Consider the following 144,179-nt stretch of genomic DNA (forward strand, 5'->3'; position numbering starts at 1 on the left):
AACACATTAACAACTATTTCTGGATCACTCACATTACTCAGAAAACACAACTCAGTACTTTGTGTTATGAGTCAACCTTACAATCCCAACACAAGTTCCATGTCAGTTTCTCACAGGATGGAATCATTGCCCAGGCAATCCTACTTCTGGAGCTTTGTAGGATAATATTGGCCCTAACATCCTGGGGATTCATGTTGCTGAGACAATTTGACTTTAAAATGTCAGTGTCAATTTGCGAGATGGACAAGATAAAAAAAAACTTCTTCCCTTTCTCCTCTGTCTCCTTCACCCTTTCCATCACCATTCCCTGTCCTGTGGCCACACACCTTGATACGCTGCTTGTCTGTCTGCAATGCTCATCTCTCAAGTCCAAAAGTGCTGCTATTGATCTCCAGCCCTTGCCCAACCTATCCCCCCCACCTGATCTACCTCCTTCTGATACCCATGTTTCTGCTGCAATGTTCTATTGTTAATTTTCATCTAGTTCTCAATCCATAGTCAAAGGACCAATTATCTCCAAAAAACATGTAAAAACCCATGAAGATGCACTATACTTCTCTAAGATTGGAATTTGGAAAGTAGAGTCAACAGCAAAATGGATGCATTGGAATTTCTGGATACGTTGTTCATTAATGGTTGAAATATTTCTTACAATGGTAACAACATGCATTGCTCTACTGCTTTTAAAAGGAATAAAGTACAGCTGAACACATTTTTCAGAACTGTATGTCAGAAGAATCTGAGGTCAGGAGAGGTGGTTGAATCCAAAATATTCTAACAGCTCGATAAACAGAACTGTTTATGAAGCATGCAGTTTAAACTTCTTCAGTGTGACAGCATAGGTTTAAATGGCTTAAGATAACAGGCAGAGTAGAATAGCTAAAGATATTTTTGTGCGGACTGAACAAATTGATTGGGAGATGTGCGCAAGTGTCATAGCACAAAGGTTGTCTATTACCTGGAGAAAAGCAGTGTCATCGACTCATATGTGCAGAACGCAGATTTGCCGGGTTTCTCTGGCTGCTTGGAACACACACGTATAATTTGACAACAAATATAAACCGCTAAAAGGGAAAGAAGAGACTTCTTATTCTTGGACCTCGCCAATGCCTTTGGGTCGGTCTCACATAACCTCCTGCAGGCGCCATTTGAATTCTTCCATGTACCAGTATGTGTTACTACCCTGGTCAAAACCTACTTTTGAGATCTTCAGTTCTCATTGATAACCACAGAGTACAACAGAGCCTGGAAGCCTGTGGAGGTAGGCCTAATGGCAGGTTGCACCATCTCTCCACTGGCTTTTTCCATAGCAATGGAAACAATCATTAAAGCTTCTAAATGAGTGGTTGGAGGAGAACAACTGAAGTCAGGACTGTGCCTACCACCAATCCGGGCATTTATGGATGATTGAACCATCCTGACAACTACCATCCCATGTACCAAATGAGAACCACCATTCAAACATCAAATGGGCCCAAATGACAATTAAAACAACGAAGTCCAGGAGCATTTCTATAGTCAAGGGAAGGCTGGTTGACTATAAGTTCCATGTGGATGGGAAAGTAATTCCTACTGTGCCAGAAATGCCAGTTAAAAGCTTGGTGCATTGGTATGATGTAAAGCTCAGTTATACAAATCAAGTGAAACATCTGAGAGAAGAAATCATCAAAGGGCTTAAAGCCATCTTTAAGACCTTGCTGCCAGGTATCCTCAAGCTCTGGTGCCTTCAATTTGGATTGCACCCTTGGGCGTCGTGGCCACTGACTCTGTATGAACTCCCCATCACTCATGTTGAAACGTTGGACAGGACAGTTAGTTCCTTCATTAAGAAGTGGCTGGGCCTATCAAGATCATGAAGTAACATCCACCTGTATGGCAAAGGAGCTCTGGAGTTGCCTGTCAAGGGGCTGACTGAAGAGTTCAAGTGTGCCAAGGTGAGGCTTGAGATGCTTCTCTCAGATTGTCTAGGATACTGCATCCAGGAGCTTAACAGGGAGAAAGTGGTGTCCAGCAGAGTCAGTAAATCAGGCAAAAGCAGCACTCAGGTTTGCAGACATGGTGGGCTAGGTACAATCTGGAAGAAGGGGCCTTGGCACAGGCTCAAATAGGCCCATTTGGCAAAGGTGACAACATAAGAGCAAAGGTGAACTATGGTGCTGGAGGAAGTACAGCCACGGGAGCAGCAGATGAGGTTTGCAAGAGCAGTGTCTCAGGCAAAATAGGGACAATGGGCAGGAGGGAAAACTTCGAGAAAAGAAAATTCAGCTGGAAAGACTTATTGGAAAAGTAAGGAAGAAAGATTAGCTACCTTATAAAAGCAGTTTATGATGTTCTCCCAACTCCCAAAAATCTGAACTAGTAGCTCAGTGAAGACCCAGCTTGTCCACTCTGCACAGTATTCCACGTGGGGTCTGACCAGGGTTCTACATAGCTGCAACATTACCTCTCTGCTGTTAAACTCAACCCCACAAGTGATGAAGGCCAATGTACCGTATTCCTTCTTAACCACACAATCAACCTGTGCAGCAGCTTTGAGTGTCCTCTGGACTCAGACCCCAAGATCCCTCTGATCCTTCACACTGCCAAGAGTTTTACCATTAATGCTATATTCTGCCATCATATTTGACCTACCAAAATGAACGCCTCACACTTATCTGGGTTGAACTCCATCTGCCACTTCTCAGCCCTGTTTTGCATCATATTAATGTCCCGCTGTAACCTCTGACAGATGTCCACACTATCCACAACACCTCCAACCTATGTGAAAAGCAAATATACTAAGCCATCCCACCACTTCCTCATTCAGGTCATTTATAAAAATCACGAAGAATAGTGGTCCCAGAACAGATCCCTGAGGCACACCACTGGTCACCAACATCCATGCAGAATATGACCCGTCTACAACCACTCTTTCCCTTCTGTGGGAAAGCCAATTCTGGATCCACAAAGCAAGGTCCCCTTGATCCCATGCCTCCTTACTTTCTCATTAAGCCTTGAATGGGGTACCTTATCAAATGCCTTGCTGAAATCCATACACATTACATCTACTGCTCTACCTTCATCAATGTGTTTAGTCATATCCTCAAAAAATTCAGTCAGGCTCGTAAGGAACATAAGTATGTGAAGAGCAAGAGAATGAGCTATGTGAGAATATTGGAAGTGTGTACATGGAGCCAGAGGAGGTAGTGGAGGTACTTAATGAATGCTTTGCTTCAGTATTCCCCTTTGATTAGGACCTAGGCAATTGTGGGGATGACACAGCAGACTTACAGCAGAATTTCAAAAACATTCACCCATCAGCATCGAGGAGAACAGCTGAATAAACATAGAGCTTTCATGAAGAGCGACCGTCATGCTGGGTCCAAACTCTGCTAACCTGGCTATGCCATCATCCCCGTGGCCGCTGTAGCGAGTGAACACTGACCTCCTATGCATTCATCTTGATGCTTCAGTCTTTCTTGACATTTCAAAATGGAGTCGATCACGGTCCTGCGCCTGATCTCTAGTCTTCTCCACGAAGCAGCTCGCACTCTCAGTGCTCTCCAGGGAGTATAGAGCGCTAAATCATTTGAACAAATTCCAAACTGCACAAGCTTCAACAATTTCCGAAACACAATCAAGACAAAAAGAACAAGCAGAAGATGTAGAGAAAGTTAAATACTCAAAAATATTGGCTCTCTGCAAAATGTCACTCAAGGAATTGTTGTTAACTTGCTCCATCTTGTCCGGATATCTGAAGTTTCTAAGGAAACTAAGGAGACTATGGAGACGCCAAAAAATAACCTCCATTACAAACTCTTAAAAGGTGGTATCATAAAATAAAGTAATGCAACCATTCCAGAAAATATTGATTTTATTTGTACAGAGCTACATCGAGATTATGCAATTTTACAGATTCTACCCCAGGGAAAACACCACAACATCCTCCAAAAACAGTTGCACCAATCTAAAGCATGCAATCTTCTGGTCAACCCCAATAGGCTAAGCAACTAACTTGGACTGAATTTCCAAGGAAGGTCTTCCAATTATCTGGCAATGACTACAGATGTCTCAGAAAATCTTCACTCTGCAACAATAATAACTCAGAATAAAGTAAATGTTCAGATTAATGAACTCAGCAGTTGCATTGTCTATATTCTGATGCTGCCTCTGGCAACCTCTTCTTGCATTTCTTCTTCACAACGTAATCAGTAATTCCAATAATCAAACATACAATTACTGCCACTAATACTGCAATCCAAATACTGTGCAGAACCTGTACTTTATTGTCCTCTGGTTCGTTAGGCAAAGACACAAAGAAAGGAACACTAGAAACATTGGACATCAGTTCATCAGGCAAAGGTACAAAGAAAGAAACGCTGGCAACATTGGACATCTCAGAAGACTGATCTTTTTCATCATAAGCGTGTAAAGCGAAATAGAGCGTGGTTGTGTTTTTAAGTCCTGTACTTCCAAAGGTAATTGTAAATGTTTCTTTCAAGCCAAACGGTTGCGGTTTCAAACTTGTCAAATTAACCTGTTCAGCTCCTGAGAAACTGTCCCGTAGCTGCAGCAGTTTCTCACTCATTCTCATCTCATAGTAGGAGGCTGATAAAGAAAGGAAATACTGTAAGTGATTGCATTGACATATTGAACGACATTGGATCAATTGTGAGAATGTGGTGAGTGCACATGCAACAGGTCAATCATGTGATGAATTGCTTGGACCTCCTGTGTTCAGAAGGCTCTGTCTATTCATGCGGGCTTTTGAGTGCATATGTTTCCATCTCAGTGGGCCCAGTTCATCACTCCTTAAGACCATAAGACATAGGAGCAGAATTAGGCCATTCAGCCCATCGAGTTCACTCTGCCATTCTATCATGGCTGATCCCAGGTCCCATTCAACCCCATACATCTGCCCTCTCACCATACTCCTTGATACCGTGACCAATTAGGACCTGATGATCTGATGAAAGTTCTCGGACTGTAGTGTTGACTGTTTACTCTTTTCTATAGATGCTGCCTGACTGCTGAGTTCTTCCAGCATTTTGTATAGGATATTTGGATATTTTACATTCAACTGAAGTTGTCATTACAAACCTTAACAAAGTAATGCATTTTAACATTGAATTCTTATCTGTTCAATTATTTTTATTCCAGTTCAGTAGATTCAGATTAGATTAGCTTTATTTGTCATATGTATAATGAAATACCAAAACAGACAGTGAAATGTATCATTTGTGTCAAATCAAATCGGCAAGGATTGTGCTGGGTAGTCTGTAAATGTCGTCACATTTCCGGCACCAACATCGCATGCCCACAACTCCCTAACCCTAACCATATGTCTTCAGACTGTGAGAGGAAACAGCAGCAGCCAAAAGAATCCCAGATGGTCACAGGGAATACATACACAATCCTTACAGGCAGGACTGGGAACTGAACCTTGATCAGTGATCACTTGCACTGTAAAGTGATGGGCTACCTGCTGCACCACAACACAAGGAGGATTCCCTGCCTGTAACAATTCCAGCAGAAAGAGAGGCCAACGGTACCTACCTTAACTCCCTGGGCCACTGTGTGTGTGTTAGTGTGCACTGGTGGTCAGAGACAAAGAGTCAGTTTGTGATATTCAGTACCAGACATTGACTGGAACTGTAGTGTCCCACTGGGACCAAAGGCTTCATGAAATGTGAGAGCTGTGAAGGTGTAGGAAAGGGAAGGACTTGTATCGTATTCCCTGTGGTCATTGACTGACTGTGGTTTTCAATACTCACAATGTGGTCATAAAATATGCTTGGGTATATTTTGAGATCATGATTTATAGCAAAATATTAACTTCAGAAACCAATCTTCTGAATATGCATTGTAGATTTAATATAAAAATATACACCAGACAGACCAGGAAACAGGCAGTTAACTAGTTGTCAACATATGTACGAATCTAATCAACATCACTTTGCAAGGATATGACAGTAATTAACAATTATTTTGACATGATGGTGGGAAGATCTAGGCATGAAGTTGTTGCATGTAGTTCAAAGAAAGCATTGTAAATTTGGATTTGTTTGTATTGCCCTGAATTTTTCTGTGATCTTTAGCACATAAAATGTTGTGTAGAGTTGGACCAGGAAGACGTTTCCCCTCCAAAATAGTCTCCATTTGATGCCTGCTGTATCTCACTTTGTGGAATAAAGAGACAGCTTCATTTCTACCAGTACTTCTCTACGGTGACTTCATTCCCACAGCAACAAAATTCACTTCAGTAGTAAAGGTACTGAATCAGGTACTACGCACGCAAAACACTGGAGGAAAAAGGTAAATGGTCAACATTTTGGTCTGAGACCCTTTGTCAGGACTGAGAAGGAAGGGGTAGATGTCAGAATAAAAAGGTGCGGGGACGGGGAAAGAGGATAGTTGGAAGGTGATAGGTAAAGTGAGGTGGGTGGGAAAGGGCAGGAGCTGGAGAAGAAAGAATATGACTGGAAAGAACAGTGGACTGGAGTGAAAAAGAAGAAGGTGAGGATTCAGTGGATGTAATATGGAACTGAGAAGTGCAAGGTCAGATTAAGGAATAGAGGAAAGGGTGAGTGGGGGGTTGAACTTTGTTTGCCAGAAGGAGAAATCAATTTCAAGCCATCAGGTTGGAAGCTACCCAGGCAGAATATAAGGTGTTGCTCCACCACTCTGTGGGTGTCCTCACAGGGGGACACCATTGATCGATATGTTGGAATGGAGATGGGAATGGATATTAAAAAGTTTGGTCACCGGGAAGTCCCACTTGTGACAGATAGTGCAGAGGTGCTCAATGAAGTGATTCCCCCATTACGATGATTCTCACCAACGTAGAGGAGGTCATTTCAGAAACAACAGACACAATGGATGACCCTGACAGATTCACAGATGAAGTGTTGCCTGACCTGGAAGGACTCTTTGAATGGAGGTGATTAGGCAGGTTTACACTAAGGCAACTTGCAAGGATAAGTGCCTGGAGGAAGATTAGTGGGGAGGGATGAATTGACTAGGAAATTGAGAGGGAACAATATCTCCAGAAAGTGAAGCAAGGGAGCATGGCAGAAACTAAAGTTATGTTTAGTGATTAAATCCCTTCGGAAATGGCAGAAGTTACAAAGGATAATGTGCTGGATGTGGTGACTGATGGGGTGATAAGGTAAGGACAAGAGGGACTCTATCACTATTATGGCAGTGGGAAGATGAGTTGAGCGTGGACGTATGGGAAATGGAGGAGATGTGGGTTAGGGCAGCATCAATATTAGAGGGAGGGAAACCTTGTTCTTAAAAGAAGGAGGACATCTCTGATGTACTGGAATAAAAAGACGTGTCCTGGGAACAGATGCGGCTGAGGCGAAGAAGTTGAGAAAAGGGAATAGAATTTTAAGAGGAAATATGGTGGGAAGGAGTATATCGAGATAACCTTGGAAATCAGTAGGTTTATAAAATATGTCAGTTGACAGCTTGACTCCAGAGATGGGAACACGGCTTTGAATATAGAGTGTCGTACAGAGTCGATAAAGGGGCAGACATCACTGAGGCACATATGAATTCCCATGGCTACATGTCGAGTTTGGAGAATGTAGGAGGACCCTACTTCTCAGTCTTGAAGAAGGATCTTGGCCTTAAATGTCAACTGTTTATTCTTTTCCATAGATGCTGCCTAACATGCTAAGTGCCTCCAGCGTTTTGTGTGTGCTGCTTTGGATTTCTAGCACCTGCAGACTGTCTCGTGCTTGAGCCAAGAGCAATTGGTAAAACCCGCCAGAAAGACCACTACAGAGACACAACTAAAATTGCCACATTGAAGCTGTGTGTATGAACAGCAGGTGTTGAGAAGCATTTAGAACCTGTATTTCCCCATCTGGAATGTATCTCATTGTGAATATGTGAAACCCTTTAAACTAATATGTTATTGAAGATTACTTAAATATAACCATTGATCTAATGTTTGATCACAGGGAATGTAATTCATAATTATGATTTGGTAATATTAAACTTCTTTTCAAACAGTTTACGTATATAGCATTGAATATGTGGAGAGAAATGAGATATATTGCAGTGTCAGATGTTATATGAAGATAACCATAAATCTTTCAAACTCAAATAAAGATATTCGATTATAGAATAAGGAATTCTGTTTCCTTTAGAGCTCGTACTGTAGCGTATTGATTAGTGTAATGTTATTACGACTCCATTGACTGGGTTCAATTCTGCTGCAATCTGTAAGGGATTTGTACCTTTTCCCTGTTACTGCATGGGTTTCCTGTGGGTGCTTTGATTTCATCCTATACACCAAAGACATATGATAGATTAGTAGTTAATTGGTCACATATGAGTAATTGAGCAGCACAAGATTATTGGGGCAGAAAGGCCTGTTACCATGCTGTATCTCTACATAATTTTTAAAAATAGGAATTAATTAAAGTTACAAACTTCAATTGTTCTTGTTCTTTCTTCCTGGGGGATGTGTTTTAATTGTGTCAACTGGTCAGCAGATTTCCCAACTATCGAATCACTTCATTGCTGGGAAGAAAAATTCCATGTAAGTTATTAAAACTCAGGAACATTTACCTGTTCCTTGATCCAGGTCTGCTCCTGGTGCTGTCCACTGAAGCTCAATTTTGTCCTGATCTATGGTTGCATGAAGGTCTGTGACTTTGCATGGTGGAAAGTTGACAGTTGGTGTACCTGGTGGAATTGAAAGCACTCCTCCTGATTTCACCCTGCTGAAGATTCCTATTTGAGCTGCAGAATCTTCATTACTAACTGGAGGCCTTGGTGGATTTGTGTGGATAACACCTATGTGGAAAGAAAGGAACTCAAATTGAAATTGGAATTGGTTTGTTCTCATCACATGTGCCGAGGTACAGTGAAAACCTTGTTCATACAGATCAATTCATTACACAGCGCATTGAGGTAGAACAAGGTAAAATAAAGTCAATGCAGAATATAATGTAACAGCTACAGAGAAAATGCAGTGCAGGTAAACAATAAAGTGCAAAATTCTTCCAGAATCTTCTAAACGTCAGCCAACCCAAGTCTTAGGTCATCTTTGGCCTGCATAAGCTGCGACTTGAGCTTCCTTACTGGTTTATGGATGGTATAAATCTGGTATTTTTTTCAGAATCTTAGTAATCCTTCCAGAAACTGTGAAAGCATATGAATGACAAGTGGTAGCGACAGGTCCCTCTTTGTTGTTAGTTTTCCTGGTTTTTCTGTTCATTGAGGGTCCAATTCATTTCCTTCACCTTGCAGCTATTCTTAAGGAACATTAACTTTGAGGAGATGCGAAAGGATTTAGAAGGAGTGGATTGGGACAATTTGTTTTATGGGAAGAATGTAATAGAGAAATAGAGGTCATTTAAAGGTGAAATTTTGAGAGTACAGAATCTTTATGTTCCTGTTGGGTTGAAAGGAACGGTTAAAAGTTTGAGAAAGCCATGGTTTTCAAGGGATATTGGAAACTTGGTTCGGAAAAAGAGAGATATCTACAATAAATATAGGCAGCATGGAGTAAATAAGGTGCTCGGGGAAAATAAAGAATGCAAAAAGAATCTTAAGAAAGAAATTAGAAAAGCTAAAAGAAGATACGAGGTTGCTTTGGCAAGTAAGGTGAAAATAAATCCCAAGGGTTTCTAACATTATTGTAATAGCAAAAGGATAGTGAGGGATAAAATTGGTCCCTTAGAGAGTCAGAGTGGACAGCTATGTGTGGAGCCAAAAGAGATGAGGGCAATTCTGAACAATTTATTTTCTTCGGTATTCACTAAGGAGAAGGATATTGAATTGTGTAAGACAAGGGAAACAAGTAGGGAAGTTATGGAAACTATGATGATTAAAGAAGAGGAAGTACTGGGGCTTTTAAGGAATATAAAAGTGGATAAGTCTCTGGGTCCTGACAGGATGTTCCCTAGGACCTTGAGGGAAGTTAGTGTGGAAATAGCAGGGGCTCTGACAGAAATATTTCAAATGTCATTAGAAACGGGGATGGTGTTGGAGGATTGGCGTATTGCTCATGTTGTTTCATTGTTTAAAAGGGTTCTAAGAGTAAACGTAGCAATTATCGGCCTGTGAGTTTGACGTCAGTGGTGGGTAAATTGATGGAAAGTATTCTTAGAGATGGTATATATAGTTATCTGGATAGACAGCATCTGATTAGGAACAGTCAACATGGAGTTGTGCAGGGAAGGTCATGTTTGACAAATCTTATTGAATTTTTTTAAGAGGCTACTAGGAATGTTGACAAGGGTAAAGCGGTGGATGTCGTCTATATGGACTTCAGTAAGGCCTTTGACAAGGTCCCACATGGAAGGTTGGTTTGGAAGGTTCAATTGTTAGGTATTAATATTGAAGTAGTAAAATGGATTCAGCAGTGGCTGGATGGGAGACGCCAGAGAGTAGTGGTGGATAACTGTGTGTCAGATTGGAGGCCGGTGACTAGTAATGTGCCTCAGGGATCTGTACTGGGTCCAATGTTATTTGTCATATACATTAATGATCTGGATGATAGGGTGGTAAATTGAATTAGTAAGTATGCAGATGATACTAAGATAGGTGTTGTGGATAATGAAGTTGGTTTTCAAAGCTTGCAGAGAGATTTAGACCACTTAGAAGAGTGGGCTGAAAGAGGACAGATGGAGTTTAATGCTGATAAATGTGAGGTGCTACATTTGGTCGGACTAATCAAAATAGGACATACATGGTAAATGGTAGGGCACTGAAGAATGCAGTAGAAGAGAGGGATCTAGGAATAATGGTGCATAGTTCCCTGAAGGTGGAATCTCATGTGGATAGGGTGGGGAAGAAAGCTTTTGGTATGCTGGCCTTTATAAATCAGAACATTGAGTATAGGAGTTGGGATGTAATGTTGAAATTGAGTAAGGCATTGGTGAGGCCAAATTTGGAGTATTGTGTCCAGTTTTGGTCACCGAATTATAGGAAAGATGTCAACAAAATAAAGAGAGTACAGAGAAGATTTACTAGAATGTTACCTGGGGTTCATCACCTAAGTTACAGAGAAAGGTTGAACAAGTTGGGTCTTTATTCTTTGGAACATAGAAGGCTGATGGGGGTCTTGACAGAGGTATTTAAAATTATGAGGGGGATAGATAGAGTTGACGTGGATAGGCTTTTTCCATTGAGAGTGGAGGAGATTCGAACAAGAGGACATGAGTTGAGAGTTAAAGGGCAAAAGTTCAGGGGTAACTTGAGGGGGAACTTCTTTACTCAGAGAGTGGTAGCTGTGTGGAACGAGCTTCCAGCAGAAGTGGTTGAGGCAGGTTTGATGTTGTCATTTCAAGTTAAATTGGGCAGCTATATGGACAGGAAAGGAATGAAGGGTTATGGGCTGAGTGCAGGTCGGTGGGACTGGGTGAGAGTAAGAGTTCGGCACGGACTAGAAGCGACAAGATGACCTGTTTCTGTGCTGTTATTGTTATATGGTTATTATGCATAATTGTCTTATTTTCTCAGGAAAACTCTCCAAGTCCTAAATAGTTTTTTCATGGTTAATCAAAGTTCTTCCGAACAACAATAAGGAACCCACCACCTGTCTTCTCTGTATTTCCACAGTTTCTGGAAGGATCACCAGGTTCCTGAAGAAATACCAGATTAATACCATCCACAAACCCGTAAGGAAGCTCAAGTCACAGCTTATGCGGGTCAAAGATGACCCGTGATTCAGGTCGGCTGGAGTTTACATGATTTCTTATGAATACTGAGCACCATACATGGGCCAGGTGGGACACACAGTGGAAGCCCACATCAAGGAGTACAGAGGATGTATCCTTTTGGGTTACCCGGAAAAACTGGTGGTAGCAGAATACTGCATTCACAATAGCTTTGGATTGAATTCAATGGCACAAAACTACTGTGCTGCTTTGGGACCACCTGGTAAAGGAACCATTGAAATAAAACTAGAGGAAAAGAATTTTTGACAAAGATGAAGGTCTCGCTCTAAGTAAGAACTGGAATTTGATTGTAAACAAGGTGGGAGAGCAGAAACCTGATTGGATGATGTCAAACTAATCAGGAGGGATGAACTATGGGGGTATAATTACCACCGGACTAGACATACCTAAGCACCATACCTGAAGAAGATGGCAGAGTTTGTTATTCAAGCGCTGGTTATAATCGATGCGTATACCCAGCTAGAAGCCTGAGAAGTGTTTATTTATCAGGACCAGATGAGTTTGAAGGGATCATGCCAGTCAGTGCCCGAGTAAGCGGATGGAGAACATGATACATGTCATCGAGTGAGTCCAATACGGGACCACTGGCATTTCCAATTAGACCAATAGCATATTTTCAGAGTTTTACTGTTGGATCCAATGTCTGGGTAACATAGCCTTCACAATGTATAACTTTGGAGTGAATGAGGATGAAGAGATGACTTTGACAAAGGTTTACAAGTTGATAAGAATTATAGATTGAGTGGATAGCCAGAGACTTTTTCACAGGACGCAAGCAGCTAATACAAAGGGGCATAATTTTAAGGTGATTGGCCTAAAGTTCAGGGGGGATGTCAGAGTTAAGTTTTTGACACAGAGAGTGTTAGATGCTTGGAACCCCCTGCCAGGGGTGGTATTAGAAGCAGAATCATTAGGAATATTACAAAACTCTTAGATAGGCACATGCATGATACAAAACTGGAGGGTTGTATAAGAGGGAGGGGTACATTCATCTTAGGGTAGGTTAAAAGGTCGGCACAGCATCGTAGCCCAAAGGACCTGTACTGTGCTGTAATGTTCTATATTTGATGTTTAGACACACCAGACAGTAATTCACATCAGCCCACATATTGTAGACAGGCAGCAAGTAATCTGAAAACTATCCCATTAAACAGGGCAGGTGAAAGTGTGGGGTTTTGCTCTTCCTGATGATAAGTGACTGGACAAGCACAGGTAAAAATGCTGGAGGAATGGGCACCAGTTCACACAAGCAAGCATACAATTCAATGGCTCACCCTGACATTACATCACAAAGAAGGAAAGGTTTAGATGAATGTAAATCAATGAAGACAAAAGGCATTAGCCCAGTCAGACAATTGGGATAGCATGGACAAGTTGGGCCTAAGGGCCTGTTTCCATCCTGTATTGCTCATGATTCTCTCACTATAACCACTGCAATGACAAAAGAAACCTGTGTTGTCTTATTATGAAATGCCAAATATTTTTTTACCATTTTCTGTGTATCCTGGTATGTACATGGCACTCCCATCTGTTCTGTTTGCCGTCGTGGTAGACCCTTCCTTTCCCTCTACCCGCACCTTGACGTTGTATCTTCCATGTTCATTAATGTTCAGGAAATACTTAGAGTAAACCCCATCATTGCTGACAATATCAGCACCTAAAAGTAAGTAAAGGTGAGTGATTTTCAGCTGAGGAGAGACTGCAGCACTAATAATACAATTTGGTTAGAAACTGCCTATAGAAGCTTCCTACTCTCATCTCATTGGTAGTCCATTACGACATCCTCAGTAAATGATCAGGTCAAGAACAAATTTCAAATTTTGTATGTTTTTATTGCTGTGTGGACTTCCAAATGTATGATATACTGAGCAGGATTTATGGCAACGTACAAAAATGGAAATCTTTTTCATTAAATTGCTCTGTTCCATCACATCTACAGAAACTGTGACATCTGAGTGAGTTGCAAAATGATCCCAGACAGACATTATGGGCATACAGAACAAAGACACCCGGCTACCCTGAATATTCATCATCGGTCAAGTTCAATACCTGATTTATTATACAAGGTGATAAATGAATCTGAATCTGAATCTGAATCACTTCTTAATCTCCTTGGCTGGATAGATGAGAAAGTTTCCAAACAGCAGTAGGCCGGTAAGTTTGATCCAGTCGATGACAATCCATAGATGTCTGAAACTAGCAAGTAATTTCTTTATTCTGCTTTTCCCATATATATCCATCCTTAAACATCCAAATTTATTTGCTTTTTTATTTATATGCTGTATAATTCTTTATTTTTATTTTTTTTATTCTTCATAATTGTTGAATGTTGTGTTTTGTTGCATATCACACCCTGACCAACACACCACAGCAAATTCCTAATGCATGTAAATGTATATGGCAAATAAAGTTAGTCGTTAAGCCTATATTGATTCTTCTCAACGTTGTCTCAGTTCAATCTGAACAGTAATGTAACACACACACACACACACACACATATATCTAGGGGATGCAGATAAAGCCCCATTTACTTTGTTGATTTTTTATTGAAGTTATATGAAGCAATATTTTGCTTCCTGTTGGGAATTACTCTCTCCTGTTCCTTTTTTTTCTGGAATTTGCAGCAAGAATCCCCTGAGGGTGGTAAGTCACTTTATGTGTTAAATAAATATAATACATCTATCTTCCATAATCTCTATGAGCAGCCTAGTTGAAGACTTATGCAACTGATTAAATATTTTTCCTGTTTTAGTTGTCACATTTTTGGAAGTCACACCTGGGCAGAATTGGTCTTGACTTGGCTGCCTGCTCAGACTTCCAGCCCTCCCAGACTTCCTTCATCTGTAGTTGGAAGACCAAACACGATGACTGTTTGCACCCACTAGCTGTCCCACAAGATAGCGCAAGCTCTGTATAACAGGTTGGCTTCAGGGATCGTACCTGAGGTCCTTACCTCACAATGTTCTGATAGCCTTTGACTGGCATGTAACTACAATATTCTGATAAAGTAAAATGATTGGACCTTACCTGCTTTTACATTTTTTCCACAGAATTGGGGACCCCATTCAGACAGATGAATCTCTCATTCACACACTGGTCCTCCCTGGAATTGGGTTGTGTTCCAGTCAAGATGGTGCCAAGCTTTGGCCTTCATCGAGATTGTGTCTCAGACTTAGTTGTTTTTGAGGTCTGAGGGAACGATTTTGGGGATTTGAAGTCAGATTAACATTTAGGGACAGGGATGTGGGGGAGGTAGAGGTCAGGTCAGAGTTCAGGTCAGAGCACTCTGTGAGTCAAAGGCCAGCAACCTTTGTGGAAGTTTGTTGAAGCTGACACTGAGTGCTTGGTGCAGTAAGCCATTGCTTCATTGAGGTCCTAGCACAAAGCCTGGCTCAGGGCTCATTACTATGTGAAGCGATGAGATGGATTGTCCATCTGACCTTCAGGCTGTCTGAGATCTTCTCATTTGATCACAGGGACATCTTGAGGTCAAATAAACAGTCAGCCAGTACAACACAGCCCATTGAAGTCTCGTTTACAATTTGATCAAGGCACCTGTAGGTTAAATAGATCTCCTGGTAGCAGCCAATGGTAAATATCCTTTACCGACCCAATTTAGTCTATGTCAATAGGTCTCCCTCAAACTTTCACTTATGTTCACTACATCATTATTCAATTCACAAAATCTCCAATTCTATTTCTCAAAGAGAATTTTATATGACTTACCTAAACCATTATCTAAAAGTTCCACTTCTTTAAGACGCGTGGGTGTTTCAATAGTGATAATCACTCTCGCAGATAAAACTGGTAAAAATCCTTGGGAGACTTTCACATAAATAACCACTGGAGCAGAGGGATCCTTTCTGGTGATTTTTGTGTTGACTGTGACAGGGGAAACGTTCTCATCCGCTGCGCGGGATGTTACTGTAACTGTTAATTGTTGCTTATTTCCAGGATTCCTGATACTGTAAGTCCATTTTCCTTCCTGGAAGATGATTATGGTTAGTTCCATGATAATCAAAGGCAGGAATAACTTCTCAGTGATATTTAAATTCATTAATACTGTACATATAGAATAATGATTATCTCTGTTTTGGGAACCATTGAGAAGGTTGTGTTGAGTCATTATCTTCAGCACTGTAAAGATACTATAGGATCATAAGCCATAGGAGCAGAATTAGGCTATTTGGCCCATCAAGTCTGTTTCCCTATTCTATCATGACTGATTTATTATCCCTCCCAACCCTTTTTTCTTGTCCTCTCCCTGTAACTTTTGATGCCTTTGGTAATCAAGAACCTATCAACGTCTGTTTTAAATATACGCAATAACTGGGCCTTCACATCCATCTGTGGCAATGAAATTCCTACACATCTTTGTACTAAAGGGACGTTCTAATTTCACGGTTTTGAAGGAATTTGGTGCAAATAAATGTAGCTTGGTAACCTAAATATATTAACCAACATTCTGTTGAATCCAGGCCCATTTCATACCACTGGAAAATTACTCGTCAGTTTGCTATTGAAGAATGGTGCCAGAGAGAGGGGGAAATTCATTGTATAAAAGAGAAAATGCTGGAAATCTCAGCCAGTCAGGCAGCATCTGTGGGGGGAGAAACACAGGTTATGTTCCAAGTCAACAACTATTCATTTAAATAATTTCATGGAGTACATGGAATTAAACTTTATTTTTCGATTTTGAGAAAAATAAGGCAGCATCAATGTATCTCTAAATAAATTAAATAAATAAAGATAAAATTAACCACAGGTATTCACGTCTGAGATGAAGAAGCAAGGAGTTGGTGAGATTTAAGGATGTCACTATAAAGGATAGTATGACTGAGGATCAGTTAGGTATTGTCTGAGCATGGATATTAAACACTACGGAATCAAAGGCTGGTATTGATCCAAATAACACATCATGCTAGAAGAGCAAAAAAGGATGAAAGGGTCACAAATGTGTACAGTACAGAAACAGGCTCTTCGACTCATTAAATCTATGTCAACCATCAACTAACTATTTTCACAAATCCTAAACACTATTTTATCTTCCTTACATTCCCATCAACCTCTCAAAGTCCGCCCTACGTCCCCAACATGACAGGTGGAAATGGGTAAAGCTGTACAACAGGGCTGTACAGTCGATACAATGGATTACAGAAACATTGGTGAACTCCATCCAGCCATACCATCGGCAGTGAGAAGGGGCTCATCTTCAAGTGAGCACAAGATGCAGTGCAGGGAAAGTCATCAAGATCCTGCATACCCGACAATCCTTCTGTCACCAACGTACCTGTAATGTGAGAACCATGTACTAGGCAGGAAAATCCACCATCACAGCAAATGGGATGAAAGGGTACAAACTGTCAATTCTTGGACTGAGTGAGACAAGATGGATGTCATCTGCAGTGACTCGACTGACAGACGAGATAAGTATCTTCTACTCAGGCCATCAGAATAATGGCGCACCACATACAAGGGATGTAGCCTTCATGATGACACCAGAAGCATGCAGATCACATGATCACATGGGAAGCCATCAGTTCCAGAATCATCACTACTATCTTTACAATCAAGCACAAGAGGATAACAACTCAATTTATCCAATGTTATGCACCAACAAGCGACACTAATGAAGAAGACAAAGACGAGTTCTACAACACACTCAATGGAGTCATCAACAAAGGGAAGTAAAAAGACCTGACCATTATCCTGGGAGAGTTTAATGCCAAGATCAGTAGGGATAATGCAGGATATAAACAAGTGATGGGGAAACACAGTCTTGGAGATATAAATGAAAGCAGGGAACGATTTGCTGAAACTTGTGCTAACTTCAAGCTAGGTATTGGAGGAAGCTTATTCCCACACAAGCAAATGCACAAGGCAACAGAGAACCAAATCGACTATCTCAAAGAAGTTTCGAAGAGTGAAACGTGGTGCAGATGCAGGATCAGACCACCATCTTCTGGTCACCAAAGTACAGATGAAGCTAAACAGAAGCTATGCACTGCCCAACCAGTGACTGAAGTACAATCTGAGCTACTTGAAAGACAAAGAAACAGCTTAGAGATTTGTCCTCACACCTTCCAACAGGTTCCAGTCACTTAAAGAACTTGAGATCAAAGATGAATGAAGAGCTGTTGAAGAGGCAATAAATGAAACTTGCAAGGAAGTGCTGGGAAAAAGGACATTTGAGCATAAGGAGCAATTACACCAGGAACAATGGAAACAATCAACAAGAGGAGAACATAAAAAGAAAAATGCAATGGAAGCAGAAGTAGGAATGAGAGAGCAGGGGCACAAAGGAAGTATGACACAGAGCACAGGGAAGTAAGTAGAAACATCAAAACAAATGCGAGGGAGTACATCAATACCCTAGCGTTCGAAGCAGAAGATCCCTCAGCAAATGGGAATATGGAAGAACTATACATACTACAGAGAAATTAGCTGGCAAATTCAACCAAATCAACATCCAAGTGAAGGATAAAGATGGACATGTCCTAAGTAAAGAAGACAAACAGCTCCAACGTAAGGCACAGCACTTCGATAAGCTTCTGAACAGACCACCTCCTCCAGAACCCTCTTTAGTTCCAGAAGCACCATCAGACTTGGATGTCAACTGTGCCAAGCCATCAGAGAAGGAAATCATACAGGCAATCAAGAGGCTAAATTCAGGAAAAGCAGCTGGCCCAGGCAGCGTACCACCCGAGACTTTGAAGGTAGACCCTATTTTTCGGCAGATATCCTATACACTTTGTTCTGCAACATTTGGAACAAAGAAGGGATGCTTTCAGAGTGGAATGAAAGTCACATAATGAAGCTTCCAAAGAAAGGTGAGTAATGAGACTGTAAATCTACAGAGGTATATCCTTAATCTCTGTGATTGGAAAGGAGCTAAACAGAAGTATTCTCTAACGCCTTCAACAAGCATTGACACAACATTAAGGGACCAGCAAGCAGGCTTTAGGAAAGATCACTCCTGCACAGACCAGATAGTTACCTTAAGAATAATCATTGTACAGTCTATTGAATGGAATACTTCTCTCTACGTAAACTTTATCAACTACAAGAAAGCCTTTGATAGCTTAGACAGAAACACCCTGTTGAAACTTACGAAATATGGAATACTGCAAAAATTTATCAATGTCATCAGGAACTCCTAGAACAATGCCAGCTGCACTGAGATGCAGCTCCTTAGAGAGCGTGTTAGGGATCTTGAGCTGCGGCTTGCTGACCTACAGCTTATTAGGGAAAGTGAACAGGAGGTCGATAGGAGCAACAGGGAGTTAGTCACTCCAAGGCTACAGAAGTTTTTATAAGTGGGTGATGATCAGGAAGTGAAGGGAAGAGCTCAGATAGTAGAACGCACCTGTTGCCATCCCTCTCAGTAATCGTTATCTCACTTTGGATGCTGTTGAGGGGGTATGCCCTGACACAGGACGATCACGGCGATTGGGTGTCTGGCACTGAGCCTGGTTCCATGGTGCACAAGGGAGAGAAGAAGATGAGGAATGCAGTAGTCATAGGGGATTCCATAGTGAGAGGAACAAACAGGAGGTTTTTTTCAGCCTGATAGAGATACCCACATGGTGTGTTGCCTCCCAGGTGTCAGGGTATGGGACATCTCGAATCAGAAACAGAGTATTCTGAAGGGAGAGGTTGAACAGCCAGAAGTCTTGGTACACGTTGGTACCAATGACATAGGTAGAAAAAGGGAGGAGGTTCTGAAGACAGAATTCAGGGAGATGGGTAGGAAGCAGAAAAGCAGGACCTCCAGGGTAGTAATCTCGGGATTGCTGCCCATGCCAAGTGCTAACGAGCACAAGAATGGCATGATCAGACATATTAATGCGTGGCTGTGAGATTGCTTCAGGTTAGCTTCAGGTTGCTGGATCATTGGGGCCAACATGTACAAAAATGATGGGTTACACCTGAACCCAAAGGGGTCCAATATCCTAACAGGCAGGTTTAATAGAGATGTTGGGGAGGGTTTAAAATAATTTGGCAGGGAAATCGGAGTGATAGGGCAGAGGAAGGGGAAACAGAAATAAATCAAAGATAGCGTGCAATAGAGATGATAGAAAGGACAGGCAGCCGATGAGGCATAATCACAGCCAGTGAGATGAGCTACAGGGCAATAGAAGCGTGGTGCAGTTAAAGCAGAAAGCAACAAATACTGGACTGAAAGTGTTATACTTGAATGCATGCAGCATAAGAAAGAAAATGGATGATCTTGACATTCAGCTACAGATTGGCAAGTATAATGTTGTGGCCAACTCTGAAACTTAGCTAAAGGATGGCTGCCATTGGGTTCTGAACATCCAAGGATATACAGTGCATCAGAAAGATAGGTTAGTAGGCAGAGGGGGTGGTGTGGCCCTGTGTATAAGAAATAATATTAATTCATTAGAAAGGGATGACATAGGATCGGAAGGTGTAGAGTCTCTAGGGGTTGAGTTGAGAAATGGCAAGGGTAAAAGTACCCTAATAGCAATTATATACAGGCCTCCAAACAACAGCCAGGATGTGGATTACAAATTACAACAGGAAATAGAAAAGGCGTGTCAGATGAGCAGTGTCATGATAATTGTTGGGGATTTTAACATGAAAGTGGATTGGGAAAACAAAGTCAGTACTGGACCTCAAGAGAGAGGATTTGTCGAATGTCTAAGGGATGGCTTTTTAGAACAGTTTGTTGTTGAGACCGCTGGGGGATCAGCTGTGCTGGATTGGGTGTTGTGCAATGATCCAGAGGTGATAAAGGAGCTTAAAGTTAAGGAACACCTAGGGAACAGTGATCACAATATGAACGAGTTCACATTGAAATTTGAGAGGGAAAGAGCTAAATTCCAATGTGTTGGTATTTCAATGGAATAAAGGAAATTACAATGGCACGATAGGGGAATTGGCCAAAGTTGACTGGAAAGTGACACTAGCAGGAAGCAATATCTGGAGTTTCTGTGAAAAATGAAGGAAGTGCAAGACAGATATATTACAAACAAGAAGAAATTTTCGAATGGAGGAAGGACACTACAGTGGCTGACAAGTGAGGTGAAAGCAAAAGGGAGGGCATACAAGGAAGCCAAAGCTCATGGGAAGATAAAGGTTTGGGAAGCTTTTAAAAACTTGCAGAAGGAAACTAAGAAGGTCATTAGGAAGGAAAAGATGAATTATGAAAGGAAGCTGGTGACTATTATCTAAAAAGCTTTTTTTAAGTATATAAAGGGTAAAAGAGAGTTGAGGGTAGATATAGGACCAATAGAAAATGGTGCTGGAGATATAGAAACGAGAAATGTAGAGATGGCAGAGGAACTGAATGCGTAGGTTGTAAATCTAGTCAGCTCCATCTTGGGCACTAGCCTACAAAGTACCCAGGACATCTTTAGGAAGCGGTGTCTCATAAAGGCAGTGTCCATTATTAAGGACCTCCAGCACCCAGGGCATGCACTTTTCTCACTGTTAGCATCAGGTAGGAGATACAGAAGCCTGAAGGCACACACTCAGCAATTCAGGAACAGCTTCCTCCCCTCTGCCATCCAATTCCTAAATAGACTTTGAAGCTTTGGACACTACCTCACTTTTTAATATATAGTATTTCTGTTTTTGCACATTTTAAATAATCTATTCAATATACGTAATTGATTCACCTGTTTATTTATTATGTTTTATTTTATTTATTTTTTTCTCTCTCTGCTAGATTATGTATTGCATTGAACTGTTGCTGCTGCTAAGTCAACAAATTTCACGTCCCACTGATAATAAACCTGATTCTGATTCCGATTTTGCATCAGTCTTCACAGAAGACATTTGCAGTATACCGGACATTCAAGAGTGTCAGGGAAGTGAAGTACGTGCGGAGAAGGTGCTCAGGATGCTTAACGGTCTGAGGGTGGATAAATCTCCTGGACCTGATGGAATGCACCCTTGGGTTCTAAAGGAAGTAGCTGGAGAGATTGCAGGGGTATTAACAATGATCTTTCAAGAATCTGGCATTGTATTGGATGATTGGAAAATTGCAAATGTTACACCACAATTTAAGAAGGGCGGGAGGTAGCAGAAAGGAAACTATAGACCTGTGAGCCTGACATCAATGGTTGGGAAGTTGTTGAAATCAATTGTTAGGGATGTCATGACTATTGTTCTTTGAAAGACTTGACGATTACACCTTTAGTCAGTCATCCTTCCCTTATTCATGAATAAAGGTATTTTCTAGTCATTTCGAAGACCTGTCCAATTCATTAGTGACAAACTTTAATTGACATTCCTTGGTAAATTAATTTCCCTAACATTTTGGCGACGAGGGTGGGATTCCTATAGATACGGGATCCAAGCACACCACGACCGAAAAATTTGTTTAAGTCTATTAAGTCTAATAGGCGATAGTAAATTCTCTGACAATGTGAGTTAAGCTTGGGAAGCATTCATGAGGACCATTTGCCCGGGAGCCACTACTAAGTCTCCAAGGGAGTCATGACCAGTAGGACAAGACCGGTACAGACGAGGATCCCGCCCGCCTGGTGACCAACCCTGAGCTCCCGGAGAGGGGCTTTCTTTTAAAATATTTTTATTGATTTCTTACATAAAAGAATACAGAGTACAGTAAGATATATTTTATATATATCGATTACAACATATTGGAATCACAAATATAGTTTCACAACCCCATTTCCGTTTGCATTAAACTTAAACATAATATTGAAAAAATCTAAATCCACTACCAAAAAAACCCAGCTGTTTGGTTAAAGAAAAAGAAAAAATCCTGATCATATAATAAAACACATTGTTAGCCAACATCTGTGCTTAATAGCAAATCAAAAATTTTGAAAATAATTCAAAAAAGGTCCCCAGAATGTCAAAAAAATCTTGTCTAGGTTCAGAAATTGAGCAATGAATCTTCTTTGAATTTAAGCAAGACATAACATCACGTAACCAATGAGTATGAGTAGGCGGAGTGGCTTCCTTCCACTTAAGCAACAATGCCCTCCTGGCTATAAGAGACATAAAGGCCAAAATATGCAAATCATGTGACTCCAAAATAATATAATTTCCTCCAACAATACCAAATGAAGCAGTCAAAGGATTAGGTTTAAATTTTACTTTAAAAAGCACCGAAAAAGTTTGGAACACTTCCTTCCAATATTTTTCAAGACAGGGACAAGTCCAAAACATATGAATTAGTGAAGCTTCTCCATTGTTACATCTATCACAATAGGGAGATATATCTGAATACAAACGAGAGAGCTTATCATGTGGGCCCTATGAACCACTTTAAATTGTAGAAGGGAATGATGAGCACATAACAATGAGGTATTAACCAATTTAAAAATTTTATTCCAAGTATCCTCCGAAAATGGAATCTGTAAATTTTGTTTCCAGAGATTTTTAATTTTGTCTAAAGGAAAATTTCTCATTCCCAACAACATACCATAAATATTAGATATAAATCCATTATGGAATGGTTTCAAATTAAAAATTGCATCAAATAAATTCTTATCTGGACTCTTAGGAAATGTATGTACTTGAGAATGCAAAAAGTCTCTAATTTGTAAATAACAAAAGAAGTGGGTTTTGGGTAGGTTATACTTAGCTGACAATTGTTCAGATGAAGAGAGACTCTCGCCAACAAACAAATCCTGAAAACATTTAATACCCAATCTATTCCACTCTTTAAAAACTACATCAGTCATAGAATGTTTTAAAAAATAGTTGGAAAAAATGGGATTTGAAAGTGAAAAACTCAATCAACCAACATATTTTCTAAATTGTACCCAAATCCTCAAGGAGTGTTTAACTACAAAATTATCAGTTAAATTACTTAAAGATAAAGGAATTGAGGATCCAAGAAGAGAAATCATAGAAAATTTATTAACAGAATTAGCTTCTAAAGAAACCCAGCCCAGACAGTCTGCTCAATTAATATAATATAACCAAAACGTAAGATTCCGTATATTGACTGCCCAGTAACAAAACCTAAAATTTGGTAAAGCTAAACCTCCATTATTTTTAGCTTTTTGAAGGTGAACTTTAGTTAATAGAGAAATTTTATTTTTCCATGTATATGAAGATATAATAGAATCCAGAGAATCATAAAAGGATTTAGGAATAAAAACAGGTATGGCCTGAAATAAATATAAAACTGTAGGCAAAATATTCATTTTTATAGAAATAATTCAGCCAATCAATGATAAAGAGAGGGGTGACCAATTTGATATTGCCTTCTTAACATAATTCAGAAGAGTAAAAAAAATTCTTAATAAAGGAATTTATAATTCCTAGTAATTGTTATGCCCAAATAAGTAAATTGATTTCTTACAATTTTAAAAGGACGGTTAATGTTAACTAATACCAAATTATTCAAAGGAAAAAGTTCACTCTTATGAAAGTTAAGTTTATATCCTGAAAACTGGCTAAAGCGGGAAAGTAAAGAAAGTACGGTAGGTAAAGAAGATTCCACATTAGAAATGTAGAGCAAAATGTCATCAGCATAAAGTGACACTTTGTGGGTAATACCCCTCCTTGAAATACCAGTAATATCATTAGATTCCCGGAAAGCAATAGCTAAAGGTTCTAAGACCAAATCAAAAGGCAAAGGACTGAAAGGACAACTTTGTCTGATTCCATGTTGAAGTTTAAATAGTTTAGAATTCTGAGAGTTTGCAAGAACCTTAGCGGAGGGAGACAGATAAAGTAATTTAATCCATTGAATAAAATCGGGCCCAAAGTTAAATTTTTCTGAAGTTTTAAATAAATAATTCCATTCAACCTGACCAAAGGCTTCCTCAGCATCTAAGGATATCACACATTCAGATATCTCTTTAGAAGGAGAATAAATAACATTCAATAAATGATGAACATTAAAGTGGGAGTATCGACTTTTGATAAATCCAGTCTGATCATCAGAAATTAAAGATGGCAAAATATTTCCAATCCTACAAGCCAAAAGTTTAGATAAAATTTTAGTATCAACATTAAGTAAGGAAACTGGTCTATAAGAAGAACATTCAGGTGGATCCTTATTCTGTTTAAGAATAAGCAAAATGGAGGCTTCATAAAAAGATTGTGACAATGTACCCAATGTAAAAGAGTCTGACAGGCCTGCGTATAAGTGAGGTACAAGCAAAGAGGGGAAAGCCTTATAAAACTCTCCAGGAAATCCATCAGGACCCGGAGTCTTCCCCGAGTGCAAAGAGTGAACACCTCGGCAATTTCCTCATAAAAAATGGGTTAATGCAGCAATTTTCGATTATCATCAGAAAGTGTAGGATTGTTTAATCGATCTAAGAAATTATTCATTGTAGTATTATCTTTAGGAGGATCTGAACTATAAAGTTTAGAATAGAATGCTCTAAAAATACCATTTATTTCTAAATGATCAGATGTTTTATCACCATTAGCTTTACAATTTTCTTTAATTTGGCGTTTAGCTATAAAGTTCTTTAATTGGTTAGCCAATAGTTTAGCGTTTTATCTCCATAAACATAAAACTGACTTTTATCTTTTAAAAGTTGAGTTTCAATTGGATAAGTTAAAAGCAGATCGTATTTAGTTTTAATTTCAACGCGTCTTTTATATAAAGCAGGATCTGGAGCCAAAGCATATATTTGGTCTAATTGTTTCAACTGATTGGGTAATTCAGTCCTTTCCTTATTAGCTGCTTTTCTTAACACTTGCGGTAAAAGAAATAATTTGTCCTCTAATATAAGCCTTAGAAGCATCCCATAAGATAAGACTAGAAGTCTCTCCTAGCCTATATTTAAAAAAAAGAGTAATTTGTCTCTCAAAAAATTTTTTTAAATCTTTATCAGATAACAGAGTTGGATTCAGACACCAGGAGCATGATCTGAAACAGCAAATTCTTTATATTCACAGGATCGAACTAATGGAATCAATTGGCTTTCAACAAAAAATAAATAATCCTGGAATACATATGATGAACATGAGGAAAAAAATGAGTACTCTCTATCTGTTGGATACAAAAAATGCCAAGCATCAACAGTATCACATTTCATTAGAAAAGATTGGATAAAGGAGGCAGATCTACTACATGTCAATCATTTAGAAGAAGAACGATCTAAAACAGTTAAAGTCTCTTCATAAAAACAAAGAATATAAACTTAAATCTGGTAAAAGTGAAAAAAAAGTTCAAAAAAGCCTGGATCATCTATACTTGGGGCATACAAATTAGCAAAAACCATTAATTTATTATCTAATTTCCCTGAGACTAAAACAAAATGCCCATTGGTATCAGATACTACATTATGTTGAACAAAAGAAACTGAATTGTGCATAAGAATCGAAACTCGTCTTGACTTAGCCTGAAAGGAGGAATGGAAAGACAAACCCTTCCAACGGCCAAAAAGACGTAAATTATCAAACTTATGAACATGTGTTTCTCGTAAAAAAATAATTGAGACATTCAATTTCTTAATATAATTAAATATCTTATTACGTTTCACAGGATGGTTTAATCCTTTCACATTAAGACTAAGTAAATTAAAAATATGGTCCATTTTAAATATTGCTTAAAGGAGATGTTTGAATGAAAACCGCAGGAATATATATTAAATCCAAACAATGAGCTTTAAGAAAAAGTAACCAAGCAACAAATGAAGCTAAGAGAACCAAACAGCTGACAGAAAAAAAGAAAACCACCCCTCATCCCCCGCCCAAAGAGAGAAAATTGACCAAAGGGTAGTCAACAGCTAAGTCAACCATCCCTCCCAAAACAATCTACTGGCTGAGCTTCAAAAAGAATTTTTCAAGGTAAAACTGCATTCCAACAAGACACAACAGAAAAAACAGAGCAAACTTAAACACATTTAAAAAAGTCTTTAAAAATTATAGTATAAAATATTAGAAAGAAATATGAAAGTTCAAAACATATTAACTTAGAAAGTATTAACTCAAAGAAAACTTACTAATATTAAATCCTTAATTTTCTAAAGAAGTAAATAAAAGTACAAAAAAAATTCGATAGGAAGGTATACCAACAGTAAAAAAAAACAATTGTTCATACAAGCAAGTAATGAACAGTTAGACTGCTAATTCTATAAAAGGATCCATCAAACAGACGCAACATAAATTTGTGTAAAGAGTTATTGAACAGTTAAACTTTTGAGATTGATTTGGCACTCAAGAAATCTTGCACCTCTTCGGTAGAGCAAAACCATCTCTGAGAACCATTTTTCAAAATGATTCTAAGATGAGCAGGGTATCTTAGAGAGGGTTTAAAACCTTTGTTATACAGCTCAGACGTGACTTTTTTAAACTTCAAGCGTTCATTCAACACCTTGGGTGAAAAATCTTCCACAATTCTGAACTTCTGGTCTTCATAATCAATCATACCTTTCCGACGAGATTCACGAATTAAAAGTTCCTTTGTTTGAAAGTCATGAAGACAAATTATCACTGAGCGGAGTCGTCCTCCCGGAGGAGGTCTTGGTACAGGCGATCTGTGAGCTCGTTCTATTTCAGGTGAAGGCTTTAAAATATTCAGAAATAAATTAGCCAAAAGGTTTGCAAAATATTCCAAAGGCTGATTGCCTTCCAATGACTCTTCAAAATGCAGAATACATAGATTATTTCTTTTGTTTCTATTTTCTAAGTCAATAATGTTCTGTCTTAATATTTCATTAACCTTTAACTGTTTATCACAGATCTGTTCCAGGTCGTCAATCTTTGCATCAAACGTCATCAAAATATCTTCGTTCTCTTTTATCCGTTTATTGTGTTCACTTAAAGTTTTTTTGAATAGAATCCAATTTTCTAGTCATCCATTTAAATTCAGCACTGAGTTGCTGTTAATCCTCTGAAAGTTCATTTTCCTGTTGCCGAAGTGTCATCAAAATAGATTCCAAAGTTACTGGAGAGTCCTCTTCTTTTTCAGTAGCTTTAGCACGACTCATTATAAAACAGTATTACATTTAAAAGTAAGTTTTCAAAACAAGTTGGAAGCAGTAAATTAAAAAGAGTAGGAGCACCTATAAAAGCGCTGCTACTCCATCAACAGCCAGTAGGATCTCCGGAGAGGGGCTAGATGGTAGATGGAAGATGGGGTCTGAGACCCACAGGGAATCCACTGAATGGGCAAATTAAAGGAAAACAGGGACTTCGAAGACTCAGGTAAATTCTGGCCAGGAGGGGTTTAGGGAATTGTATTGTGAATGAAAATTAACTAACTTTGATTACAGGTTAATCTAAAACTAACAGGTAAGAATGAAAACAAATGCGTCAAAGCCACCGCGCTGTACAGAAGAGAAGGAGCACAACCCCGGGGCCTGCTGATCCGCCGACAACGGCTATGATGAATAAACATACAGCGAAAAGGATAAAAATTATAAGAGGGCTAAGCAACTTCTGGGTGAACCCCCAGAGCCTTCGGGCTCCCCAGCGGACAAGGTATGGCTGGAAATTGGAGATGGCTGGTATGTGGTTGCTTTTCTACTGATTTACACAGATGGAGCTAGGGAGACTGGCCATTGAAGGCTCTTTTGTTTTAAAAGAAAATTTGTTACTGGAAAGGCGAGACCAAAGGAGGGGACAGGGACCCGAATTGGGATTTGGAATTCATGATGTGATGTTTTAATACATGAGAAGATGTGGCCAAAAGGCACCAGCTACCTAAACCTCAACCTAGGATGGAGGAGGAAAGATACAAAAAACAATGGAAGCAGACCCACCTCCCCGCCCCGATCCTTCTCCGTCTGCAGGATTCTATCCTAAAGTCCTAGATGACGGGCTGCCGGAAAACCTTAATATGGAAATAATAATGTAATGTTTGCCTCAGCCGCCGCATCACAACTTGCCCAGCAGTTGCAACAAGTACAATTGTCACAGTCCCATTCCAGGAACCTGCTTCCCTCATATGAACAACCTTTTCCATCATTACATAGCTCTTATCTTGCTAAGCAGCCTCATGTGCGACTCCTTGTCAAAGGCCTTCTGAAAATCCAAGTACACCACACCTACTACATCTCCTTTGTCTACTCTACTTGTAATTTCCTCAAAAAATTGCAGTAGATTAGTCAGGCAGGATTTTCCTTTCAGGAAAATCACACTCACACTTGGGAGTCCTTGTGCAGGATAGCCTAAAGGTGAACCTCCAGGTTGAATTGGTGGTGAAGAAGGCGAACACAATGCTGGTATTCATTTCTAGAGGTATAGAATATAGAAACATAGAAACATAGAAAATAGGTGCAGGAGTAGGCCATTTGGCCCTTCAAGCCTGCACCGTCATTTATTATGATCATGGCTGATCATCCAACTCAGAACCTCGCCCAAGCTTTCCCTTCTTTTTCATTTTCAATCAGCTTCAATCTAATTTGAAATGATTCACTTCACCAGATTTTCAAAAGATCAAAGAAAATTATCAAAGTACATATGTATCACCATGTACAATCCTGAGATGTATATTCTTGTGGACATACTCAATAAATCTATAGAATAGTAGCTATAACAGGATCAATGAATTATGTACTAACTAGTGCTTTCAACCAGAGTGCAAAAGACAACCAGCTGTGCAAATGCACAAGGAAAAAAACAATTATTTTAAATAAATCCTGGAATCATTTTCATGAATCTCCTTTGTACCATCTCCAGTTTCAGCACATCCTTTCTAACATAAGGGGCCCAAAATTGCTCAGGAGAAGCCTCACTGGTGCTCTATAAAGTCTCAACATTACATCCTTGCTTTTATATTCTAGTCTTCTTGAAATGAATGCAAACATTGCATTTAGAAACATTGAAACATAGAAAATAGGTGCAGGAGTAGGCCATTCGGCCCTTCGAGCCTGCACCGCCATTTATTATGATCATGGCTGATCATCCAACTCAGAACCCCGCCCCAGCCGTCCCTCCATACCCCCTGACCCCCGTAGCCACAAGGGCCATATCTAACTCCCTCTTAAATATAGCCAATGAACTGGCCTCAACAGTTTCCTGTGGCAGAGAATTCCACAGACTCACCACTCTCTGTGTGAAGAAGTTTTTCCTAGTTTTTCCTAAAAGGCTTCCCCTCTATCCTCAAACTGTGACCCCTCGTTCTGGACTTCCCCAACATCGGGAACAATCTTCCTGCATCTAGCCTGTCCAATCCCTTTAGGATCTTATACGTTTCAATCAGATCCCCCCTCACTCTTCTAAATTCCAACGAGTACAAGCCCAATTCATCCAGTCTTTCTTCATATGAAAGTCCTGCCATCCCAGGGATCAATCTGGTGAACCTTCTTTGTACTCCCACTATGGCAAGGATGTCTTTCCTCAGATTAGGGGACCAAAACTGCACACAATACTCCAGGTGTGGTCTCACCAAGGCCTTGTACAACTGCAGTAGTACCTCCCTGCTCCTGTACTCGAATCCCCTGGCTATAAATGCCAGCATACCATTCGCCTTTTTCACCGCCTGCTGTACCTGCATGCCCACTTTCAATGACTGGTGTATAATGACACCCAGGTCTCGTTGCACCTCCCCTTTTCCTAATCGGCCACCATTCAGATAATAATCTGTTTTCCTATTTTTGCCACCAAAGTGGATAACTTCACATTTATCCACATTAAATTGCATCTGCCATGAATTTGCCCTCTCACCCAACCTATCCAAGTCACTCTGCATCCTCTTAGCATCCTCTTCACAGCTAACACTGCCACCCAGCTTCGTGTCATCCGCAAACTTGGAGATGCTGCATTTAATTCCCTCATCCAAGTCATTAATATATATTGTAAACAACTGGGGTCCCAGCACTGAGCCTTGCGGTACCCCACTAGTCACCGCCTGCCATTCTGAAAAGGTCCCGTTTATTCCCACTCTTTGCTTCCTGTCTGCTAACCAATTCTCCATCCGCATCAATACCTTACCCCCAATACCGTGTGCTTTAAGTTTGCACATAATCTCCTGTGTGGGACCTTGTCAAAAGCCTTTTGAAAATCCAAATATACCACATCCACTGGTTCTCCCCTATCCACTCTACTAGTTACATCCTCAAAAAATTCAATGAGATTCGTCAGACATGATTTCCTTTCACAAATCCATGCTGACTTTGTCCGATGATTTCACCGCTTTCCAAATGTGCTGTTATCACATCTTTGATAACTGACTCCAGCAGTTTCCCCACCACCGACGTTAGGCTAACCGGTCTATAATTCCCCGGTTTCTCTCTCCCTCCTTTTTTAAAAAGTGGGGTTACATTAGCCACCCTCCAATCCTAAGGAACTAGTCCAGAATCTAACGAGTTTTGAAAAATTATCACTAATGCATCCACTATTTCTTGGGCTACTTCCTTAAGCACTCTAGGATGCAGAGCATCTGGCCCTGGGGATTTATCTGCCTTCAATCCCTTCAATTTACCTAACACCACTTCCCTACTAACAAGTTTTTCACTCAGTTCCTCCATCTCACTGGACCCTCTGTCCCCTACTATTTCTGGAAGATTATTTATGTCCTACTTAGTGAAGACAGAACCAAAGTAATTATTCAATTCGTCTGCCATGTCCTTGCTCCCCATAATCAATTCACCTGTTTCTGTCTGTAGGGGACCTACATTTGTCTTTACCAGTCTTTTCCTTTTTACATATCTATAAAAGCTTTTACAGTCCGTTTTTATGTTCCCTGCCAGCTTTCTCTCATAATCTTTTCTCCCCTTCCTAATTAAGCCCTTTGTCCTCCTCTGCTGGACTCTGAATTTCTCCCAGTCCTCAGGTGAGCCACTTTCTCTGGCTAATTTGTATGCTTCTTCTTTGGAATTGATACTATCCCTAATTTCTCTTGTCAGCCACGGGTGCACTACCTTCCTTGATTTATTCTTTTGCCAAACTGGGATGAACAATTGTTGTAATTCATCCATGCAACCTTTAAATGCTCACCATTGCATATCCACCGTCAATCCTTGAAGTGTCATTTGCCAGTCTATCTTAGCTAATTCACGTCTCATACCTTCAAAGTTACCCCTCTTTAAGTTCAGAACCTTTGTTTCTGAATTAACTATGTCACTCTCCATCTTAATGAAGAATTCCACCATATTATGGTCACTCTTACCCAAGGGGCCTCTCACGACAAGAGTGCTAATTAACCCTTCCTCATTGCTCAAAACCCAGTCCAGAATAGCCTGCTCTCTAGTTGGTTCCTCGACATGTTGGTTCAAAAAACCATCCCGCATACATTCCAAGAAATCCTCTTCCTCAGCACCTTTACCAATTTGGTTCACCCAATCTACATGTAGATTGAAGTCACCCATTATAACTGCTGTTCCTTTGTTACACACATTTCTAATTTCCTGTTTAATACCATCTCCGATCTCACTACTACTGTTAGGTGGCCTGTACACAACTCCCACCAGCGTCTTCTGCCCCTTAGTGTTACGCAGCTCTACCCATATTGATTCCACATCTTCCCAGCTTATGTCCTTCCTTTCTATTGCGTTAATCTCTTCTTTAACCAGCAACGCCACCCCACCTCCCCTTCCTTCATATCTATCCCTCCTGAATATTGAATATCCCTGAACCTTGAGCTCCCATCCTTGGTCACCCTGGAGCCATGTCTCTGTGATCCCAACTATATCATAATCATTAATAACAATCTGCACTTTCAATTCATCCACCTTATTACAAATGCTCCTTGCATTGACACACAAAGCCTTCAGGCGCTCTTTTACAACTCCCTTAGCCCTTATACAATTATGTTGAAAAGTGGCCCTTTTTAATGCTTGCCCTGGATTTGTCGGCCTGCCACTTTTACTCTTCTCCTAAGTACTTTTTGCTTCTACCCTCACTTTACACCCCCCTGTCTCTCTGCACTGGTTCCCATCCCCCTGTTGTGAACTAACCTCCTCATGCCTAGCCTCTTTAATTTGATTCCCAACCCCCAACCATTCTAGTTTAAAGTCACCTCAGTAGCCCTCGCTAATCTCCCTGCCAGGATATTGGTCCCCCTAGGATTCAAGTGTAACCTGTCCTTTTTGTACAGGTCACGCCTGCGCCAAAAGAGGTCCCAATGATCCAAAAACTTGAATCCCTGCCCCCTGCTCCAATCCCTCAGCCACACATTTATCCTCCACCTCATCGCATTCCTACTCTCACTGTCGCGTGGCACAGGCAGTAATCCCGAGATTACTACCTTTGCGGTCCTTTTTCTCAACTCCCTTCCTAGCTCCCTATATTCTTCTTTCAGGACCTCATCCCTTTTCCTACCTATGTCATTGGTACGTATATGTACCACGACCTCTGGCTCCTCACCCTCCCACTTCAGGATATCCCGGACCCTGGCACCAGGGAGGCAGACTACCATCCGGGTCTCTGGACTGCGTCCACAGAATCGCCTATCTGACCCCCTTACTATCGAGTCCCCTATATAAAAGCAGGGATGTGATGTTGAGGCTCTAAAAGGCAGTCATGAGACCACTCTTGGAGTATTGTGTGCAGTTTTGGGCTCCTTATTTTAGAAGGGATATGCTGACGTTGGAGGGGGTTCAGAGAAGATTAACGAGAATGACTCCAGGAATGAAAGGGTTATCGTATGAGGAATGTCTGGCAGGTCTTGGGCAGTATTCCCTGGAATTCAGGAGAAAGAGGAGGGATCTCATAGAAACATTCCGAATGTTAAAAGGACTGAACAGATTAGATATGGCAAAGTTATTTCCTATGGTCAGGGAGTCAAGGACAAGAAGGTACAACTTCAGAATTGCAGAATGTCCCTGTAGAATAGAGATGCAGAGAAATTACTGTCGTCAGAGGGTGGAAAATCTGTGGAATTTGATGCCACAAGCAGCTGAGGAGGCCAAGTCATTGGGTGCATTTAAGACAGATATAGATAGGTTCTTGATTAGCTAGGGCATCAAAGGGTATGGGGAGAACGCAGGGGATTGGGGATACTGGAAGAATTAGATCAGCCCATGATTGAATGATGGAGCAAACTCGATGGGCCGATTTGCCTACTTCTGCTCCAGTAGCATATGGTCTTATGGTCTTGTAGGAATACAAATGGAACAAAATGGACCTTTAGCATTGCAAACCTTTTAAAATTGTTTGCGACCTGAAGTAGCACACTCATTCAAAGTGATGATGGAAATAAGAAGAAAGGCGAGGCTAGGTCGGAGAACGTTACAGGATGTTCTTTAAGAGCCAAATATTTTTATTTATCCTTGAAGGTCGTGCCACCAAAACACAGCTATATCCTTCGCAAATAAATTACTTTCTGGAAGGAGACCACTCCGTACATCATGTATCCCTGGGGACACAGCCCCTCCGAAGCCTATATATCTGGGTCCGATGGAGAAATGGATAAAAGAGCAAAGTCAGGGTACCCTTCCGGTGTAACCTATTTTGGTCCCGATACTGGAGTGATACTAAGAGACCCACTAGACACTCTCCCTTTTAGGGTCTCTCATATCCTTAGAGGGGAAACCCCACCCCCTTCTCTTGAGTATGACCTGCCACTTCGACTGCAAGAAGTGGACCCGTCTTTGCAAGCATTGCACAAGAATCATGTGGGTCGATTTGCCTTTGCAGCACCACACCAAGTCACACGTAAAAACTTGAGACTCTTCCATTAGCCAATACCGTTTATCTCCTAAGGCTGCCAACGGTATTAAACCTACTACCGAGCTCTTTTGCAGAAAGGAGTGCTACGCATGACGCAAAGCCCTTGCAGTACCCCCATACTGCCAATCCCAAAACCTAGGTGAAGCTATTAGAATAAATCACGGAAAAGTGACTGCAGCCCTACGAAAACCTGGGGAGGGAAATACATTTAAACCAAGTAATTATCTATATATGAAATCACTGGAAAAACTCTTTCTCTCTCTCCTCAGTGGAAGAGACCCTATCAAGTGCTGCTAACTACCCATAAGGAAGGCAAGATACTACGCAAAGCTGATGGTTGCATGGAACCCAGGATAAGCTGTATTATCTCTCTCTTCTGGAGTCTGATAGTGTACTGGAAAAGACATAAAACTAAAAAAAGGGAAATGAAGTGGCTAAACATATGTGGACTTATTTGCCTTATTGCTTTAGCATCTAGATTTGGCTGTGTTTATAATACACATTTAGAGTTAGCTTCAGCGTGTGCTACCCAACACAAGACAGGCCTGCAATTCAGAGTATGATGAGGAAGCCTGTCTGACCATGCCCCTCCCTCCTCTTCATATGAACCCCCTTTTTTCAAGGAGGAGAATTGATCAGAATTATCAAAAAAGGAGGGGACTGTGGAGCATTTTAGCCAGCTGGGTTGGGCAAATATCTCTGTGAGACTATAGAATGCGTGCCTGGATCAGCAGAGATAGGTCCTTTAGCCTACTGCCGTAAACAGCGTAAACAAGAGGGAGACAGTGAAATTCATATATTTTAGGGAGTGCCCTGTGGGCTGTCAAGTAAATTAATCTGTGTATAGTTTTTCTTCACCTGTCTGGTACTAATATATAAAACAAATTATACCTTGTACTTTAATGACTTACTGGATCTAAGGATTTTATGAACCCTCTTATAACATTTATAAAGATTAGCCATTTGGCCTGGGTTCTCAACAGGCATGCAATAATCTACAGTATCTTAGTTTCAAAGATGTATAACAACCTATCTGTATGTATTATGGGCAATGAGGAAAAGAGACTGTACGTCCACAATACGCCGGATACTTTTGAAAACGAAGCTTTTTCACTTCGTTTTGCCCCCCCCCCCCCGTCCACACTGAGCCGGCGTTTTCAGCCCCCGAAAACGGAGATTTTCGAAAACACTCTCCAGAGTGAATAAATCTGAAAACGCTTAATATCCGGCGTAGTGTGTACGGGGTAACCGGAGAGATTTTAAAACGCTGTCATGACAACACCACAACAACAATGCTTTTTCTGCTTCTGCTTGGTACTGCGCAAGCTGTTATAACGCGCAGTTGGTGTGAACTGCGTGAGAGTTAAATTGTGAAGTGAGTTTTTTTGACTATTTAAAAATGCTGTCATGACGTGCTGGAACAGATGTTCGTTGTTTTCTTGAACGCCACCACCTAACAATTTCAGAACAGACGGACGAGACTGAAGCCACTTGACCCATAGCTTACTGAATAAATAAGTATACTCACTTCGCCCTGTTTTCTGTCCTTGCTTGTATGAAGGTGGTTTACCTATTTATACAAGTACTTCTCTGACAATAGCTGTGTAACAGCCTAATGTAACATTGTATGGAAATACAAGATAACACTGATGCAGACGTTTTATACACTTAACAAGGTGCTTTGTTAATGTAACAGAGTTAGTTTTTCAATGTTCGTCGTCAGCTAGGTCATACTGTCCGTGAACTCCCTGTCGGTTGCCTCCATACGCTCCAGTATTTGTTTTTTTTTAAGTTTTAAGTCCTCCTGTGCGAGAGCCAAGAGTAATTCCTTTAAAGTTCTTCTACTCTGTAACTGGACAAAGGCGCACAAAGTATACCGTTTCCTCTTTGCTTGTTTTCTGTGTGTCCTGCGCATGCCCAGTAGGAGGAGATTCGCCCAAATATCCGCCTAATGTGGACGGAGATATTTTGAAGCAACACACATCAAAGTTGCTGGTGAACGCAGCAGGCCAGGCAGCATCTATAGGAAGAGGCGCAGTTGACGTTTCAGGCCGAGACCCTTCGACCTGACGAAGGGTCTCGGCCTGAAACGTCGACTGCGCCTCTTCCTATAGATGCTGCCTGGCCTGCTGCGTTCACCAGCAACTTTGATGTGTGTTGCTTGAATTTCCAGCATCTGCAGAATTCCTGTTGTTTGGGAGATATTTTGAAAAACGCTTAGTGTGGACCCCTGTCGTTTTTACTCGAAACCGGCGTTTTCAAAATTATCCGGCGTAGTGTGGACGTAGCCTGTATCTGGCATTTTTGTGGGAATTGATAAGAAGCACAGAATTGACTTTTTTAACTTTGACTGATGTAATTGACTTTCTGTGCGCATGCATAAAAAAAGGCTGTGACTATTGTTCTTCAGAAGACTTGACAATCACACCGTTAGCGAGTCATTCTTCCTTTATTCATGAATATTCTTTAGTCACTTTGAAGTCCACGTCCAATTTATTAGTGACCAACTTTAACTGAAATTCCTAAGCAAATTAATTTCCCTAACAATAACACATCGGAATTTAACCTTGCTGTTTCTCTATGATCTCCTGATGAGGACCTGATCATGGATGTCCAGCCTACTCCTCCTTAAGTCAATAATCAGCTCTTTGCTACCTGACATTGCGTGAGAGGTTGTAGTAACATCACTCAGCCAAATTTTAATTTCCTTCCTATATGCTTTGATTGGGTGAACAATAGTGGTGTCATCAGCAAACTTCATTGTGGCACTGGAGTTGGAATAAGCCTCAGCTCGTAAGTGTAAAGTGAGTAAAGTGAGTGTAATGTAGTAAAATAACTGTACTCAATATTCCTATTTGATCTGTAAAATTGGATGGTAGTAAACAGACAGCACTCAATCAATAAAACCTAAATCAGCAAGTTCAACTAATGGACATTGACTGTAATGTTAACAGAATGTAAAACTAGAAAACACAGGGGAAAGCAGACAGATCCGTCAGCATCTGCGGAGAGTACATAGGAGAATACCTGGGCTGTGCCTTCAATTTCGAGCCGTGCAGTGTGTATGTTCTCTTCTATGACAAAGTCATTGTTGCTGTATACCTTTCCATTGGGGTCACGTACAAATACTTGTGGTGTGGACACCTCCCAAGTGAACACAAAATGTGTGTCACTTCCAACAGTTTTATCGACAAAAATTGAACCATTAAACCAACTGTTTTCATCAACACTCTTTCCTGTACTTTCGAGCTAGAAATGAGGAAATAAACATATATTATTACAAAGCACTTGGTAACACAAGAATAATTGGAAATTAATTCTCTAAAGTAATCGAACCTCAATTGACTGTTGGTTAATGTCACCATCTCCTGATACTAATCCACTGAATGCATCAATTAGTCCATTTGTGTCCACGTTGTCAGTGGCTGCAAACTGTAGACCTCCTAATTAATGGAAGAGGAAAAAAAAATAATCCAGATATTGTCCCTAAATGGTTTTGCCCTCACTCTATTTGTCCTCATGTTCATCTCATACTTATGGAACACTTTCAGTTTTCCTTAATTCTACTTGGCAAATCCTTCTCATGTCCCCTTGGTCCATTCTTAAGCTCTTTCCTAGCTACCTTGTAACTGTAGCACTCTGCCTGACCCTTGCCTCCTAAACCTTAAGTAAGTTTCTTTCTTGATTAGATATTCCACATCTTTTGTTAACCATGGTTTCTTCAATTTACTACCTTTTCCCTACCTCAATGGGTCAAACATATCCATGCCGCCATGCAAGTGCTCTTGCCACTACCTGTCACGAGTGCGTACATTCCTCCATGTGTCAGTGTGGGTTTCCTCTAAATGCTCTGATTTCCTCCCACAGTCCAAAGATGCAGCAGTTCGTAAGTCAGTTATTCACTGTAAATTATCCTGTGATTAGGCTAGGATTAAATCAGGGGATTGGTTTGTAGCATGGCTCAAAGGGACATTTCTGCACTGTATCCCAATAAATAAATAAACAGCCTCCAGATTTCTGTTGTGCATTTCCCTGAGTACATCAATTCCCATTTTATGCTCCCAAGTTCCTGCCTAATAGAATCAAAATTTCTCCTACCTCAAGTCAGTATATTCCTATTCTGTTTGCTCCTATCCTGTTCAAGGTTATGGTAAGGACAGGGAGTTGTGGTCACTATCTCCGAAATACTCATCCACCAAGAGATCTGTCACCTGACCAAGTTCATCACCAAGTACAACATCTAGTATTGCCTCTCCTTTAGACAGCCTATCTACATATTGTGTGAGCAATTTGTCTTCAATGCACCAAACAAATTCTGCCCACCAAACTTTTTATGCTTAGGAGATCCAATCAATGTTAGGGATATTGAAATCACTTATGAAATCAACCTTGTTATTTTTTGCACCTTTCCAAATTCTGCCTCCCAATCTTCTCATCAGTTTTTACTGCTATTTGGGGTCTATAGAATACTCCCAATAGAGTGATTGCTCCATTCTTGTTTTTGATTTGCACCCACACTGACTCAGTAGACTATCCTGCCACAAGACATTGCTTTCTGCCACTGTGATACTAACACTGATTAGCAATGCCACCTCTTTCACCTTCTTCACTGTCTGTCTGAAGGATTTAAACCCAGAACATCCATTAGCTATTCCAGCCTTTATGATAGTCACGTTTTGTGTAATGGCCACAATGTCATAGTTCCATGTACTGACCCGTGCCCTAAGTTCATCATCCTTGTTCTCATACTTCTTGCATTAAAATAGACCCACCCAACTGCCAGCCATTGTGCTTTATCCACTGCCTAGCCTTTCTCACAATCTTTCTTTACACCGCATTTACATTTACATCAACTGCTCCCTCTCTGACCTATCCCTCTGGTTCCCATCTCATTGTCAAAGTAGTTTAAACCCTCCACAACAGCTCTAGCACACTGACCCACAAGAATGTTGGTCATCTTCATGCCTAAAACGTTGGTAATATACTACTAAGTTTTATTTCAGCTCTGGTGGTGACAATGTCCATCCTACTCTTCAATACACTTCTGTGGATATAACAAGACTTTTAGGGGAGTGTGTTACCATGGATGAAGATTGGTTATTGTGTAGAAGACAAAGAATCAGAATATATCGGTCTTTTTAGCTGCAGGGATATAACTAGACGGTGTGCCAAGGATCAGTTGGTGGACATCAACTATTTTGACCAGGTTCATTACTTGAAGGAGGGGGCAGTGAGATCTCCATGGTCTTTTGTAGGAATCATGTAAAGTTAGCAGGCAAGTGCAGCACATAGTTAGAAAGGCAATCCTTCACTATGCCAGCTGTAAGATCAGAGTTCAATTCCCACTGCTGTCTGTAAGGGGTTTGTACGTTCACCCCATGACTACGTGGGTTTCCTCCGGGTGTTCCAGTTTCCTCCTGTCTTGCAAAGATATACGGCTTAGGGTTAGTAAGTTGTTGGTTTGCTATGTTGCCGACTCTTGTGAGAAGCCTCGAGTACATAGAACATAGAACAGTACAACTCAGTACAGTCCCTTTGGCCCATAATGATGGGCCGACATTTTCACCACTCAGACTGAAAAAAAAATGCATTTCCCTGCATGTTTTGATATTTTGGCGTAAATGTGACAAATAAAGATGATCTTTAAAATGATTTATTACAAAAGGGACAGAGTTTAGAAGTAAGATTTATTACAATAATTGTGTCATCTCTCCTCATAGGTGATGATCTCCAGCTCAGGCAACATCCTGGTGAATCTCTTTATCCTCTCCAAGCATGTTATCATACTGGTTGTCCAGTTGCTAACAGTCCAGTTATTTGGTGCTGGTTACCTGTCTTTGCTGAGAGCTTCTCTAGATCCTTGTCTGCACTTGGCCCCAATGCAATTGTGTGGATCGTGGCTCTACTCTGTTCCACCTCTGTGAAACAACTGCTAATACTGTTGTCCTCTCCGTCCGTAAGCAAAATAATTTCATCACCACTTGTATCTCCATCATCACCACGAAGTACCTGAAAGACAATGAGTTGTCAACAAGTTGGGTAAAATGTAATCCCTGAAAGGAATGTGTTAATGAAGTTTTCCAGACCTACCTGAAAGCCAGATCGAACCCCTGCACAGATACTCGTTCCCCCTCCAGTTGATGTTGGTAGCAGCTGTACAAGATACTTCCTCACATCAGGATTAACAATCTTTTTTAACTGTGCTTTAATGCTTGCATCAGAGTTAAAAGTGACAATTCCAACTTGTGATCCTTTTTCAATGACCTGCAGCAAGAATATCTCAGCAGCTTGTCGAAGCCTGACAATGCGATTCTCCTGTTCACAAACATAAAGCACAAAGTGTGATGTAAGATTAATCTCAGCCCCGTTTAATGGGCCAGACAGTGCTGGATACAACTGAATCTTAATGCCTTTAGATGTAAACCATGAAGCTGCGGCCATTCTGCTGGAATCAGGCTGTTGTTGCAATTCAGCCCCACAGTACTGGATGAGCAAGTGACCGGCACATTTACCTGTTTGGTAATGTGGGGCTCAACATCCCCAGAGTGTGGGATGTTCATTCAGTGCTGTTTTCAATGTTCCTACTGCTGTCTACAACTAAAACTGGGACAGCTTCTTCTAATTTTCAAAAATTGTCCAATGTGATTCAATTTAAGGTTGTTTATTATCATTCTTCAGTAAACATGAAGAATGACAAATATGATTGTCATATAAAAATGTGATTGTTTCTCTGGATCTGATGCATTAAAAAAGCATAATCAATATAAATGTAAAAGCAATCCTATAAAACAGAATGCTCAAAATGTCTGTATTAAAAGTTCATCCATCATCATCGATGAAGACCTCGACACCATTAGTACTTTTTTTTGTACAAAGTCGAGTTACTAGCTTGACACTCAACCTGGCATGGATGGAAAGCGTGCTCAGGAGCAGCTCGACTCGCTTCGAACTCGGGAACCTTCGCTTCCGGAGTTCGGCGCTGATGTCACATCGCAACCAGCCAGCGTATGATGGTGTCGAGACTAGCGCTTGATTTGGATTTAAGTGAGGGAGAGTTGCACAGCGTCACCCTCACTTTCTCTTCCCAATTCCCATCTAGATCCAGTGGCAAGACAGAGTTGAGATGGCTGGAGATGGGTCTAGGCACAGTGGACGACCAGGACACCTTCTGTGTCTTGTCCTGCTCTACGCGTTCCACGACACTTACAGACACCGCCTTCTTGACCGTTGGACCTACCATTGGTCTCATCCACTCAATCAGCTGGAGTCTGTCTTCACATGCTGGGATAGACAACTCCCTATCTCACCGTCGGCTACCCTCACCTGGTTTAGCCGGCTTGTCAAAGCCGTTGCCCAGGGTGTGGCCGCTGTCGCATGCAAACAGCTACGTGGAGCCACAGGTGAGAGCTGAGTGCCAGGTGGGGACCAGAGGTGGACAAACCGCCTTGAAAAGGATACGACTTGTTCCCCCACCAGAGGTGCTACCCCTCCCTGATGCCCCATTCACCCCAAATCTGTATATAGACCATAAGACCATAAAACATTATTCCAGAATAAGGAGTCGAATTAGGCCATTTGGCCTGAGTCTGCTCCACTACTCAATCTTAGTTGACCCTTTTCTCTCCACTCAGACACACTCCCTGGCCTTTTCTCTGTAATTTTTGATGCCGTCTCCAATCAACAACCTATCAAGCTCTGCCTTAAATACACCCAGTGACCTGGCCTCCACAGCTGTCTGTGGTAAAACATTCCACAAATTCACCTCCCTCTAGCTAATGAAATTTCCCTGCATCCCTCATTTAAATGGATGCCCCTCAATACCGAACCTGTGCCCTCTTGTCCTAGAGTAGACTATCCACCATGTGAATCATCCTTTCCACATCTTCTCTGTCTAGGCCTTTCAACAATTGAAAGTTTTCAATGAGGTCCCACATCATCATTCTAAGTTCCAGCGAGTACAGACCCAGAGCTATCCAACATTCCTTGTATGATAACCTTTTCATTCCCAGAACCTCCTCTGACACTCTCCGATGCCAGCACATCTTTTCTTAGATGAGGAGCCCAAAGTGTTCACAATACTCAAGGTGAGGCCTCACCAGTTCCTTATAAAGCCTCAGCATCACATGCCTGCTCTTGTATTCTGGACATCTTGAATTGAATGATAAGTGCATTTGCCTTCCTCACCTTGCCTTACACCACTGACTCTACCTGAAATTGAACCTTTGGAATGTTCTGCATAAGGACTCCCAAGACCCTTTGCATCTCAGATTTTTGGATTTTCTCTCCATTTAGAAAATGTTGTTGGTTTTGGAAACAGAAGTGGATGAATAGCAGAAGCTTTGTGAAACACAATCGAAGTTCAACAAAAAGTTAAGACAGAAGATTATCAACCTAGAAAATAGAAGTAGAAGGAACAACCTACGAGTTTTGGGTCTCAAAGAATTAATCGAAGGTAATCATCCTATGGAGTTTTTTATAAACTTTTTACGAGAATTATTTCTGGAGATTTTGACCTCTGTGCCTATAATTGATTGAGTTCACAGATCTCCTGTGCTCAGAACTCTTAACATTCAGAGACCAAGAGGAAACACAAACACGAGGAAATCTGCAGGTGCTGGAATTTCAAGTAACACACATAAACTTTGCTGGTGAACGTAGCAGGCCAGGCAGCATCTCTAGGGAGATGAGATCCTGACGAAGGGTCTCGGCCCAAAACATCGACTGTACTTCTTCCTAGAGATGCTGCCTGGCCTGCTGCATTCACCAGAAACTTTTATAAGATCAGTAATAATCTGTTTAAAGGAATTTAAAACAAAGGAACTCTTAATTTCCGAATCTCATTGAAAAGGCATGATTGACTATAATGGTCGCAAAATTAGAATTGGCGAAGATTATTCACCTGAGGTTATGCAGGAATGTGTTAAGTTCAAAGAAGTTATGTCTGAGCTTTTTAATAAGGGTTTCAAGCCTTCCCTTCGCTACCCAGCCCAACTCAGAGTCACACTTCAAAATGGTTCTTTCGAATAGTTTCACTCGTCTGTTGAAGCTCAAAAGTTTTTAAAATCTGAAGGCTAGCTGTTTAGTTTCTCCTTACATGAAGACACAAGATTAAACTTCTAACTTGCAAATCCCACCGAAGGGGCATGATTGTTTATAGGGTGGAATATTAAGATTCTTGAATATTATTCACTTGAGGTTATGCAGCAATGTGCTAAGTTTAAATAAGCTCTGTTGGAATTTTTTTTAATAAGAGTTTTAACCCGTCCCTTGGCTACCCATTTTGAATGAAAATCTCATTAGGATGGATCCTTCGAATGGTTTTGCTTGAATATTGAAGCACGAATGTTTTTTAAATTTGAAGTCTAACTGATTAGTCTGTTTTCCATGAAGATATAATATTAATGTTTAATGTATTCTGTATGAATAATTGTGTCTTTTACTTTTGGTAAACCTTTGTAACTAATTTCCTTTCGTACTTTTAATACTGTATTTTTGATATACGACAATTGAATTTCTTATTTGGATATTGTTTAGTCTAGGTTGGATTATAAACAACCTTGAAACTAATTGGAGCGATCACCAAGTTTTTTTGGGGGTTGTCCATAGTTTTTAGATGCTGACTTTCTATTGGTCGGTTTTCCTTCTTTGGGAGGTGGGCGGGGGTGTGTTTTTTTTCCCAGAAGCTGTTTTCGAATTTTTAGCCAACTTGTTGCTTGCTTACCATTTCTCAAGGTTTATGGCTTGGTTATTAACTTACATTTTAACTCCTCCTTTAAATAATATTAAAAATGGACCAAACAATTAATTTACATAGATTCAATGTGAAAGAGTAAATCACCCTGTTAAACGTAATAAGATTTTTGCTTATATTAAGAAATTTAAGGTCTCTATTATTTTTTTTAACAAGAAACACACATACACAAATGTGATAATCTACATTTTTTTAGCCATTGGAACAGATTTTGTTTTCACTCGTCTTTTCAGGCCAAATCTAGAGAAGTTTTGATTCTAAAAGATAAGACACTTTCCTTTGTCCAACATAAAGTAGTGTCTGACACTAATGGATGTTTTGTTATAGTTTCAGGAAAACCAGATAATAAATTACTAGTAGTTGCCAATGTGTATGCCCCAAATGTAGATGATCCAGGATTCTTTGAGTGTTTTTTTTCTGTTTTTACCAGATCTGAATCTTTACTCTTTGGTGATGGGAGGAGATTTTAATTGTTGGCTTGACTCAATTTTAGACTGATCATCTTCTAGACCAGCATCTCCTAATAAATAAGTTTGTTTATTCAATCCTTTTTAATGAAGTGTGCTATAGTTGATGTTTGGCATTATTTACATCCCTTAGATAGGGAATATTCATTTTTTTCTCATGTTCATCATATACATTCCAGGATTGATTATTTATTTATCAATGGTCAAATAATTTTATCAGTTCATTCCTGCTGTTTCAGATCATGCTCCTACATTTTTATCTTTAAAACTCCCTGGTCTTTCTAAAACCAACAGATTTTGAAGTTTTAATACAACGTTGTTATCTGATAAGGAATTCTAAAAATTTCTAGAGAAGCATATCATTTTGTTTTTTGAAGAAAATAAAAAGGAAGAGACTTCTAATCTTATTGTATGGGATACTTTCGAGGTCTATATTAGAAGACAAATTATTTCTTATACTGTGAGTGTTAAGAGTAAAGCTAATAAAGAAAGAATTGAATTAGGCAATCAATTGAAACAATTAAATGAAAAATATGCTATAGTTCCAGATCCTGTTTTACATAAAAGACGTATTGAAGTTAAATCTAAATATGACCTTCTGTTAACATATCCAATTGAAACTCAACTTCTTAAACATAAACAACAGGAATTCTGCAGATGCTGGAAATTCAAGCAACACACATCAAAGTTGCTGGTGAACGCAGCAGGCCAGGCAGCATGCGCCTCTTCCTATAGATGCTGCCTGGCCTGCTGCGTTCACCAGCAACTTTGATGTGTGTTTCTTAAACATAAAACTCAATTTTACATTCACGGAGATAAATCAGGCAAAGTATTGGCCAAACAATTAAAAACTTCTGTAGTTAAGTGACAAATAAAAGAAATTTGCAAAACTAATGGTGATAGAACAATTGATTACTCTGAAATAAAAAATACCTTTAGAGAATTCTATTTTACACTTTATAGTTCTGATTCCCTTAAAGATAATACTGTAATAAATAATTTTTAGATCAATTAAATATCCCTGAACTTTCTGCAGATAACTGCAAACAGAAGAATCAACCCATTTCTTATGAGGAAATCGCCGAGGCTATACGTTCATTACACTCGGGGAAGACTCCGGGTCCAGATGAATTTTCTGGAGAATTTTATAAGGCTTTTTCTTCATTAATTATACCACGGTTACACTTAGTCTTTCTGGATTTTTTCAAATTGGGCAGTTTGCTTCAATCTTTTTATAAAGCTTCTATTTCGTTTATCCTAAAAAAGAACAAGAAACCAAAACTGAATGCTCTTTATAGAGGCCAATTTCATTACTCAATGTTGATACTAAAATTCTTTCTAAAGTTCTGGCTCATAGGATTGAAAATATTTTACCTTCCATTATTTCTGATGATCAGACTGGATTTATTAAAAACTGATTTTCACATGTTAATGTACACCGTGTATTAAATGTTATTTACTCTCCTTCTCAGGAGGTATCGGAATGTGTGATATCCTTAGATGCTGAGAAGGCCTTCGATCGGGTTGAATGGAATTATTTATTTAAAACCCTAGAAAAGTTTAATTTTGGAACAGATTTTATTCAGTGGACTAAATTATTTATTTATCTCCTTCTGCTCGGGTTCTTACTAATTTTCAAAATTCCAAACCATTTAAACCTCACTGCTGAACTAGACAAGGCTGTCTGTTGAGTCCTTTGCTTTTTGATTTAGCTTTAGAACCCCTTGCCATTGCTTTTCAAGAATCTAATGATATCTGTGGTATTTATGGAGAGGTATCACCCACAAAATCTCGCTTTACGCTGATGATACTTTGCTTTTTATCTTTAATGTTGAGACCTCGTTACCTTGTGTACTTTCTTTACTCTCCCAATTTAACCAGTTTTCAGGATATAAATTGAACCTAAATAAGAGCGAATTATTTCCTTTAAATTATTTGGTATCAATTAATACTAATCTCCCTTTTAAAATTGTAAAGGATCAATTTACTTATTTGTGTGTAACAGTCACTAAGAATTACGAATACCTGTTTAAAGAAAACTTTCTTACTTTATTGAACTGTGTAAAAAAAGATATCATTAAATTGGTCACCTCTTTCAATATCGTTGATTGGATGAATTAATTCTATTAAAATAAATATTCTACCTAAATTTATATATCTTTTTCAGGCCTTACCCATTTTTATTCCTAAATCCTTTTTTGATTCTCTTGAATCAATTTTATCCTCCTATATATGGAAAAATAAACGTCCTCGTTTAAATAAAGTTCATCTTTAAAAACCTAAAGAATCTGGAGGTTTAGCCTTACCTAATTTTAGGCTCTGGGTAGTTGATATACAATATTGTAGCGGTGTGCTACACACAGCGCTAGAATAACCACATGGAGTCGGTGAGTTAGAGTTGCAATTAAAAGAGCTTTATTCAAACTTCGCGGCCTGTTTTAAAGCCTTCCCGTTCCCGCCCTCCCTGGGGCGGGACTGCTGTGGGGAATGCATGTTCCCAGACCCTTTCTGCGCGCGGGATTTTCCCCCTGCTGGTGAAGATGGTCTGGCCCCCTTTTTGGGGCCGGCCTTCTGCCTGCGCGCGCTGTTGTGAGCCGGTTCGTGGGTGCCAGAAAGTGGGTCGCAACATAACCCCGCCCCCCCCCCCAGAACCGGCGATACCTCCCGCAATGTCCACAGTCTGGATCGGCCTCTGTTTGGGAGGTCTGCCCCTGCGCCGCAGTGCCTGGACCGGCTGCGCCAAGTCCACATGGGCCGGTTTGAGTCGGTCCACCGTGAAAACCTCCTCTCTCCCCCCAATGTCCAGCACGAACATGGACCCGTTGTTCCTGATCACCTTAAACGGCCCCTCGTAGGGCCGCTGTAACAGTGCCCGGTGTCCGCCCTGTCATACAAAAAGAAACTTACAGTTCTGCAGGTCTTTGGGTATGCAGGTCGGGCTCTGTCCGTGCTGTGAAGTGGGGATGGGGGCCAGGTTACCGAGCCTCTCCCGTAGTCTGTCCAGGACTGCTGTGGGTTCTTCCTCTTGCCCCCTTGGGGCTAGTATGAACTCTCCTGGGACTACCAGGGGTGCGCCGTACACCAACTCGGCCAACGAGGTGTGCAGATCCTCTTTGGGCGCCGTGCGGATTCCGAGCAGGACCCAGGGAAGTTCGTCCACCCAGTTAGGCCCCTCCAGGTGGGCCATGACAGCCGACTTCAGGTGACGGTTGAAGCGCTCCACTAGTCCGTTCGACTGTGGGTGGTAGGCAGTTGTGTGGTGTAGCTGAGATCCTAAAAGGCTGGCCATAGCCGACCACAGGCTGGAGGTGAACTGGGCGCTCCTGTCGGAGGTAATGTGGGCCGGTATCCCAAAGCGGGCTACCCAGGTTGCGATCAGTGCTCGGGCGCAGGATTCGGAGGTGGTGTCGCTGAGCGGGACTGCCTCTGGCCATCTGGTGAACCGGTCTATCATAGTTAGGAGGTACCGCGCTCCTCGTGACACTGGCAGGGGCCCCATGATATCCACATGGATGTGGTCGAACCTCCGGCGGGAGGGTTTGAACCGCTGCAGCGGAGCCTTGGTGTGCCGCTGCACCTTGGCCGTTTGGCACTCCATGCACGTTTTGGCCCATTCACTGACCTGTTTACGCAGTCCATGCCACACGAACCTGTTGGCGACCAGCCGGACGGTTGTCCTGATGGAGGGGTGCGATAAGTTGTGAATGGACTCGAAAACCCGCTGGCGCCAGGCTGCTGGGACGACGGGGCGGGGTTGGCCGGTAGCTACGTCACATAGTAGGGTCCTCTCACCTGGGCCTACGGGGAGGTCTTGGAGCTGCAAACCGGAGACTGCAGTCCTGTAACTGGGGATCTCAGTGTCTGCCTGCTGTGTCTCTGCCAGCGCTGCATAGTCTACCTCCTGGGACAGGGCCTGTATGGTCGGTCTGGATAGTGCGTCTGCCACAACGTTGTCCTTTCCAGAGACATGCCGGATGTCCGTCGTGTACTCAGAGATGTAGGACAGATGTTGCTGCTGGCGGGACGACCAGGGGTCGGACACCTTCATGAACGCAAAGGTAAGCGCTTTGTGGTCTGTGAACGCGGTGAAGGGCCTATCTTCTAAGAAGTATCTGAAATGTCGGATTGCCAGGTATAGTGCCAATAGCTCCCGGTCGAAAGCACTGTATTTGAGTTCTGGTGGTCGTAGGTGTTTGCTGAAGAACGCCAGGGGTTGCCAGCGGCCCTCGATGAGTTGTTCCAGCACTCCACCGACCGCTGTGTTGGATGCGTCAACCGTGAGGGCAGTAGGAATGTCCATTCTGGGGTGCACTAGCATCGCGGCGTTTGCCAAGGCTTCCTTGGTTTTAACGAAAGCGGTTGCGGCCTCTTCGTCCCAGGTAATGTCCTTGCCCTTACCCGACATTAGAGTGAACAGGGATCGCATGGTTCGGGCTGCTGAGGGGAGGAAACGGTGGTAGAAATTCACCATACCCACGAATTCCTGCAGGCCTTTGATTGTGTTGGGTCAGGGGAAGTTGCGGACCGCGTCTACCTTGGCGGGCAGCGGGGTTGCCCTGTCTTTAGTAGTCCTGTGGCCCACAAAGTCGATGGTGTCGAGTCCGAACTGGCATTTGGCTAGGTTGATTGTAAGGTCGAATTCGCTCAGTCGGGCGTAGAGTTGACGGAGGTGGGATAGATGCTCCTGACGACTACTGCAGGTCGACCAGCAGGCTGTGGGCTCGTAGAAAATCTGCCCCCAGCAGTGGTTGGGCCACGATGGCCAGTGTGAAGTCCCACGTGAACCGGCTGGAGCTGAACTGTAGCCGCACCGTGCGGGTGCCGTAGGTTCGTATTGTGCTGCCATTAGCGGCCCTCAGGGTGGGTCCCGGTTCTCTGTTGCGGGTGTCGTAACTCGTTGGAGGTAAGACGCTGATCTCCGCTCCGGTGTCGACCAAAAAGCGGCGTCCCGACTGCTTGTCCCAGACGTACAGGAGGCTGTCCTGATGGCCAGCCGCTGTAGCGATCGGCAGCGGCTGGGCCCTGGCGTTTCCCGGGAATTTGCAGGGTGGTCTGTAGCGGCGGGCTTCTGTGCCCCACCGCTGGTGGTAGAAACACCATTGTTCGTTGGGCTCCTCACTCCCGTCGCCGGGTTTTGTAGGCTCTGCTGCCGGGCCTGGTCTGGTCTGCCGTTGGGCACGCGGCTTGGTGATCTGTGCGACGGATGCCCCTCTCTCTTTCCTGGCATTCCACAGCACATCTGCCCAGGCCGCCACCTCCCGGGGGTTGCTGAAATCTGCGTCGGACAGCAGCAGGGATTTGTCCTCGGGCAGTTGCTCTAGGAACGCCTGCTCAAACATGAGGCAGGGTTTGTGTCCTTCAGCCAGGGCCAGCATCTCGTTCATTAATGCTAACGGCGGCCTGTCTCCCAAACCAGCCAGGTGCATTAAGCGGCGTGCTCGTTCGCACCGTGAAAGTCCGAAAGTCCTTATGAGCAGGGCTTTGAATGCTGTGTATTTGCCGTCCTCCGGGGGTGACTGTATAAACTCCTCAACTTGTGCAGCTGTCTCCTGGTCGAGTGAGCTCAGCACGTAGTAGTAGTGAGTGGACTCCGAGGTTATCTGCCGAATGCGGAATTGTGCTTCTGCTTGTTCGAACCATAATTGGGGTTGCAGCGTCCAGAAGCTTGGCAGTTTTAACGAAACTGCGTGAACAGATGCAGCGTCGGTCATCTCTGGTCCAAATATCGTTTGGGCCGTCGGGGTCACCAATTGTAACGGTGTGCTACATACAGCGCTAGAATAACCACACGGAGTCGGTGAGTTAGAGTTGCAATGAAAAGAGCTTTATTCAAACTTCGCGGCCTGCTTTAAAGCCTTCATGTTCCCGCCCTCCCTGGGGCAGGACTGCTGTAGGGAATGCATATTCCCAGACCCTTTCTGCGCGTGGGATTTTCCCCCTGCTGGTGAAGATGGCCTGGCGCCCTTTTTGGGGCCGGCCCTCTGCTTGCGCATGCTGTTGTGAGCCAGTTCGTGGGTGCCAGAAAGTGGGTCGCCACAATATCTTACATTTTGGCTCTATTATATTAATCGTGTAGACTGCCCGGTATGGGTTTCTTTAGAAGCTAATTCTGTTAATTTTCTATTATTTCTATTCTTGGATCCTCACTTCCGTAATTTGTAAGTAAACTAATTGATACTTTGAGGATCTGGATACAATTTAGAAAACATTTTGGTTTATTGAGATTTTCCCTTTCTAGCCCCATTTATTCTAATTTTTTAAACCCTCTATGACTGATTTAGTTTTTAAAGAATGGGACAGGTTGGGCATTAAATGTTTTTGGGATCTGTTTGTTGGAGGAAACCTTTTTTCATTTGAGCAATTAACAGCTAAATATAGCATACCCAAAACTCACTTTTTTAGATATCTACAAATCAGAGACTTTCTAAGATCTCAATTATGCACATTTCCTATAAGCTCAGATAAGAACTTCCTAGACATAATTTTTAATTTGACACCTTTTCATAAAGGTTCAATACCTAATATTTATCGTATGTTACTGGAGATGAGGAATGTTCCTTTAGACAAAATTAAGAATCTCTGGGAACAAGATTTACAGACATCAATATCTCAGGAAACTTGGAATGAAATTTTTAAACTGGTTAATACGTCATTGTTATGTGCTCGCTATTCCCTCATACAATTTAAGGTGGTACATACAGCTCATATGACTAAAGATAAGCTATCTCATTTTTATTCGACTATATCTCCCTACTGTGACAGATGTAATAATGGAGCTTCATTAATTCATATGTTTTGGACTTGTCCATGTCTTGAAAAATATTGGAAAGAAGTTTTTCAAACTTTTTCTTTACTTTTCAAAGTCAATTTTAAACCTAATCCTCTGACGGCCCTATTTGGTATTGTTGCAAGACAAGATACCAAGCTGAAGACATCCGATTTACATATTTTGGCCTTTAGCTCTCTTATAGCTAGGAGGGCGCTTTTGTTTAATTGGAAAGATGTTTTTCTTCCTACTCATGCTCAATAGTTATACGACATTATGTCATGCTTAGATTTAGAGAAGATTTGTTGTTCAATTTCTGAATCTCGTCAAGACTTTCAAACATTGTGGGGACCCTTTTTGAATTATTTCCAAAACTTTCAAAACCCTCAATTTGTTGTTTAATTTTAGATGTTGGCTATTATTAATTTTTATTATACAAGGAGGTATTTTGCCTTTTTTTCTCCTTAATAAACAGCTTCCGTCTTGGTAGGGGTTAGACTTTTTTTTGTAATAAATTAGTGTATTTCAATATAACTATTGACTAACCTACATGAATACGGGGTAATGAGATTGTTATTATAAATAGATTCAAAGTAATTGGTAGGGTTTTTTTCTTATCATTTTGGACCTTTTATATGTACATTCTTGTACTCTGTATTCTTCTATGTAGAAATTAATAAAAATATTGAAAAGAGAATATAGTCCGCACATTTATTTCTACTACCAAAGTGTATGACCATGCATTTCCCAACATCTTATTTGATTTTCTTCTCTCTTGCCATTCTCTTAATCTGTCTAAGTCCTTCTGCAGCCTACCTGATTCCTCAACACCAGCTGCCCCTCCATCTACCTTCATACCATTTGCAGACTTGGCAACACGTCCATCTATTCCATCACTTAAGTCATTGATATACAACATAAAAAGATGCGGTCACTATACTGACCCCTGCAGGACATCACTAGTCATTAGCCGACCGGAAAGGGATCCTTTTATTCCCACTCACTGTCTTTCACCAATCAGCCAACGCTCTAAATATGCCTGCAATTTTCCTGTAATACCATGGGCTCTTACCGTGTTAAGCAGCCTCATGTGTGGCACCATGTCAAAGGCCTTCTGAAAGTCCAAATATACAACATCCACTGCATCCCCTTAATCTCCTCAAAGGATTCCAACAGGTTCATCAGGCAAGATTTTCTCTTAAAGAAACCATGCTGACTTTGTCCTATCTTGTCCTATGTTACCAAGTACTCCATAACCTCATCCTTAACATTTGACTCCAACATCTTCCCAAACACTGATGTCAAGCAAACTGGTCTATAATTTCCTTTCTGATGCCTTCCTCCTTTCTGAAAGAGTAGAGTGACATTAGCAATGTTCTAGTCCTCTGGCAACATGCCAGAGTCCAATAATTTTTGACAGATCATTACTAATGCCTTCACAATGTCTACTACTACCTCTTTCAGAACCCTAGGGTGTAGTTCATTTGGTCTGGGTGATTTATGTATCCTATAGCTCATTCAGCTTTTTGAGCACCTTTTCCCTTGTAATAGTAACTACACTCACTTCTCTTCCCTACACCCTTCAAGGTATGATCACTGCTAATATCTTCCATAGTGAAGACTGAAGAAAAATGCTCCTTTAGATCATCTGACATCTGTTTGGCCCCTGTTACTATTTCTCCAGCCTCATTTTCTTGTGGTCCTATAGCTTTTACTTTGATATTGATATTGTTTGCTAGCTTGCTTTTGTATTTATCTTCACCCTCCTAATGATTCTTTTAGTTGCTCTCAGTAGGGTTTTAAAAGCTTCCCAGACCTCTGTCTTCCCAATAATTTTTGCGTTGTTGTATGCGCTCTCTTTTGCTTTAGATTTAACTTTGACTTCCTTTGTCAGCCACGGTTGTACGATTTTGCTATTTGAGTATTTCTTCATTTCTGAATATACCTATCCTGCACCTTCCTCATTTTTCCCAGAAGCTCACGCCATTGTTGGTCTGCTGTCATCCCTGTCAGATCTTCTTCCAATTTACTTTGGCCAACTCCTTTCTCATACCACTGTTATTTCCTTTACTCCACTGAAATATTGCCATGTCAGACTTTGTTTTCTGCCTATCAAATTTCAAGTTGTATTCAATCATATATTGTCATCACTACGAAGGGTTCTTTTATCTTAAGCACCCTAATCACCTCCGGTTCATTACATAACACCCAATCCAGTAGGCTCAATGACAAACTGCTCTAAAAACTCATCTCATTGGCATTCAACAAACTCACTCTCTTGAGATCCAAATCCAGTTTGATTTTCTGATCAAACTCTATGTTGAATTCTCCCATGACTATCATAACATTGCCCTTTTGACATTTCCTGTTGTAATCTGTGGTCCACATCCCATTTAATGTTTGGAGGCTATCAACGACCTTTTACTCCTGCAGTTTCTTAACTCAACCTACAAGGATTCAACATCTTCCAATCCTATGTCACATTTTTCTACTGATTTGATGACATTCTTTAACAGTAGAGCCATACTAGCCCCTCTGCCTACCTTCCTATCTTTCTGATACAATGTGTAACCTTGGACATTCAGCTCCCAACTACAACCATTCTTCAGCCACGATTCAATGATGGTCACAGCATCATACCTGACAATCTGTAATAGTGCAACAGGATCATCTGCCTTATTTCTTATACTCCATGCATTGAGATATAACACTATGAGTACTGTATTTGCTACCCTTTTTGATTCTGCATCCCTAATGCACTGATACACAGGATGAGAGGTGACCTGATAGAGGTGTATAAGATGATGAGAGGCATTGATTGTGTGGATAGTCAGAGGCTTTTTCCCAGGTCTGAAGTGGTTGCCACACGAGGACACAGGTTTAAGGTGCTGGGGAGTAGGTACAGAGGAGATGTCAGGGGTAAGTTTTTTCACACAGAGAGTGGTGAGTGCATGAAATGGGCAGCCGGCAATGGTGGTGGAGGCGGATACGACAGGGTCTTTTAAGAGACTTTTGGATCGATACATGGAGGTTAGAAAAGTAGAGGGCTATGGGTAACCTTAGTAATTTCTAAGGTAGGGACATGTTCGGCACAACTTTTTGGGCCGAAGGGCCTGTACTGTGCTGTAGGTTTTCTGTGTTTCTATGTTTCTATGATACTCACCCTGCTGGCTGCAATTATGTCTTATTATCTGTCTGCCATTCCTGACAGTCTGGCTGCACGCTATTTTTGCTTTTGTACCATCCGTACTATCCTGAGTCCCTTCACTCCGGTTCCCACATCCCAGCCAAATTAGTTTAAAACCTCCCTAACAACTGTAAGGGGGTTTCGACTTTTATGTTACTGCGGAGGCTAATTAAAATGACGTCTTTGTTATGTTAATCTGGGGAATGCGGCTTTGTTGTGTTAAACGCTGAGAAAGTTTGCGCTAGCAGCTTGTTTTTGCTTTAGAGTGTGATAAGAGAGTGTTATTAACCAATTGGGATAGTTGTTATGGTTTTGGTGTATTTGAAGATACTGTATGTGCGGGGTTTTGGGGCAGAAGGCGGGAGAGCGAGACAGAGGATGGACGAGGTGCTGTGAGTCCGCTAACGAGGTCGGACGCTGAGCGGGATGTTCGGCGAGGAGATGGAGACGGACTCGTGTGGAGCGTCTGGTCGACCACCGTTGTTGGTGCCAGGCGGCCGGTCAAGGTGGTCCGAGGGGGTCGCAGGGTGAAGAAGAAGGTCCTTGAGCTCCAACGGTTTTTGTGCACGAAGAGATTGAACTTTGTTAAGTGTGGCGCCTTTTATTTTCCTTTTATATTTTATTCTCTGTCAATTATATAGTTCCAGTAATATCTATAAACTGTATATCATTTAATTGTATCTGGTGTACTGTCTGTTATTTGGGCTGGGTGGAGTACCTCACACAGCATCCACACAAACGAATTACCCAGTTTGCTGGGGCCGAGGCTGTTTCCTTAGACGACAGCGAGCCGAGCGACCCTGAGCACAACTCTAACAAACCCGCCTGTGAGAATATTGGTTCCTCTAGGGTTTATGTGCAACCTGCCATATTTGAACAGGACATACATATACATACAATTAGCCTATATACATAGACTGTATGTATATTAAATGAACCTAGGTGCATCACATTGTTTCTGTTAATTAAACCATGGTCCAATGAGAATCTTGTTGTTCTGTTGTTTATGATGTGAGCATGAACTAAGAATATTGATTAGAATTTTAACTTTGTCAAAAACAAGTCTAACACTTGGAAGGGTTATGCTGCTGTGCTAGTAAGCTGATGTTAGCATTAAGCCCCTTGGTCCCTGGAAATGAATATCCAGCATAAACCCTGGTGGAAACTTTGGTCTGAGCACCTCCCTGAAATGCTAACTATAACAGTCTTTGCCTCCTGTACTCTCCTCACTGATCCAACTGCTGCTCCAACCATCCATACAGTTGGAGAGGAGCTACAGCTGGTTAACACTTGCTGCAGAAATTGTCCTCAGTGTCACCTGACTGTTCTCTGATCTCCCTCATCACAGAGAAGGAACATATAGTGATATTATGTGTGCATGATAAAGAACTTCAGTTCCCAGAGGTTCGCCCAGAACTGGAGACAATGATGGGGATTGCTTGCACAGTGTTAAGCAGCTCGATAATGAAATGTTTTAACATAAGACACATCAAGTTTGTCTTCATTAAAACAAATATGAAGTGGCGTCAGAAGTCAGAGTGAGTTCTAAACACAGAGTAAATGAATACTATGCACAACTGAGAAAGAGACTGTGTGAGTACAAAATGTGCTAGCAGCAAGTGACGGCAAGAAGCTGGCCAGCAATGTGAGAGCTCATGTTATTCCCAAAGTTGAGCAGTCACTGGCTTCACCAAGAAAGATTTAGGTAAGATGGCTAGACCTCCTGTCACAGATAAGCTAAGTCCTCCTGCACCTATGCAGTTTACTGACAATCTAACTGATAACTGGAAATACTTCAAAAACTTAGCAGAGTGTGAGGGACTGATGAAAATTTGAAAACATTTCTTTTGTTTTGCATATAATTAGTAAAGATGCTTTGGACAACTACAACAGCTTTCAAAATCGTGAGAGAGCTTTTATATTAGACACACCGATGACAAAATTTGAGGAGTATTTTTTTCTCAATACAGACATCACATTTGAGAGGTAGAAGCACTCCCACCCCCGTAACCAAAACAAGGTGTTAGCCTCGACCAATAGCAAGAAAGGAGATTAAGAAGGGGCAAGGGGGCATGAGAAAGCCTTGGAGAGTAGGGTAAAGGAAAACCCCAAGGCATTCTTCAATTATGTGAAGAAAAAAAGGATGACAGGAGTGAAGGTAGGACCGATTAGATATAAAGGTGGAAAGATGTGCCTGGAGGCTGTGGAAGTGAGTGAGGTCCTCAATGAATACTTCTCTTCGGTATTCACCAATGAGAGGGAACTTGATGACGGTGAGGACAATATGAGTGAGGTTGATGTTCTGGATCATGTTGATATTAAGGCAGAGGAGGTGTTAGAGTTATTAAAATACATTAGAACGGATAAGTCCCGGGGGCCTGACGGAATATTCCCCGGGCTGCTCCACGAGGCAAGGGGAGGGATTGCTGAGACCCTGGCTAGGATCTTTATGTCCTCATTGTCTACAGGAATGGTACCAGAGGATTGGAGGGAGACAAAAATTGTCCCCTTGTTCAAAAAAGATAGTAGGGATAGTCCGGGTAATTATAGACCAGTGAGCCTTACGTCTGTGGTGGGAAAGCTGTTGGAAAAGATTCTTAGAGATAGGATCTATGGGTATTCAGAGAATCATGGTCTAATCAGGGACAGTCAGCATGGTTTTGTGAAGGACAGATCGTGTCTGACAAGCCTGATAGAGTTCTTTGAGGAGGTGACCAGGCATATAGATGAGGGTAGTGCAGTGGATGTGATCTATATGGATTTATTAAGGCATTTGACAAAGCTCCACACGGTAGGCTTATTCAGAAAGTCAGAAGGCATGGGATGCAGGGAAGTTTGGCCAGGTGGATTCAGAATTGGCTTGCCTGCAGAAGGCAGTGGGTCGTGGTGGAGGGAGTACATTCGGATTGGAGGGTTGTGACTAGTGGTGTCCCACAAGGATCTGTTCTGGGACCTCTACTTCTCGTGATTTTTATTAATGACCTGGATGTGGGGGTAGAAGGGTGGGCTGGCAAGTTTGTAGATGACACAAAGGTTAGTGGTATTGTAGATAGTGTAGAGGATTGTCGAGGGTTGCAGAGAGACATGAACAGGATGAAAAAGTGGGCTGAGAAGTGGCAGATGGAGTTCAACCCGGAGAAGTGTGAGGTGGTGCACTTTGGAAGGACAAACTCCAAGGCAGAGTACAAAGTAAATGGCAGGATACTTGGCAGTGTGGAGGAGCAGATGGATCTGGGGGTACATGTCCACAGATCCCTGAAAGTTGCCTCACAGGTGGATAGGGTAGTTAAGGAAGCTTATGGGGTGTTAGTTTTCATAAGTTGAGGGATAGACTTTAAGCGTCCAGAGGTAATGATGCAGCTCTATAAAACTCTGGTTAGGCCACACTTGGAGTACTGTGTCCAGTTCTGTTCGCCTCACTATAGGAAGTATGTGGAAGCATTGGAAAGGGTACGGAGGAGATTTACCAGGATGTTGCCTGGTTTAGAAAGTATGCTTTATGATCAGAGATTAAGGAAGCTAGGGCTTTACTCTTTGGAGAGGAAGATGAGAGGGGACATGATAGAAGTATACATGATATTAAGAGGAATAGATATATGGATAGCCAGCACCTCTTCTCCAGGGCACCACTGCTCAATACAAGGGGACATGTCTTTAAGATAAGGGGTGGGAAGTTCAAGGGAGATATTAGAGGAAGATTTTTTTCTCAGAGAGTGGTTGGTGCGTGGAATGCACTGCCTGAGTCAGATACACTAGTGAAGTTTAAGAGACTACTAGACAGGTATATGGAGGAATTTAAGGTGGGGGGAGGTTATATGGGAGGCAGGGTTTGAGGGTCGGCACAACAATGTGGTCGAAGGACCTATACTGTGCTGTACTATTCTATGTTCTAATACTTAGCTGAGCTTCACAAACTGAGTAAGTCCTGTGAATTTGGAGATTTGAGAAACTCACCAGTTAGAGACAGAATAGTTCGCGAAATTCCAGATAATGGACTCAAAGAAAGACTGCTGTGTGAAAAAGAATTGATGCTGCAAAAGGCTGTAAATATGTGCAGGGCAGAAGAGACCACACGAACACAAGCTAAGGAGCTGCACAAGGCAAACATAACAGAGCATGCTGTGAAAACAGAGGAGCATTGAACAAGGCATTTCCCAAAGAAACAGCAAAGCAAAAGAGCATTTTAAATTGCCAGTACAGGAGGAGATCATGTGCTGGCTTGCAGGTACCAGGTGGTCTAGAAAATTTTACGCGTCAACTAGGTTTTGACAGATAAAGTTGGATGAAACAAGTCCAAGACTCTGAACTTTTAACAGACCACAGGAAAGATATCACTTTTTTATCCACACCAGGCCTCTACCATAAAACCATCCATATCTTTGAAGGCACACTGTCACGTACCCTGTGATGGGTTAAAGAACCAGCAGAGATGGAAAACACTTTGGAGTCCAGTATTGCTATTAACTATTATTTATTAGTGACTATGCAATACAGTAATATAAATGCAGATAAGTCAAACAGGTTAGCAGTGATGATATATAAGTACGTATATCAGTAAGTGTGGAAATATATATGAAAAGCCAAGCTTCTTCAAGTCTTGGGTAAATAGATAGTCTTATGATGATGAGTAAAGTTCAGTTCAGTTCCTGGTTTTGAGTTGAGTAGTGATGGAGGGAGAGATTTGAGTCTTCGGGTGAGCTGATGCCGTCGATCTTCCCGTTGTCCTCCGAAATCCGTTAGAAGTCACTGACTGTGACCACAACAAAGGGGAACATTTTTCTGTGGTAGAATCATCAACCAAGGCAAGGTTGGACACATGGACAACTCCCCACCGGTCACTCCTTTTTCACACTGCAAGAGCCACTGATTGATCCGCCAGATCGATCCTCCAAAAAACCCACTTTTCAGCAGGCACAACAAAGCTCATTCAGTGTCCAAAAACATCTGCCTCAGGTCTATCATCCGACCTATTTATCTCACCGTACTGAATACCAACTGTCTCTCAAATAACTCCTCCTTTCTTTGTCTGCGTAAGAATCCACTAGCAGGCAAATGTCCTTGGAGAAAGTATAAACAACCTCCAGAGAAACCATAACCTCGATTATCCATGAAAAAACACTGCCCCCAGTCACCATAGTGACTTATGAGCTGCTCGGTGCTCTCTCTCTCCCAACTCAGCAGAAATCCAAAAGTTCCTCGTGCCTTAAAGTGACAGTCCAAAAGTTAGTCTTCATCTCTCTCTCTCTTCAATACAAGATGTTGATGTTAAATATCTCTCTCTCTCTTTTCAAAAGCACAGTTCATAGGGGTAATCGAGCACAGTTTATAGGGGTAATTCAGGACTCCGTCACAATACCTACTGTCGAGACTATGATGGATAACATCATAGTCTGGGGTCCAGCAAGGATTAACATAATATGTGACTGAGACAAGTGCTTGACATGGCACGAAATATCAATTTGAGATTAAATAAAGTGAAATGTGAGTTTGGTGTTAAGATGCTGATCTTCATAAGAGATGTCATATCTGAAGAAGGAGTGAAGCCTGACCCAAAAAAGATATCAGCCATTGAAAACATGGAGAGATCCAAATACAAAGAGCGGGTGAGACGTACCTTGGGGTTGGCGACCTACCTGATTAAATTCACCTCTCGAATATCAAAAATGTCAGCACCACTTAGGTCACTCCTTGAGCTGCAAAATGATTGAATTTAGTTTCACGAGTAAGAAAAGTGTTTCCACATGCTGCAAAAAATTATAACTGAAGAGCTAATGCTTAAGTTTTATGACCCGGAAAGGTGTACTCGGATCTCATCTGATTCATCCCGGTGTGGCCTTGGAGCAGTACAGCTGCAGCAGCATGATAAAACATGGCAAACTGTGGCCTTGGCCACAAGCGTGGAAGCCAATGATGCACAGATGGAGAAAAAGCTTCATACCAGCACACATGCATGCAGAACGTTAACATCTATGAACAAGCTTTTGAATTGCACAGACCATAAACCACTGCTCTCAATTATGTGCAAAGATCTACTGAGTGACTGTTCCATGAGGATACAGTGCATGTTGATAAGACTGCAGAAATATAATGTGAAGATGGTCTACACACTGGGAAAATATATACTTGCTGGTGATGCGCTGTCTTGAGCAGTTAACAAGAAACTAAAGAATGACCAAAAGGTTAATGTAGAAAAACAGGCCTATGTTGACATGATTGTCATGTCCATTCCAGTGTCAGCTGATAGAACAAAGAAGATAAGGAAAGCAGCAGGGACAGATGAAACAATGAAAGAACTCTAAGATACAATACCGAAAAGACGGCCAGCTGCTAAGAATGACTGTCCAATGAATATTCAGGGTTATTGCACATGCAGAGCTGAACTGTCAGTCTTGAGAGATATGGTCTTCGAAGTGATTGCACTGATGCTGCACAAGGAAATGCTCTAGAAGATACATGAAGGGCACCTTGGGGAGGAAAACTGTAAACAGCAAGTTTTTGAGGTGATGCACTGGCCAAGAATGAACCAAGACATCAGCCAGACCACTGCTTAATGTGAAATATGTCTTGCTTAAAGACCAAAGCAGATTGGTAGAACATTTGAAGGAGAGACCTGCATACTCCAAAGGACCTCAGTCTCCTCAGGAAGCAGAGGCAACTCTTGCCCCTCTTGTACACAACCTCTGTGTTGGTGCTCCATTCAAATCTGTCATCCAGGTGCACCCCTAGGTACTTATAGGTCTTCACAATATCCACGTCATCGATAGTAACAGGGAGCAGTGCAGGCTTAGTCTTCCTAAAGTCCTTCATCTCCTTTGTCTTACTGATTTAGAACTACAGATGATTCAGCTTGCACCATTTGACAAGGTTTGACACCAGGGCCCTGAATTCATCCTCCTGACCTCCCTTTATAAATCCAACTGTTGCTGAGTCATCAGAGAATTCATGCAGATGACATGACTCAGTGTTGAATGTACAGTCCGAGCTATAAGGGTAAAGAGGAAGGGAGCTAATACAGTGCCCTGTGGGGCCCGAGTGCTGCTTATAGCCATGTCTGACACAGAGCTCAGAAGCTACACAAATAGTCTGCTGTTCAGATAGTCCATTATCCAGGATACAATGGAAGTGCCAACTTGGATTGAATGGAGCTTTCCCGCCAGCAATGAGGGCTGTATGGTATTGAAGACTCTTGAGGAATCAAAAAACACAATACTGACAGCGCTGCCCTGTTTATCCAAATGGGAGTAGGCTCTATTCAGCGGGTAGATGACAGCATCGATGACTCCAGTGTGCAAACTGCAGAATGCAGGGAATCAAGGGCTGGTCTGACCATGTGTCAGATGTAAGCCAGGACCAGCCTCTCTAGAGTCTTCATCATATGTGAGGTTAGGGGCACCGGATGGTAGTCATTTAAGACTTTCATTTGGCCCTTCTTGGGTTCTGGGATCACAGATGTTGTTTTCCAGTCTGTCAGGACCCTTTCCAGGCTGAGACTAAGATTGAAAATACGCTGGAGAATTCCACACAGCTGCTCAGCACACTCCTTGAGGACCTTAGGGTTCACACCATTGGTCCTGATGCTTTGCTATGTCTGAGAATAAGATGGTAAAGCTGCCTAACTGTTCACTTTACACACATCAGCCAAAAACCCACCCCATCACTAAGTGAATGTTGACTCTTAATCCAACAGGAATGGTAAACCCACTTCAACGTTTTGCATAAATTTGAACCAAATGGTGACCTTATGTTTGTTTCTACACAGAGTAAATGGAAGTAAAATGTTATAGACAAGAAACTGTAGAGCAGGTGTCCCCAACCTTTTTTGCACTGCGCACCAGTTTAATATTGACAATATTCTTGCGAACCGGCTGACCGGGGGGGGGGGAGGGGGAGGGAGGGAGGGGAGGGAGAAGAGTAGCAGTCAAATACGTTGTGTTTACCCCAAGAAAGACTACCACAACCATGAAGCCTTGCGCAGGCACCTGTGTGAGCATGCGTGTACATGCCGATTTTTTTCTACAAATCGTTTTTGGCGATTCTGTTCAGTGAACCTACACTGTACATAGATTATTTCTACTTCATGTTGGCTGTGTATTTATCATGTCATTCCTGCTTTTACTATATGTTAGTGTTATGCTAGGTTTTATGTAACACAGCGCATGAATATAGTGATAAGTCAATTATAAGTCACTTATAAGTCAATAGCATCATAACATTTTAAGTAACGTTTGGATATTAAACACACAGCACATACTTTCCTCGCATGAACATATACAATCATTGCAACACATATCGCTGAATCAGTGCGAGCCCTGGGCTTGTTTTCTTGCAACAAGACGGTCCTATCAAGGGGTGATAGGAGACAGCGATGCTCAAAGGGGGTTCCTTATGTCCAGTCTATTCTGCAATTTAGTTTTCGTTGCATTCATTGCAGAAAAGCCTGCTTCGCAGATATGTTGGAAATGGAAGCAACGTTTTCAGTGCTTTCGTGGTTATCTCATGATATTTAGCCTTGACTTTGATCCAGAATGCCGGCAGAGATGTTATGTCAAACATACTTTTCAGCCCACCGTCAGTTGCAAACTCAAGGACTTGACCTTCTTCCCGCGCTGACACGGGTGACGCGTGCGCTCAAGTTCAACAGTGCATGACAGGGAATGAGGAAAGGTGTAGCTGACTCATATCGCCAAATCATATTGTTTCTTCGCGGCCCGGTAGCACATGCTTTATGGCCCGGTGGTTGGGGACTGCTGCTGTAGAGCTTCCGCACTGAAGCCACTTTCAAGGATCAAGGATCAAGAATCAAAGTTCCACTTTATTTGCCATATTCATTTACATATCTGAGGAATTTGCTCTGGTGTGTTGCTCAGGGCACAAAATGCAACAAAAAACAACATTCAACAATTATAAAGAATAAAGAATTATATAAAAATATTGAATTATACCATATATAAATTTTAAAAACTGATGAAGTTAGAGGTTAAAGGATGAGATGGAATAAAATATCCATAAATAAGTAAATAAATACACTCTGTCCGCCAGAAAAAGCAGGATCTCCCAGTGGCCACACATTTTAATTCCACATCCCATTCCCATTCTGATATGTCTATCCACGGCCTCCTCTACTGTAAAGATGAAGCCACACTCAGGTTGGAGGAACAACACCTTATATTCCATCTGGGTAGTCTCCAACCTGATGGCATGAACATTGACCTCTAACTTCCGCTAATGCCCCACCTCCTCCTCATACCCCATCCGTTATTTATATACACACATTCTTTCTCTCACTCTCCTTCTTCTCCCTCTGTCCCTCTGACTATACCCCTTGCCCATCCTCTGCGCTTCCCCCCCTCCCCCTTTTCCTTCTCCCTGGGCCTCCTGTCCAATGATCCTCTCGTATCCCTTTTACCAATCACCTGTCCAGCTCTTGGTTCCATCCCTCCCCCTCCTGTCTTCTCCTATCATTTTGGATCTCCCCCTCCCACTTTTTAATCTCTTTCTAGCTCTTTGTTCAGTTAGTCCTGACGAAGGGTCTCGGCCTGAAACGTCAACTGTACCTCTTCCTAGAGATGCTGCCTGGCCTGCTGCGTTCACCAGCAACTTTGATGTGTGTTGCTTGAATTTCCAGCATCTGCAGAATTCCTTGTGTTTGCGAAAATAAATATCAGCATGCATTTGCAATGTCACTCACACAATTCATCACAATTCATCTACACAATTCATTGAATAGCCTGATCATAAAAGACCTTACCCCATTCATGCTTCCTGAAACGTCAAGGACTAAGCAAAGTACACGATCCTTGGCCTGCAAAAGTGTGAATGTTGGGATGGTTGAGCCAGGGTAGGGTGAAGAAATGCCTCTGAAATCTATTGACTGGCTGATCACATCCCAAGTACTCCTGTAATTGCACATTCTGTTCTGCATGTTGGGTGCTTCGGTATTGTGAGTCTTGTCAGAGCAGAATTCAGCTGCCTAGAAAACATATAATGTGTTAAACAGATGAGTAGCTAAAAGCAGGTCCTTCCCTAAAGATTACAACTGATCACTGAGACCTATTTCAAATAGGATGGGGATTAATCCTATTTTATACCTGATAGTTATACTTCAATCAACATCATAAACAACAGATTACCTGATCAAAGACAGAAATGTGCCTTTTGACCTACCATATCTATGTAGTTTTTTTTCTCTTTTACACTAATCCCATTTGCCCCCATCTGAACCATATTCTATAAGACCATAAGATATAGGAGCAGAAGTAGGCTATTCAGCCCATCGAGTCTACTCTGCCATTCAGTCATGGGCTGATCCAATTCTTCCAGTCATCCCCACTTCTCTGCCTTCTCCCCATACCCTTCGATGCCTTGGCTAATCAAGAAGCTATCTATTTCTGCTTTAAATACACCCAATGACTTGGCCTCCACAGCCGCTTGTGGCAACAAATTCCACAGATTTACCGCCCTCTGACTAAAGTAATTTCTCCGCACCTCTGTTTTAAATGGACGTCCTTCAATCTTGAAGTTGTGCCCTCTTGTCCTAGAAACCCACATGATCTATTCTATTTAAATCTTTTTTATGTGTCTAACATTAGGTGTATTTAAAGTGGTGATTGATCGGTATTTAATTAGTAAGGGCATTAACAATTATAGGGAGAAGGTAGGATAATCAGGTTGAAAAAAAATCAATCAGCCGTGATTAAATGGCAGAGCAAAGTCAAATGACCTAATTCTGCTCCAATTCCTTATGGTGCAATCAGATTTCCAAAAATATTCAGGATTATGAGTTAAGGAATATCCTCTTTAACAAAGCAAGAGATACTGTGTAGTGAATAAAGATGTTGCCTGGATTGCACTATACTTGCTAAAAAATAGGGTGACACAGTTATGTGAAAGATAGTGCAACACTATTACAGTGCCACTGACCCAGGTTCAATTGCCACTGCTTTCTTTAAGGAAGTTGTATGTTCTCCCTGTGATCACATGGGTTTTATTCACATGCTCTGGTTTTTTCCCACTTTCTGAAGATGCATGGATAAGTAGGTTAATTAGTCATGTGGCGCAAGCTCTTTGGACCAGAAGGGCCTGCTGCTGTGTCGTATCTTGAAATATCCAAATATAAACAAATAAGTTTTTAAACATAGGTCAGAAAAACTTGGAGTAGTAGAAGAAAATGCAATAGCATTGTTTAAGAGGTATTTATATAGGCTTGTAAACTGACCGGAGATGGAAGGATATGGACCACGTGTAGGCAACTGGGATTAGTTTAGATTGGCATCACGGTTGACGTGGACATCATGGACTGAAGCGTTTATTCCTGTGTTGTGTTGTTCTATCTTCTATGAGTTGCTGCTGGCTTCCAGAGCAATATCATACATCCCATCCCCCTACTTATTTTCCATCTCAAGGGTCAGGATCAAATACAGATCCATGGAGCTGAGATGCAGCAAGACTACCTGTTGTAGGTGTGTGTTAGAAGTACTTTGTCTGTCAGTTTGATGTCCTAAGTTATAGTGATTCAGCATGACCTCTGGACAATTGATCAGGAAGATTGAGTTCTGATTCCACCATGGAAGATGGAAAATATAAGTTTAAGAAATTAAATAAAAATGTGAAATCAGAACTGGTTCCAATACCAGAACCACGAAGTTCCTGATTTTTTTTAAAATCACTTCTCTCGTTCACTGAAATCCTTCAATGAAGTAAGTCTGGTGTCGTAATATTGTCTGAGATAGATGTGGCTTCATTCCAAGACTCTTAGGAGAGACTTAACCCAACACCAATCCCATTTTATTCCCCCAACATTCCCATCAACAGATTCACCTGCTCACTTACACAACAGGAATAATTTAGAATCGCTCTTTAATCAACCAACTATATTAGGACATGGGAGGAAACTGGAGGAGAACATGTGAACTCCACACATTCCGAGACTGAGGTCAGGTCTGAACTCAGATCACTGGAGTCATGAGGCTGCAGTTCTCCATATCAGGGGCATTTAACAGAGGTATTACTAGCTATGATCACATCCCATGCATGAATAAATACCATCATTTGGCAAGAAGGGATGGACGCAGTTGTTAGGGATCCTGACATACCCTGTTCTGTTTGAAGTGTCAACCATCAGTAAATATCTGTGTGTCATTCAGGAGTGCTTTAATGACTGAGAAGTAAAGTCACATTGGAGAATGTACAAGCAGTAGCTGTAATACTGTGAGGTTAAGGTCACTGATGAAGTCACGTTGAAGAATGTACAAGCAGCAGCTATAATACAGTGAGGTTCGGGTCACTAATGAAGTTTGAGTAGATCTGGTACACGACCAAAGACTCTGGCAAATTTATCACTGATTGCATCATTGTCTGGTATGGAGGTGCCATTCCACAGGAATGGAGAAAGCTGCAGAGGATTGTACATTCAGCCAACTTCCTGTGCACCGTCCTCCTCGCCAGTACGAGAAGTCCAAGTGCAATCTCCAGAAAGCCATTTCACGTGTGATGTGGCAATTCCAGAGCAAACGTAAATCACAAGAGGGTACTCAATAGATGAGAAAGGGCTGAATGCTATCACCTTTTACAAAGTAAAACAATTGACAAATGTGACAAAAAGGTTTCACTCTGAAATGAGCTCAATATGTTTTATGTTTGCTATGACCGACAGAACATGGAGGCACCTTCACAAACTCCCACAGTCCCCACTGACCCTGTGAGTCTTTGAGGCCAACATGGGAGCATCCTTAAGGAGAGTGAACCCACAAAGAGTATCTGGCCCATTCGGTGTACTTGAAGACCTGTGTTAATCAACTGGCTGGAGTGTTTACTGATATCATTGACCACTAAATTCAGCAGTCTGTGCTACCAAGCTGTTTCAAGCAGTGTTCAGTTATACTGCTTTCTAAGAAGAACGTGGTATCAAATGCTATTGTCCAATAGCACTTACATCTACTGTGAGAGGTTGATGATGAAACTTGTCAACTCCTGTCTGAGAAGCGACTTGTATCCAATCCAATTTGCCTACTGTCTCAGCAGATCAACAGCAGATGCCATTTCATTAACTCTTCACTTAACCTTTGGACATTTGGACAATGAAGATGCATACATAAACATGATCTTCACTGACCACAGTTAAAACTATTTTCCCCTCAAAAGTAATCAATAAGCTCCAAGACCTTGGTCTCAGTATGTCCTTGTGCAATTGGATCCTCGATTTCCTCACTTGCAGTCCCTGGTCCATTCAGATTAATAACAACATCTCCTCTAGGATCACCAACAGCACAGCTGTACCACAAGGTTGTGTGCTTCACCCACAGCTCTACTCACTTTAAACTTATGACTGTGAGGCTAAGTATAGCACCAATGCCATAATTAAGTTTGTTGATGACACCACTAGTCCTGGGAATGACTCTAAGCTGCAACCGGTGATGAGGCTCTGCTTGGGGACTTTCAGAGCTTTGGGGAAAGTAGAGTTACCCCTTAGTCATTAATTGCTCCCAGGGCCATTCTGACTCGGAACAGTAGCACCTGCAAGGGTTCCTGCTCAGGATACGAGCAAAGGCCAACGGCAGATCCGGCAGGTTCAGTAATTGAAGTTATGATGGAGAAGACGGATGAGCTAGGACCTCAAATATCAATGGCTATAGTACAGGCGGATGAACATTTGGGAAGAGAAATGGCTATTTCTTTAGTTCGCCCAATGGAAGGCAATAGCAAACCACTGCTGCTAGATACTAGGTTTCCTAGGATCTATTTGCTAAGAAAACCATGGTCAAACTCTCAAAATGTAACACACAACAGCGTCAAGAGGATCTTCAAGATAACTCTGAAGATGTTTCGCTCAGTAGGGTTGATTCTGGCCAGCAGGGGATCCCCGACCGTCATCAAGCTACTGCTCACAAAATTCAAGTAACACAAAAGAAAATTATTGCCACTTGGAATGTAAGAACCCTATATCAAGCAGGAAGATTGAACAGTGTGATAAATGAAATGGAAAGGCTAAAGATTAACATCATGGGAATTAGCAAAGTCCATTGGATAGTTGCTGGAACATGTCAGAATAGAAATAGAACACTAATTTATTCTTGTGGAACATCCCATACTAATGGAGTAGGAATTCTTATGGATGAAAACATAGCAAAAAGTGTTTTAGGACATTGGGCAATATCAGAAAGAGTGCTCCTTGTTAGATTTAGAGGACAACCATTTGATTTAGCAATTATAGAGCTATATGCACCAACAACAGGTGGAACAAATGAGGATATAGATAAATTCTATGAAGAGCTTGAACAAACAAAGAATGGATGCAAATCTCAAAATATTGTTATTGTTTGGGAGATCTAAATGCTAACGTAGGACAAGGTGTTGATGGAAATACCATAGGAAAATTTGGATTAAGGGAAAGAAATGAAAGGGGTGAGAAATGGGTAGAATGGTGCAAGATGAATAATCAGGTCATTATTAATGCCTACTTTAAAAACCATCCAAGACGCTTGTAGACCTGGAAGAGTCCAGGTAATAACACTAGAAATCAAATTGACTTTATTACTATAAAACAAAGATTTAGAAACTCAGTGACTCAAGGCGAAACATATCTAGGTGCAGACTGTAATAGCGACCATAACCCAGTAGTATGACATGTAAAAGTAAAACTTAAAAAACTAAAGAAGCAAAAACCTAAACAATCCCTTGACTACTCACAATTAATTAAAGAAAACCCGAGACAAAAATTTACTATTGAAGTAAGGAATAGATTTTAAAGTCTAGAAATAGAATCTGTTGAAGATGATAGCAATCATGTAGAAATGAAGTTTAACTCTCTCAAGGATGCCTTGGTAGAATCAGCAAAGTCAATGATTCCTAAAAAAGAAAAAAGCACAAGGAATAAATGGATAACAGATGAAAGCAAAAATCTAATGGAAGAAGGGAGACGGAAGAAAGCAAATCATATAGAATATAAGTCCTTAGATAAGAAAGTTAAAAGCTTATGTCAAAAAGCCAAAGAAGATGGTTAAACCAGGAATGTGAGCAAATAGAAAAAAATCCCTATTACCGATCCAAAAAGGTTACATCAACAAATCAAGAATATCACTGGTAAAAAGCTCCTCTGTTCTTCAGGTGGATGTTTGAAAGCAAAGGATGGTACCATTATCATGGAAAAAGATGAGATTATGAACAGATGGACTGAGTATATTCAGGAATTGTTTGAAGACAATCGAGGCAAAAAACCAGAAATTAAGAAAAACATTGAAGGTCCAGGTCCTGATGAATTAGTAATAGAACAAATTATTGCCCTTGAAGATTATGGAATTGAAAAACTTAATCAATGACATTTATGAGACTAGAATAATAACAGAAGAGATGAAAAAAAAAATCAGTATTTATCACTCTTCCTAAGAAACCTGGAGCAATAGAATGTGAATTACAAAGGACCATAAGTTTAATGAGTCATATCATCAAGTTACTTCTAAGAATTTTGATGACAAGAGCTAAAAGTAAGATACAAGCTGAAATAGGTAAAGAACAATGTGGTTTTGTGAAAGACAAAGGTACAAGAAATGCAATATTGATGTTAAGGATACTATCAGAATGAGCTATTCAAGTGCAAAAAGATTTTTTTGTTTGTTTTATCTACTACACAAAAGAATTTGATAAAATGAAGCACAATAAGTTATTTGAAATATTACAGGAAACTCTAGATCTAGATTCTCCACCTAATCAGAAATCTGTACTGGGAACAAACTACTGCTGTAAGAATAGATGGAGAAGTGAGTCAGTTTACGAAAATCAAGAGAAGTGTTAGACGAGGGTGTGTTTTCTCCACTGATTTATTTAATATGTACAGTGAAGCAATATTACAAAAAATAAGAGACATGTTGGGAACCAAAGTTGACAGTGAAAACATCAATAATTTCAGATATGCTGATGACACTGTTAATTGCAAGTATGAAGGAAAAACTACAAAACTTAACTGGTATAGTTGCTGAAGAAAGTGCAAAAATGGGTCTATCTATCAAGTATAAAAAGACAGAATGTATGGTGTTATCCAAAAAGAAGGAGAATCCTATCTGCAGGCTGAGATGAAACAGGGAAAACATAAAACAATTACAGAACTTTTGCTATTTAGGAAGCTGGGTGACATCAGATGGCAGGTGTGACATGAACATCAAAAGAAGAATAGGGATGGTGAAAGACACCTTCACGAGAATGAAGAGTATACTGATCAATACTAAACTAGGCATGACAACCCACCTCGGAGTACTGAAATGTTATGTTTATCCAGTTATCTTATATGGCTCAGAATGTTGGACAATATCTAGCAACATGAGGAAACGAATTGAAGCAGCAGAGATGTGGTTTTTGAGGAGGATGCAAAGAACATCTTGGATGAAATGAATATCTAATGAAGATGTCATGAACAGAGCAAACACAACGTAACTTCATTGGACATCGGATTAGGAAAGAGGAGTTAGAATGCACAGTAATTATGTGAAAGATTGAAGGGAAGAAAGCTAGAGGAAGGCAAAGACAAATGATGATGGAGACAGCAGCCAGAGAACTGGAAATGAATGCCAATGTGTTGTTCCACTTAACCCCTTAACAGGAGTGTGTGGGCCATGGCAGTCAAAGCTCAAACTAGGCACGGCACCTGATGATGATGATAGTGACTCCACTGTTGTTGGCTGAATCAAAGGTGGTGATGAATCAAAATATAGGAGGGAAATTGAAATTTTGGATGAATGATGCCACAACAACAACCTCTCACTCAATGTCAGCAAAACCAAAGAGCTGATTATTGACTACAGAGAAGAAATCCAGGGGTCCATAAGCCAGTCATTAGGGAACCAGTGGTGAAGGTTGTCAGTACTTTAAATTCCTTGGTGCTATCAGTTCAGGGGATCTGTCCGGGGTCCATTATATTTTAAAGAAGGCACAGCAACACCTCTAATTTCTTAGAAGTTTGTGAACAGTCAGCACAGTTGAGAGCAAATTGACTGGTTGCATTATGGTGTAGTATGGAAACACCAATACCCTTGAACAGAAAAGTCTACAAAAGTAGTGGATACAAAAGTATGCGAAGAGCAAGAGGATAAGACATGAGAGAATAGGACCAATCAAGTGTGACAGTCAAAAAGTGGGTATGGAACCAAAGGAGATAGCAGAGGTATTGAATGAATACTTCGCTTCAGTATTCACTACGGAAAAGATTCTTGGCAATTGTAGGGATGACTTACAGCGGACTGAAAAGCTTGAGCATATAGATATAAATGAAGAGGATGTGCTGGACCTTTTGGAAAGTATCAAGTTGGATAAGTCAACGGGACAGGACAGGATGTACCCCAGACTACTGTGCAAGGGAGGAAGTTGCTGAGCCCCTGGCGATGATCTTCACATTATCAATAAGGACAGGAGAGGTTCCGGAGGACTGGAAGGTTGTGGATGTTGTTCCCTCATTCAAGAATGGGAGTAGAGATAGCCCAGGAAATTATAGGCCACTGAGTCTTACTTCAGTTGATGGAGAAGATCCTGAGAGGCAGGATTTACAAACATTTGAAGAGGCATAGTCTGATTAGGAATAGTCAGCATGGCTTTGTCAAAGGTAGGTCATGCCTTATGAGCCTGATTGAATTTTTTGAAGATGTGACTGAACACAGTGATGAAGGTAGAGCCGTAGATGTAGAGTATATGGATTTTAGCAAGGCATTTGATAAGGTACCCCATGCAAGGCTTATTGAGAAAGTAAGGAGGCATGGGATCCAAGGGGACATTGCTTTGTGGATCCAGAACTGGCTTGCCCACAGAAGGCAAAGAGTGGTTGTAGATGGGTCATATGCTACATGGAGCTCAGTCACCAGTGGTGTGCATCAGGAATATGTTCTGGGACCCCTACTCTTTGTGATCTTTATAAATAACCTGGATGTGGAAGTGGAGGGATGGGTTAGTAAATTTGCTGATGACACAAAGGTGTCTTGTGGATAGTGTGGAGGGCTGTCAGAGGTTACAGTGGGACATTGTTAGGATACAAAACTGGGTTGAGAAGTGGAAGATGGAGTTCAACCCAGATAAGTGTGAGGTGGTTCATTTTGGTGGGTCAAATATGATGGCAGAATATAGCATTAATGGTAAGACTCTTGGCAGTGTGGAGGATCAGAGGGATCTTGGGGTCCGAGTCCATAAGACACTTAAAGCTGCTATGCAGTTTGACTTTGTTGTTAAGAAGGCATACGGTGCATTGGCCTTCATCAACCATGGGATTGAGTTTAAGAGCCGAGAGGTAATGTTGCAGCTAGATAAGAACCTGGTCAGACCGCACTTGGAGTACTGTGCTCAGTTCTGGCCAGCTCACTACAGGAAGGACATGGAAACCATAGAAAGAATGCAGAGGAGATTTACAAGGACATTGCCTGGATTGGGGAGCATGCCATAGGTTGAGTGAAGTTGGCCTTTTCTCCTTGGAGTGACAGAGGATTAGAGGTGACCCAATAGAGATAATGAGAGGCATTGATCGTGTAGATAGTTAGAGGCTTTTTCCCAGGGCTAAAATGGCTAGCATGAGAGGGCATAGTTTTAAGGTGCTTGGAAGCAGGTACAGAGGAGACGTCAGGGTAAGTTTTTTTTTTACGCAGAGAGAGATGAGTGCGTGGAACGGGCTGCCGGCGACAGTGGTAGAGGCAGAAATGATAAGGTCTTTCAAGAGATTCCTGGATAGGTACATGGAGCTTAGAAAAATAGAGGGCTTTGGCTAAGTCTAGGTAGTTCTAAGGCAAGGATATGATCAGTACAGCTTTGTGGGCCAAAGGGCCTGTTTGTACTGTAGGTTTTCTATGTTTGTAATGTCCATTAGAGGTAAAGCCCTCCCCACCATTGAGCACATCTACAAGGAGCACTGTTGCAGGAAAGCAGCATTCATAATCGATTCAGTCTATGCTCTCCTCTCACTGCTGACATCAGGATGGAGATACAGAAGCCTTAGGTCCCACACCCCCAGGGTCAGGAACAGTTATAACCCATCACTCATCAGACTCCTGAACCAGAGTGAATAACTTCACTCACAACACTGAACTGATTCCACAAAATACAGAGTTACTTTCAAGAACTCTGCAGCTCATGTTCTTGATATTAATTAATTACTTTGATTTTGCATAATTTGTTTGTCTTTATGTACAGTCTTTCATTGACTGTGTTTCTTTATTCATTTATTGAGACACAGCACAGAATAGGCCCTCTCACCCTTTGAGTCACATCACCCAGCAAATCCCTGACTTAATCCTAGCCTAATCAAAGGACAATTTACAATGGCCAATTAACCTATCAACTGATACATCTTTCAACTGTGGGAGGAAACCCTCATGTTCATGGGGAGAATGTACAAACTGAGGGAATTGATCCTGGGTCACCTGTACTGTAAATCGCTGTGCTAACCACTACACTTCTGTGAATGCCCACAAGAAAATGAATCTCAGGGTAGTATCTGGTGGAATATATGTACTTGGTGAATAAATTTACTTTGAACTTTGAATAGAGGATATCTTCAAAAAGTGCTGCCTAAAGGAGGTGCATTCATCATTAAGAACTTTCACTGTGTAAGACATGCCCCACTTCTCATTATACCCTCCAGGTAGAAGTTCAGGAGCCTGAAGACCCACACTCCATATTTTAGGACAAGCTTCTTCCACCCCATCTTCATGTTTTGAAATGAACATATAAACACTACTTCACTATTTACCTCTTTTTCAATATTGATTTATGTTTATAGCAATTTTTAGGTATTGAAGTGCACTGCTGCTGCAAAACGACAAATTTCGCCACCAATGTCAATGCTAATAGCCTCTGTCCTTATCCCACCTGGAAAATGGTGCCTCATACACCAGGGTGCTGGTTATTGACTTCAGCTTGGTGTTTAATACAATCATCCCTTGGAAGCTGATGGGTAATCTGGCCTTGTTGGGTTTCAGCACCTCTCTCTGTAACTGGATCTTGGACTTTTTGACACAAAGACCACAGATAGTCTGTGTTGGCAGCAACACCTCTAGCTCCAGCACCACCAACCACCCCCGCCCCCCCAAACCCTATGGCTGCATGCTTGGTCTGCTGCTGTTCAGAGTGCTAATCAACTTTTACTGGAGCACCATTAGAGTGTCCTGACAAAATGCATCACTATCTGTTACCAGAATTACAAGTCACCTGACCGCAAGACCCTACGAAGGATCGCGAGGACTGCTAAGATGATGGTTGGGGTCTCTCTTCCAGTCATCTGGAATACTTATGAGTATACAAGGTGCTTGGCATTGTCAAGAGTACCTCCCACCTGTCCCACAAACTCTGATTCCTACCATCAGGCAGGAGGCACTAGAGAATTAGGACAAGGACTGTTAGGATGGGAAACAGTCTTTCCCTGGGAGATGGTTGAACTCACTACTACCAACATGTTCTCATCACTTATGAAACATCAATATCGTTAAACTTTCTTTTTGACTTGTGTTGTAAATGCACCTTATGCCAAGTTTCAATCTTCTGGAATACATTTTATTATTTGTTAATTTATTTGTGGTAGTACTACTTTGTGTTCTGTGTAAGTTACATGTACTGTGTTGTACACCTTAGTCTGGAGCAACATGGTTTTGCTTGGCAGGGTACACATGTATACAGTTCAATGACAATAAATTTGAAATTCAAGTAATAAACCCGATTTTGAAGCAGCTGAAGTTAGGTTGACCTGGGATATTACTTTGACGATGCTCTACCGTGATCAACTGTGGCTGAGGAACAATCACTGGTACAGAAATTCATCAACATTCAGAATGCAGTCTGGTAACTCCACTTACATTTTTCAGTCCTTGATTATACATTACTGAAGATGGTGTACTCTGGTTCTTCTCTGGATAAAATGTACAATATCCATCTGGCAATCCTGTTTTTTTATTAATGGTACAGTCTAAACAGTCACCTTCACTACAATCTTTGACCAGTCCTTCTACCTCCTTTGAACACCTGAAAGACCAATAACAAAAATAAATCAGATTTGTTTCTGAGTGACAGTTTTATAATTAACCATTGAGAAATTGTTTCCAGCTTTATTAGAAAAGGCCAAGAATTGGAATTTCCCTCAGGTGGGAGGTACACATAGAACACAGAAGAGCTCAGCACAGGAACAAATCCCATCTGTCTGCACATGATCTCTATCCCCTCCAATGCCCTCCTGTCTCCAAGGTCACTATTGTATCTGCTTCTACCAGTTTCCCTGCAAAGTATTCTAGGCACCTACCATTCTGTGTAAAAAATCTTAATTCACACATCCCCTTCGAATGTTCTCCCTCAAACCTTAAATCTGTGCTCTATTAATTGAAATGTTCACCCTTGGAAAAGAGTGACAATCTACCTTATCTATGCAACATGCACACAAAATGCTTCAGGAACTCACAGGTCAGGCAGTATCTATGCAGGGATGTAAACTTTGGATGGTTTTGGCCAAGACACTTTATCATGTCCAATAAAGGTGTCCCACAAGACAGTGAAGCAGAATTAGCCATATGACCCATCAAGTCTGCTCCAGTATTCTATCCTGGCTCTTTTAATATCCCTCTCAACCCCATTTTCTCGTGGCTTTTGGTGTTCTTACTCATCAAGAACCTATGAATCTCCACTTTAATTATACTTAATGAATCTGCGTGTGGCAATGATTCAACAGATACATCTCCCTCTGGCTAAAGAGATTCCTATTTATCTCTATTCTAATTTCATGGCAACATACACAAGATGCTGGAGGAACTCATCAATTTTGCTCTCAAAACTTCAACTGCTTACCCTTTTCCATAGATGCTACCTGGCTTGCTGTATAGCTTTGGACTCCAGCATCTTCAGATTTTTGTGTTTGTAATTTTAATTTCATAGTTTTGAATCAAGAACCTATCAACATCCACTTTAAGTATATCCAATGACATGGCCTCCACAGCTATCTGTGGCAACATCGGCCTGAAATATAAACTGTTTCATTTTCACCACAGATGCTGCCTGACCTGCTGAGTTCCTCCAGCATTTTGTGTGTGTCTAGGTTTCACCATCCACAGGGTCTCTTGTGTAACTTGTCTGTTCATCTGTCACATGGGGTGCTGGGAACAGACCCAAATGCAAGACACAGACACTGAAGTACAATGAACAGGACTTGACTAGAGTAGGGACGTGACAGGATTCAGTCAAGGAGCAGGGACAAGAACGCAGACTTGGGCTAGGGAAAGCAGGACCAGGACTAAGAACCATGGACTAGGAGACAAGGGTTGGACTCCAAGCCTAAGACTGGACAAGGACCCAGAACCTGGGTCTTGCCTCAGGCTCAGACCACAGAACTAGGCAAGGTCATAACATGGATTCAGGACAGGACGTGGCTGGGGTCCAGAGGCCTGAGCTTGGAGACAGGCTCGGGTCTTAGCTCTTGAGGCTTGAGGCTCAGGGTCTCAGGTCCTGAGCTCGGCTGCGGGGTCATCGAGGCTCAGGGTCTCGGGTCTTGAGCTCGGCTGCGGGGTCGTCAAGGCTCAGGGTCTTGGAGCTCAGACACAGACTGGGAACCGAACACCAACATAGAGCTGGGACTTATCCTTCAAGCCAGGACTCAACTTCATCTCTACACCAAGGTGGGACAGGTCCCTCCATCAGGTAACAGCAGAACAGTCAGACTTACCCAACAGAGGCAAGGACAAGACAAGATAGATCCCCCCACAGGGCAATCACGAAATGGTCTGGCTTACCCCACAGAGACAAGGACAAGAAGAGACAAACACCAAAGAACAACAGACAGTTCTATCTCTGCTTCAGGGAAGCTCCAAGTCTTAGTTCAGCCAGCAACCTCAGCTGGCTACAGAAACAGCCAGATCCCTACCTAGCTTAGAGTGGCTGGCAGCCACTCAGCTGGCCCAGGAAACAGCCAAATCCATACCACAAAGATGAATCCAACAAGTGGCAACAAAGCTCCATGAAGCAGTGGTCCTCCAACCAGGCCAAGAGATCACAAATGGTACTACTAGCCTTCCATCAGCAGGTTGCTCTAAAGAGGACAAACCAGCAGCCCACAATCAATCCCAAGGCTACTTATATTGCAAGCTCAAAGATGGGAATCAGGTGCCTATGATTAACTCAAACAAGGGACAGCTGGAAGACTCAGAGTCCTGAGTCCATGGACCGGACAGTGTACCGGAATGCGGACTTCACCGACCGGACCATGACAATCTCATAGTTTTATATACTTCTATCTGGTCAACTTCACATAAAATAATCTGAATTTTCCAACCTACATTTATAGATGATTCAGGGAACATCCTGGCAAATGTCTTCCACATCCTCTCCAAAGCCTTCCTTTGTGTGGTGACCAGAGCTGCACACAATATTCCCAAATTGACCCAACCAAGCCTTTATTCAGGTGTAACATGACTTCCCAAGAGGTAGAAGGTAGAAACATACAGGAGCCAGAGGAAGTGGGGGAGATACTAAATGAATCCTTTGAGACAGTATCCAGCAAGAAGAAGGACTTGGAAGATTGTGAGATCAGCCTGGGGTATGTGAATATTCTAGAGCATTTTGATATCAAGAAGCATGAGGTGTTAGGTCTCTTTAAGAACATCAAGGTGGATAAATCCCCATGGATGGTATTTATTCTAGATTATTGACAGAGGAAAGAAAGGAGATTGCTGGGGTCTTAACAGGGATCCAGTCCAAGTCATTTATATAGATTTTAAATGACAGATGTCCCAGCACTGATCCCTGCAGAACAGCACTACTCACAGACTTCCAAACAGTGAAATTTCTAGTCCATTTAGACAGGATTTATTGCCCTACCATGATCAATCATCTTTCTCTGCTCCTCAAAAATCTCCATCGCCACCATTTTGGCCAAGCCAATTCTGAATTCAAACTATAAATCTCCATGAATCCCATTGTGTCTTAATCTTCTGGATCAGACTACCATGAAGGGCTTTTGTCAAAAGATTTGCTAAACTCCAGAACAACACACACAAAATGCTGCTCTTTCCTGGGAACTTGCTCTACCACCATCAGCACTTTGTCAGTGTGTTGCTGATTAACTAAAATCCACATGGCCAACATTCACTGCCCTACCTTCATCAGTCACCTTGGTCACCTCGGTCACCTCCTCTAAAGACTGATTCAGGTTCATAAGACCTGGTCTGCTCTACCCAAAGTCATGCTGACTACCTTAATAAATCCACACTTTTCCAAAAATGAGTAGATCCTATACCTAAGAATCCTCTCCAATAGCTTCCCCAAGGTTGATGTGCAGCTCACCTGCCTATAATTTGCTAGATTAGCAAATGCTATTCTTAAGCAAAGGAACAATAATGACTATTCTCCAGTTTTCTGGAACTTCATATACAGCTAGTAGGAATATGAAGATCTTCATCAAGGCCACCAAAAACTTAATTTGAAGTGCCTCACCTTGTTGCCTCAACGATTCCATCACTAGATCTGTAAAAGGGCACCTGATCATCGTATTCATTAAATACGCCCCACTGGAGGTGGGCCCATTCATGAACAAATGTTCGTTCTATAGGAAAAGAAGTGTATTTGTTCAATACAATGCATTAATTTAAAAAAAAATTGAGATACAGCACAGTGGCGTAATCTTCTGTCCCATTAGGCCTGCACTGTCCAATTAACCCATACAACTAATTAACCTACTAACCCACACACCCTTGGAATGTGGGAGGAAGCCACAGCAGCAGGAGGAAACCTATACAGTCACAGGGAGAGTGTACAAACTCCTTGCAGTTGTTAACAATCACTTTTCAGAACATTTAGCTATTGGTACGATATTTCTCCTATCTCTTATTTCTATAACATAGGAAAAGGCCATTTTATCCGTTGTGTCTATGCCAGGTCTCAGATGAATACCATCAGTATTTCCCCAATCCCAATCCACTTCTCACATGCCCCAGTCATACTGATCAACTCCAACCTTATTGTCTGGGGTTGAAGGGGGGTGTGTGTGTGTGTGCGTGTGTGTGTGCGCACGTGCGCGCACACTCACATGCACATAGTAGGGAGGGGTGTTGACAAAGGTGTTTGTTTCATTTTTATTGCTTGTTAAGTATTGACTTCGTGTTGTACTGTTGCACTGCTGAACATAGTGGGGAGTCATGCCAAGTTGGTCTTGGAATGTGTTAATTAAGGGCAGCTTCCAGCACATCCTCAGATTGTGTTGGCTGTTAATGCAAATGACACATTTCACTGTATGTTTTGATGTACATGTGGATAATAATAAAGAAATCTAAATCTAAGTCCCATCACCTACCTAGATTACTAACATTTATCATATTCCCAATTCATCTATCGTGTACTTTATTCACACCCAGCAACTCCAACATAATCCTCCTGACATCCACCAAAAAAGTGCATTTTTCCAGTGTAATACTTTAATTCACTGCTATAAAAAATCACATTTCTGAATGTTTAAATACCGCAGTGATATGTCTCATTTCTCTGAAGAGGAGATTTGGCCCAGTGAGACGTGCTGGCTCTCAGATTACCACCATTAGTATTTCCACATCCCTGATCCACTTTTCATGTCCTAGTCAAGCCCCCCCTCAACTCCACCCTTACTCTCCTGTCACCCACCTGAACAAAGTGTAGTTTATAAGTGCTCATTTCATGTACCAACAGGCATAAATTTTTCACAAAACCGCTAATTTCTTCTTTGTTTCTCCAGGTTGTCACTGGAAATCCAAGACACAATTCCATCAGCTTCAAAATAGATGCTCTAAAGATGTTAACTTACCTTTTTTGCCATAAACTTGAACCAGACTGTCATTTAGTAGGAAGTTTGGTGTAAGGTGAATGTAATGGCCCTTCTCCCCACATCCTCCATACTGCAGGGTGTATGGGGTGTCTCCATGCAGAGGATTGGGTTCAGCAATAATTATGTTTGCCTGTGAAAGACAATTCCACATTTCAATGTGAAAATCCCTGTAATAGTTACACTGTGCACAATGTGCCCATCGGAATAAAAGGTAAAGATACCTCTTGAAAACAAAGGTTCCCTACAGTTGTTGTAGGGAACCTTTGTTTTCAAGAGGTATCGAGGACTTGGTTAAGGGAAAAAAGGAGGTGCATAGCAGGTATGGGCAAGCAGTATCAAACGATGTGCTTATGGAAGTGAAGAAATGCAAGGGAACACTTAAGAATGAAATCAGGAGGGCTAAAAGAAGGCATGAAGTTGTTCTAGCAGACAAGGTGGAGGAGAATCCTTAGGAATTCTATAGACATGCTAAGAGCAGAATGATTACAATGGACAAAATTGGTCCTTTGGAAGACCGGAATGGTAATGCATGTTTAGAGCTAAAACAGATGGTGTTGATCTTAAATGAATACTTTGCATCTACATTTACTCTGGAAATCAACAGAGTCTGTAGAAGTGAGACAAAATGGCATCAACTTCATGAATCTTGCACAGATGACAGAAGCAGAGGTGTTTGTTACCCTGAGTTAAATTGGGGTGTATAAGTCACTAGAGCCTGAGAAGTTGTTCCCTCTGACCCATAAGACCATAAAACCATAAGACATAGGAGCAGAATTAGGCAATCTGGCCTATCGAGCCTGCTCCGCCATTCAATCATGGCTGATTCTTTTTTTCTATCTCCTCTCCAACCCCAGCTCCCAGGCTTCTCCCTGTAACCTTTGATGCCATGTCCAATCAAGAACCTATCAAATTTTGTCTTAAATACACCCAACGACCTGGCCTCCACAGTTGCACTTGGCAACAAATTACACAAATTCACCATCCTTAGGCTAAAGAAATTTCTCCGCATCTCTGTTTTGAAAGGGTGCCCCTCTATCCTGAGGCTGTGCCCTCTTGTCCTAGACTTTCCCACCATGGGAAATATCCTTTCCACATCTACTCTGTCTAGGCCTTTCAACATTCGAAAGGTTTCAATCAGATCCCCCCTCATCCTTCTGAATTTCAGTGAGTACAGACCCAAAGCCATCAAACGTTCCTCATATGATAACCCTTTAATTCCTCGAATCATCCTTGTGAAACTCCTTTGGACCATCTCCAATGCCATCACATCTTTTCTAACATGAGGGGTCCAAAACTGTTCACAATACTCAATACTCAGGAGACAAGTACAGAAATTGCTAGAGTCTGAGCAGAGATACTTAAAATCCTCCTTTGTGTTAGAGCTAAGGAACTGCAAGGGTTTAAGGACCATGATGGGAGTTGTATATACAGACTCCAAAACAGTACTATGTATATGGCCTAAAAATTACAGCAGGAGAAAATACATGCCAAAAAGGGCAAAGTTACAATAGTCAAGGGGGGATTCAACATGTAGTTAGATTGGGAAAATCAGGTTGTTGCTGGATTACATGAGGGAAGTATCTAGAGTGCCTATGAGAAAGCTTTTTAGAGCAGCTTTTGGTTGAGCCCACTAGAGGATCAGATATTCTGGATTGGGCGCAATGAACCAGATTTGATTAGAGAGCGTAAATTAAAAGAACCATTAGGGGCAAGTGATCATAATATGATTGAATTCATCCTGAAATTTGAGAAGAAGCTAAAGTCAGATATATCAGTATTACAGTGCAGTAAATGGAATTAAAGAGGTTTCAGAGAGGAGATGTCCAGAATTGATTGGCAAAGAACACTGGCAGGGATGATGGCAGAGCAGCAATGGCTGGAATTTCTGGAAACCTTTCAGAAGGCACTGGATATATACATCCCAAGGAGAAAGAATTATTCCAAAGGAAAGATAACTAAACCATGGCTAACAAGGGAAGTCAAAACCAACACAATAGCCAAAGAGAGGGCATTATAATAGAAAAAAAGATATTGGGAAGTCAGAGGATTGGGAAGCTTTTAAAAACCAACAGAAGACAACTAAAAAGTCATTCAGAAGATAAAGATGGAATATGAAAATAAGCTAGCCGGTAATATTAAAGAGAATACTAAAAGTTTCTTCAGATATATGAAGTGTTAATGAGAGGCGAGAGTGGATATTGGACTGCAGGTAAACAGTGCTGGGAAGGTAGTAATGGGGGACAACAAAATAACAGATGAATTCAGTAAGTATTTTGCATCAGTCTTCATTGTGGAAGACACTAGCAGTGTGGTCAAAGTTCTAGGTGTCAGGGGGGCATGAAGAGTGTGAAGTTACCATAACTAGAGAGAAGGTTCTTGGGAAACAGAAAATTCTGAAGGTAGATAAATCACCTGGACCAGATGGTATACACCCCAAGTTCTGAAAGAGGTGGTTGAAGAGATCATAGAGTCATTAGTAATAATCTTTCAAGAATCACTAGATTCTGGAATGCTTCTGGAAGACTGGAAAATAGTATATGTCATTCCACTCTTCAAGAAGGGAGAGAGGCAGAAGAAAGGAACCAATGGGCCAGTTAGCTAGACCTCAGTGATTGGGAAGATATTGGAGTCGATTATAATGGATGAAGTCTTAGGGTATTTGGAGGCATATGATAATCTAGGCCATCGTCAACATGGTTTCCTCAAGAAGAAATATTGCCTGAAAATCCATTGGAATTCTTTGAAGACGTAACAAGCAGGATAGACAAAGGAGAATCAGTTGATGTTGTGTACTTGGATTTTCAGAATGCCTTTGACAAGGTGCCACATATGAGGCTGCTTAACAACCTATGAGCCCATGGTATTACAGAAAGGAATCTAGAATGTATAAAGCAGTGGCTGATTGGCAGGAGACAAGGAGTGGGAATAAGGGGAGCCTTTTCTGACTAGCTGCCAGTGACTAGTGGTGTTCTACAGGTGTCTGTGTTGAGACCGATTCTTTTTACATAATATGTCTGTCAGTACCTACAGTTGGACTCTGTCTTTTTGTGTGTTTCCCCCTAGCTGTCAGTCTGTGGTTTTGTATTGCCATGTGCTTCTGCTGTTCTCCATCTCTCATCTGTTTCTCATTATTACCTGTATTGCTACCACCTGTGTCTCATTGTGCTTCACCTATTATCTGCCTCTGTTTATTGCTCAGTGTATTTTAGTCCTGTGTTTTCACTTGTGTCAGTGAATTTTCCTGAGCCTTTCCAGTATTTGTATCTATATTCTGTCCATCTGAATATTGACTCTGCCTGTTTCCTGATTCTGGTTTTTGGATTTCTCTGGATGTTTTGATCTCTGCCTGAACTTTGATGTTGACTCTGTTTGCAACTTGGGATTTGTTACTCAATTAATATCCCTGTGTGCACAGTACTGGCTGTGTGATTGGATCCCTGCTCCAGTGTCCTGACAATGTCAATGATTGGATGATAGAATTGATGGCTTTGTTGCCAAGTTTTCAGCCTATAGGAGGAGGAAATGATAGTTTTGTGGAAGTAGCGTGGCTACATAAGCATTTAGACAGATTAGGAGAATGGGCAAAGCACTGGCCGATGCATGGAGTGTTGGAAAGTGTATGGTCATGCACTTCAATAGAAGTAATGAAAGGGGTGACTGTTTTTGAAATGGAGAGAAAATACAAAAGGGACGCAAAGGGACTTGGGAGTCCTTGTTCGGGATTCCCTAAAGGTGAATTTGCAGGCTGAGTTTGTGGTAAGGAAGGTAAGGGAATCAAATTAAAGAGGCTAGGCGTGAGGAGGTTAGTTCACAACAGAGGGATGGGAACCAGTGCAGAGAGACAGAGGGGTGTAAAGTGAGGGTAGAAGCAAAAAGTACAAAGGAGAAAAGTAAAAGTGGTAGGCCAACAAATCCAGGGCAAGCATTAAAAAGGGCCACTTTTCAACATAATTGTATAAGGGCAAAGAAAGTTGTAAAAGAGCGCCTGAAGGCTTTATGTGTCAATGCAAGAAGCATTTGTAATAAGGTGGATGAATTGAAAGTGCAGATTGTTATTAATGATTATGATATAGTTGGGATCACAGAGACATGGCTCCAGGGTGACCAGGGATGGGAGCTCAACGTTCAGGGATATTCAATATTCAGGAGGGATAGACATGAAGGAAGGGGAGGTGGGGTGGTGTTGCTGGTTAAAGAAGAGATTAATGCAATAGAAAGGAAGGACATAAGCCGGGAAGATGTGGAATTGATATGGGTAGAGCTGCGTAACACCAAGGGGCAGAAGATGCTGGTGGGAGTTGTGTACAGGCCACCTAACAGTAGTAGTGAGGTCGGAGATGGTATTAAACAGGAAATTAGAAATGTGTGCAATAAAGGAACAGCAGTTATAATGGGTGACTTCAATCTACATGTAGACTGGGTGAACCAAATTGGTAAAGGTGCTGAGGAAGAGGATTTCTTGGAATGTATGCGGGATGGTTTTTTGAACCAACATGTCGAGGAACCAACTAGAGAGCAGGCTATTCTGGACTGGGTTTTGAGCAATGAGGAAGGGTTAATTAGCGATCTTGTTGTGAGAGGCCCCTTGGGTAAGAGTGACCATAATATGGTGGAATTCTTCATTAATATGGAGAGTGACATAGTTAATTCAGAAACAAAGGTTCTGAACTTAAAGAGGGGTAACTTTGAAGGTATGAGACGTGAATTGGCTAAGATAGACTGGCAAATGACACTTAAAGGATTGACAGTGGATATGCAATGGCAAGCATTTAAAGGTTGCATGGATGAACTACAACAATTGTTCATCCCAGTTTGGCAAAAGAATAAATCAAGGAAGGTAGTGCACCCGTGGCTGACAAGAGAAATTAGGGATAGTATCAATTCCAAAGAAGTAGCATACAAATTAGCCAGAGAAAGTGGCTCACCTGAGGACTGGGAGAAATTCAGAGTTCAGCAGAGGAGGACAAAGGGCTTAATTAGGAAGGGGAAAAAAGATTATGAGAGAAAACTGGCAGGGAACATAAAAACGGACTGTAAAAGCTTTTATAGATATGTAAAAAGGAAAAGACTGGTAAAGACAAATGTAGGTCCCCTGCAGACAGAAACAGGTGAATTGATTATGGGGAGCAAGGACATGGCAGACGAATTGAATAATTACTTTGGTTCTGTCTTCACTAAGGAGGACATAAATAATCTTCCAGAAATAGTAAGGGACAGAGGGTCCAGTGAGATGAAAGGAACTGAGCGAAATACATGTTAGTAGGGAAGTGGTGTTAGGTAAATTGAAGGGATTGAAGGCAGATAAATCCCCAGGGCCAGATGGTCTGCATCCTAGAGTGCTTAAGGAATTAGCCCAAGAAATAGTGGATGCATTAGTGATAATTTTTCAAAACTCGTTAGATTCTGGACTAGTTCCTGAGGATTGGAGGGTGGCTAATGTAACCCCACTTTTTAAAAAAGGAGGGAGAGAGAAACCGGGGAATTATAGACCGGTTAGCCTAACGTCGGTGGTGGGGAAACTGCTGGAGTCAGTTATCAAGGATGTGATAACAGCACATTTGGAAAACGGTGAAATGATCAGACAAAGTCAGCATGGATTTGTGAAAGGAAAATCATGTCTGACGAATCTCATAGAATTTTTTGAGGATGTAACTAGTAGAGTGGATAGGGGAGAACCAGTGGATGTGGTATATTTGGATTTTCAAAAGGCTTTTGACAACGTCCCACACAGGAGATTAGTGTGCAAACTTAAAGCACACGGTATTGGGGGTAAGGTATCGGTGTGGGTGGAGAATTGGTTAGCAGACAGGAAGCAAAGAGTGGGAATAAACGGGACCTTTTCAGAATGGCAGGCGGTGACTAGTGGGGTACCACAAGGCTCAGTGCTGGGACCCCAGTTGTTTAGAATATATATTAATGACTTGGATGAGGGAAATAAATGCAGCATCTCCAAGTTTGCGGATGACACGAAGCTGGGTGGCAGTGTTATCAGTGAGGAGGATGCTAAGAGGATGTAGGGTGACTTGGATAGGTTGGGTGAGTGGGCAAATTCATGGCAGATGCAATTTAATGTGGATAAATGTGAAGTTATCCACTTTGGTGGCAAAAATAGGAAAACAGATTATTATCTAAATGGTGGCCGATTAGGAAAAGGGGAGGTGCAACGAGACCTGGGTGTCATTATACACCAGTCATTGAAAGTGGGCATGCAGGTACAGCAGGCGGTGAAAAAGGCGAATGGTATGCTGGCATTTATAGCGAGAGGATTCGAGTACAGGAGCAGGGAGGTACTACTGCAGTTGTACAAGGCCTTGCTGAGACCACACCTGGAGTATTGTGTGCAGTTTTGGTCCCCTAATCTGAGGAAAGACATCTTTGCCATAGAGGGAGTACAAAGAAGGTTCACCAGATTGATTCCTGGGATGGCAGGACTTTCATATGAAGAAAGACTGGATGAATTGGGCTTGTACTCCTTGGAATTTAGACGAGTGAGGGGGGATCTGATTGAAACGTATAAGATCCTAAAGGGATTGGACAGGCCAGATGCAGGAAGATTGTTCCCGATGTTGGGGAAGTCCAGAACGAGGGGTCACAGTTTGAGGATAGAGGGGAAGCCTTTTAGGACCGAGATTAGGAAAAACTTCTTCACACAGAGTGGTGAATCTGTGGAATTCTCTGCCACAGGAAACTGTTGAGGCCAGTTCATTGGCTATATTTAAGAGGGAGTTAGATATGGCCCTTGTGGCTACGGGGGTCAGGGGGTATGGAGGGACGGCTGGGGCGGGGTTCTGAGTTGGATGATCAGCCATGATCATAATAAATGGCGGTGCAGGCTTGAAGGGCCGAATGGCCTACTCCTGCACCTATTTTCTATGTTTCTAAATGCAATGTTTGCTTTCATTTCAAGAAGACTAGAATATAAAAGCAAGGATGTAATGTTGAGACTTTATAGAGCACCAGTGAGGCTTCTCCTGAGCAATTTTGGGCCCCTTATGTTAGAAAGGATGTGCTGAAACTGGAGATGGTACAAAGGAGATTCATGAAAATGATTCCAGGATTTATTTAAAATAATTGTTTTTTTCCTTGTGCATTTGCACAGCTGGTTGTCTTTTGCACTCTGGTTGAAAGCACTAGTTAGTACATAATTCATAGATCCTGTTATAGCTACTATTCTATAGATTTATTGAGTATGTCCACAAGAATATACATCTCAGGATTGTACATGGTGATACATATGTACTTTGATAATTTTCTTTGATCTTTTGAAAATCTGGTGAAGTGAATCATTTCAAATTAGATTGAAGCTGATTGAAAATGAAAAAGAACATCTTATGCCCTTGGGGGAATTCTGGAATCTTACTGCAATTAGGTTACTCAAACTAATCCTTTATTTCTTTAAGGACTCTCGTCAAGGGAAAATCTTGTCTGATAAATCTGTTGAAATACTTTCCAGAAATAACAAACAGGATAGGTAAAGGAGAATCGGAAGGCCTCTGACAAGTTGTCACACATGAGACTTAAAGCAAGATAAGCCCAAGATATTTCAGGAAACATACTAGCATTGGCTGATTGGCAGGAGGCAAAGAGTGGGAATATTAAGGGATCTGTCAAAACCCACTAGCTACAGACCAATTGCATTAACATCAAGTATATGTAAGATAATGGAAAGGATGATAACAGAAAGGTTATCGTATGAGCTTGAGAAAAGGGGAATGCTGGCAAGTTATCAGAGTGGTTTTAGAAAGGGAAGGAATTCCATGGACTCAGTGATTATATTAGAGACTGAAATAAGGAAGGCCCAGGCAAATAGAGAGTCAGTAGTGGCAGTGTTCTTTGACATTGAAAAAGCCTATGATATGATGTGGAAGGAAGGATTATTAATTAAACTGCACAAGATGGGGGTTGGTGGGAGAGTTTTTAATTGGATTAAAGATTTTTTGTTACTTTTCATCATTATGATCAATGATGTCTTCACAAAGGTACCAGTGGATATAGGTAGGTCACTGTTTGCGGATGATGGGGCCTTGTGGAAAAGAGGCAGGAACATGGACCATATAATCAGGAAACTACAAGAAGCAATTGATGAAGTGGTGGAGTGGGGTTATGATTGGGGATGTAGATTTTTAGTAGACAAAACTCAAACTGTATTTTTTACCAGGAAAAGGGTTGAGGTAGGGAAGAAGTTAAGGATGTATGGGGTTGAATTAGAAAGGGTTGCATCATTTAAATTTCTGGGAGTTATATTTGTTTCACGATTAACATGGGCAGACCATATCAGGAAAGTTGAGGAGAAATGTAAAAAAGTAATAAATGTGATGAGATGTTTGACTGGTAGGGAATGGGGAGCAAGTTGTTCAGCTTTGAAGAGAATGTATGTGGCTTTAGTAAGATCTGTATTGGATTATGGAAATATAGTATATGGATCAGCAGCTAGGTCTCTTATAAAGAAACTGGATGTGATTCAGGCTCAGGCCTTGAGAGTGTGCAGTGGGGCTTTTAAAACGTCACCAGTGTCAGCCCTACAGGTAGAAATGGGAATGATGCCTTTGGAACTAAGAAGGATGCAACTGATGGCAAACTACTGGGCTAACTTGCAGGGGCACAATGATTCTCACCCTACTAAAGGAGTGTTGCAGGAGTGCTGGGAAAATGGGAGGTTTCAGAGGGATACCTTTAGTCGGGTAGGGAATGATATCGCGAAAGAATGTGGAGTATTTGATCTGAGGATAAGTCCTTCAGTAGTTTATCCGGTTGTAGCTCCATGGAAGCTTGTATGGCCTGACATAGACTGGCATTTGTTAGAGGTAAAAAGGAAAGAAAGATATAAAACAGATTTGGTAAATGCATTTAACTATCATGTGATGGAAAAGTATAGTGATTATACTGACATTTATATGGATGGTGCGAAGGAACCTGAAACAGGAGTAACAGGGTTTGGGGTGGTAATACCAGCAAAAGAAATTGGAATCAGCGAAAGAAATTGGAATCAGCAGAAGAACATCTAATAAGTTAGGGGTGTTTACAGTGGAGATACTGGCAGTGTTGGTTGCATTGCAATGGGTGCAGAAAGCCAGACAAGCCAAAGCATTGATATGTTCAGATTGATCCTCAGTTCTAGCAAATTTAAGGTCTTTTCACACAAACAGTCGGCATGATGTACTTTATGAAGTCCTTCAGTTAGTTACAAGAATTGCAAATCAGGGAGGTCAGGTAAAATTTCTATGGGTTCCAGCACATGTAGGGGTGAAGGGGAATGAGAGGGTGGATGAGTTGGCAAAGAGGGCATTAAAGAAAGAAAATGTGGAAATGCACATTAGTATCAGTAAAGCAGAGATTAAGTGTGTAATCTGGGAAAAAGTCAACCGAATATGGCAAGAAAGATGGGACAGGGAGGCGAAAGGGAGGCATTTATATCAAATACAAAAGAGTGTTGCAGTTACTAGGGTAGGTAATGGAAACAGAAGAGAGGAAATTGTGTGGACTAGGTTAAGGCTGGGGCACTGTGCATTAAACAAAACATTGAAAATGATAGGGAAACACCAGACAGGATTGTGTGAGGAATGTCAGGAAGAGGAGTCAGTAGAACATGTAGTTCTGAGTTGCAGGAAGTATGGGATACAGAGAGAGATGATGAGAAATAAATTAAGGGAGTTGGGGATGCAGGAATTCACATTAAAAGGGTTGCTGGGCATGGGTGAGAGCACAAGTCTGGGTATTTTTAGCGCTTTTAAGGGGTACAGGGGTTTTTTATAGAATATGACGAATAAACAGGAATAGGGTACTAGGATGGTCAAAGATGGGAGGGTGAACTGTAGGTTTGTGTGTGTGTGTGCGCACGCGCGATTGGGTGAAGGGATTTAGAATGTATGTCTAGTGCACATTCTGGAGCAGAGGGTGGCAGTAATGCACCATTAAGCTGGATGCCAACCGCCGTAAAACAAGATACAGAGAGAGAGGAGAATGGGCAAAGCACTGGCAGATGAAATAGGGTGTTGGAAAGTGTATGGTCATGCACTTCAATAGAAGAAATGAAAGGGGTGACTGTTTTCTAAATGGAGATAAAGTACAAAAAAGAGGTGCAAAGAGACTTGGGAGTCTTTGATCAGGATTCTGTAAAGGTTATTTTGCAGACTGAGTCTGTGGAAAGGAAGGCAAATGCAATATTAGCATTCATTTCAAGAGGACTAGAATATAAAAGCAAGGATGTAATGTTGAGACTTTATAAAGCACCAGTGAGGCTTCTCCTGAGCAATTTTGGGCCCCTTATGTTAGAAAGGATGTGCTGAAACTGGAGAGGGTACAAAGGTGGTTCATGAAAATGATTCTAGGATTGAATGACTTGTCATATGAAGAAATCTGATGGCTCTGGCCCTGTATTCACGAGAATTCAGAAGAATGAGGGGTGACCTAATTGAAACCTATCGAATGTTGAAAGGCCTTGATAGAGTGGCTGTAGAGAAGATGGTTACTATGGTGGGGAGTCTAAACCCAGAGGACACCTTCAGAATAGAGGGAGGTCCTTTTGGAATAGAGATGAGAAGAATTTCTTTAGCTAGAGAGTGGTGAATCTGTGAAATTCCTTGCCACAGGCAGCTATGGAGGTCAAGTCTTTATGTACATTTAAGGCATTGTTTGATGGATTCGTCATTGTTCAGGGTGTGAATGGATATAGGGAAAAGGTAGGAGATTGGGACTGAAAGGGAATTGGATCAGTCATGATTACATGGCAGAGCTGACTTGATGTGCCAAATGGCATAATTCTGCTCCTATGTCTTATGGACTGAGTGGTACCAGAGAACTGAAGGATTGCCAATATTCTGGTGCTGTTTGAAGAAGGAAATTATAGGCCAGTGATATGACATTAGTTGTGAGAAAGTAATGGAATTTGAAGGGATTGGATATATAAGTATTTAGATAGACATGGACTGATTGAAGGTAGTCAGCATGGTAGGTCACGTCTAACCAATCATATAGAGATTTTCAAGGAAGTTACCAGAAATATGGATGAAGGGAATGCAGTGGATGTTGTTTACATGGACTTTAGCAAGGCATTTGACAAGGTCCTGCATGGGAGGTTGGTCAAAACTGCTTAGTCACTCAGCATCAGGATGAGATAATGAATTGGATTAGACATTGGCTTTATGGCAGATTCCAGAGTGGTAGAAGAGAGTTGCCTCACTGACTGGAGGGTTGTGACTCGTGGTGTGCTGCAGGGATCAGTGCTGGGTCCTTTGCTGTTTGTCATCCATATCAATGATCTGGATGATAATGTAGTTAACTGGATGAGCAAATTTGCAGATGACACCAAGATTAGGAGTGTAGTGACAGTGTTGAAGACTATCATGGCTTGCAGTAGGATCTGTATCAGCTGGAAAAGTGGGCTGAAAAATGGCAGATGGAATTTAATAGAGACAATTGTGAGGTTTTGCACTTTGGTTGAACCCACCGGGGTAGGTCTTACTCAATGAATGGTAGGGCAATGGAGTGTGGAAGAACAAAGGGATTTGGGAATGCAGGACCATAATACATTGAAAGTGAGTCACAGAAAGATAAGGTCATAAAGAAAGCTTTTGGCACATTGGTCTTCATAAAAAAAAAATGAGTACAGGAGATGGGATATTACATTGATGTTGTATGAGATGTTGGTGAGGCCTGATATAGAGTGTTGTGTGTAGGGTTGGTTGCCTACCTAGAGGAAAAAATGTAAACAAGGTTGAAAGAGTATAGAGAAAATTTACAAGGATGTTGTGTGGTCGGGAAGATCTGAGTTACATGGGAAGATTGAATCAGTTAGGACTGCCTTCTTTCAAATGTAGAAGATTGAAAGGAGATTTGATTGAGGTATACAAAAATATAAGGGATATAGTTAGGATAAATGCAAACAGGCATTTTCCACTGAGGCTGGGTGGGACAACAACCAGAAGTCATGTATTAAGGGTGAAAGGTGAGAAGTTTAAGGGAAACATAAGGAAATCTCTTCACTCAGAGGGGCATGAGTGTAGAATGAGCCACCAGCAAAAGTAGTACATGTGAGCTCAATTTAAGTGTTTAAGAGAAGTTTGGATGGGTACCTGAATAAGAGGGGTATAGAGGACTATGATCTTGGTGCAAGTTGATGGGAGTGGGCATCTTAAATGGTTTTGACATGGATAAGATGGGTCAAAGGGTCTGTTTCTGTGCTAGACTTCTTTATGACTAATCTCACCCTTCCCTTCCATATAACCCACCTATTTTTATCAATGAGTCTACCTTGGTGTCTCTTAAATGTCACCAATATATCTGTCTCTAACACCTTCCAAGGTATTGCATTCCATACATCCACCAATCTCTGTCTAAAAACTTATTGTTGACCTTCCCACTAAACACACCTCCAATCAACTTACAATTATGCCCCCTCATATTAACCACTTTTGCCCTGGAAAGTCTGTTCTCTCTGTCTTTGCCTCTCATAATTGTGTACACCAGTATCGAATATCGGAAGCACAATATCCTGTTGTAACCTAACAACCTTCCACATTATTCACAACACCACCACCCTTTTTTTGGATAGTTAACAATTGAAAGGATCTTGGTCAGCAGGGATGAGTTGGGCAAAAGGCCTACTTCTATGCTGTGTAAATCTATGGATTTAAGTTGTTCTTCTCATTTATGTTTGACCTCTCTGTAGTAATGGAGGAGCCTGATGACAGTGTTGGAGTAGAAAGGAGAGTTAAAATGACATGCAACTGGAAACTTGTGGTAGCCACTGCAGACAGAGTACAGGTGCTCTGCAAAATGATCACCTGGTCTCTGCAGACAAGCTGATGAACACCTCCATCTATTAATGCATGCCAGCTACTAACATCCACAAAATGCTGGAGGAACTCAGCAGGTCAGACAGCATCTATGGAAATGAATAAATAGTCAAAGGTTTGGACCAAGACCCTTCTTCAGGACTGGAAGGAAAGGGATAAGATGCCAAAATAAAAAGGTAGAAAGTTGGGTTTAGAGGAAGAAGGATAACTAGAAGTTGATAGGTGAAGCCAGGTGGGTAGGAAAGGGATAGAGAGAAAGGAATCTGCTAGGAGAGGAGAGTGGACCACAGTAGAAACGGAAGGAGGAGGGAAACTAGGGGTCATGATAGACAGGTGAGAAGAGAGAAAAGGCCAGTATGGGGAATAGAAGGAGAGAAGAGGAAAATTTTTTACTGGCAGGAGAAATTGATGTTCGTGACATCAGGTTGGAAACATATAAGGTGCAACACCTTCACCCGGAGAATGGCCTCCTCGTGGCACAAGCGGACACCAAGGAATGACATTTCGGAATAGGAATCGGAATTAAAATGTTTGGCTATTGGGAAATTCTGTTTTTTTGGCAGATGGAGTGGAGGTACTTGATGAGACAGTCTCCTAGTCTAGGATGGGTTTCAACAGTGTAGAGGCCACATTGGGAGCACTGGACAAAATATTATGTCTCAAGAGAACTGGGGTTCAGTGCAGTGCAAGGGAGCTTTGGAAATGGGACCCCAGTGAGAATAAAGAGAGCACAGGAAAAAGGATTCCAGTACATTTAATGGAACACAGAAACTGATAATCTGATGAGTTGAAGGGAGAACAGAGGGGGAACTGGTGAGTTTTGGGGGTGGGGTGGGGTGGTGGGAGGGAAACATCATCAGTGAGCCAGGTGCTCAACCATTAGGATTTAGACGGTTAGGATTTAACCATTATGGTTGTAGACGGGTCATATTCTGTATGGAGGTCGGTGACCAGTGGTGTGCCTCAGGGATCTGTCCTGGGACCCCTACTCTTCACGGTTTTTATAGATGACTTGGATGAGGAAGTGGTGGGATGCATTATAAATATGCCGATGACACAAAGGTTGGGGGTGTTGTGGATAGTGTGGAGGGCTGTCAGAGGTTACAGCGGGACATTGATAGGATGCAAAACTGGGCTGAGAAGTGGCAGATGGAATTCAACCCAAGTAATTGTGAAGTAGTTCATTTTGGTAGGTCAAATATGATGGCAGAATATAGTATTAATGGGAAGACTCTTGGCAGTATGGAGGATCAGAAGGTTCTTGGGGTCTGAGTCCATGGGACACTCAAAGCTGCTACGCAGGTTGACTCTGTGGTTAAGAAGGCACGCGGTGCATTGGCCTTCATCAATCGCGGAATAGAATTTAGGAGCCGAGAGGTAATGTTGCAGCTATATAGGACCCTGGTCAGACCCCACTTGGAGTACTGTGCTCAGTTCTGGTCGCCTCACTACAGGAAGGATGTAGAAACCACAGAAAGGGTGCAGAGGAGATTTTCAAGGACGTTGCCTGGACTGGGGAGCATGTCTTATGAAAACAGGTTGAGTGGACTTGCCCTTTTCTCCTTGGAGTGACGAAGGATAAGAGGTAACCTGACAGAGGTGTATAAGATGAGGGGTATTGATCGTGTGGATAGTCAGAGGCTTTTTTCCAGGGCTGAAATGGCTGCCACAAGAGGGCACAGGTTTAAGGTGTTTGGGAGTAGGTACAGAGGAGATGTCAGGGGTAAGTTTTTTTTTGCGCAGGGAGTGGTGAGTGCGTGGATGGGCTGCCTGCAACGGTGGTGAAGGTGGATACAATAGAGTCTTTTAAGATACTTTTAGATAGGTACATGGAGCTTAGAAAAATAGAGGGCTATGGGTAAACCTAGTCATTTCTAAGGTAGGGACATGTTCAGCACAACTTTGTGGGCCAAAGGGCCTGTACTGTGCTGTAGGTTCTCTGTTTCTTTGATTTCTGAATCATTAGACAGCAGAGAATTGGTGTTATATTGTATATACTTCAGTCTTTCACTTCACCTGTAACTTGCTGCCTATTCAGCAGCTCCATCTACATCAGCGTACATTATCACCCTCTCACACTTTGCCACTCCTTCATCCATAAATTTATAAATGTTATCCAACACGTCTATTTCAGCATTGAACCCTGGGCAACTAGATACGAGCTCTCTACCATTATTTAATCTGATATACAACCATTTACTATCACTCTCTGATTTCTTTGTTCTTACCTTCTCATACGATTGATTAGTTGGTCTTTGAACCAAGCTGGAGCTAACTGGCCAGGTTTTAGGCAAAAGGATTTTAACATCTGAAAAATAGAGCTTCTGTTTGGTAGCTTGATGCAGGAAGGAGGAGGCTTCAATCATCATCGCCTAAAGGAAAGAGGAGTTTAAAATCAATGTCTCATTATATTTTAATTACGATACCAGAGCAATTATGGACACATTCTTTTAACTCTTACTCCTGTCATCAAATCCTAATTTCAAGGTAAGACAACATAACCTTGACACAAAGCAACAGATATGAATTCATTTTAGATCTTACCTGGATTTCTTTAGGAAGCTTCTCATCGTATGGAATACTTGGTTTAATTGCAATCACAATGTCTTTGTATCCATTATCCACCACATGTATTCCACAGCTGCTCCCAACATAAACACAGAGGAGGTAGTTGAACACCAAGGCAAAGGTTTTTCGCAGAACGATCATTGCACTGAAGTTTTGCTCCACTCCACTCACTTCCTGTGCCAGTGAATGCACCTTTGACAGCAAATTGAAAGTAATAAATTAAATTTTATACTCTCAGCACAAAAGGGGTTGGACATTGGCTCAGAATTTCTCACATTACAGTCTTTCAGCATCAGCAATTTTAACTTAACAAGCAATTATCTTAGACAGAGCTGCAAGAATAGGTCATTCTGAAATTAACCTAAGCATAATCCTTCCGTGAGAAACAAATTCAACTTGCTTTGTGACCTTTCTCAGGTTTAAGGTGTGAGAACCTGAGGAAAATTATGTACTGTAGGTGAAATAGAGAAGGTAGATCCTCCTTGCAATTCAGGTATTTCTGTCCTGAAGGAAACAGAAGAACAGATGGAGAGACATACCATCATTGAGTCATGGAAAAGTACAACAGAGAATCAGGACCTTCAGCCTACTTAGTTTGTGCGGATCTATTAATCTGCCTACTTTCATCAAACTATGCTCAGAGCATATCCCTCCTATCCATGTACTTGCCCAAATTTCTCTTAAATGTTGAAATCAAACCCGCATCCACCACTTGCACTGACAGCTCGTTCTACACTCTCACCACCCTCTGAGTGAATAAGTTTCCCCTCATGTTCCCCTTCAATATTTCACGTTTCACCCTCAACCCATGACTTCTAGTTGTAGTCTCACCCAACCCCAGTGGAAAAAGCCTGCTTACATTTACCCTATCTATACCCCTCAGAATTTCATGTACCTCTGTCAAATTTCCCCTGATTCACCTCCGTTCTCTGGAATAAAGTGTTATCCTATTCAACCTTTCCCTGTAACACAGGTCCTCAAGTCCAGTTAAAATTAGTGTAAATATTCTCTGCATACTTCCAATCTTATTTACATCTTTTCTGTTGGTGGGTGACCAAAACATCACAGAATACTCCAAATTCAGTCTTACCGACATCTTATACAATTTGAACATAACATCCCAATTCCTCTAGTCATTACTTTGATATGTGCACTCCAATATGCCAAAAGTTTTCTGTACAACCCTGACTACCTGTGATACCACTTTCAAGGAATTATGGATCTGTGTTTCCAGATCTCTCTGTCCTACCAAACTCCTCAGTTGCCTACCGCTCACCGTGGAAGCCCTTCACCCTGGATGGTCCTCCTGAAGTGCAACACCTTACTCTGGTGTGCATTAAATTCCATCTGCCATTTTTCTGTGTATTTTTTGCAGCTGGACCAGATTCCATTGCAAGTTTTGATAGTTTTCCTTGCTGTGCACTTGGTGATCCCTGTCAGTGTTATTTGCAAATTTGGTGATCCACTTTACCACATTAGAATCCAGATCACTGATATAGATGATGAACAAGCACAGACTCAGCACTGATCACTGTGGCACACAACTAGTCACAGGCCTCCAGTCTGAGAGGCAACCATCTACAGCCACGCTCTGGTTTTAAACATAAAGCCAATGTCTAATCCAATTTACTACCTCATCTTGAATGCCAAGTGACTGAACCTTCTTGACCAACCTCCCATGCATGACCTTCTCAAAGGCCTTGCTAAAGTCCATGTAAATGACATCCACTGCCTTGTCTTCATTAATATTCCTGGTAACTACCTCAAAAAAAACTCTAAATATTTTTAAACAGGAGTGCCCATGCTTAAAGCTATGTTGACTATTCCTACTTTGTCCCTGTCTATTAAAGTACTTGTATGTCTGAACAGAATGCCTTCCAATAACTTTCCCACTACTGATGTCAGGCTCACCAGCCTATAATTTTCTGACTTATTTTTAGAGCCCCTCTTAACCAAAAGCAAAACTTTAGTTTTGCCTCTGATATATCACCCGTTGCTAGACCCCTGCAATTTCAGCCATTTTCATTGATAGAATTTTATTTGACCAAATAATCAAAAGTGATGAGGAAATTATTTTCCACATAGTGGAATGAACTGCCAAGTGGTAGAATCTAAGAGGAATATTAGCTTTATTTTTCACAGTAGATCATAACATACAATGAAATTAATTATCATTTAAAAGCCATAAAGAGAGAAAAGATGAACATGAAGGTAAGCTAGATAATAATATAAAAGAGGATAGATTTTTTAAAAAGTACTTTTCAGATATACAATGGGTAAAAGAGAGATGAGAGTGGATATTGGGCCGGGAAATGAAATGGAGGATGAATTGAATAAGAATTTAGCCTCAGTTCTCACTGTGGAAGAAAGATCAGAAATGCAGGAGTGAGTATTGTTGCTAATACTAAGGAGGAAGTGCTTGGGAAACTGAAAAGTCTGAAGATAGATAAGTCACCTTGACCAGATGGACTACAGAGAAGGTTTTGTAAAATGTAGAGGAAGAGATTGTAGGACCATTAGTAATGATTTCTCAAGAATAAATGCATTCTGGAATGGTTCCAGAATACTGGAAATTTACAACTATCACACCACTATTTAAGAAGGTAGGGAGGCAGAAGAGAGGAAATGATAGGCCAGTTAGCATTATTTCAGTGGCTGCAAAGATGTTGGAGTCTATTACTAAGAATGAAGATTTGGAGTAATTGGAGGCACATGACATAATAGGCCAAAATCAGCATAGTTTTATAAAACGGAATCTTGCCTGACAGATCCATTGGAATTCATTGAAGAAGTAAGAGGCAGGATAGACATAGGAGAGTCAGATGGTGTTGCTTATTTGAATTTTCAGATAAAAGCCTCAGTTCTCACTGTGGAAGGTTTGAAAAGGTGCCACGCATGAGGCTGCTTAACAAGATAAGACCCACTGGTGTTTCAGGAGACATATTAGCTGACTGGCAGAAAGCCCAGAGTGGAAATAAAGTGGGCCTTTCCTAGTTGCCTGCGATGACTAGTTGTGTGCCACAGGGGTCAGTGTTATGACTGCTTCTTTTCGCATTATATGTCAATGACTTTGGAATTAATTGCTTTTTGGCCAAGTTTGTGGATGATATGAAGATACGTGGAGGGACAGGTAGTTTTGCGGAAGCAGAAGGACTTAGACATATTCTGGGAATGGGCAAAGTAGTGGCAGATGGAACACAGATAGATGAGTATTATTACTTCCATAAATGCTGATGGTTCTACAAGACAATTTGGATGTGGCATGATTCAAATGGCTTCCTCTGGAAACATGGTCCGATGGTCCAATTACAATGCACTGTTGGGATGGAGAATGACACAGAGTCACAGAGTAACGTAGCACAGAATCAGGCCCTTCAGCCCAACCTTTCCATGCCATCCAAAGGTGCCCACCAAAGCATTTGGCCACATTTGACTCAAGTCCCTTGCAAACCCTCCTATCCATTTATCTTTTAAATGTTGATATTTTACCTCAAAGCCATAGAAACCACAGAAAAACTACAGCACAGAAACAGGCCTTTTGGTCCTTCTTGGCTGTGCCTAACTATTTTCTGCCTAGTCCCACTGACCTGCACACGGACCATATGCCTCCATACACCTCCCATCCATGTATCTCTCTTATTTATTCTTAAACGTTAAAAAAGAACTTGCATTTACCACGCATTTACCTGGCAGCTCATTCCACACTCCCACCACTCTTTGTGTGAAGAAGCCCACCCCAATGATCCCTTTAAACTTTCCCCCCTCACCCTTAACCCATGTCCTCTGGTTTTTTTCTCCTCTTGCCTCAGTGGAAAAAGCCTGCTTGCATTCGCTCTATCTATACCCATCATAATTTTATATACCTCTATCAAATCTCCCCTCATTCTTCTATGCTCCGGGGAATAAAGTCCTAACCTATTCAACCTTTCTCTGTAACTGAATTTCTCAAGTCCCGGCAATATCCTTGTAAACCTTCTCTGCGCTCTTTCAACCTTATTAATATCCTTCCTGTAATTTGGTGGCCAAAACTGAGCACAATACTCCAGATTCAGCCTCACCAATGCCTTATACAACCTCATCATAACATTCCAGCTCTTATACTCAATACTTTGATTAATAAAGGCCAATGTACCAAAAGCTCTCTTTACGACCCTATCTACCTGTGATGCCACTTTTAGGGAATTTTGTATCTGTATTCCCAGATCCCTCTGTTCCACTGCACTCCTCAGTGCCTTACCATTAACCCTGTATGTTCTACCTTGGTTTGTCCTTCCAAAGTGCAATACCTCACACTTGTCTGTATTAAACTCCATCTGTCATTTTTCAGCCCATTCTTCCAGCTAGTCCAAGTTCCTCTGCAGGTTCTGAAAACCTTCCTTACTGTCTACTACATCTTCCTTACTGTCTACTGATCTTTGTATCATCAGCAAATTTGCTGATCCAATTTACCACATTATCATCCAGATCATTGATATAGATGACAAATAACAATGGACCCAGCACTGATCCCTGTGGCACACCACTAGTCACAGGCCTCCACTCGGAGAAGCAATTCTCTACTACCACTCTTTGGCTTCTTCCATTGAGCCAATGTCTAATCCAATTTACCACCTCTCTATGTATACCTAGTGACTGAATTTTCCTAACTAACCTCCCATGTGAGACCTTGTCAAAGGCCTTACTGAAGTCCATGTAGACAATATCCACTGCCTTCCCTTCATCCACTTTCCTGGTAACAGCCTCGAAAAACTCCAATAGATTAGTCAAACATGACCTACCACGCACAAAGCCATGTTGACTCTCCCTAATAAGTCCCTGTCAATCCAAATGCTTGTAGCTTCTGTCTCTTAGTACTCCCTCCAATAACTTACCCACTACCGAAGGCAAATTTACCGGCCTATAATTTGCCGGATTACTTTTCAATCCTTTTTTAAACAACGGAACAACATGAGCCACTCTCCAATCCTCCAGCACCTCACCCGTAGACACCGACATTTTAAATATATCTGCCAGGGCCCCTGCAATTTCAACACTAGTCTTCTTCAAGGTCCGAGGGAATACCCTGTCAGGTCTTGGAGATTTATCCATTTTAATTTGCCTCAAGACAGCAAGCACCTCCTCCTTTTCGATCTGTACAGTTTCCATGATCTCACTACTTGTTTCCCTTAATTCCATAGACTTCATGCCAGTTTTCTTACTAAATACAGACGCAAAAAACCCAATTAAGATCTCCCCAATTTCTTTTGGTTCCGCACATAGCCGACCACTCTGATCTTCAAGAGGACCAACTTTATTCCTTACAATCCTTTTACTCTTAATATACCTGTAAAAACTCTTTGGATTATCCTTCACTTTGACTGCCAAGGCAACCTCATGTCTTTTAGCCCTCCTGATTTCTTTCTTAAGTATTTTCTTGCACTTATACTCCTCAGGCACCATATTTACTCCCTGTTTCCTATATATGTCATACAACGCCCTCTTCTTTATCAGAGTTGCAATATCCTTTGAGAACCAAGATTCCTTATTCCTATTCACTTTGCCTTTAATCCTGACAGGAACATACAAGCTCTGCACTCTCAAAATTTCTCCTTTGAAGGCTTCCCACTTACTGACCACATCCTTGCCAGAGAACAACCTGTCCCAATCCACACTTTTTAGATCCTTTCTCATTTCTTCAAATTTGGCCGCCTTCCAGTTCAGAACCTCAACCCTAGGATCAGATCTATCCTTGTCCATGATCAAGTTGAAACTAATGGTGTTATGATCACTGGAACCAAAGTGCTCCCCTACACAGACTTCTGTTATTTGTCCTAACTGGTTTCCTAACAGGAGATCCAATATTGCATCCCCTCTAGTTGGTCCCTCTATATATTGATTTAGAAAACTTTCCTGAACACATTTTGCAAGCTCTAAACCATCTAGACCCCTAACAGTATGGGAGTCCCAATCAATATATGGAAAATTAAAATCCCCTACCACCACAACTTTATGTTTTCTGCAGTTGCCTGCCATCTCTGTGCAGATTTGCTCCTCCAATTCTCTCTGACTATTGGGTGGTCTATAATACAACCCCACTAACGTGGCCATACCTTTCCTGTTTCTCTGCTCCACCTATAAGGACTCAGTAGACAAGCCCTCTAATCTGTCCTGCCTGAGCACTGCTGTAATATTTTCCCTGACAAGCAATGCTACCCCCCACCTTTCATTCCTCTGCCTCGATCACATCTGAAACATCGGAACCCTGGAATATTAAGCTGCCAGTCCTGCCCCTCCTGTAGCCAAGTTTCACTAATTGCTATAACGTCATAATTCCACGTGTCAATCCACGCCCTCAACTCATCCGCCTTCCCTGCAATACTCTTAGCATTGAAATGTATACACCTCAGAAGATTTTTGCCACCACTCACAACCTTTCTATTTGCGGCTTTGCTTGAACTTTTAACATTATTTATTTTCACCCCAGCCACACTGTCAGCTCTGGCACCCTGGTTCCCATCCTCCTGCAAATCTAGTTTAAAGCATCCCCAATAACACTAACCTACTTCAACTAGCTTCTCTGGCAAATCAGTCCATATACATACCACTCTCCAAAGTTGCCACTCAGGCCCCTCTTCTCTCACCTAAAACCTATACCCTCTTGCATTTTATTTCTTTTTCCAGGAAAAACAAAATGACTGTGTGCCTTCATCCAATTTCTGTCCCTAATCATTTTGTACATCTCTGTAAAGAAAAGTAGGTGATGGCACTGGGCCTGTATTTGCTGGAGTTTAATAGAATGAGTGGATATCTTATTGAAACCTTTTGAATATTGCTAGAGCTAGACAGAGCCGATGTGGAGAGGATGTTTCCTTCAGTGGGGGTGCCTTTTACCAGAGCACAGAGGCTTAGAACTGAGGGATGTCCATTTGCAACGGGAATGAGGGAAAATGTCTTTATCCAGAGGGTGGTGAGTCCAAAGAATTCATTGCTACAGATGGCTGTGCTGTACTGGCCAAATCATTGGGTATATTTAAGGCAGTAGTTAATAGGTTCTTGTTTAACCAGGGTATCAAAGGAAGAAGCAGGAGAATAGTGTTAAGAGGGCACTCTTTCAAACTTAAACACCACCTTTCCCATAACAGGCAACCAAAACTACACACAATTTCCAAAGTGTGGCCACACCAGCATCTTTTACAACTGCAACATAATGTCCCAGCTCCTATATGCTGTGCCATGACTGATGAAAGCTAACATGCAAATGCATTCTTCACCATTCTATCTACCTGTAATGTCAATTTCAACAAACTATGTACTTAAACTCCGAGCTCATGGATAGGCACATGGATGAGATAAAACTGGAGGGCTATGTGTGAGGGAAGTGTTAGACTGACCTGAGAGTGGGTTAAAAGGTGCAATGTTGTGGACTGAAGTGCCCATACTGTGCTCGACTGTTCTGTGTTCAACACTTGTTCTAAGTCTGTCCATTTGTTGCAAGGTCCTGTCCTGGTTTGATCTGTCAAAATGCAATACCTCATTTTTATCTGGATTTGAATCCATTGGCCATTCCTTGGTCCACTTACCAAGATGATCAAGATCCTCTGTGACTTTTGATCACCATCTTGAATCTGTATACTTACCAACCATGCCTTATGTATTGTCATCCAAATCATTCATATAAATAATGAACAACAAAGGTCCCAGCATCGTTCCCTGTGGCACACCACTATTCAGACGCCTCCAGTCCAAGAAACAGCCTTCATTATTACTCAAAGCAACACACACAAATTACTGGAGGCAGCATTAGTAGAAATGAAGAAGCAGCCAACGTTTTGGACCAAGATGCTATCACCCTCTGCTTCCTACCATCGAACAAATTGTGAATTTAATGTTGCGTAGTAGTGCCATCAAACAATAGAACATAGAATAGTACAGCACAGTACAGGCGCTTCGGCCCACAATGTTGTGCCAACCCTCAAACCCTGCCACCCATATAAGCCACCACCTTAAATTCCTCCATATACCTGTCTAGTAGTCTCTTAAACTTGACTAGTGTATCTGCCTCCACCACTGACTCAGGCAGTGCATTCCACACACCAACCACTCTCTGAGTAAAAAACCTTCCTCTAATATCCCCCTTGAACTTCCCACCCCTTGCCTTAAAGCCATGTCCTCTTGTATTGAGCAGTGGTGCCCTGGGGAAGAGGCGCTGGCTATCCACTCTATCTATTCCTCTTAATATCTTGTACACCTCTATCAGGTCTCCCCTCATCCTTCTTCTCTCCAAAGAGTAAAGCCCTCAGTCCCTTAATCTCTGATCATAATGCATACTCTCTAAACCAGGCAGCATCCTGGTAAATCTCCTCTGTACTCTTTCTAATGCTTCCACATCCTTCCTATAGTGAGGCGACCAGAACTGGACACAGTACTCCAAGTGTGGCCTAACCAGAGTTTTATAGAGCTGCATCATTACATCGCGACTCTTAAACTCTATCCCTCGACTTATGAAAGCTAACACCCCATAAGCTTTCTTAACTACCCTATCCATCTGTGAGGCAACTTTCAGGGATCTGTGGATGTGTACCCCGAGATTCCTCTGCTCCTCCACACTACCAAGTATCCTGCCATTTACTTTGTACTCTGCCTTGGAGTTTGTCCTTCCAAAGTGTACCACCTCACACTTCTCCAGGTTGAACTCCATCTGCCACTTCTCAGCCCACTTCTGCATCCCATCAATGTCTCTCTGCAATCCTTGACAATCCTCTACACTATCTACAACACCACCAACCTTTGTGTCGTCTGCAAACTTGCCAACCCAACCTTCTACCCCCACATCCAGGTTGTTAATAAAAATCACGAAAAGTAGAGGTCCCAGAACAGATCCTTGGGGGACACCACTAGTCACAATCCTCCAATCTGAATGTACTCCCTCCACCACCACCCTCTGCCTTCTGCAGGCAAGCCAATTCTGAATCCACCTGGCCAAACTTCCCTGGATCCCATGTCTTCTGACTTTCTGAATAAGCCTATTGTGTGGAACCTTGTCAAATGCCTTACTAAAATCCATATAGATCACATCCACTGCACTACCCTCATCTATATGCCTGGTCACCTCCTCAAAGAACTCTATCAGGCTTGTTAGATACGATCTGCCCTTCACAAAGCCATGCTGACTGTCCCTGATCAGACCATGATTCTCTAAATGCCCAGAGATCCCATCTCTAAGGATCTTTTCCAACAGCTTTCCCACCACAGACGTAAGGCTCACTGGTCTATAATTACCCGGACTATCCCTACCACCTTTTTTGAACAAGACGACGACATTCGCCTCCCTCCAATCCTCCGGTACCATTCCCGTGGACAACAAGGACATAAAAATCCTAGCCAGAGGCTCAGCAATCTCTTCCCTTGCCTTGTGGAGCAGCCTGGGGAATATTCCGTCAGGCCCCGGGGACTTATCCATCCTAATGTATTTTAACAACTCCAACACCTCCTCTCCCTTAATATCAACATGCTCCAGAACATCAACCTCACTCATATTGTCCTCACCATCGTTCCCTCTCATTGGTGAATACCGAAGAGAAGTATTCATGGAGGATCTCGCTCACTTCCACAGCTTCCAGACACATCTTCCCACCTTTATCTCTAATTGGTCCTACCTTCACTCCTGTCATTCTTTTTCTCTTCATATAATTGAAGAATGCCTTGGGGTTTTCCTTTACCGTACTCTCCAAGGCCTTCTCATGCCCCCTTCTTGCTCTTCTCAGCCCCTTAAACTCCTTTCTTGCTTCCCTATATTCCTCAATAGACCCATCTGATCCCTGCTTCCTAAACCTCATGTATGCTGCCTGCTTCCACCTGACTAGATTTTCCACTTCACTTGTCACCCATGGTTTCTTCACCCTACCATTCTTTATCTTCCTCACGGGGACAAATTTATCCCATACATCCTGCAAGGGATCTCTAAACATCAACCACATGTCCATAGTACATTTCCCTGCAATATCATCCTCCCAATTCACACCCGCAAGTTCTAGCCTTATAGCTTCATAATTTGCACTTACTCAATTAAAAATCTTCCTGTCCTCTCTGATTTTATCCTTTTCCATGATAATGCTAAAGGCCAGGGAGCGGTGGTCACTGTCCCCCAGATGCTCACCCACTGAGAGTTCTGTGACCTGACCCGGTTCATTACCTAGTACTAGATCTAGTATGGCATTCCCCTGGTCGGCCTGTCCACATACTGTGACAGGAATCCGTCCTGGACACACTTAACAAACTCTGCCCCATCTAAACCCTTGGAACTAATCAAGTGCCAATCAATATTAGGGAAGTTAAAGTCACCCATGATAACAACCCTGTTATTTTTGCACCTTTCCAAAATCTGCCTCCCAATCTGCTCCTCTGTATCTCTGCTGCTGCCAGGGGGGCCTATAGAATACCCCCAATAGAGTAACTGCTCCCTTCCTGTTCCTGACTTCCACCCATACTGACTCAAAAGAGGATCCTGCTACATTACCCACCCTTTCTGTAGCTGTGATAGTATCCCTGACCAGTGATGCCACACCTCCTCCCCTTTTTCCGCCCTCTCTATCCCTCTTAAAGCACTGAAATCCAGGAATATTGAGAATCCATTCCTACCCTGGTGCCAGCCAAGTCTCTGTAATGGCCACCACATCATAATTCCACGTATGTATCCAAGCTCTCAGTTCATCACCTTTGTTCCTGATGCTTCTTACATTGAGGTATACACATTTCAGCCTTTCTACCTTACTGTCTTTACACCATTTATTCTGCTTCTCTTTCCTCAAAGCCTCTCTATATGTTAGATCTGGTTTTACTCCATGCACTTCCTTCACTGCCCTATCGCTCTGGGTCCCATCCCCCTTGCAAATTAGTTTAAACCCTCCCGAACCATGCTAGCAAACCTACCTGCAAGAATATTGCTCCCCCTTGAGTTCAGGTGCAACCCATCCAATCTGTATAGGTCCCACCTTCCCCAGAAGAGATCCCAATGATCTAAAAATCTAAAACCCTGCTCCCTGCACCAACTCCTCAGCCACGCATTCAACTGCCATCTCCTCCAATTCTTACCATCACTGTCACGTAGCACTGGCAGCAATCCTGAGAATGCCACCCTTGAGGTCCTGTTCTTCAGCCTTCTGCCTAGTTCCCGAAACTCTCACTTCAGGAACTCATCCCTCTTCCTGCCTATGTCGTTGGTCCCAACATGTATCACGACTTCTGGTTGCTTTCCCTCTCGTACCAGGATGTCGTGCACCTGGTCAGAGACATCCCGGACCCTGGCACCCGGGAGGCCACAAATCATGTGGGTGTCCTTCTCACATCCACAAAATCTCCTGTCTGCTCCCCTGACTATAGAGTCTCCAATGGCAATAGCTCTCCTCTTCTCTGTCCCATGCTTCTGCACCACAGGGTCAGACTCAGTGCTGGAGGTCCTGCCACCATGGCTCACACCTGGTCGGTCGTCCCCACCAACAGTATCCAGGACGGTAAACTTATTATTCAGGGGAATAGCTACAGGGGTGCTCTGCACTACTTGTCTGCTCACCTTCGCTTTCCCCCCTCTGACTGTCACCCAACGACCTGCTTCCGGCAGCCTAGGTGTGACTACCTCCTTGTAGCTCTCATCTATGACTGCCTCATTCTCCCTTATGAGTCGAAGGTCATCCAGGTGCTGCTCCAGATTCCTTACACGGTCTTCCAGATCGCCCATTGATTGTGACTGGATTCCTACCGCCGTCTGTAAGGAGTTTGTAAAGTTTTCCTTGTGACTGCACATTCCAAAAATATACAGTTATGGTCAGTGATTTGTGGGCATGCTATGTTGACATCAAAAGTGTGGCGATACTTGTGAGCTGCCCCCAGCACATCCTAGCTGATTTGATTTGATGCAAACAAGGTGTTCCACTGTAGTTTTATCAATGTTTTAATGTACATGTGACAAATAAGTCAAAGTAAATTTGTTATTTATAGAACAGTTCTATGTCCAATGTCCTAACTTTGATATCCATATTATAATCTGCAGTTTGTTTATGAACATATGTTTAGAAATTCAGTTGTGCATTGCATATAAACATTGAACCATGTGATAGAGAGCATGTCCTGCATGGTCCAGCATCCCTGATGATAGACGCTACTTCATATCTACAGGAAATGTTGTTGCAGGAAAACAGCATCTATCATCAGAGACCTCCACCACCCAGGATATCTTCTCTTCTCACTGCTGCCATTAGGAAGAAGGTACAGGAACTTCAGGACTCATTGAACTATAGCCACAACCAATGGACTCACTTTCAAGGACTCTTCATCTCATGTTCTCAATATTGATTGTTAATTTATTTAATTATTATTTCTTCTCTTTGCATTTGCACCAATTGTTGTTTTCTGCACTCTGGTTAAAAGCATTAGTTTGGTGGCCATTCATTCATTCTGTTATATTTACTACTCTATAGATTTGTTGAGTATGCCCACAAGTAAATGAATCTTGGGTTTGTATATTGTAACATATATGTACTTTGATAATAAAATTTTCTTTAAACTTTTGAAACTCTAGTTAAGTGACTCATATTCAAATTGGCTTGGAGGTGACTGAAAGTGAAACAGAACACCTTCAGCCCTTGGGAGGCTTCCAGAACCTTAGTGTAATTAGGTTAGTCATCATCAAACCTAATCCTTTTTTTCTTAAGGACTCCAGCTGGCACGGTTTCTTCAAAGAAAATTTTGCCTGACAGATCTGTTTGAACATTTTCAAGAAATAACATGCAGGAGAGACAAAGTAGAATTTGTACATGTTGTGTACTTGGATATTCAGAAGGCGTTTGACAAGAAGCTGCAAGTGTGGCTGATGAACAAGATAAGATCCCAAGATATTATAGGAAGGATACTAGCATGGATAGAGCGTTGACTGATTGGCAAGTGGCAAAAAGTGGGAGGGAAGAGATCCTTTTTAGGTTGGCTGCTGGTGCTTCGTGGGGTTCCACAAGTGTCAATGTTGAGGCCGCTTCTTTTAATGTTGTTTGTCAGCGATTTGGATGATGAGATTGATTGCTTTGTGGCAAACTTTGTGATTGATACAAAGATAGGTGTAGGGTAGGTAGTATTGAGGAAGCAGAGAGGTTGCAGAACAATTTAGACAGATTAGGAGAATAGGCAAGGAGGTAGCAGATGGAAAAACAGTGTTGGCAGTGTCAGTCATGCACTTTAGTAGTAGAAATAAAAGCATAGACTATTTTTTCTAAATAAGGAGAAAACTCAAAAAATATGAAAAGTAAAGGGATTTTGGAGTCCTCTTACAGGATTCCCTGAAGTTTAATTTACATGTTCAATCAGTGATGAGGAAGACAAATGCAATGTTCGCACTCATTTCAAGAAAACAAGAATATTAAAGCAAGGATATAATGCTGAGGCTCTATTACTGATGAGATATCACTTGGAGTATAGTGAACAGTTTTGAGCCCCTTATTTAAGAAAGGATGTGCTGGAGAAGGTTCAAAGGAGGTTTAAGAAAATGATTCTGGGATTGAAAGGCTTTTCATATGAGGAGGTTTTGAGGGCTGTGGGTCTGTACTCACTGGAATTCAGAAGAATGAGAAGTGATCTCATTGAAACATCAAATGTTGAAAGGCCTCGAAAGCTTTCTCCATGGGGATAGCAGTGTAGAGGGACTAGATATCAGTCATGATTATGAAATGATCGGGCCCAGGGCTCTGAAAGTGATTGAAAAGATCGAGAGCATCTGAACAGTCATGGATGTAACTAGGGAAATACTGAATTTTTTCACGATTTAATTCTTTATGGTAACTTAGAGTAATATTTTATGTCTTTCACTGTACTGCTGCCACCAAAACAACAGATCACACAACATTTGTCAGTGGTAATGAAATTGATTCATACAGATGACTGATAGTGCATATATACATCCAAATGACTCCCTTCCTCTCTCTCTACAAGTGCTTGCATGTTCCCGGTGAAGTATTATTCAACTTTAAATATTACTCATTCTTTAATGACCTTAGGCAGAGGCAACATAGACTGTGGGATCATAAAAGGCTGGAGAAACTCAGCAGGCCAGGCAGCATCTGGCCGAGACCCTTAATCAGAACTGGAAAAAGAAGATGAGAAGTCAGAGTAGGAAGGTGGGTGGAGGAGAGAAAGAAGCACAAGGTGACAGGTGAAACTGGGAGGGTGAAGTAAAGAGCTGGGAAGTTGATTAGTGAAAGCGATACAGGGCTGGAGAAGGGGGTATCTGATGGGAGAGGACAGTAGGCCATGGAAGAAAGAAAAGGGGGCGTAGCACCAGAGGAAAATGACAGGCAGGTAAGGAGATAAGTTGAGAGAGGGAAATGGGAATAACGGATGTGGAATAGTGAAGGAGAGGGTGGAGCTTGTCCATTCATCCCTCCTCACTGATCTCTCTCCTGGCATTTATCCTTGAAAATGGAACAAATACTACACCTGCCCCTACACCTCCTCCCTCATTACCATTCAAGGTCCTAAACAGTCCTTCCAGGTGAGGCGACACTTCACCTGTGAGTCTGTTTGGGGTCATCTAGTTTACCTGGTGCTCCTGGTGTGTCTTCCTGTATATCAATGAGACCCAACATAGATTGCAAGACCGCTTCACTGAGTCCCTATGCTCCATCTGCCAGAAAAAGTAGGATCTCCCAGTAGCCACCCATTTCAATTTCACTTCCAACATGTCAGTCTGTGGCCTCCTCTACTGTCATGATGATGTCAGACTCAGGTTGGAGAAGCAACATCTTGTATTCTGTCTGGGTAGCCTCCAACCTGATGGCATGAACATCAATTTCTTAAACTTCCGGTAATTCCTCCCCTTCACCAATCCCCATCCCCCTTCCCCTCTCTCACCTTATGTCATTGCCTGCCCATCACATCCTCCCCGCTTTTTTTTCTTCCATGGCCTTCATCTTCTATCAGATTCCCCCTTCTCCAGAATTCCCCTGATGCTCCTCCCCACTTTTCTTTCTTCTGTGGCCTTTTGTCTTCACCTATCAGACTCCCACTTCTCAGCCCTGTACCTCTATCGCTAATCAACTTCCCAGCTCTTTACCTCACCACTCCCCCTCCAGGTTTCACCTGTCACCCTGTGGTTCTTCCTCCACTCCACCCACTTTCTTACACCGTCTCCTCATCTTTTTCTCCAGTCCTGATGAAGGGTCTCGGCTCAAAATGTCGACTTACTCTTTTCCATAGATGCTACCTGGCCTGTTGGATGAGTTCCCCCAGCATATGGTGTGTGTTTCTTGGATTTCCAGCATCAGCAGATTTTCTCTTGTTTGTTATAGATTGTGGAATGTGCTGTCAACAGTTTCCTGTGAATTGTTTCTCTCTTCCTTGAGCTCTGCTCAGCTTCCAATCGAAAGATCACCCTGGTGGCAAATTGATTCCATCAACCTTACCTCTTGATTGCTCCATCTGCATCCTGTCAGCGTGGTGCAAGACCATGATTTAAGACCATAAGACATAGGAGCAGAATCAGGACATTTGACTCATTGAGTCTGCTCCACCATTCCAGTATGGTTGGTTTATTATTCCTATCAACTGCATGCTCCTGCTTTCTCCCTGTAGCCTTTGACACCCTTACTAATCAAGAACTTATCAACCACTGCTTTCAATGATTTGCTCTCCACAGCCATCTGCAACACTGAATTCTACATTATCACCACCCTCTGGCTAAAGAATCTCCTCCTCATCTGTTCTAAAAGGATGTCCTTCTATTTTGAGGCAGAGTCCTCTGGTCCAAGACTCTCCCACTATAGGAAACATTGTTCCTATGTCCACTCTTTGAAGGCCTTTCAATATTTGACAGGTTTCAACTAACCTAAAAGCCTGCTTGCATTTACCCCATCTATACCTTTCTTAATCTTGTACGTCTCTATCAAATCTCTCCTCATTCACCTGTGCTCCAGGAAAAATGTCCCAACCTATTCAGTCTTTCCCTATAATTAGGTCCTCAGGTCATTGCACCATTCTTGTAAAATTTTTTGTGCTCTTTCAATCTTATTGTTACCTTTTCTGTAGGTAGGTGACCAGACCTGTACTCAACACTTCAAACTAGATCTCAATGTAACATCCCAACTCCTGTACCTTGTGCAATACTTTGTATAACCCTCTCACTGTGAGCTCATAATGATTTAACTATTACTGTGAATGCAAACGAACAACAACGTTACTCTACAATGCATGGGAATAATGATGAAAAGGACATGTCCAATAAATAAACAAGTCTAGGCTAGATGTGATTCGGGTAAACACCAAGAAATATTTGAATATTTCCTTAAGGGAAAGTAAACCTATCATTAGTATGACTACTGATATAACCATACAAATTTACCATTCACCTAGAAGCAATAATTTAGCTTATACCAATACTGTATAAATTTAGATTGAAATTGTATTGACAAAGTATTTTAAACTATATAAAAAAACAAAATAAAGAAAAGGGCCCTTCATATATACATTATTCTTTAATTTGCATGTAATGAGCTCACAGTTGCATAATCAATCCAGTTTGCTTCACTTCATTTACTCATGGTATCAAAACAGTTCTGCTCTTTAAAAAAAAAGTCCAAGCAAAACATAAATAGAAATCTGTTCTTTTTCCTACACCCTATCTACAATGCTCCCAAGATAAATCCTATCAACTAATTCAACAAGCCTAACTTATTAATCAACCGAATGTTTATCTTTAGCAGCAAAAAAATGACATACCCAATTGTACAATGTAATTAAAGGAACACTTATTCCATTTTGAGAAACTCTGCAGAAAATAAAATATCCAACAGTATAACTGCATTAACAAAATAAAGCATGGTCTTAAGCCAGGGTATTACATTTGATTTATGAAGGCCAATACTTTGATATATGAAAGCTCTTATTTCAACCCTATTTATCTATGACACCACTTTCAAGGAATTATGGATGTGTATTCTGAGATCCCTCTGTATTGTAATACTTCCCACTATCCTATCATTCAACAAGTCCTAACCTGGTTGGTCATCCCAAGGTGTAAAACCTCACACTTGTCAGCACTAAGTTCCATTGGCCATTTACAGCCCATGTTTCCAGCTAGTCCAGATCCTGTTGAAAGGTTTGATAATATTATAGTGTTCCTTACTGTCCACTACATCCCCAATCTTGATGTCATCAGCAAATTTGCTATCCAGTTTACCACATTATCATCCAGATCTTTGATATTGAAGACACACAATAATGGACCCAGCACTAATCCCTGCAGCACTCCACTAGTCACAAACCTTCAGTCAGAGAAGCAATCATCTACTATCATTCTACGACTTATTCCACAACGCCAATGTCAGGTTGATTTTACTACCTCATCCAGAATTAGTGAACCTTCTTGACCAACCTTTCATGTGGAACCTTGTCAAAGATCTTGTAGTCAAGATCCACTGCTCCCCCTTCACCAACCTCCTCAGCATATTCTATAAAATTGGTTTAATACAGTTTACTATGTATTAGAGTGATTTTTGGGTTTAAGTCATTTACGTTCAGCAAAGGGCTTTGGCTACCAGTCTTCTGTTCCTTGAAAATGTATTGTGGATTTAATTTGGAACAATGCATTCCTAGAAGCTGTGAATCCCAGTCCACAGACTGTCATGGTCCGGTCCGTGAAGTCCGCATTCCGGTTCACGGTCCGGTCCATCAACCCTTGCTCCAGGTTTTCCTGTCTACCCTGTTTCTGTTCCTGTTTGAGGCAGCCTTTTCTCGTTGGGGCTGGATGCATAAATACCTCCAGAGACCAGGGTGGGGTGCTGGATTGTTCTTGTCCTTACTCCTCGTATCCCTTCCCCTGCCTTCTATATCCTTGCCTGAAGCCTTGCCTTGTCTTGTCTTGCTGGTAACTCTCACCTTGCCTTGCATTACCTGAAGCCTTGCTGTCATGGTCCAGTCCGTGAAGACGGCATTCCGGTTCACAGTCCGGTCCGTGGACTCAGGACTCCGGGTCTTCCAGCTGTCCCTTGTTTGAGTTAATCATAGGCACCTGATTCCCAACTTTGGGCTTGCAATATAAGTAGCCTTGGGGTTGAGTGTGGGCTGCTGGTTTGTCTTGTCAGTCCCCCTTGGAGCAACCTGCTGATGGAAGGCTAGTGAAAACATTTGTGATCTCTAGGCCTGGTTGGAGGACTACTGCTTCATGAAGCCTTGTTGCCATTTGTTGGGGTAGTCTTTTCGGTATGGATTTGGCTGTTTCCTGGGTCAGCTGAGTGGCTGCCAGCCACTCCGAGCTAGGTAGGGATCCGGCTGTTTCTGTAGCCAGTGGAGGTTGCTGGCTGAACTGAGACTTGGAGCTACCCCGGAGCAGAGATGGAACTGTCTGTTGTTCTTTGGTGTTTGTCTCTTCTTCTCCTCGCCTCTGTGGGGTAAGCCAGGCTGTTTTGCTGTTGCCCTGTGGGGGGGAGTACTGTCTTGTCTTGTCCTCGCCGCTGTGGGGTAAGTCAGGCCGTTTTGCCGTTGTCCTGCGGAGAACCTGTCTTGTCCTTGCCTCTTTTGGGTAAGTCTGGCTGTTCTGCTGTTACCTCATGGAGTGACCTGCCCCACCTTGGTGTGGAGATGAAGTTGAGACCCGGCTTGTTTAAGTATAAGTCCTGGCTCTATGTCAATGTACTGACCTGTCTCATGTTGGTGTCGTGTTAATGATGAGTCCAACTTTTCGAAGGACAGGTCCCAGCTCTATGTTAATGTTCAGTTCCCAGTTGGTCTCTCAGCTCCAGCCTCCGAGTTATCAGCCTCCGCATTTCAAGTCAAAGATCCCTCAGCCAAGCTCCAAGAACCCTAGCCTCGACGATCCCACCGCCAAGCTCAAGATTCAAGAACCCAAGCCTCGAGGATCCCGCAGCCAAGCTCCAAGAACCCAAGCCTCGAGGATCCCGCAGCCAAGCTCCAAGAACCCAAGCCTCGAGGATCCCGCAGCCAAGCTCAAGACTCAAGAACCCAAGCCTCGAGGATCCCGCAGCCAAGCTCAAGACTCAAGAACCCAAGCCTCGAGGATCCCGCAGCCAAGCTCCAAGAACCCATGCCTCGAGGATCCCGCAGCCAAGCTCCAAGAACCCAAGCCTCGAGGTTCCCGCAGCCAAGCTCCAAGAACCCAAGCCCCGAGGATCCTGCAGCCAAGCTCCAAGAACCCAAGCCCCGAGGATCCCGCAGCCAAGCTCCAAGAACCCAAGCCTCGAGGATCCCGCAGCCAAGCTCAAGACTCAAGAACCCAAGCCTCGAGGATCCCGCAGCCAAGCTCAAGACTCAAGAACCCAAGCCTCGAGGATCCCGCAGCCAAGCTCAAGACTCAAGAACCCAAGCCTCGAGGATCCCGCAGCCAAGCTCAAGACTCAAGAACCCAAGCCTCGAGGATCCCGCAGCCAAGCTCCAAGAACCCAAGCCTCGAGGATCCCGCAGCCAAGCTCCAAGAACCCAAGCCTCGAGGATCCCGCAGCCAAGCTCCAAGAACCCAAGCCTCGAGGATCCCGCAACCAAGCTCAAGACTCAAGAACCCAAGCCTCAAGGATCCCGCAGCCAAGCTCAAGACTCAAGAACCCAAGCCTCAAGGATCCCACAGCCCAAGCCTCAAGACTCAAGAACCCAAGCCTCGAGGATCCCGCAGCCAAGCTCCAAGAACCCAAGCCTCGAGGATCCCGCAGCCAAGCTCCAAGAACCCAAGCCTCGAGGATCCCGCAGCCAAGCTCCAAGAACCCAAGCCTCGAGGATCCCGCAACCAAGCTCCAAGAACCCAAGCCTCGAGGATCCTGCAGCCAAGCTCAAGACTCAAGAACCCAAGCCTCAAGGATCCCGCAGCCAAGCTCAAGACTCAAGAACCCAAGCCTCAAGGATCCCACAGCCCAAGCCTCAAGACTCAAGAACCCAAGCCTCGAGGATCCCGCAGCCAAGCTCCAAGAACCCAAGCCTCGAGGATCCCGCAGCCAAGCTCCAAGAACCCAAGCCTCGAGGATCCCGCAACCAAGCTCCAAGAACCCAAGCCTCGAGGATCCTGCAGCCAAGCTCAAGACTCAAGAACCCAAGCCTCAAGGATCCCGCAGCCAAGCTCAAGACTCAAGAACCCAAGCCTCAAGGATCCCACAGCCCAAGCCTCAAGACTCAAGAACCCAAGCCTCGAGGATCCCGCAGCCAAGCTCCAAGAACCCAAGCCTCGAGGATCCCGCAGCCAAGCTCCAAGAACCCAAGCCTCGAGGATCCCGCAACCAAGCTCCAAGAACCCAAGCCTCGAGGATCCTGCAGCCAAGCTCAAGACTCAAGGACCCAAGCCTCAAGGATCCCGCAGCCAAGCTCAAGACTCAAGAACCCAAGCCTCAAGGATCCCACAGCCCAAGCCTCAAGACCCAAGACCCCAGCCTCAAGCCAAGCTCAGGTCTCTAGACCCCAGCTATGTCTTGTCCTGAAGCCATGTCATGTCCTTGCCTGGTTCTGGGGTCTGAGCCTGAGGCAAGATCCAGGTTCTGGGTCCTTGTCCAGTCTCGGGCTCAGAGTCCAAGCCTTGTCTCCTAGTCCATGGTTCCTAGTCTTGGTTCCGCTTTTCTTAGCCCAAGTCTGCATTCTTGTCCCTGCTCTTAGTCTGAATCCTGTCACGTCCCTACTCTAGTCAAGTCCTGTTCCTTGAACTTCAGTGTCTGTGTCTTGCATTTGGATCCGTTCCCAGCACCCTCATTGTGGCACTTGCCTTGTCTTGCCGGTAACTCTCGCCTCACCTTGAAGTTCTTGCCTCGCCTTGCATTACCTGAAGCCTTGCCTTGTCTTTCCAGTAACTCTTGCCTCACCTTAAGTTCTTGTCTTGCCTTGCATTGCCTGAAGCCTTGCCTTGTCTTGCCGGTAACTCTCGCCTTGTCTCACCTGAAGTCTTGTCTTGGAGCCACCCTGTACCTAGCTCCCTGCCTGTCCCTTGCCTCTGTCGGGTAAGCCAGGCCAGATTGCCATTACCCTGAGGTGAGTCCTCTTCATTCCTGTCCCTTGCCCTCCGTCGGCTAAGTCAAGCCAGATTGCCGTTACCCTGCGGTAGGTTCTGTCCCTTCCTGTCCCTTGCCTCCGTCGGCTGGAGACTCGCGCCCTGCCCAGGTGACCCATGTCCTGCCCAGGAGGAGCTTTAAGACCCGAAGTCTCTAGCCTCACCTCACCGCAAGTCTCTAGCCTAGCCAAGCCCAGCCGAGCCTCAAGACCCCAAGCCTGAAGACTCCAGCCTCGTCCTGCCTGCCAGCCAATTCACGTCCTTGCCTAGTTCTGCGGTCGGATCCAGAGGCAAGACCCAGGTCCTGGGCCCTTGTCCAGTCTCTAGCTTGGAGTCCAAGCCCTGACTCCTAGCTCTTGTCCTGTCTTGTTCCAGGTTCCCGGTTTCTGTGTCCGTGTCCTAGCCCTCACACTGTATCCTAGTCCTGTCCCCTGTACTTCAGTGTCTATCACTTGCACTTGGGTCCGTTCCCAGCCACACCCTCATTATGACACAGACGCTACTGACAACTGTGGGATGGACGCAAATCAGAAGGTGTGAAGTTTGTATGTTCTTTCAAAAGAAAGCATTGTCTATACTTTGTAAATATGGAATTGTCCTTTGTGTTTAGCAAATAAATATCAAGCCCCACATTGGGCCTGCAGACCCTTCCACCGAAAGTGTCTCTGTATGATGCCTGCTGTACCGTGTTTTGTCGAATAAAGAAGCTGCTTTGTATCTACCAGTAACTCTCTGTGGTGATTTCATTCATGCAACAACACCACGCACAAAGCCATGTTGACTATCCCTAATCAGTTCATGTCTATCCAAATACTTATAATCCAGTCCTTTGGAATATCTTCCGATAACATACCTGCTACTGACATCAGGTTCAATGCCCTATAATTTCCCAGTTTATTCTTAAAGCCTTTCTTAAATAACTGAATAACATTAGCAATTCTCTGGCAATTCACTAGTGGCTAGGGATGTGATAAATATCTTTGCTAAGACCCCTGCAAATCCTGCATTTGGCTCCTACAAGGTCCAAGGAAACATCTTGTTAGGCCCTGGGGAGTTATTCACCTTAACTTACCTCAAGACAGTAAATACCTCCTCCTCTGAAATTGATATGCAGTCCATGACCTCATTACTGTTTTGCCTTCGTTCTATAGACCCTGTGTCTGGCTCCCGAGTAAACACCTGTTGCAAAAAAAATCCTTTTAAGATGTTCCCTATCTCTTTTGGCTCCATACATAGATGGCTATGCTGAATTTCAAGAGGAATAATTTTGCCCTTTGCTCTTCATATACCAGTTAGCCTTGCCTTTTATTCTGACAGGAACATATAAACTCTGTACTCTGTACGTGTATTTGGAAATGTACTTGTTGCAACATCACAGCCACAGAGTGTCATATGTACAGACTTCCCAAGACTAGCATAAACTAGACAAAAATGGTACACATTTTTACAAGAAAACAGAGTTAGAACAAAAATAGAACAATCTGTTCCATAATGAATGTGTTTATTACCCGAACATCAAAAGTCTGTGAAATTCACTAAAATGCCTGCATTAGTGGTATCAGAATCTGAGTCTGTTTTATCATCATTGACCTGAAATTTGATGTTTTGTGGCAGAAGTTACTGGAAATGCTCAGCAGGTCATGCAGCATCAGTGGAGGGAGAAACAGGAGGAGAATTCAGATGAATGACTTTTTTATCCTGATGTATGGACTTCAGTGCTGAAGATATCAGTCTCAATAAGAGTGTTTTATTCAGTTGCAATGATCAGAATTTGGAACACAAAGCAGATTAACATTTACCCTTCAAAGGTTAAATAGTGAAATATGACAAACTTTTTGTGGTTCAGCTGATTTCCTGTAAGTTAAATGATTGGCTTTTCTGACAATGCATCGACTTAAACTCAGTTGTGGCTTTCCTTCACTGTAACAAGACAGTCTTTACCATTTTAAATAAAATATGTGCAAGGTACTATGCGTTTTAAAGTTGATCAATGCATTTCCAATGGGATCATGTAAAGCCTTGTAATGTACGAGTCTGCCAGTAGTCAGAATGTAACCCAATCTCAAGGGCCTCATTATGCAATAGTATTGTGTTCATGCCAACACGAGTGTTGACAACAATTTCTGAACAGCCCAATTTTGTGCAGTATTTTATAGCAACTACAAGGCTGATGTTCAGGAAAAAGTGCAGTCGGTGTGATGAATTGTACTATAACAGATGGACAAAATCAAAAAGGGTGATGAATACAGGACTGAAGGTGTTTTATTTGAATGCACACACTATTTGCAATAAGGCAGATGAACTTATAGCACAGCCAGAGGTTACCAGGTATGACATTGTGAGTATTACTGAGCTGTGGCTGAATTAAGATCATATTTGAGAGCATAACATCCAAGAATACTCATCGTATTAAAAGGAAAGACAGGTAGTCAGAGGCGGTGGAGTGGCTGTGTTGGTAAACAATGAAATCAAATCCTTAGAAACAGGTGACATAGGATCAGAATTGTTGTGACTAGAGCTAAGGAAATGCAAGGGTAAATAAGTACTTTGTGTTGGCATCCAATAAGGAAAAGGACTCCTACTCCTGGGCCCTCGGCGGCTTCTTCTTCCTCTCACCCCAACCCTCCCCTCTCCACTGACACCACAAGCTTCCCTCCCCGTCCCACCTCTGATCCCACTTCTCATCCGTGCCGGGTCTTTACCATCCCCTCCGACCTTCAACTGTCTGAGGCAGAGCATTCTGTCCTCAGTAAGGGCCTCACCTTTGTCCCCCCTCGCCCACACCTCAGTGAGTTCCGCGTTCACCATGACTCTGAACTCTTCCGCCAGCTCCGTCTTCGAGCCTACTTCTTCGGCAAGGACTCTCCCACCCCCACCGATGACCCCTTCCCCTGTCTTCAACCCTCCTCCTCTTCTTGGACACCCCGCTCTGGTCTTCTGTCTGACCTGGATCTCTTTATTGCTAACTGCCGACAGGACATCAACAGTCTCAACTTCACCACACTTTGTTCCCATTCCAACCTCACTCCTTTCTAAGGCCATTGTTTCCCACACCATTACCAACTTTATCCGCTCAGGGGATCTTCCATCCACTGCTACCAACCACACCCCACAATTCCCGTTTCTACCTCCAACCCAAGATCCATAAACCTGCCTGTTCAGGTAGATCCATTGTCTCAGCTTGCTCCTGCCCCACCCAACTCATTTCTGCAAACCTCGACACTACTTTATTCCCCCCTTGTTCAATTCCTTACTACCTATGTTCGTGACATTTCTCACGCTCTGAATTTTTTCGATCATTTTAAGTTCCCTGGCCCCCACCGCTTCATTTTCACCATGGGTGTCCAGCCCCTATATACTTCCATCCCCCACCGGGAAGGTCTCAAAGCTCCTCGCTTCTTTTTGGATTCCAAACATAGAAAATAGGTGCAGGAGTAGGCCATTCAGCCCTTCGAGCCTGCACCGCCATTCAGTATGATCATGACTGATCATCCAACTCAGAACCCTGTACCTGCCTTCTCTCCATACCCCCGATCCCTTTAGCCACAAGGGCCATATCTAACTCCCTCTTAAATATACCCAATGAACTAGCCTCAACTGTTTCCTGTGGCAGAGAATTCCACAGATTCACCACTCTCTTTGTGAAGAAGTTTTTCCTCATCTCGGTCCTAAAAGGCTTCCCCTTTATCCTCAAACTGTGACCCCTCGTTCTGGACTTCCCCAACATCAGGCACAATCTTCCTGCATCTACCCTGTCCAATCCCTATAGAATCAATCTGGTGAACCTTCTTTGTACTCCCTCTAGGGCAAGAATGTCTTTCCTCAGATTAGGGGACCAAAACTGCACACAATACTCCAGGTGTGGTCTCACCAAGGCCTCATACAACTGCAGTAGTACCTCCCTGCTCCTGTACTCGAATCCTCTTGCTATGAATGCCAGCATACCATTTGCCTTTTTCACCGCCTGCTGTACCTGCATGCCCCCTTTCAATGACTGGTGTACAATGACACTCAGGTCTCGTTGCACCCCACCTTTTCCTAATTGGCCACCATTCAGATAATAATCTGTTTTCTTGTTCTTGCCACCAGAGTGAATAACTTCACATTTATCCACATTAAACTGCATCTGCCATGAATTTGCCCACTCACCTAGCCTATCCAAGTCACCCCGCATCCTCTTAGTATCCTCCTCACAGCTAACACTGCCACCCAGCTTCATGTCATCTGCAAACTTGGAGATGCTGCATTTAATTCCCTCGTCTAAGTCATTAATATATATTGTAAACAACTGGGGTCCCAGCACTGAGCCTTGCAGTACTGCACTAGTCACTGCCTGCCATTCTGAAAAAGTCCCGTTTATTCCCATTCTTTGCTTCCTGTCTGCCAGCCAATTCTCTATCCACATCAATACCATACCCCCAATACCGTGTGCTTTAAGTTTGCACACTAATCTCCTGTGTGGTACCTTGTCAAAAGCCTTTTGAAAATCCAAATATACGACATCCACTGGTTCTCCCCTATCCACTCTACTAGTTACATCCTCAAAAAATTCTATGAGATTCGTCAGACATGATTTTCCTTTCACAAATCCATGTTGACTTTGTCTGATGATTTCACCGCTTTCCAAATATGCTGTTATCACATCTTTGATAACTGACTCTAGTATTTTCCCCACCACCGATGTCAGGTTAACTGGTCTATAATTGCCCGGTTTCTCTCTCCCTCCTTTTTAAAAAGCGGGGTTACATTAGCCACCCTCCAATCCTCAGGAATTAGTCCAGAATCTAAAGAATTTTGAAAAATTATCACTAATGCATCCACTATTTCTTGGGCTACTTCCTTAAGCACTCTGGGATGCAGGCCACCTGGCCCAGGGGATTTATCTGCTTTTAATCCCTTCAATTTACCTAACACCACATCCCTACTAACATGTATTTCCCTCAGTTCCTCCATCTCACTAGACCCTCAGTCCCCTACTATTTCCAGATGATTATTTATGTCCTCCTTAGTGAAGACAGAACCAAAGTAGTTATTCAATTGGTCTGCTAAGTCTTTGTTCCCCATGATCAATTCACCTGTTTCGACATAACCAGTTCCCCTCTACCACCACTCTGCTCCGTCTAGCGGAATTAGTCCTTACTCTTAATAATTTCTCCTTTGGCTCCTCCCACTTCCTCCAAACGAAAGGTGTAGCTATGGGCACCCGTATGAGTACCAGCTATACCTGCCTTTTTCTTGGTTTTGTAGAACAATCCATGTTCAAAGCATATACTGGTGTCTGTCCCCACTTTTCCTTTGCTTCATCAACGACTGCATTGGAGCTGCTTCCTGCACGCATGCTGAGCTCGTTGACTTCATTAACTGTGCCTCCAACTTTCACCCTGCCCTCACGTTTACCTGGTCTATTTCCGACACCTCCCTCCCCTTTCTTGATCTTTCTGTCTCTATCTCTGGAGAAAGCTTATCCACTGATGTCTACTGTAAGCCTACGGACTCTCACAGCTACCTGGACTATTCCTCTTCTCACCCTGTCTCTTGCAAAAATGCCATCCCCTTCTTGCAATTCCTCCATCTCCGCCACATCTGCTCTCAGGATGAGGCTTTTCATTCCAGGACGAAGGAGTTGTCCTCTTTTTTTTTAAAGAAAGGGGCTTCCCTTCCTCCATCATCAACTCTGCTCTCAAACGCATCTCTCCCATTTCACACACATCTGCCCTCACCCCATCCTCCCGCCATCCCACTAGGAATAGGGTTTCACATGTCCTCACCTACCATCCCACCAGCCTCCGGGTCCTACATATTTTTCTTTGTAACTTCCGCCACCTCCGACGGGATCCCACCACTAAGCACATCTTTCCCTCTTCCCCCCCCCCACTGCTTTCCGCAGGGATCGCTCCCTATGTGACTCCCTTGTCCATTTGTCCCCCCCATCCCTTCCCACCGATCTCCCTCCCGGCACTTATCCTCGTAAGCAGAACAAGTGCTACACATGCCCTTACACTTCCTCCCTCACCACCATTCAGGGCCCCAGACAGTCCTTCCAGGTGAGGCGATACTTCACCTGTGAGTCGGCTGGGGTGAGATACTGCGTCCGGTGCTCCCGTTGTGGCCTTCTATATATTGGCGAGATCCGACGCAGACTGGGAGACCATTTCACTGATCACCTATGCTCTGTCCGCCAGAGAAGGCAGGATCTCCCAGTGGCCACACATTTTAATTCCACATCCCATTCCCATTCTGACATGTCTATCCATGGCCTCCTCTACTGTAAAGATGAAGCCACTCTCAGGTTGGAGGAACAACACCTTATATTCCGTCTGGGTAGTCTCCAACCTGATGGCATGAACTTTGATTTCTCTAACTTCCGTTAATACCCCACCTCCTCATCATACCCCATCCATTATCTATTAATTAATTCATTTATTTATTTCCTCCTCCCCCCTCCCCCCTTTCTTTCTCTCAAGGCCTCCCATCCCATAATCCTCTCCTATCCCCTTTGCCAATCAACTTTCCAGCTCTTAGCTCCATCCCTCCCCCTCCTGTCTTCTTCTATCATTTCAGATCTCCCCCTCCCACTCCCACTTTCAAATCTCTTACTAATTCTTCTTTCAGTTAGTCCTGACGAAGGGTCTCGGTCCGAAACGCCAACTGTACCTCTTCCTAGAGATGCTTCCTGGCCTGCTGCATTCACCAGCAATTTTTATGTGTGTTGCTAGGAGGAGGACATGGAAGATTGTCAGATCATTACAGAGTATGTTGATAACAAGAAGCATGAGGTGTCACATCACTTGAAGAGCATTAAGGTGGATAAATCTCCAAGAATAGGATCTATCCCAAATCATTGACAGAGGCAGGAACAGAGTTTTCTGGGGCCTTGATGGAGATCTTTGCATTCAGAAAAACTGGAGGGTAGTCATTATTGTTCTTTTGCTTAAGAATAGCAATTGGTAATCTGGCAAATTATAGGCAGGTGAGTCTCATAGTGATATTGAAGAAACTAGTGAATAGGATTCATAGGTTTAGGATTTATTCCTACTTGGAAAAATGTGGATTTATTAGGTCAGTGAGTATGGCTTTGGGCAGAGCAGAATATGTCTTATAAATTTGACTGAGTTTTTTGAGGAGGTGACAAAGATTTGTTTATTTAAATTTATTGTTGTTTCCTTATGCATTTGCACAGTTGGTTGTCTTCTGCACTCTGCTTGAAAGCACTAGTTTGTACATCATCACTATTCTATTGATTTATTGAGCATGCCCACAAGAATATGAATCTCAGGGTTGTATATGGTGACATATATGTACTTTGATAATAAAATTCCTTTGATCTTTTGAAAATCTGGTGAAGTGAATCATTTCAAATTAGATTGAAGCTGATTGAAAATGAAAAGAACATCTTATGCCCTTGGGAGAATTCCAGAATCTTACTGTCATTAGGTTACTCAAACTAATCCTTTATTTCTTTAAGGACTCCTGTCAAGGGAAAATCTTGTCTGATAAATCTGTTGAAATACTTTCCAGAAATAACAAACAGGATAGGTAAAGGAGAATTGGAAGGCCTCTGACAAGTTGTCACACATAAGGCTTGGAGCAAGATAAGCCCAAGATATTTCGGGAAACATACTAGCATTTGCTGATTGGCAGGAGGCAAAGAGTGGGAATAGTAAGGGATCTTTTTCAAACTGTCCGCTGGTGACGTGTGGTGTTTCACAGGAGTCAGCATTCTGGCCGTTTCTTTTTATTTTGTATGCCAACAATTCGGATGATGAAGCTGATGGCTTTGTGGCCAAGTTGGTGAACAATATGAAGATGGGTATAGGGTAGGTAGTGTTGAGGTAGCAGAGAGGCTGCAGAACAATTTAGATAGATTAGGAGAATAGGCAAAGAAGTGATAGTTGGAAAACAGTGTCAGCAAGTGTATGGTCATCTACGTTGGTAGAAGGATTAAATGCACAGACTATTTTCTAAACAGGGAGAGAATTCAGCCAGATAATATTTCAACAGATTTATCAGACAAGATTTTCCCTTGAGAAATCAAGCTGACTGTAATCTTTAAAGAAATAAAGGATTAGTTTGTCTAACCTAATTACACTAAGAATCTGGAATTCTGCCAAGGGCATAAAATGTTCTTTTTCATTTTCAATCAGTTTCAATCTTACAGCTGTATAGGACCCTGGTCAGACCTCACTAGGAGTACTGTGCTCAGTTCTGGTCACCACACAACAGAAAGGATGTGGAAACTATAGAAAGGGTGCAGAGGAAATTTACAAAGATTTACAAAGATTGGGGAGCATGCTTTACGAGGATAGGTTGAGTGAACTTGGCTTTTTCTCCTTGGAACAACAGGGGATGAGAGGTGACCTGATAAAGGTGTATAAGATGATGAGAGGTATTGATCGTGTGGACATTCAGAGGCTTTTTCCCAGGACTGAAATGGCTATCACGAGAGGGCACAGTTGTAACGTGCTTGGAAGTAGGTACAGAGGAGATGTCGGGGTAAATTGTTTACACAGAGTGGTGAGTGCATGGAATGGGCTGCGAGTGACAGTGGTGGAGGCGGATACGATAGGGTCTTTTAAGATCCTCTTGGATAGGTACATGGACCTTAGAAGAATAGAGGGCTATGGGTAACCCTACGTAATTTCTAAAGTATGTACATGTTCGGCACAGCATTGTGGGCCGAAGTGCCTGTATTGTGCTGTAGTTTTTCTATGTTTTTACGTTTCTAAAAATTTTAGGTGCAAAGGGATTTGGGAGTCCTTGTGCAGGATTCCCTAAAGAATAATTTGCAGGTTGAGTCAGTATTGAGGAAGACGAATGCAAAGTTAACATTCCTTTCAAGAAGACAAGAAAATTAAGGCAAGGATATAACGCTGAGGCTGTATAAGGCACTGATGAGGCCTCACTTGGAGTATTATAAACAGTTTGGGGCACTTTATTTAAGAAAGTATTGATGGCTCTGGGCCTATATTCACTGGAATTCAGCAGAATGAGGGGTGACCTCATAGGAACCTATCAAATGTTGGAAAGCCATGATATAGTGGATGTGGAGAGGACATTTACCAATGTAGGAGATTCTAAGACCAGAGGACACAGCCTCAGAGTAGAGGGGCATCCTTTTAGAACAGAGATGAGGAAGAATTTCTTTGCACAGAGAGTGGTGAATCTGTGGAATTTTTTGCCACAGGCAGCTGTGGAGACGAAATCATTGGGTATATTATTGAGAAAGTAAGGAGGCATGGGATCCAAGGGGACATTGCTTTGTGGATCCAGAACCAGGTTGCCCACAGAAGGCAAAGAGTGGTTGTAGACAGGTCATATTCTGCATGGAGGTCAGTGACCAGTGGTGTGCCTCAAGGATCTGTTCTGGGCATCCTTCTTTGTGATTTTTATAAATGACGACTCTGCCTTCCGCCTGTGGACATGTAAGACACAGTTTCTTTCTGTCCGCCTTTAATCTCTCCCTTTTCCAACTTAAATTTTGAAATTTTATCTTCATTCAGTCGGATTTTATAAAGCGACAGTCATAATTATGTCTAACACAAGAAGCACCAAAAGAAATCCTGAAGCAGGCAACAGTAAGCCTAAAAAAGCTGTCGAGACTTCAGAGGAGCCACCCTGGGTAAGTAGATTAGAGTCTTAAATCAGCTATATCATTGCTGAATTAACTCAACTAAAAGAAAGATTTCTCCCTTTGGAGGAAAAACTTGACTCTTTGAGCCTTGACCTTAAAGAGGTGAGTCAAATGTGGCTAATACTTCTTCTCGTCTGGAAAAGGCTGAACAACGGATCGTGGATTTGGAGGCTCACCTCGTTGGAACAACATTTGAATTGTTGGATTAAAAGAGAAATCAGAATCCAGCGACGCACTGGACTATTTTGCTAAGATGTTTCAATCTTTATTTCCGGAGGCTTGCCTGCAACCACCAGAGATTGAAATGGCTCATGGGGTTGGTGCTTTAAAATCCTTGGATCAAACTAAAAGCAGGCATGTCGTTGTGCATTTTCTTCATTTTAGAGACAAAGACCTTATTATTAAGCTTGCAAGAAAACAAAGGTTGTTCAAATTTCCAATCTCTGAGATACGTTTCTTCGAAGATTTTCCACGTGAAATTGTTCAGAAACGTTTTGGATTCGCTGCCGTAATGCGTACGATTTATCAAAGACAGTTGCATCTGTCTCTTCAATACCCAGCTAAATTAAGGCTTTTCGTCAAAAATTCTGGGGTTCGTATTTTTGAGGACCCAGCTGATGCATTGCGTTTTATTAATTCTCTCCCTGAAGAGTCTGAAGCCTGAAGTTTAAATGATTTACAATTGCTTGATTTTCTCCTAACGTAAGGAGTGATGAGATCAGAAGATTTGATGGGTATAGAAAGTCATATAGAAATGTACTTTTATCTCTGAAATAGACTGGTTTAGATGGTTTTAACTTCAGAAGACATAACGAGGGAACTGTCGAAAGACTATAGATAACTTTGAGCCATTTAGAATTTTTTTCTTTTTGCAGCATTTAAATGAACGAATTGCTTTTTCACTTTGTATGCTTTTGCTAAGAACTTTTAAGTAATTATTTGGGTTTCTTTATGTTTTAAAGATAGATTTAATAATTTAAAGATGGTGATTGTTTTTCTCCTGAGCAAATATTTCAAGAATTTTTTTTGAATTTTTTTTTTCCTTATCTAATATTATGAAGGTTACTTTCAAAACTGCAGGTCGTTTCTAATAATTGTTCTTTTCAACACAATTGTAATGAGCTGTATATCGACTGTAATGAGTTGTATATCTGCAAGAGGAATACAGGGATTACTCTTTCAATTTTAACCTTTTATTCAGGCAGGTGGAGTTTATAACTGCTTCTTATGCATTCTTTGGGGCTTGTGTCGATTGATATCGACTTATTTCCGAGCTTTGTAGGTTGGGTGGGTTTTCTCCTTTTTTCACTTCTTATTTTCTATCCCCATTATGGAATTCCAGAGCGTATGCAAATTATTATTATTGTTGTTTATCTCCGCCATGCTCGATTACCTTATCCTGACATGCGTCTAACTACTTTCTTTAGATATAAAGTCTCATGATGATATTTAAATAGTTAAATGTTTTAATTTGGAATGTCTGTGGTTGGAATCATCTTATTAAGTGTAAGAAAACATTTAAAACTATTAACCAATTCCAACCTGGTATAATTTTTGCACAAGAGACACATATCAGGTTATATGATAAAAATTTATTTTTTTAATTTTGGAAGTATCCTCAGTTTCATGCAAATTCTCAAAGTAAAATTAGAGATGTTTACATTTTTATTGATTCCAATATTCCTTTCAATCAGGAGGATATTATATCTGATATCAATGGTAGATTTTTGATTGTTAAAGGAACAATTTACAATAGGAAAATGGTTTTGGTTAATATATATGGACGAAATGCTGATGGTCCCTCATTCTTTAAAAATGTTTTTGCTCTATTACCTGATCTAAATGAATATATGTTATTAATGGGTAGTGATTTTAATACTTGTTTAAATCCTTAAATAGATAAGTCATCATCCAAACATCAACTTCCCAATTGCTCTGTTTCACTTATTAATTCCTTTTTAATAATTTTAATGTGGATTCAAATGATCTATAAGAATCCTATTGCTACTGTTATTACTAATAATTTCAAGTCTCGTTTTTTTCACTCTCATGAGGTACTAGACAGGGATGTCCATTAAGTCCTTTATTATTTAATTCTTGTACTGGAGCCTTTGGCTATAATACTCCATGAAGCTAAAAATATTCATGGTATCTCTATAAATGGGACCACACATAAGATTTTTCTTTACGCAGATGATCTTTTGGTTTATATTTTGAACCCTGGAGAATCTATTCCTAATCTTTTGGAATCATTAAATGATTTTGGAAAATTTTCAGGATATAAACTTAACTTAAATGAAAGTGAATTGTTTCCATTAAATGCTCCTGTTTTTAAATATAACAATATTCCATTTAGAATTGTGAATTCTTTTAAATATTTAAGCATTATCATTACTAAAAAATATAAAGATCTTTATAAAGCTAATGTAGTTCCTTTACTGGACTCTATGAAACAATTATTTTCTAGATGGAACCCACTTACACTTTCTTTAATAGGTCGTATTCATGCCGTAAAAATGATGATTTTACCTAGATTTTTATATATTTTTCAAAATATACCTATCTTTTTAACTAAAATTTTTTGATCAAATTGACTCTATTATTTTGTCCTTTATTTGGAATAATAAAAAAACAAGAATTAATAAATATCATTTACAAAAATCTAAAAAAGATGGTGGACTTTCACTACCTAATTTAAGATTGTATTATTGGGCTGTTAATATTTGACAATAATCATTTTGGCTATATTGGCTCGATAAGAGCCAAAAACCAGTTTGGATTGATTTCAAATTAAAAGCTATCAAACAATTTCATTTAACCTCATTATTAGGAGCTCCGTTACCTTTACAACTTGCTAAAATTCCAGATTTAAATCTCTGCCCTATTATTAAACAGTCCTTACGGATTTGGTTTCACTTTCGCAACTCTTTTAATTTTAAACAATTTAAATTGTCTAGCTCTTTATATCGAAATTTTCTATTTAAACCATCATTAACCGATCCAATTTTTCTCTAATGGAGAAATAACAGGATCTGTTCTTTTGCAGATTTATTTTGTGGTGGTCGATTGATGACTTTTGAAGAGTTGATTAGTAAATATTCTCTCTCAGACACATTTCCTGCAATATTTTCAGGTTAGACATTTTTTACAAAAATACTTACCTAAGTTTCCGTATATGCAAGAATCTGATTTGTTGGATACTATTTTAAATATGAATCCTTTAGTGAGAGGTTCCATTGGTAGAATTTATCATTTATTTTTACTACAAAAAGATAATCTCTCACTAAAGATTAAACAAGATTGGGAGAGAGAACTTAATATGACCTTTGTTAATGAAGATTGGTTGCGAGTTTTGAAAATGATCAATTCTTCTTCGATATGTGCCAATCAGTGTTTAGTTCAATTTAAAATTGTTCACTGTTATTATTTAACAAAGGAGAGACTATACAAAATACTTCCTAACATAGACAACTATTGTGATAGGTGTAAACCTGAAGTAGCCACTTCGTCACATATGTTCTGGTCATGTTCTTCATTAAAATCCTTTTGGAAATCTTTATTTTCTACAATTTCTAAAGCTCTGAAAATTAATTTACAACTTAATGCATTGATTGTCTTTATTTGGAATAGTTCCGCATCATATTCAGGGTATTTCATCTTCAGACCAACATGTAATTGCATTTGTCACATTGTTGGCAAAAAGAGCTATTTTATTGAAATGGAAAGATAGCTCTGTCTCTACATTGATTCAATGGTTTTCTCAAGTAATGGTATGTCTTAGCTTGGAAAAAATTAGAAGTAGAACTTTCGATCCTCGATTCGATTTTGAGAGAAGATGGGGCTCTTTTGCCAAATATTATCATTTAATTTGAATTAATTGATATGGTTTCCTTCCAATCTTATTTTATATAAATGTGAATTGGCAGTTGATAATTTTTCTTCTTTATATATATATATATATATATATAGATGATTGTAAGACGTATTGCTATGGGAGTTGGTTCCTAATGATTTTTTTCTCTTCTCTTCTTTTTTTTTTCTTTCTCTTGTAGTTACTGTTTCTTTTTTTTTTAGTAGTTGGAGTTCTCTTTTTCCTTTTCTTTATAAAAAATATTTTTACAATATCATATTTTATTCTTTTTTGATAAGTTTATTTTTCTTCAGCGTTATTCACTGTATGTATATATATATATATCAATTTGCTGAAATCTTGTACCATTTTAAAGCTGTAAAACATTATATATCAATAAAAACATTTTTAAAATGAAATGAAATAAATGACCTGGATGAGGAAGTGGAGGGATGGGTACGTAAATTTGCTGATGACACAAAGGTTGGGGGTGTTGTGGATAGTGTAGAGGGCTGTCAGAGGTTGCAGCGGAACATTGACAGGATGCAGTACTGGGCTGAGAAGTGAGAGGTGGAGCTCAACCCAGGTAAGTGTGAAGTAGTTCATTTTGGTAGGTCAAATATGATGGCAGAATATAGTATTAATGATAAGAATCTTGGCAATGTGGAGGATCAGAGGGATCTTGAGGTCCATGTCCATAGGACGCTCAAAGCAACTGTGCAAGTTGACTCTGTGGTTAAGAAGACATACAATGTATTGGCCTTCATCAATCATGGAATTGAATTTAGGAGCCAAGAGGTAATGTTGCAGCTATATAGGACCCTGGTCAGACCCCACTTGGAGTACTGTGCTCAGTTCTGGTCACCTCACTACAGGAAGGATGTTGAAACCATAGAAAGGGTGCAGAGGAGATTTACAAGGATGTTTCCTGGATTGGGGAGCATGCCTTATGAAAACAGGTTGAGTGAACTCGGACTTTTCTCCTTGGAGCGACGGAGGATGAGAGGTGACCTGATAGAGGTGTACAAGATAACGAGAGGCATTGATCGTGCGGATAGTCAGAGGCTTTTCCCCAGGGCTGAAATGGCTGCCACAAGAGGGCACAGGTTTAAGGCGCTTGGGAGTAGGTACAAAGGTAATATCAGGGATAAGTTTTTTACGCAGAGAGAAGTGAGTGCGTGGAATAGGCTGCCAGCAAAGGTGGTGGAGGCGGATACGATAGGGTCTTTTAAGATACTTTTGGATAGGTACATGGAGCTTAGAAAAATAGAGGGCTATGGGTAACCCTAATAATTTCTAAGGTAGGGGCATGTTTGGCACAACTTTGTGGGTTGAAGGGCCTGTATTGTGCTGTAGGTTTTCTATGTTTTAATATTTTATATCTTACACTGTACTACTGCCACAAAATAACAAATGACACAACTTATGTCAATGGTAATGAATCTGATACAAACAGTTAATTAACAATGCATACAAACCCCCTCTCACTCTCTCCGGAAATGCTTGTGTGCCCCTGGCAAGGTAATACATAACATTTATTATTACTTGCTCTTTACCTTGGAAATAACACGGATTGTGTGATGATGCTGTCAACATTTCCTATGAATTGTTACTGTTTCTTCAGCCTTGCTCACCTTACAATCCAAAGATGACGCAAGTGGCAAGTTGATTCCAGCAACCTTACCTCTTGATTGCTCCATCTGCATGCCATCAGCATGGTGCAAAATCATGATTTAAGGCCATAAGGCACAGGAGCAGAATTAGGCTCTTCAGCTCACTGAGCCTGCTCCACCATTCCATCATGGCTGGTTGATTACTCCTTTCAACCCTATACTCCTGTTTTCCCCCATAGCTTTGACACAATTACTAATCAAGAACCAATCAACCTATTCTATAAATATATAGCGTATCACGATTGGATTGCATTGGCGCTGGTTCCTGCACGCATGCTGAGCTCATTGACTTCCTTAACTTTGCCTCCAACTTTCACCCTGCCCTCAAGTTTACCTGGTCCATTTCCGACACCTCCCTCCCCTTTCTAGATCTTTCTGTCTCTATCTCTGGAGACAGCTTATCTACTGATGTCTACTATAAGCTTACAGACTCTCACAACTATCTGGAATATTCCTCTTCCCACCCTGTCTCTTGCAAAAAAGCCATCACCTTCTTGCAATTCCTCCGTCTCCGCCGCATCTGCTCTCAGGATGAAGCTTTTCATTCCAGAACAAAGGAGATGTCCTTCTTTTTTAAAGAAAGTGGCTTCCCTTCCTCCACCATTAATTCTGCTTTCAAATGCATCTCTCTCATTTCACGCACATCTACTCTCACTCCATCCTCCCGCCACCCCACTAGGGACCCCACCCTTGTCCTCACCTATCACACCACCAGCCTCCAGGTCCAACATATAATTCTCCTTAACTTCCACCACCTCCAACGGGATCCCACCACTAAACACATCTTTCCCACTCCCCCTCTCTTCGCTTTCTGCAGGGATCGCTCCCTACACGACTCCCTTGTCCATTCGTCCCCCCCATCCCTACCCACCGATCTCCCTCCCGGCACTTATCCTTGTAAGCAGAATAAGTGCTACACATGCCCTTACACTTCTTCCCTCACTACCATTCAGGGCCCCAAACAGTCCTTCCAGGTGAGGCAAAACTTCACCTGTGAGTCAGCTGGGGTGATATACTGTGTCCGGTGCTCCCAATGTGGCCTTCTATATGTTGACGAGACCCGACGCAGACTGGGAGACCGTTTCGATGAACACCTACGCTCTGTCCGCCAGAGAAAGCAGGATCTCCCAGTGGCCACACATTTTAATTCTACGTCCCATTCCCATTCTGATATGTCTATCCACGGCCTCCTCTACTGTAAAGATGAAGTCACACTCAGGTTGGAGGAACAACACCTTATATTCCATCTGGGTAGCCTCCAACCAGATGGCATGAACATTGACTTCTCTAACTTCTGTTAATGCCCCACCTCCCTTTCGTACCCCATCTGTTATTTATTTGTATATATATATATTCTTTTTCTCCCTCTCCTTTGTCTCCCTCTCACTATACTCCTTGCCCATCCTCTGGGCTTCCCCCCACCCCCTTTCTTTCTCGCTAGGCCTCCCGTCCCATGATCCTCTCGTATCCCTTTTGCCAATCACCTGTCCAGCTCTTGGCTCCATCCCTCCCCCTCCTGTCTTCTCCTATCATTTTGGACCTCCCCCTCCCCCTCCCACTTTCAAATCTCTTACTAGCTCCTCTTTCAGTTAGTCCCGTCAAAGGGTCTCGGCCCGAAGCGTCGACTGTCCCTCTTCCCATATATGCTGCCTGGCCTGCTGCGTTCACCAGCAACTTTTATGTGTGTTGCTTGAAATTCCAGCATCTGCAGATTTCCTCATGTTTGCGTCTATAAGTATACCAAATGACTTGGCCTCCACTTGGTCTGCAGCTATCAGAGAAGTTCAATACTGACAATTTGTTTCCCCAGCATCCGGAGATAGGAAATTCAGTAATATGTGATTCATTGTGATTATACATGCTTGGTGAAATCCATGACTCCAAGACAATAGACAGTAGGTGCAGGAGTAGGCCATTCGGCCCTTCGAGCCAGCACCGCCATTCACTGTGATCATGGCTGATCATCCACTATCAGTATCCAGTTCCTGCCTTATCCCCATAACAAGAGTTCTGTCTAATTTAAAATACCATTTTTACAGGTGTGTTTTCTTGAATAAAAAGAGAGGTTGTCCATTAGCTAATGTCTCACCATAAGAAATACTTAAGATGTGTACATTTGCATAGCATCCCAGATCATAAGACATAGGAGCAGAATTAGACCATTCAGCCCATCGAGTCTTCTCTGCCATTCCATCATGGCTGATCCGGATTCCCACTCATCCATATACACCTGCTTTCTCACCATATCCCATGATGCCTTGACCAATCAGGAAATGATCAACTTCCACCTTAAATATACCCAGAGACCTGGCTGCACTGCAGTCTGAGGCAGAGCTCTCTGGCTAAAGACATTTCTCCTTACCTCTGTTCTAAAAGGTCGCTCCTTAATTTTGATGCTGTGCCCTCTAGTTCTGGATACCCCTACCATCGGAAACATCCTCCCCACATCCACCTACCTGGTCCATTCAACATTCGGTAGGTTTCAATGAGATACCCCCTGCATTCTTTTAAATTCCAGTGAGTACAAGCCCGAAGCTCCCAAACGCTCCACATATGTTAACCCCAATGTGTAATATCATGATGCGTTATGTCCATAACACATTAGACATAGGTGAGGAATTATGCCATTTGACCCATCAAATTAGTTCTGCACCTGTGTCATTCCAGTGAGTACAGGCCCAAAACTGACAAACACTCCTCGTACGTTAACCCATTCTTTCCCAGAATCATCCTCGTGAATCTCCTCTGGACTCTCACCAATGACAATACATCCTTTCTGAGATATTGGTCTCAAAACAGTTGACAATACTCCGAGTGCTGCCTGACAAGTGTTTTATAAATGCTTAGCATTATCTCTTTGTTTTTATACTTTGTTCCCCTTGAGATAAATGCTAACATTGCAATTGCCTTCTTTACCATAGACTTAACCTGTAAATTAACCTTCTGGGAGTCTTGCATGAGAACTCCCAAGTCCCTCTGCATCTCTAACGATTGAAGCTTCTCACCATTTAGATATTAGTCCACACTATTGTTCCTTTTACCAAAATGCATTATCATACATTTTCTAACACTGTGTTCCATCTGCCCCTTTTTGCCCATTCTTCCAATGTGTCTAAGTCCAGCTACAATTGCATTGCCTCCTCAGAATGACCTACCCCTCCACTTACCTACATATCATCTGCAAACTTTGCCACAAAGCCACCAATTCCATTATACTCTCTGGAATTTAGAGGATTGAGGGGTGATCTGATTGAAACATATAAATTTCTAAAGGGATTGGACAGGCTAGATGCAGGAAGATTGTTCCCGATGTTGGGGAAGTCCAGAACAAGGGGTCACAGTTTGAGTATAAAGGGGAAGTCTTTTAGGACCGAGATGAGGAAAAACTTCTTCACACAGAGAGTGGTGAGTCTGTGGAATTCTCTGCCACAGGAAACAGTTGAGGCCAGTTCACTGGCTATATTTAAGAGGGAGTTAGATATGGCCCTTGTGGCTAAAGGAATCAGGGGGTATGGAGAGAAGGCAGGTACAGGGTGCTGAGTTGGATGATCAGCCATGCTCGTATTGAATGGCGGTGCAGGCTCGAAGGGCCAGATGGCCTACTCCTGCACCTATTTTCTATGTTTCTATTATCCAAATCATTATCAAACAATGTGAAAAGTAGCGTCCCAATACTGATGACTGATGAATATCACTAGTCATTGACAGTAAACCAGAAAAGGCCCCTTTTATTCCCACTCACTGCCTCCTGCCAGTCAGCCATTCCTCTATCTATGTCAGTATCTTTTCAATAATACCATAGGATTTTATCATGTTAAGCAGCCTCATATTTGGCACCTTATCTAACACCTTCTGAAAATCCAAGTAAATGACATCCACTGCCTCTCCTTTGTCCACCCTGCTTGTTACTTCCTCAAAGAACTCTAACAGATCTGTCAGGGAAGATTTCCCTTCACAGAAACCATGCTGACTTTGACTTGCGTTATCATAAGTTTCCAAGTATCTCGAAACCTCATCCTTAATAATACACTCCAGCACGTTCCCAACCACTGAACTTAGGCTAACTGGCCTATAATTTCCCTTCTTTTGCCTTCCTCCCTTCTTAAAGAGTGGATTAACATTGGCAATCATCCAGTCCTTCAGGAAAATGATTCTTGCAAGATCATTACCAATTCATTCATTATCTCTTCAGCAACCTCTCTCAGAACTTTGGGATGTAGTCCATCTGGTCAGGCAGACATTCCCACCTTAAGACCCTTTAATTTGCCTAGCACTTTTTCCCTTTGTAATAACAATGGCACTCTCTCCTGCTCCCTGACACTCCATGACCTTTGGCACACTGCCAGTGCCTCTTCAATGCATCATGGACCCGACCCAGGAGGCAAAGCACCACCCTGGTGTTTCTTTTGAGGGGGTAGAATCTCCTTTCTGTCCCACCTACTGTCGAGTCCCTGATAACTATCACACTGCCTGAACTTCCCTGTCAAGGCTCCGAGCTGGCCACAGTGCTATCAGCCTGATTGCTGTTTCCATGATCTGACGGGTCATTCCCCTCCCACCCCCGACCAACAGTGATATATTACATAAAGTTCACGTATCTTCAGATAAACTTCCAGCACTTTTTAAATCTTCCAGGTGTTAGCAATTTTTCCATCTCAAATGCTTTTTTGCCCCTTTCAGTAAAACAATCAACCCCCTTGATTACCCTCACTCGACTGTCTACCTGAAAGGAGGTGGAGAATCATGTACTTATGCATAATATTTCTTACAAAATGTTACAGGTATTAACCCTCAACAATAAAGATCAGTTGGACACAGAGATAATCTTTGTTGACTGACAAATACCTTTATTGTTTCAGTTCACAACAAACACATGAATTTGTAAAATAAGTGCCTGTGTGCACACCCTCTGGTTTCCCTGGCACTTCCTGAACGGACAAAGAATAGAAAAGATAACACCTGGGAGCAGGAGGTTAGGCTGGCCGGTCTTTTCCCTTGATCCATGTGTAATGTCCATGTTTCTGACCTGGCATTGTCAAAGTAATTGTCATTGTTAATCATCAAATGAAATAAAATAGTTAAAGTAACTGGGTCCAAAACACACACTTTAAAGAGATGCCGTGAAATGAGGGGGATTAGGGAGGCAAGTGGCAGAGGTGACATTGTGGGAAACAAAGGGAGGAGGAAAATTGAATGTGGGGTTGAAGGGATGTGAGTACACTGTTGTGCTGAGAGTGACCATCCCTGGACTGTGTACTCGGCCTGTTGGCTCCCTGAGGCTGCATGAGACAGAGACCTTGAGGGACATTCAGTTAGATCATGTTCCCAGCTGTAAACAGAATCTATACTAATCAAATATGTGTATTTACAAAGCATCTGATTGCTCTGTTTTTCCAAGAGGACCACAACCTTGTCGTGGTTTGGAGACTTGGCTGCTTCAATGACCCAGAGAGCTGTGTTGGCTGGAGTCAGGGCTTTATGGGTCAGCCATGCCAAATCAGTCAAAGGGTAGAGGCCAGACCAACAGTTGTCCACTGGTCCTCCAGGTTTGGGGCTTCAGCTCAGGGCTAACAACCTTGACCCATAAAATAAAATGGTAACTGAAATAGCAATAAATAATGCTTCTACATCTGAGTGCGACAGTATTCCTGAGTCTCAACCGGGGACTCATGACTGACAGTAATGAAAACTGACATGATGAAGGAGTTCTGAACATCGCCAGAGATGGAGGACCTTCATTGCTGCTCGGTATTGTAGCCCTATATGCTGAGTAATTGCTTTTTTGAAGCATCTCAATGTCCTCAATTTAAGTTCTGTGACCACATACTTATATATCTTGTCATTTAGACCATAAGATATAGCAGCAGAAGTGGGCCATTTGAGCCTTTGAGTCTGCTCAGCCATTTCCTCATGACTAACCCACTTTTCCTCTCAGCTGCAAAATCCTGCCTTCTCCCCAAATCCCAACATGCCTTGGCCAATCAAGAATCTATCAACCTCTGCCTTAAATGTTCGTAAAGACTTAGTTTCCATAGCTGCCTGTGGCAACGAAGTGCATAGATTCACCATTCTCTGGCTAAAGAAATTCTTCCTCATTTCCATTCTAAAGCATTCCCTCTCTATTCTGATGCTATGTCCTCTGATCTTAGACTCTTCCACCAAAGAAAATATCCTCTCCTCATCCACTCTATTCAGATTTTTCACCATTCAATGCATTTCAATTAGGTCATCCCCCATTCTTCTGAATTCTGGTGAATACAGGCCCAGAGCCTTCACATGTTCTTTATCCAACAAGCTGTTCAGTCCTGAAATAATTTTCGTGAACCTCCTTTGAACCCTCTCCATTGTCACTATATCCTTTCTAAGACAGCAGGTCCAAAACTGTTGCAATACTCGAAGAGAGACCTCACTGGTGTTTTATAAAGCCTCGACATTATCCTTACTTTTATTTTCTAGCCCTCTTGAAATGAATGCTAGTATTAGACCATAAGATATATGAGCGGAATTAGGCTATTCAGCCCATCGAATCTGTCCGCCACTCCATCATGGCTGATCTCAGATCTCACTCAACACTACAAACCTGCCTTCTCACCATATCCTTTGATACCCTGATTGAGCAAGAAACTACCCACTTCCACCTATGGACTTGGCCCCAGCCAGAGCATTCCACAGATTCACAACTCTCTAGTTAAAAAAAAATTCCTCCTTACCTCTGTTGTAAAAGTCGCCCCTCAATTTTGAGGCTGTGCCCTCTAGTTCTGGATACCCCACCATAGGAAACATCCTCTTCCCATCCATGCTATCTAGTCCTTTCAACATTCAGTAGGTTTCAATGAGATCTCCCTCACATTCTTCTAAACTCCAGTGAGTACAGGCCCAAAGTACCAGACGCTTCTCATATGTTAAGCCCTTTATTTATTCCTGGAATCATCTTTGTGAACCTGCTCTGGTGTCTCTCCAATGACAAAACACCCTTTCTGAGATATGGGGCCCAGAACTTTTGACAATACTCCAAGTGCAGCCTGACCAGTGTCTTATAAAGCCCAAACATTATCTCCTTGTTGATATATTCTATTCCCCTAGAAATAAATGCCAACATTCCATTTGCCTGCTTTACCACAGATTAAACCTGGAAATTAACCTTCTGGGAGTCTAGCACTAGGATTTCTATATCTTTCTCCTTAATGACTTTTTTTTAGTTATCTTCTGATTTTTAAAAGCTTCCCAATTCCCTAATTTCCCACTAATTTTTACTCTGTGATATGCCCTCCCTTTGGCTTTTATGTTGGCTTTGACTTCTCTTGTTAGCTATGGTTGTGTCATCTTGCCTTGAGAATATTTCTTCCTTTTTAGGATTTATATATCTTGTGCCTTCTGTTACGAGAATACACATAAAATTAAGATGTTTGCTGGCCTGGGCCAGCATCAGTGGCATCAGCAGTTGGTCTGCCACCTGCCCTCAGGGGAAGGAGAGATAAGGAACAATGGAGCAGCGTCTGGAGATGTGTAATGAAGGGACGTGGGAGAGAGAGCTGTCTGGAGCGGCTCCCCCTTTGAACCCTGAACTGTTTGAAGTGATGGACAGGCGATACCCCAGCAGGGGGATAAAAAGGGACAGGTTCGCCAAGACAGGAACACACACCACCCGAGGTAACAAGACCCTGGAAGCGGTGCGCCTCTCACGAGTGGGTGAGAAGTATCAGACAACGACAAGGGTGAAAAGGTACGATCAGCGGGAACCCGGTGTGTGTCCGCCCTTGCCTGGGTGCCGGGTTCACTGCAGAGGATCGACCGCATCTGGAGGAGGGGTCACAGTCGGTGACCTCAGGTGACATCACCAAGGACCCGCCCAAAAGTTGCTTGTGAGCCATCCCGCCGGTCTGTGAGTGAAGCCGTTCTGAATGATCAGTTGTTCCTGTTCTCTCTGTCTCTCTTCCCCCACCTTGTCCATCGCCATGGCAACGATTACTGCGAACTGAACTACTAACTGGACTGAACTTTGAGTCATTTTGAAATTGGTCATTTACCCCTAGACAACGATAGAGCTTGATTGATGCTGTTATCTTACTTCTGTGCACATGTGTGTTTATCATCACTGAACTGTTGCATTTATTATCCTTTCGATTACTGTGTTGCTTGTTTCTTTAATAAAACTTTCTTAGTTCTAGTACTCCAGACTCCAACCGAGTGATCCATTTCTGCTGGTTTGGCAACCCAGTTACGGGGTACGTAACACTTCTGAATTGCTTCCAGAAATTTCAGCCATTGCTGATTTGCCAACATCCCTGCCAGTGTTATTTACCATAAATTTTGGTCATTTCCTCTCTCATGCCCCTGTAATATGTTTTACTCCACTGTAATACTGACACATCTGACTTTAGCTTCTCCTTCTCAAATTTCAGGGTGAATTCGATGATATTATGATCACTTGCCCCAAAGGGTTCTTTTATCTTAAGCTCCATAATCAATTTTGGTTCATTGCACAATACCCAATCCAGAATAGCTGGTTCCCAACTGGGATCAACTACGAGCTGCTCTGAAAAGCAAATTCATAGGGATTCTAGAAATTTTCCCTCTCAGGATCCAGTATCAAACTAATTTTCCCAATCTATCTGCATATTGAAATTCCTCATGGTCCTTGTAACATTGCCCTTTTGTATTTTTGTATTGCATTTTCCATCTCCTAATCAAGTTTGTACACAGCACTTCAACACCTTCCAACCCTATGCTACTTCCTTCTAATGACTTAATTTCATTTTTTTAGCAATGGAACCATGCCATCTTCTCTGTGTACTTGCCTACCTGTGTCCTTAGACATTAAGATGGTAGCTGTAATTTTCTTTTAGCCATGATTCAGTGATGCCTGAAAAATCATACATCCCAGTCTGTAACTGTTTCAAGTTCTTCTATATTATTCCTTCCAATATTAATACCTTCCAATAATTTACCCACTACTGATATCATGCTCACCGGCCTACAATTTTCTAGATTATTCTTAGAGCCTTTCTTAAACAATGGAACAATATTCAATCCTCCAGTATCACCCCAGTGGCTAAGTATGGTTTAAATAACTCTGCCAGGGCCCCTGTAATTTCTGCGCTAGCCTCACACCAGCTCCAATAGGCACCTTATCAAGCCTTGGGAATTTATCCATCCAAATTCAGCTCAGGATTGCCAACGCCTCCTCCTCTGTAATGAGGACACAGTCCATGACCTCACTACTCTTTTGTCTCGGGTCTATACTCTGAGTATGTCTCCCAGAGATTGGCTAACAGACAGAAATTAAACACTAGGAATAAATGGCAGCTCAAAATTGGGCTGAACTTTAAGGCGATGAGCCAATGAATAATTCAAACAACACTGGCAACAGCCAGCTTCATGACAAGACAAACTAAGGGTGTGGACCTGAAGAAATATAACAGGTTGGAGCTGATCTGGACCTGACAGAGTGAAAGAAGATCAACAATCAATCAACACTGGAAAACATTCTTCCCATTCAGTTCTTAACAAAGTCTTTGTCAATACTCGCTCAGAAGACTCCACAGGCCATTAACTTCACATCCTTGTGTGTGGTTTGCAGGATAAATAAATAGTATGGCATGTGGCCAAGTGGTTAAGGTATTCGTCTAGTGATTTGAAGATCGCTGGTTCGAGCCTTGGCTGAGGCAGTGTGTGTGTCCTTGAGCAAGGCACTTAACCACACATTGCTGTGCGACAACTCTGGTGCCAAGCTGCATGGGTCCTAATGCCCTTCCCTTGGACAACATTGGTGGAGTGGAGAGGGGAGAGTTGCAGCATGGGCAACTGCTGGTCTTCCATCCATGGTCTCATGAGACTAACGGATGCCTATAAGTAGTACGGAAAGCAAATGCAATGTTAGCATTGATTTTGAAAGGACAAGAATATAAATGCAAGGATGTACAGTCGTCTCTGATTAACTGGACTCTGAAAACTCACATTTGCTCCTCAATCACATTTTACTTTCTTACGCACAAGGAAAACAGCAAGCCTCTTGTCACCACACTGTTCTGAAGTTTGAGCAAAGAAATGTCATTTTTACACAGAAATCAAATGAGGACACAGATTGGTAACCTTCTGTACAGTCAGCTTCCTAATTTGCATTATCAGTCACCAATCACACTGTGGCAACACACACAATATGCTGGAGGAACTCAGCAGGTCAGGCAGCACCCATGGAAACGAGTAACCAATAGATGTTTCTGGCCAATAGCTTTTATTACGACTTCATCATGCCAAATGGCGCCAGTCCCCTGCTGTGCAAAGGGAAATTATGTTCATCAAAGATTTCTCTTCAGAGGCCTTTCTTGCATAGGTTGACTGCACATTATCTGTAAACTCTCCTTGCCTGGACATTGCTTGCTGCAACTTCCATAGTGCTGCTAAAGCTATATAAGGTGTTGGTCGGACCATATGTCAATATTATGACCATATTATGAGCAATTTTTGGCCCTGTATCTAAGGAAAGATGGCTTGGTCTTGGAGAGGTCTAGAAATGGTTCACAAGAATGATTTCAGGAATGAAAAGCTTCATGTATGAGGAACATTTGATGGTTCTGGGCCTGTACTTGATGTACAGAAGGATGAAGGAGATCTTATTGAAACCTACCGGATACTGACTAATCTGAATAGAGTGGATGTGGCGAAGATGCTTCCATTAGTAGGAGAGTACAAGATCTGAGGGCACAGCATCTCAATAAAGAGTCTTCTCTTTAAAACTGAGATGAGGAGGAAAGGTGGGAGTGGTCAAGTCATTGGATCCTTTCAAGAGATTGACATGCCTTTGATTGGGAAAGAATTTAACGGTTCTGGGAGAAAGCAGGAGAATAAACTTTAAAAATGCCAACCACAATTGAATGGTGGAGCAGATTAACGGGCCAAATGGTCTAATTTTGCTCCAGTACCTTTTGGTCTTAATGCTCATTCAAACTGAAAGCACTGTCCATTCTTCTGTTGTGGGATGACCTTTCTATTACTTTATTTCTCTTATCACAACAACCTGTTGTAAAGTTGGTTTCTTTCTATCATATTTTCCAAAGGGTTAGCTGTTAACCACATGTTTATATCTTAAAACAATCGTGAATTGCAAGTAAATTTTAAAGAGCTATAATAAATCTTAATAAATCATAATCAGGTTTATTATCATGAACATACAGCATGAAATGTGTTAATTTGTGGCAGTAGTACAGTGCAAAGCATAAAATATATGATGAATGACAATAAGAAATACGGTATCTGCATTGCTAACAGAGAGTAAACATATTAAGCTGGTGTCTGGACTTGTTTTCAGACTGCTGATAGATTTTTAGTATTTAGCCTGTTTTTGAAATTTGATTTTGAATATTTTTGTCAGACTTCCTTGACTTCACTTCTCAAATTCTGTCCTGGATTCAACTTCATAACTGAGTAGTTTTAACAATATGGACTGTAACCCTCTTGCTCAAACCACCTATTAGTCTGCAGAGAATTTCCTATGTGACATAGGAGGCCATTCTTCAAATCCATACTGGCACTCAGAGCAATCCTGTCAGTTCCATTAGTCAACTTCAGAATCAGAATCAGGGTTATTACCACTGCCTTATGTCATGAAATTCTCTATACAAGAGATTCTGAAGATGTTCTAATGAAAGGTCTCAGCCTGAAACGTTGAATCCATTGACGCTGCCTGACCTGCTGATTTTCTTCAGCGTTTTGTGTGTATTGTAGTGAAATTAGTTGTTCAGCATCATTGCATGTTACATATTCTCTTTCACAAGCCCTTATCCATCTTAGACTAGGTTGACATTGGAGATTTCAATGCAAATTTCAAGCTTGACAAAAACGGGTTGTACGCTGAAGGAAGAAGTTCATCCTGACATAATGATAAGGATGCTGAGGAATTTTGAGGTGAGGTGATGTACCCAAGTGTCTAGGGAAAGAGTAGGGGGTTGGGAGGTGGGGGTAAATGTGTTCAGACAGATTACTTAGAAATGGTTTAATGCACACAAAATGCTGGAGGAACTCAGCAGGACAGACAGCATCTATGGAAAAGAGGTAATGGTTGACTTAGAGTTCAAGCTGTAGATGGAGGTGTGTGTGTGTGTGTGTGTGTGTGTGTGTTTCTTACTATTATGAATAAGGTCAAGGTCAGGTTTAGACTTCTTCAAAGAAAAGTGAACTGGATATTACAGGAAAGAAAGGCAACTTTAAGTCAAGAAATATAGGTATTAGTGATAGCCAGAATCTTGAGTGCACCTGTATGAGAGAGATTTCTTGTTTTGAGAAACATAAATTTATGTCTCACATACTACCTGTGATCAATTAACTGCTGGTGTATATGGAAACTTCTGTTTGGTAATGTTCTGCAATAAATTGAAATTCAAAATTTGAATTGTATGGTGTGGTCTCGAGTGTAAGGTTTGTCAATTCAGCTGATATTTAACCTAACTCAAGACACATTTGTGACTACAACAAGCCACTAGCCATTTAGGTATATTGGTTACAAGCACAAT

The 144,179-nt window shown here is 41.9% G+C and overlaps 1 protein-coding gene across 1 annotated transcript; it reads right to left on the bottom strand.

Moving 5' to 3' along the window:
- Positions 1-3,842: 3,842 nt before the first annotated feature.
- On the bottom strand, positions 3,843-95,709 carry LOC134355037 (calcium-activated chloride channel regulator 1-like). The gene is made up of 14 exons (XM_063064712.1): positions 95,504-95,709; positions 95,188-95,331; positions 80,145-80,295; positions 78,806-78,914; positions 75,190-75,355; positions 64,128-64,349; positions 40,299-40,523; positions 40,040-40,217; positions 37,545-37,651; positions 37,236-37,457; positions 15,408-15,666; positions 13,171-13,338; positions 8,563-8,790; positions 3,843-4,587 (listed from the first exon to the last, which is right to left on the bottom strand). The coding sequence occupies exons 1-14, from the start codon at positions 95,666-95,668 to the stop codon at positions 4,115-4,117; spliced, it is 2,817 nt and encodes a 938-aa protein (XP_062920782.1). The 5' UTR covers positions 95,669-95,709; the 3' UTR covers positions 3,843-4,114.
- Positions 95,710-144,179: the final 48,470 nt, after the last annotated feature.

The sequence above is a fragment of the Mobula hypostoma genome, chromosome 12 (assembly GCF_963921235.1).
Source record: "Mobula hypostoma chromosome 12, sMobHyp1.1, whole genome shotgun sequence".
Taxonomy (NCBI): Eukaryota; Metazoa; Chordata; class Chondrichthyes; order Myliobatiformes; family Myliobatidae; genus Mobula; species Mobula hypostoma.

Coding starts and splice junctions, on each gene's coding strand:
- LOC134355037 (XM_063064712.1), bottom strand. CDS start 95,668: ATGATCGTTCTGCGAAAAACCTTTGCCTTGGTGTTCAACTACCTCCTC. Junction 37,652..40,039: donor GAAGCTCTCAGCAAAGACAG/GTAACCAGCACC, acceptor TCCATTAATTAG/GAGGTCTACAGTTTGCAGCC. Junction 4,588..8,562: donor AGACCTGGATCAAGGAACAG/GTAAATGTTCCT, acceptor TTTCTTTATCAG/CCTCCTACTATGAGATGAGA.